At 33.2% G+C, this 144179-nt stretch overlaps 3 protein-coding genes and 1 long non-coding RNA gene across 4 annotated transcripts; 2 read left to right on the top strand and 2 right to left on the bottom strand.

The window, feature by feature from the left end:
• Positions 1-1578: 1578 nt before the first annotated feature.
• Positions 1579-2528, top strand: LOC126882673 (uncharacterized). The gene is made up of 2 exons (XM_050647648.1): positions 1579-1589; positions 1657-2528. The coding sequence occupies exons 1-2, from the start codon at positions 1579-1581 to the stop codon at positions 2129-2131; spliced, it is 486 nt and encodes a 161-aa protein (XP_050503605.1). The 3' UTR covers positions 2132-2528.
• Positions 2529-20520: 17992 nt separating this feature from the next.
• Positions 20521-100117, bottom strand: LOC126882278 (choline/ethanolamine kinase). The gene is made up of 6 exons (XM_050647120.1): positions 99875-100117; positions 99470-99585; positions 55953-56280; positions 43283-43562; positions 28841-29136; positions 20521-23145 (listed from the first exon to the last, which is right to left on the bottom strand). Exons 1-6 carry the CDS (start codon positions 99899-99901, stop codon positions 23050-23052), a joined length of 1143 nt encoding a protein of 380 aa, XP_050503077.1. The 5' UTR covers positions 99902-100117; the 3' UTR covers positions 20521-23049.
• On the bottom strand, positions 46750-55946 carry LOC126882279 (uncharacterized). Its single transcript, XR_007697255.1, has 2 exons — positions 51303-55946; positions 46750-51266 (listed from the first exon to the last, which is right to left on the bottom strand). It is a non-coding gene; the product is annotated as an uncharacterized LOC126882279 (long non-coding RNA).
• A 12195-nt stretch (positions 100118-112312) lies between the features above and the next one.
• On the top strand, positions 112313-114098 carry LOC114342385 (uncharacterized). The gene is made up of 3 exons (XM_050647121.1): positions 112313-113277; positions 113337-113405; positions 113484-114098. The coding sequence occupies exons 1-3, from the start codon at positions 113170-113172 to the stop codon at positions 113607-113609; spliced, it is 303 nt and encodes a 100-aa protein (XP_050503078.1). The 5' UTR covers positions 112313-113169; the 3' UTR covers positions 113610-114098.
• Positions 114099-144179: the final 30081 nt, after the last annotated feature.

Here is a 144179-nt window from a genome sequence, read left to right on the forward strand (position 1 = left end):
TGTTTGTTTTGAAGCATCCGTGTATACTTGTATATGGTTAGGGTATCTAGCAGTATAATTCTTAAGGATGCCTTTGCTAAGTAACATATTTTCAGAGTAAAGGCTCCCCCAAACCAACGCGAATTATTCGCAGCGGATTCGTGACGGAAAGTTCGCAGTCGAATTCCTGACGGAATTCGTAAAGAACTTCATATTGAAGCGAATATATTCGCGTCATACTCGTATGTGTCTAGTATTGAGAAGAGTTGGTGACAACGAAAAACAAAGAATACTACTCAGTGATCTCAATTCTTCACAAAAATGTATACATCATCAGATGAAGAAGAAGCTCTTGTAATGTTAGCAATGGAGGACGACAATTCAAGGTAAAATTATTATCTATAGTTATCCTAAAACAACAATATGGACTATATTATGAATTTAATCTTAGGAAAAGAAGAAAATGGGTTCATGATATCAATCTAGAAAGACTGAAATGTGGGGAATATCACACGCTGATGCCTCAATTACGAAAAGACGATAAAAGATGCTACATTTATTTTAGAATGACAATAGATTGTTTCGATGAACTGTTGCACCTTGTAGAAAATGATATTAGAAAATCAGACACGAATTACCGAGAAGCTATTTCTCCCGAAGAACGGTTGGCCATAACATTAAGGTAAGAAAATGAAAAAAAAACTGCAGGCATTATTTATATCATTAATTTACTACAGTAAAAGAGAATAAGGATCAAAATAACTCTAAAATATACTTTATGTATTGTAAGGGTCAAAGGAATTGACATAGTTGGAAACTGATGGATTATGAGAAGCTGCTTGGTTGCAACTCTGCGCCAAGTTGTGTAGTGTAATATAATTATTTTCACAATTCACTTCATAGAACCCAGAAGTATTCGATTGTTTAGGCAATGCAGTGTCATTTGGTGAAGGTAGGGATACAACCGAAATACTTCCGACGGAAGAGGGGTTTTGATAGGTGTCTGTACTTTCAGCTCTAGATTGATGGCTATTCAAAGAACTTTCCTCCAATTGAAGCAACTCCTGCTCCATGATAACTTGCGCAATCTTCATTTTTGTTTCAATTTGCCTTCTAGGAGAGAAAGATTTTACCGTAGAAGCATGAGCCAAAAACAGTTGATCGGTAGCATCATGCACTACTCTCTTTTTGCTCTCAAAATAACTGATCATATCTTTCACAGATGTGGATGGCTCAGAATTGCGTTTTCTGTTTGTTCTGCCTGTAGAAGGAGTTTCATTTGAAAGAGTAATCCTAGGAGCTTCATTTCGAGTAGGTTTCGATGAGGAGGGTTGAATCTTATTCTGGGAATCATCTGTCTGAGTTGTTAGTAGATTTTTACTACACGTTGGTTTCTGTACTGCGGAATTTTCATCCGTTAATATATTTTCGGGTGATTCTATATTTGGGAATGCTTCAGATTCTTGTGTATCAACATCTGTGACATTGGATGCAGTCTTAGCAAAATTTAGGAACGGTTTGAACGATTCCATATGATCTGCCCATATCCATTTTTTTTTATCGCTTGCCGCTTGTCCAGTTCTAGTTTTATTAGTTCTTATGTACTTAGCGTACGTATCGCGCAGATTCCTCCATTTTTTTTAATCTCATCCCCTGAAACAAAATACTCTTTTTTAGGTATCAGGCTACCGGAGATACATTTGATACAATAGGCCATAGTTTTAGAGTCGGGTTTTCGACTGTAAGTGCCATAGTTTTAGAAGTTTGTGAAGCTTTATGTAGAAATTTGCAACATATTTACTTGCCCGAACCAACTACAGAAATATGGAAAAAATCTGAAGAAGGTTTTAGAAATACCTGGCGATTCCCAAATTGTATTGGTAGCATCGATGGCAAGCATGTTACTATCAAGTGTCCAGACAAAACAGGATCTAATTATTGGTGTTATTTGAATAAGTTTTCTACAGTATTAATGGCTATTGTTGGCCCAGATTATAGATTCATTTCAGTTGATATTGGCGGTTTTGGTAAAAACAGCGACGGTGGAATATTCGAAGCTTCCAACATGGGAAGAAGATTTGAAACAAATCAGATGGGTGTACCTGAGCCGAAAAATCTCCCAGGCCAGAATGAACTTTCCCCCATGTCTTAATTGGAGACGAAGCCTTTGCACTAAAACCATACTTGTTGAGGCCCTTTCCATACAGTCAAAGCAGAACAGATATTTTCAAGGAAAATTATAATGTGAGGCTCTGTAAAGCGAGAAGAGTAGTAGAAAACGCTTTCGGAATATTGGCACAAAAATGGCGTATATTCTACAGACCAATGGAAACAAAAATTGATACTAGTATTCTCATTGTGAAAACTGCATGTATTTTGCATAATTTTCTAAGGACAAAAAAATGTGATGATAGATTCATAGAACTTTTAGATCCACCAGAGCCTGAACTTGGAGCATTTCAAAATTTGGACAATGACCCAAGGAGAGCTGCAAGACTGGCATTTTCTGTTCGAGAAAAATTTGCCACGTATTTTAATTCAGGACTATGAATAAAGTGTTCACGATGAAAATAATGGACTCTTCTTGCAGTAATTATAGTATTGTTTAGGCCTCTGCTTTTCTTTAGTCTTAGATGTAGAAAAATAAACCAATACAAATCGTAAAACTACTCACCATTTTCGCCTATTTCTTCTCCTATTCTAGTCCAAATCTTGTCCTTTTTCCTTACATTTTTATAATCTTCATGAGAAAGGTCATAGAGAATAGGATACTTTCGAACCAACTCAATAATTCTCTCCATTTTCAATTTTTTCACATGCGAAACCACTGCGAAACTGATAAAAACGCTGTCGAGTGCGAACTAAGATTCCGGACGAATAAATACGCAGACAAAACGCATGCCCGAACGACGAAAATCGTACTTGTCTGAACTTGTATACTTACCACAGTGGAAACAATTCAATGCGAATCGTATGCGGTACGGAATTCCGCAGGTAATGCGAATTTTCCGCGTTCGCGTTGGTTTGGGGGAGCCTTATATCGGAATTTCGATTTTTGAGATCTCTAAGGACTTAAAAAATTCGAATTTCGGTGGATTTTTAATAATGTTACTAATATTACAAGTATTTCGAAAAGCTGTGCATAAAGTGGGAGACGGCTTTTTTGACCAATACTTTATTGTTAGATCGAAAGTGTTTAACATAGAAATTTTATGGATCAAATTCGGGTCTTTTATATATGATTTTAGAACAAACTTTTCCGCTAACATTTGTCTTCGGCGATCTAAAGGAGGTTCCAAAGCTTCCGCTCGCAAATGTTCATTAGGGGTAGAGCACATAGCCCCCAAACACAGTCTTAACGCAGCGTTTTGTATCACCTCTAGTCGTTTTAAAATGTACAAACTAGCTGATCCATAGAAAAGACACCCATAGTCCAAAGCTGACCTGATGAAGGACTTATAAAACATTAAACATGGTTGTGGGTCTGATGCCCACCATGTTTTTCGAATAAGTTTTAGAAAGTTTATTCCTTTGCTAACTGTTGTTTCTATTTTGTTGATGAATGGTTTCCAGTTCAGTTTCTTGTCTAAAATAATGCCGAGATAAGTTACTATATTTGCAACAGGAATGTTCATTTCATTAATACTGATATTATCTATTTGTGGTGTATTGTGCATACACATATTGTGCGTTGTAAAAAAAACATAATATTTGATTTTTCGGTTGATAGTGAAAAACCAATTGAATTAAATTTTGCTATGAGTGCATTTATGTTTAACTTCAGATTCTGTGTACATTTTTCGAGATTTTTTTCAGTGTTATATATGACAAAGTCATCAGCATATTTTATGATGTTATAATTATTAGTTTTTACATGCATTTCTCTAGTATATATGTTAAATAGAAGAGGAGATATGACGGAGCCCTGTGGTAAACCCACCGAAGCTAAACGGGGGCCTATTAATGAGTTGTTAACCAACCTAATATATTTTTCTATCCGATACCATTTGGCACAACATATTGCAAATTCTAGGAGGAATTTCTACATTTAATAGTTTTCCCGCAATATTAATGTATCTACGCAATCATATGCACTTTTAATGTCGAGAAAACCTGCTCCTAAATACTGATTTTTCGAATAACACAACTGAATATCTAGAACCAAATGGGATACTGCATCTATATTACCGAAACCTTTTCTGAATCCAAATTGTCTTGCAGGCAAATAAGAGTTAGAATATAGATGAAATTCAAGTCTGTGTTTAATGATACGCTCAAATGTTTTACAAATACATGATAGTAAGGAAATAGGGCGGTAAGAGTCGGCATGGTTAGGATTTTTTTGATGTTTGAGTATTGGGATTACTATAATTTGTTTCCATTTCTCAATAGTGCCATTTTGTAACCAAATTTCATTAAATATCTCAAGTATAAATAATTTTGCCCTGCTAGATAAATACCAGATCATATCGTAAGTGACGTGGTCCAAACCAGGAGCTGAGTTGTTTGAGTTTTTTAATGCAAACGTCAATTCCTTAATTAAAACTAATTGGCTCGTCAAAGAGTGGATTGGGAAACCCGTTGTCGCAGGGTAAATTTTTAATATTATTGCATACGTAATCCGGTGAAATTTTTTGGAGAAATGGTTCTTGCCATTCGAAATTGTTACATTTATAAGTAGATATTGGGATTCTTTTCATTTTTTTGGCTTGTTGCTAAAGCTCAGTTGCAGAGGTGTTTTTGTTCAACTTAGTACAATACTGCATCCAGTAATTTTTAGCTTTAGATTTTAGAAACAATTTTGTATTAGCTATTTCCTTTTTCACAAGTAGAAAATTTTCTACTGTACTATTATTTTTATACATGCGTATCATTTTTTTCCTTCGACCGACTGCAATGTTGCATTCCTCGTCCCACCACGGAGGCGACAAACGTTTATTTTTAAAAGGTATTGAGGGGGATTGATTGATTAGCCGCAAATTCGATACCTTTTAATAGAAATTCGTATTTTTCATTAGTACTGAGTAAATTAGGCATGTTATTGTAATATATGTCAGAAAAGCAATGATATTGTTGCCAATTGGCCTTTTTTGTATTCCATTTAGTTTTGGGATATATTGTATCATCCTGTGTTACTACAGATAAATTAAGTTTCATGATAATGGGAAAATGATCGGAACCCAGTGTGTCTGACTTAACTGACCAGTCTATTTTGTTCACGATATCTGCAGAGCAGACTGTTAAATCTATTGCGGATTTGTAACCGAATCTAGAGATTTTTGTCGGTGAACCGTCATTGAGGAGAACTAGAGGTGACTGATTTAAAGCATTAACAAAATTTGCGCCAGAAGTATTAACTTTGTATGACCCCCATAACTCATGATGGGCGTTAAAATCACCTCCAATGATGGATGTGCCATTAGTATTGTTTAAAAGATTGTTATAATTTTTTGTTGATACTGTGATATCAGGTGGGCAGTAAAGGGATATGAAAGAAGTATTAGAATTGTTGCATTTAACTACCACTGCACATTATTGTAAACCCTCTGCCATATTGCTTAGAGTGACTTTGTTAAAACTAAATTTATTTTTTATTAGTATTGCAACTCCAGTAGTGCCATTAGTTCGATCTTCCCGGACAACCGAGAATCCCGAGAACTGATAATTCCGGTTTGGTTTAAACCACGTCTCGCTAATCAAAGCTGTATCAATTTTATACTCATACAAAGCTTTAATTAAACTAAGTTTATTAGACACCGCTGAACGGGCATTCCATTGCATAATATTAAGTGTGTTAGTACTCGTCATCATATATATCTTCGACTTGTTCCGATGCAATATTTTTAATATAATTAATATCAATGTTTGAATGGTCCTCGACAGAGTTAACTTCTTTAATCACCTTTTGAAATATAACAAATAAATACTTTATGAATTCATCTCCAGACAAATCTGGTACGGGTTGTTCTCTAGGAGGAATAGTAATTGATTTTTCAGGGCCAAAGCTAAAAGGAAACATGGGCTGGAATCTCGGATCCGCTACGGGAGAAGAAGCTTTACGTTTTTTCTTTGGATTTTCTTCTGCTGACGGGTGTTCTCGTCTTTGTGAACTAAGCGAAGAAGTGGATGCAGAAGTATGTGAAGAAAATTGTTTTGATTGAAACTGAGATCTTACTCGGGGTTGTGGAAGGGAAGGAAATTCTTTATCGATTGTGTTAGACAACAACAGAAAATTGTTCTGCAATTTGAGAGAGTTAGCATACGAAGTTTTATTGAGACGTTTTGCTTCGGAAAATGTTAAATTTTCTTCAGCCATTTTCTTTTTAATCTCATATTGTTTCATATGGGTTGGGCAATCTTTTGAGATTGATTTGTGTGTGCTATTTTTGCAGTATATGCAACAACTATCTTGTGGGTCACGACAAGAATGTATTTCCCCTTTTTCTTTACTGCAGTTTATGCAAAGTTGTGTTGCACTAGGGCATTGCAGGGCCACGTGACCATATAACAAACATCGGTAACATTGAGTCACCCTGTATATATAAGGCGCTACCGGGCATGAAACAGAATTAATATATATGTGCTTTGGTAAAACATTTCCCTCGAATGTAACAATCACCGTTTGTCTCGGAACAAAAATTGTCTCACCATTTGATATAATTTTGCGTTTAACTCTCTGAATTTCAGTAAGAGCTACATGTGATAAAAATTTTTTAAATAGATATTGTTCATCAAAGGTGGTGTCAACGTGTTTGATAACGCCTTTTCTAGATAATAAGTTATTAGGTATATACGCTTTTAGGTTTTCTTTTTCAAGATTTTTATTATTAATTAAAGTATTAGCATCTCTGATAGTTTTTAATTGTACTCTAATTCTATTTTTTCCTATACGGTCTATCTTAAGAATGTTTTGAATAGCAAGTTTTTGGTGGAGAATATGTCCGACGGCCATTTCATGAAGATTTGAAATATTACGGTCGTTGGTACTCTCAATAAAAACATAAACAAAGTTCGAGTAAATATGTGGTTTTTGTAAATTAAAGACCTTACTTTTTTGTTGCAACGTTTGTTCAGACCTGCTTTCCTTATCGCTGTTGTTTATCGCTGAATCCTGTGTATCATCATCTTCTTTCCCCCCTGTGTCGGGGGGAGAATCGTCGGACATTTTAATAATTCACTAAACTTATTCACTAATATTCACTGATTCGTAAAAATAACGAGTGGAGAAAGATATTTATCACACACTACACTTTTAAAACAAGAGGCACTGTAAATCACTGTTTACTGTTCGACTCTCGCAAGCGTACTGAATAATATGCTGTTTATAGTTATACTTATTAAAACTTCTAAAACATATTTTAAACATTATTTTCATCAATTCTATTTCCTACTTTCCGTTTCCTATATATGGCTTTATATGGTTTTAGTGAATATTTTCATTAGAGTAACCACATTGTGATCATATCGATGTCTGAACACATTGAATCAATGTAAACGTCCATTATTTTAATGTAAATATTTTTTCTACGAGCGTGCAAAAATATCTACTTTCGCGCACGCGTTTTAGTTTAGAAAGTTTTACTTTTCCGCACGCGTGTTACTTTTCCGCACGCGTTTTACTTTTCCGCACGCGTTTTACTTTTTCGCACGCGTGTTAATTTAGATATGTTTATATGGCCTTAAAGTAATTATAATACATGCAATAAACTAATATTTAGATATTATTTACTAATTTATTTTAAATATATCTTATTGTGTTCATGTTTTAATGAAACTAACGCGTGAATTCGATGAAATAAAATAATTTTGACATAATATTTGAAAGTCAAATCAGTAGACAATTTGAATCGTCGTCATGGAAACCAAGATCGTCGTCAAGCTAACCAATTATGCTGAAAGTTTGGTTTTGACAACCTTGTCAAATAATTAATTTGTGTATGTATTTTCATATTAATTAAATTATTTGATTAAGATTTTGTCATTTTTTAAAGACTCGTAGAAAATATATTGTTCCTAACGCTTGCAGAAAGTCTCTTTTCCGCACTCGACTGCTTGCCGAACTCCGGCTTCGCGTCGTTCGTCAAACTGCAGTCGCGTGCAGAAAAGTATGACTTTCTGCACTTGTTAGGAAAATAAATATATTATATTTACGTACTCGTACGAAGAAACAATGTAATAATTATTTTTCTAACAAGTGCAGAAAGTCATTCTTTTCCGCACGCGACTGCAGTTTGCCGAACGACGCGAAGCGGGCGTTCGGCAAGCAGTCGAGTGCGGAAAAACAGACTTTCTGCAAGAGTTAGGAACAATATTTTTTCTAAGAGTCTTTAAAAAATTACCAAATCTTAATCAATTAATTTAATTAATATGAAAATATATACACAAATTAATTCTTTGACAAGGTTGTCAAAACCAAACTTTCAATATAATTAGTTAGCATGACGACCATCTTGGTTTCCATGACGATGATTCAAAACGACTATTATTGTCTACCGATTTGACTTTCGAATATTATATCAAAATAATTTTATTTCATCGAATTGTCGCGTTAATTTCATTAAAACAGGAACACAATGAGATATATTTGAAATAAATTAGTAAATAATATCTAAATGTTAGTTTATTGCATGTATTATAATTACTTTAAGGCCATATTAACATATCTAAATTAACACGCGTGCGGAAAAGTAAAAACCGCGTGCGAAAAAGTAACACGCGTGCGGAAAAGTAACACGCGTGCGGAAAAGTGAAACTTTTTAAACTAAAATGCGTGCGCGAAAGTAGACATTTTTGCACGCTCGTAGAAAAAATAGTTTTTAATTCAATAATTGCATTCATTAATATAATGTATATAGATATTTCACTGTATTAATGTACCAACACATTGATTTTTAACTGGAAAGTACAGTGAATTTATGTACTAATTCATCAAATTAAAAAATAATGTTCAAAGAATTAATGAACTAATTCGTTAATCTAACGAACATCATTCTTTGGGTTAATGTATCCAATTCGTAATATTAACGATTATTTTTTTTGGTTAATGTTTTTGAGCATTAGTTAATGTATCTACTTACATTGGACCAATGATACTGATCTTTGGACGAAAATTAATGCTCCCCGTTTTTGAATCAATGTTTTTTTCATTATATTTACGTACTTTTTTGGTTCAGTGAGGAAAAGAAATGTATAAATAAAAAAATTCGATTTGCCACAAAAAAAGAGCAAGAAACGTACGGAGAAACAATGAAAAGAGAACTAAAAAAGATACAAATAGAAGAACAAACGGAGAACAACTGGGAAATCATAAAGCAAGTAATGAACAAAGCAGCAAAAGAATGTAATATAGGTACAAGAGATTAAAAATAGGAAGGAGTGCTTGGACATAGAGTGCCAAAAAGAAATAGAACTAAGAAAATCATTAAGGATGGAAATGATCAAGAAAGAAACAACAGAGACGCAGAATACATATATAGAGCAAAGGCAAAAAGTAAAGAGGTTGTTGAGAGAAAAGAAGAGAAAACACTTAGAACACAAGCTAAAAGAAAACAAACAAAAATACAAAAATAAAGAAATAAAAGACCTATATCAAGGTGCCAGAAACGAGAAAAGAGGATACGAATGGGATCTTGGAATATTAGAACCATGCTAGCAGTAGGTAAGATGCAAGAAATAGCCCTTGAAATGAAAAAATACGAACTAGAAATCCTAGCCCTACAAGAAATACGATGGAAGAAAGAAGGAAAAATTGAGAAGAAAAACTTTAGCATATACTATGCGGGAGAAAACAAACAGGGAACCAATGGTACGGCATTTATGGTGAACAAAAAAATGAGGGAAAAAGTGATACAATTCAAAGCAGTTAATGGAAGGATATCTTACATAAGAATAGAAAATAAACAAGCCAACATTTCGATAGTCAATTGCTATGCACCCACGGAAGAAGCAAGCCAAGAAGATAAAGCAGAATTCTACGACATCCTGGAAGAAACCTGTGAAAATATTCCGAGGAATGATATATTAATAATATTGGGTGACTTCAATGCAATGATCGGAAAGGAGGACTATAATAGTAATGTAGCGGGCAAAGAAACCATTCATGACACTACGAACGACAATGGAGGAAAAATCTGCAACCTAGCAGCAGCAACAAACACATATATAGTTAGTACTAGGCATAAACATAAAAAAGAACACAAAATAACATGGATGATACCAGGAAGAATGGATGGAAACCAAATAGATCATATTCTAATTTCGAAAAAGTGGACACAAATAGTACAAGACGTAAGGTCATATAGAGGGGCAAATGCGGACACTGATCACATATTGTTGATAGCAAAACTTAAGATGAAAATAATCAAAGCAAATAATCATAAGGAAAGAAAAAGGAGGAAATGGAATATAGCCAAACTGAAAACGCAAGAAAAAAAGCAAGAATATACAGAACAACTGGAACAGAAACTGGGCAGGTACGAGAACATAGAAACAGAAGAGGAATGGAAAACATTAAGAACAGCATAATAGAGACAGCAGAACAAATAATAGGATTCCAAAAAAACAAAGAATCGAAAGAATGGTTTGATGACGAATGTCACCAAAAAAGTCAATTGAAGTACCTCGCAAGAAACAAATGGCTACAGAGTGCCGAACAGGAACAATTGGACCAATATAGAAAAGAAAAACAAGAAGCATTGAAACTCTATAGAAGAAAGAAGAACACATGGATCATTGTGGCAAAATCGGAGATCTAACACATGTCATATTAGAATGTCATTTAAACATAAATAACATAAACGACTTTTATAAGGAATTAAAAGATTTAAAATGTTTTTCCCAATAAACCTTAATACTTTAATATTTACAAATGATATGGAAATTCTTCATCTCATTTATAAACATGTTAAATTATGTAAATACAAGTTGTAAACGTAATATAATAGGCATAATTTGTTAATGTGGTTTGAAATATATATATATAAAAAAACACATAATAAAATAATAACAAAAAAATAATAAATAAAAAAAAAGAAAAAAAAATAGAAACAAACATAAAAAAATAGAAACAAACATGAAAAAAAAAGAAGCGTTTCGCACAAATTAAAATATATATTAAAAAAACAGTAAAATAATTAAAAACAAAACAAAATAAAAAAAAATCTACACAATGTACCAATGTATCTATAAAAATAATATTGTAGAATGTACTTATGTTTATAAGAAATTTATGACTATGAATCTGCAATCAATCACAAACAAGTCTGGCTAATTGGCTCTGCCAAAGCCATTTTTCAAAAAAAAAAACATGGATCATTGAACAAATGCAAGAATTAGAATCGAATAATAAAGACAACAAGAAATTGTTCGAATACATAAAACAACAATACAACACCAAAAAATCTGTCACAAAAATAAACAAAAAAGATTGGGAAAAACATTTCACGAACCTATACAAAAACAACAGCAAGGCAGATTCAGAGGATGAGGATATAAGAGATAACAGAGATGAAAAGGAAGGTGCACCTACTTATCAGGAATTCATGGAGGTACTAAAACAACTAAAAGTAAACAAAACGCCAGGGCCAGATGAAATCAACAACGAACTGATCATCAACGGAAGAGAGGAGCTCACGAAGCGAATGCACAAGTTAATGGTTACAATTTGGAAGGACGAAAGCATGCCCATGGAATGGAAAAATGGGCATATCACACCAATCTTTAAGAAAGGAGATCCAACTAAGTGCTGCAACTACAGAGCAATTATGCTACTAAATACAACGTATAAGATATTGACCACAATTATAAGAAACCGACTAAATCAATACACAGAAAAAATTATAGGACCATACCAACAGGGCTTTAGAAAAGGAAGATCAACAATAGATGCAATACACGTCCTAACACAAGCAATTGAAAAAAGCTATGAACATGACGTAGAATTACATATACTATTCATCGATTTCCAACAGGCCTTCGACAGCATATACAGACAACAATTACTAAAAGAAATGAAAAAAATGGAGATACCGGCAAAATTAATAAGACTAACTAGAATGACAATGAAAGACTCAACAGCAAAAGTTAAAACAAATGAGGGAGATACAAACGACATCAAAATAGAACTTGGGGTAAGACAAGGAGACAGTCTGTCAACGACACTATTCAATATCGCTCTAGAAGGAGTAATTAGGGACACAGGCCTGAAAAAGACAATTATTCAAAGCTCAACACAGATCATAGTATATGCGGATGACCTGGGACTGATAGCACGAGATAAAAAAAAGACTAGAAGAGGCACTTTTAACTCTTGTAAGAGAAGCAAAGACGAGAGGATTAATAATCAATTAGAATAAAACAAAATACCTTATGAGCACAAGAGACAATGTAAACAGAATAACAGAAATAAAGATAGGTGAAAATACATTCCAGAGAGTAGATTGCTTCAAATACCTGGGGGTGATGGTGGACGGCAAAAACGGAAGGAGTATAGAGATCAACGAAAGAATTAAAGCAGGTAATAGAGTATATTGGAAATACCACCGACTACTCAAGGACAAAAACCTGAGCAAAAAAACAAAATCAAAAATATATACAGCAGCAGTTAGACCAGTGATAGCCTATGGAGCAGAAGTAATGTTCCTTACGAAAAAAGACGAAGAAAAGTTAAGAATAATTGAGAGAAAAATTTTGAGAAGAATACATGGCCCAGTGATGACAGAAACAGGGGAATATAGAAGGCTCATGAACCATGAAATAATAAATATAACTGAAGGAGAAGATATAGTAAAATTCATTAAAGCACAAAGACTCAGATGGTTTGGACACACACAAAGAAGAGGGGTAGAATAGCTGATCAGGAAGATAGTGAACTGGAGACCAGTAACAAATAGACCAAGAGGAAGACCAAAAATAAGATGGGAAGATCAACTGCTAGACGATATATCAAAGATGGAAATTGCAAACTGGAGAGAAAAGATTCAGGACCGGAGTGAGTGGAAGAAGATAGTAGAGAAGGCAAAAAAACATCACAACCTATGAACGATGACCTAAAGGACACTGCGGACTAATCCACCGCGTGAAATGGATTAAAAGAGCTCATAGTATTTGAGCGACCTATACTCTAACAAGAGTTAACGGTCCATATATATATATATATATATATATATATATATATATATATATATATACATCTCTAGTACAAAGCCAGGCCAATCGGTCCTACTTATCATCCCAGGCCACCACTTTCTAATATAGATAGACAGTAAATTGTGGTGTATAAGTATTCAAATGAGGTATGCTGCACATGGAAATCACAATATACAATTAATTTTTTCATTTATAAAAGTTTTGTATATCAACCTAAAAATAGAGCACCATCCCAGTCCAATTGACTTTCCTGACAAAGTCAGACCAGGCTATACACAATTTTGTATCGAATGGTATAAACTCAGGCCACTGCTGTGTTGCCAAACTTATTTAATCGATTTCGTATAACCTCGTGAAATTTCGTGAATTTTCGTTAAACATGTGTACTGATTACTGTGTTAATAGAAATAAGAATAAAATAAGTATGAATGTTCATAAGGTAATTTATAGATTTTGGTATGTACAAACGCGAGATTAATAATAAATATTTAGTTTCTAGTTGTTGTTTTCCTTAACTGTGAAATTAAAATAAAGTTTAATATCTAATATTAATGTATTACCTAATATTAATGCTTTATTTTGGAAAAATATACTTTTTACGTTCTTTCTAAATCAATAACCTTAAATAATAAAAAAATAAGTGTGTAAAATTAAATTTTGTCTTGTCAATTATGTTGAGAATTTGTGCATGTATTTGTTTTGGACTCAGCGGAAATCAATACATATTAACAAATAAAATACACAAAAATCAGTAACGAATTACAGTGAATAACTTTCCCTTGAACGCACAGGAGTCGTTCCGCATAAAGTGTTCCTTTAAAAGGAGATGTCTGTTGAAGAGAAAATATTATGTTAGCATACATTTTTTAAAAATAACTGTATGTATAGATAAATTGTAGGTATGTCTGTATAGATAAATAGAAATATTAATTTAACATTACATAACACAGGTTGTGGATGAGACGCAGTATTGTCTAGGAACAAATGAACTTTTAGATTTAGCCAGTTTGTCATGGTTTTCCTAGTAATCCACGACTTATAATTATTGTTGTAGGTACCATTCGATAGGTAATTGTTCTGCGTGTAAACTCTTGGACCACCGAGTGTTTTTAGTTTTCTCGGTTACCAGTGGCCTTTCTTTGTCTCCCATCATATTGGTGCAAAATATAATTGTGATCCTATCTTTAGAAGCCACATCCCCAGGGCAGCTTTCTCCTTTCAGGGTATAAGTTTTCTTCGGTAATGTTCTATGTGCTGTATGCTTAATGTACTTTCATTAAAGTGAGCAATTTTTGCTTCCAGTTAGAAACCACTGATAAATCCAGATTTGAAGGAAATATTGTGTTTCTAACAATATTTGTCGAGTCATCCACCAGAAGCTTTCATATCAACACTTGGTTCTCTTGCAACTTATAATGGCTTTTCTTGAATTATTTTACCAGAAACGGGAATATTTGAGACTGCACTTTACAAAACCAATCGAAAATAATTATGTCTAAATGCAGCACCCTCGGTTTTCAAAAATTTTCTTTTCGCTTCCAGATTTCCACTTTTATGTTTCAAAATTTCACTGGCTTGAGGTTTTCCAATTACAAATATTTCTGCTAACGGTGTAACTTATGCGTCTCCTCATAATTAACCACATCGACTTTTTCTTTCAAACATAAAAACTTCCCTTTGGTGGAAGCCTTTATAATTCACATTGCAAAACGTTCAAAACTAAAATTATTATTACTTGTAAAAGTTAATCCGAAAATAATTTTTTTATGAAAACAGTCACAACAAGCTGAAAATGCGAGCATTATCATAACGAAAACTTTGTTTATATATGTATTTAAATTGATAATATGGAAAATTTCTATTATGAAAAGTTGTTTAGTATTAAAAGATATGTTTTAATATACAATTATATCCTAATTTAAATATTGTGAACTATAAAGGTACTAAAAGTCTAAGTTTTCAGTCTAATGGCATATAAAGCAACATAATGCTACTCTACATCCCACCAGAATGAAAACAATGGGAACCTTCTGTGGTTACACCTCCGAGGCTTCTACAATTTGCAAGCCATACGGCTGCCGAGACTAAGGAAGATGAGGGAATTTTACAATATATAATTCACGTCCCATCTGTTCAGCGCGGTAAAGTTCCAACGAGAATAATTCCCTTTGTACTCCAAACAGAGTAAAGTAAATCAAAAATGAATAACCATTTTCAATGTCGTTGCAACACGAAACTACAGCCGCGCGATATTCTAGTCCAATCAGAGAGTGCCGCAAGCACCTCTACCGGTTTCGAAACTTATTAGTCTCTCATCAGGAGGCACATATGCTGCTCTCCCCGATCCAACCAAAACAAACCCCGGCGTGCAGTCACGGATCGCAACGAACGAAATGGCATAGATGCCCTAGCGGCAACTGCTATCAAAAGTCTAAGTTTTCAGTCTAATGGCATATAAAGCAACATAATGCTACTCTACATCCCACCAGAATGAAAACAATGGGAACCTTCTCTGGTTACACCTCCGAGGCTTCTACAATTTGCAAGCCATACGGATGCCGAGACTAAGGAAGATGAGGGAATTTTACAATATATAATTCACGTCCCATCTGCTCAGCGCGGTAAAGTTCCAACGAGAATAGTTCCCTTTGTACTCCAAACAGAGTAAAGTAAATCAAAAATGAATAACCATTCTCAATGTGGTTGCAACACGAAACTACAGCCGCGCGATATTCTAGTCCAATCAGAGAGTGCCGCAAGCACCTCTACCGGTTTCGAAACTTATTAGTCTCTCATCAGGAGGCACATATGCTGCTCTCCCCGATCCAGCCAAAACAAACCCCGGCGTGCAGTCACAGATCGCAACGAACGAAATGGCCTCCTGATGAGAGACTAATAAGTTTCGAAACCGGTAGAGGTGCTTGCGGCACTCTCTGATTGGACTAGAATATCGCGCGGCTGTAGTTTCGTGTTGCAACGACATTGAAAATGGTCATTCATTTTTGATTTACTTTACTCTGTTTGGAGTACAAAGGGAACTATTCTCGTTGGAACTTTACCGCGCTGAGCAGATGGGACGTGAATTATATATTGTAAAATTCCCTCATCTTCCTTAGTCTCGGCATCCGTATGGCTTGCAAATTGTAGAAGCCTCGGAGGTGTAACCAGAGAAGGTTCCCATTGTTTTCATTCTGGTGGGATGTTGAGTAGCATTATGTTGCTTTATATGCCATTAGACTGAAAACTTAGACTTTTGATAGCAGTTGCCGCTAGGGCATCTATGCCATTTCGTTCGTTGCGATCCGTGACTGCACGCCGGGGTTTGTTTTGGTTGGATCGGGGAGAGCAGCATATATGTGCCTCCTGATGAGAGACTAATAAGTTTCGAAACCGGTAGAGGTGCTTGCGGCACTCTCTGATTGGACTAGAATATCGCGCGGCTGTAGTTTCGTGTTGCGACGACATTGAAAATGGTTATTCATTTTTGATTTACTTTACTCTGTTTGGAGTACAAAGGGAACTATTTTCGTTGGAACTTTACCGCGCTGAACAGATGGGACGTGAATTATATATTGTAAAATTCCCTCATCTTCCTTAGTCTCGGCATCCGTATGGCTTGCAAATTGTAGAAGCCTCGGAGGTGTAACCAGAGAAGGTTCCCATTGTTTTCATTCTGGTGGGATGTAGAGTAGCATTATGTTGCTTTATATGCCATTAGACTGAAAACTTACGACTTTTGATAGCAGTTGCCGCTAGGGAATCTATGCCATTTCGTTCGTTGCGATCCGTGACTGCACGCCGGGGTTTGTTTTGGTTTGATCGGGGAGAGCAGCATATGTGCCTCCTGATGAGAGACTAATAAGTTTCGAAACCGGTAGAGGTGCTTGCGGCACTCTCTGATTGGACTAGAATATCGCGCGGCTGTAGTTTCGTGTTGCAACGACATTGAAAATGGTTATTCATTTTTTATAAAGGTACTCTACTCTCGAGCGAAATTCATATTGTTTGACATACCTCGAATAAAATTGATAAAATTTGATATATGATTATTGCATCTTAGGTTTTATGCCATGAAGATATTTTGATGAAGAATAACTTTTCTTCGTAAAATTAATAATAAAAGCTTTTTATAAAAACAACGTTTTATAATAACATTTTTCAATATTGTGAGAAATAAAGGTACTTTAATCTTGACCGAACTTCATATTTTGGACATACCTTGTATAATATAGATTTGATATACATAAATATATTGTTCGTCCGCTATAACTTTTCCCATGCGTCACGATTCATTTTCAAACAAATTAAGTCAAAACATAAAGTGAAACGTACGCCGCTGTGTGTAGTATATAGTATACAGTATACAAAATGTATATACACATCGAAGTTCGTTTCACTTTATGTTTTGACTTAATTTGTTTGAAAATGAATCGTGACGGATGGAAAAAGTTATAGCGGATGAACTATAATATACTACGTAATAGTATAATATGTATTATAATTATATCATTGAGTATTAGACAGCTCAAATAAAACAAGCGTCTCGGGCAGGCTGTGAATATTACGACTACAGGCGTTTATACTAGCCGAATGTGATGTTGAATATTTATTTATATAAATATTTGCCAGAAAATTAATATTTAAACTATTTTATTGAAAAAATAAATAAACAAATTTTTAGTTGAAAATAGTGAACTGTAATTTAACATTACATTAACATAAATAAATAAAATTTATTTATTTGACATTTCAATTTTATGTTGACGTTTAGTTGCGTCAAACGAAAACAAGTTGAGTTGACGTTTCTATGTCGGAAGAATATGAATATTTAAAGAAGGCTTGTGACGTCACAATGACGATTTTGAGGTCGGATATCTCGAAGATGGTTAGAGTTAGCGAAATGCCGTTTTCAGATTTGGATTCAGAAGACAAAACTACATAGGAATCCATTGCTAGGTGGCCTCTAAATATTGCAGGAGCGGCAACGCAATAACACACAGACCTTGCGAATTTATAAACGAAAAGTTTTCGTTGAAAAGATAACGACGTCTATTTGATACGCTTAATCAGACATTTCGGTTAAAATTCTTACTCCAGTCAAATCACAATTTAATAAGTTCCTGGTAATATCGCATTTCTTTCATTCACCAACACACATTAAATTTTTATTGCTTAGAGTGCTCATAACGTGAACAGTTATTAGTATATCAAATATCACGTCGTGGACATCTATATTAATTTTAAAGATTAAATTGTAGTTTAAAATATTTGGAAGAAATGTTTTAATTTTTTTCTTTTTCTGTCTACATTTAAAATACACATTCATTTACTGCCCACGTCCGTCTTTGCACCGTAGTGATATAATAATGTATATGTAATGCGTTTAGTTCCCGGTAAAACATTGCGAATTGCGAACTCGTACGGGAAGAACAGAATAACAATGTTGCCAATTTTACTTGGCCTGGATTTGTCAATTGAAATACCTATACAAATTCGTTAAAATCAGCGCACCAAGCGGTCATTTCAAACATTACAAAATGACTATTGATACATATACAGGCCACAGTAAAATTTGAAATAACTATACTCAGACAGGTTAGATCAACCTTGCTCTGCATTAGTCAGATCCAGTAGCGCGGCAGATTTAAGCCGACCGAATTTGGTGGACTGATCTTTACTAACAAGCCAATTATACACCAAAACAATTACAGGCCACTTATATGGCCTGGGATTGCGGCACTGGCCTGGGTTTGTGCATTCAGTTTACTATTTCTGGTCTGGCTTTGTACTAAAGATGTATCTATATATATATATATACATATATATTATATACATGTTAAAGTAAAAATTTCTACTCGAAGATTTGGCCGCTAATTGTTTAAACAACAAAATTGTTTTATATAAATAATTTAAAAAATATCGTTAAATTCGTCATTTTACTTTGATCAAATATGTTTCTATGTATTTTGTTTTTGATTATGCTGAATCCGAATATGGCATTGCAATTTGAAAATTCTTATACAGAAGCTCTTATACAGTATGTCTGCGTAGCTAAGAACCACATGAAAAACTTTTTATTATCAATTTTACGAAAAAACGTTATTCTTCATAAAATGCTCTGGATAGTCAAAAATCTAAAACTCGACCATCAGATATCAAATTTTATCAATTTTATACGAGTTATGTCAAAAATATTAATTTTGTTAAAGAGTAAAGTACTTTTATATTTCCCATATACTCTGCTGATACTACCAGTGACTGCAATTACTCTACAGGGTGTCCCGAAAAATAGTGCGTTCCTTTAAGGTATGGATAGAATCCACAATTTAGAACAAAAAAGTCCTATACCATTTTTTTCTTAAGTTAAACGTTTCCAAAATAAAGATTACATTGTTTTCCATATATTTGTATTTTAATGTTTAGGAAATAAAATAATCTGGCAACATCGTACGCACTACCGAATAATAACAGATAATAAGAACTCGTTTGTGATTTACAGTATTTAAAATAATCCAACCTAATAGTACTTATGTATTTACTATTTTGTTTACTATAATTTTTTTTTGGAATGTATTGAAATACCTATTGCATAATTTAAAACGAATTGTACATCTTTTAACATAAAAACACATTTTTTAACTCAACTAGTATTATGTATTTAATAAGCTTTAAATGTGTTGAATGCTGAGGTCTGTAACTGAGTTACATAGTTTACAGTGAAAATTAAATACACCAGATAACGAATCAGTCCCTAATTTGTTTACTTGTGAACTAAAATAATTAAGTTGTACTTACTGGGAAATAATTATTATACCTACTAATAAATGTTCAAAGTAACCCACTTTCACGAACACACGCGATGAGAAATACCGATAAAACATTTTGAAAGAAATTATAGTATGTCTCTCCATTACTCCATTTAGTGATCTGGCATAAATAATCAACATAACATAATAGGTACTCAAGAACACACGATTTGAAAACATTTTCGGCACTGACACTAAACAGAATTCTTCCAAACTATCTGTTTACTAAACACATGTGACTGTCTACGTTTAAATTTTCGTACCTCACATAGTTGCCAGAGTTAAATTTGCATACCAAAATGTATTTTAATTTTTTGGTCAAACGGTTGCATTTAGAAAAAAATGTTATAAGAGTTTTTTGTTCTACATGGTGCCCTCTGCCTAGACCTTTAAGGAACGCACTATTTTCCGGGACATCCTGTATAGTTTTCAGGTTTTGATTTATCTCCCTTTTTGTGGATAGTGCTCAGATGTGACTCTTTCCATTCTTCTAATGTACGAATCTCTTGGCTTCTTTGTTCTCCTGGTATTAAATCTGAAAAGTTATTTTATGCGCACGCCCACAGACAGATCAAATAAAACTAGTAGGAATTTTGCCCCAAGCTTTATTTTGAAAATAAATTATAAATAGGATTCATTTTTACAACATTAATACATTTAAAACATGTATAAAAATGCAATTATAATCCAGACATCATAGTCGATGCGTTCAGATTTTCATGTTTATTTACAATAACTGTACAATATTAAAAATCATTTTTTACTACCTGAAAATCAGAACTCGTCAACTACTAACTTAGTAAAATCAGTCTCGAATATATAAGCACATTTCTTCAAGATCTACGTAAGTTAAAAAACTAAAAAATACTATTAAATACATAACAAAAAGGTATAAAAAAACATTCTCGGCTCCAAAATGGAGCATGCTCTATATGTCAAGTACTGAACTAAAAAATAACTCGGTACTAGATTATCATGAGGCTTTTTCTTTGATTTAAACTTGCCAAAAAGGTGTAGTTAAATCAAATTTAAAAAAAAATTTAACACAGTACGACTATTATTATTTTATACATTCATTATTATTTAGGTTAACACAAAATCTGTACAAAGTGTTAATGGGATTGGTTCAAGAATGTACCATGTCACAAACTAAATAAAAAATCTCTAATATAGATAATAAAAGAGATATTAGGCATATGTAATAGGCAAAGAATAAAGTAATTTTAGACTACGGATTGGAGAACCAGCTCATCCCATGAGTTTTTTATTATATTTTAACATATTATAACGTTCGAGAAATTCTTTGACTAAATGTAATGAAATTTTGAGTCTAAATTTTGTAAAAGTGCAAACGTATATGGATTTCATTGTGGACATCAATGTACGACAAGTGAGGAGAAAAAATAAATATCTTTGGCAAAAGACCTCTAATCAAATAAAATAAGTAGGTAACAACTCCATCTCAAAGGATAAAATAAAATATATAGTTCTACAATCTACGAGGCATTAATATTTAGCTCAGCGGGGCCCTATTGTTTGAAATGTGTACTTACATGAGCAAGGGATAATTCCATAAAACAGGAAGATCCCTTGTTTAGGGAATTTCACACCTCGAACAATATTATTGAGTCTCTTAGATATATTGTAGGACTGTAACAGAAATTGGTTGTGGAAAATTGTTGTAAATCCCGTTTAATATTAAATTTTAATGATATGTGAGATAGGAAGAGTAGGGTAAAACCAAAAAGTCACAAGGGAATAAAATAAAAGGGAAAAAAGATTTTGTTAACCTAATCTTTGACTGACTAAAACAATACAATGACACAATACTGAATATAAATCTAATAAAACAACTATTTCAAGTAAATAAGTTTGTTGTTTTGTCAAAAATAATTAAATCACATAAATTTTTGAATATTTTGGCAGTAAAAGTGTAATTAGCAATGAAACTTCGAACCTCATTAATGATAAACTATCATGATAATTAAGTTAACATTTTCTAGTGGTAACTAATTGTTTTTTAATTATAATACTTTTGTATGTGACAATTCGATTGAGTTAAGTCGCAATATGACTAAAATGGAAGAAAAAAAAACAAAATATTGTTATGGTTATAAATATAAAAAACAAATATTTTCATTTTTTCTATTTGAATTGGGAACTGTTTCTAATGCTAGATTAATGCACAAACAAGATTCCAAATATATCAATTATCGACTGTAAATATTGTAATCGCGAATCGTTTTACTTTAAATTTTATTACAACAACCAGTATTAGTAATTTTAGCATTTAATTTTGCTGTACCCGAGACCTGATGAAGCTAAGTTATAGAAAGCGAAACCGGTCGTCCATGGTAAAATAAATGTGATTGTGAGTCTATTTACTTTGATATTACTATCTCTACTATACCATTGGTCGGAACTAAGTACGATATGGTATACTCGTAAACAATATTTTGTTTTTTTTTTCCATTTGATATATTTTAACATTGTTTATTAATACAATAACAAATAAAAAACACAAAATTAAAACTCGACGTTACTTTTACTATAAAACTGGAAAGACGAACTAACAAATATTAAAATTACACATTTTTGGCATTTTTCCTAATGCTTAGTTTATATGCAGATTATTGCAGGTGCATGATTCGATAAACGGTGGTGGGAGAATATGCATTGTACTTATGTTAATTATTAATATAATACTATTAGAGATTATTAATGTATCCACAAAAATATCACAATATGTGACTTCTTACCAGCGGCGGATAGAGGGGCAGGAGAAGGGGGCCTACAACTCCCTCCCTTCGTTACATTCATCTAAACTTTCGTTTACCCTGTACACATTTCTGTAGGCAGAAAGTCTTTTACTACTGTTGTTTACGTTAAACGTTTGACTGGTTTAGAATATTTGTTTAAGGCTTTGATTGATGTGATTTGACTGGAATCTAGTCTAAGAGGATCTAAGATGACGATTATTTAATTCCCCCTTTTGAAATTTGTCTATATCCGCCTCTGCTTCTTTCTTCACAAATTCACAGTCATGTTTTGAGAAATTCTTCCTCGGACGAAGCCAAAGAAAAATTTTTTGAAAGCTTCTTGACGGTCTTTCTTAGGGTTACACTATTAGTTCATCCATCTTCCTCTTTAGCTGCTGGCTGCTGAGTTTCTGTTTGAGCTGGAAATAGCTGTTCAGTCTGGTGTTTGCGAATTCCTAAAACAGAAAAAACATTGTAAAAACTAGTTTTTTTGTAAAAGCTATAGGTTTTTTAAATTTTATTTTCTTAGATGTGAAATAAAAGAGACGAAACTAGTATAGGTGTGGAATTATCAATAGAAACCCATAAATTTACAATATATTGATAGTTTCCCACCTTTAAACGTATCAGACGCGTTTGGCAACTACCACTAATACAGGAGAATTTTATAAAATTTTCCTGTGACAAATTTAGTTGACATACTCCTCCGATACGTATAAAGGTCAATATACACTGGAGTCCACGAGTCTTTACCCGTGCGTCATTAATACCTGACGAGATAAAACACATATTTTTTATCTAGCATCATTCTCTTCCACGTATGAAACTAATGTCAAACCAGCTACCGCCTGTTATTAAGTAAAAACACATGTTATTTTTATGAACGATCTAGCCTCAGTACATTGAAAAGAGGTAGGTACAAAAAAGACTGACATTGTGAAAAAGATTGGGGATGTTTTCACATTTTCAGTACAATTTCTGACGTTTTGGTTTGTTTACTTTTGTGGCTGTCAGTTTGTTGAATTTTTTGCTGTTATTTTGTCGAATTTTTGCATTTTGAAGTTTTTTATAGTATACAAACAGTTGTTTTCACAACTAATTTTATATTGGAGTTTGAAATTTTATGGAAAGTTTATGTTATTTTACGATTAATTTTGACAACGTACAAAGCTAACCTCATTGACACAGTTAAGGAATGCTCGTGTTTAATGTTCCGCCAAAGTGAATAAAATATCGAAAAGAAAATATGTTATTGATTTTTTTATAAATTGTTTATTTATTTATTAATCAATGATATTAAATGAATTTATTAAGCTACTTCAAATGTAGCTGTAATTCTGCACCAAAATTTTAAAGCAAAACTTACTTAGTAATAAATACTCGATTGCATATGGTAATTAATCAAATGTTATACTAACCTCACTGCAAGTTTACTAGAGTTTTTAATTGTTTCAAATCATTGCATTTTTGCTATAGCACAGTTAGGTAGGGTATACTTTTGGGTATTGGGGATACATGCCAATAGTGATATCACTTAAGATATTAAGAAGCACACTAAAATCTTTATTGGAAGACATAGCAGGTTACGTCTGAAAACTTCATCAATAATGGCAAACAGCATTATCCTACCAGCCGTAACATATGCATCAGTAGCTTGGCAAAACCATATTATAAGGGAAGTTGTAAACATCCCAACATTGATAAGAGATGGTATAAAGAGGTAAGATGAAACATAAAATGAATGAAAAATCATATGGAATCTTTAACAGACTAGGAAATCGCCCGAATGAAAGTCTGAGGAACTTAACGAACTCCTATAAAAACAGACACAAGGCTAGCCACAAATTAACCATACACCAACTAGTAGGATATCAACTCGAATAGTGAAATAAAAAATATGAAAAGATAGTCCCAAAGTGGAATAGGTTAGTTAATAAGTAAAATAGTATAAGTAGGTTTAGAAAAAAAATCAAGAACACATACGAGGTATGTGACACCACTACAAAACTAGGAATGCATGCCAAAATCACTGGCTCTCCACTGCGGAGAACCAGTAACTAAGGCCAAAAATCAAGATCACTGGCTCGCTGGACGGACACACAATTGGAGAAGAGGTAATTCTAGAGGATTCACAAAAAGAAAGGTAAAACAGGAAGAAAGGCGCATAACGCAACTCCTACTTAAAGCGGTATCACTGCAGAAAAGCCTCTCGGGTGCCCCATTTCCCAGGTGATCCAAGATCAAAAACAAGTAAAGCCTTCCCAATGTCTGCGATTGGGAAGGGGTAGAGGTAGCTTGCAGGTCAGGAAGGTGCGCAGGAGACGTGACCTCTTTGATCTTCGGCCATGAGAACATCTTGTTCCAGGAATCTCATGTCACCTGAAGCTGTCATTTACTTTGTTATGTGTGTACACAGTTAAAAGAGATGAATAAGTGAGTGAATAAGTGAGTGAATAAGTGAGTAATTACATGAATAAGTTGAGTGAAACTGTGACACAAAGGAAGTAATATGTTACCTATCAACCTCAAAAACGCTTGTTTAAATTTAGAAAAATTTTTAAAGAACTTTGGTCTTTTTATTTATTGTTGTCAATAATTCTTCTTTTTAGCATTCCATCGTCCATTTTTGGACATAGGCTTCTATCAACTTATTTTATCGATCTCTATCCTGACCAATATACTTTCAATTTGTTCCGGCCATTTTTTAATGCCATCTACTAATCTGTTCTAGTTGTCAATGATTATTGTATACTATTATATAAGAATTCCCCAGTCAATCTCAGTCTATTATGATTTTATTGAGAAAAAACAAGTTAATTTTGTTGAGTCTAAATAATGTATAATTGGAAGAACGTGATTACTACGCGACTGCTCTTATTATCATTATTGTCATCCCATAAATTATAAATTAACTAACCAATTCACTAAATAATCTAATCTTTAAATATCAAACTAATTGATCCCACTGATCAATGAATATGCAACAATTAAAGAAGGTTAAAGTAGGAAATACGGAAAACTTCACTGCAATCTAATGCAATCTAAATTGTCAATTGATACAGAAACAACGCATTTTCAAAATCGTCAGACATTAAATCACAATTAGTCTTGCCGGAAGATAATCAAACAGTTTTAATTGGAAACAAAAATAGACATAAAAAATAATGAGTAATAAAGATAAAATATACGGACTATAATATATAAATATATACCTAGTATCTTTTAATTTCATGATTTTAAAATTATCTTCAGCAGCCTTGAATTAAAAGGATGCAGTAAAATTATTACACAATATGAATAAGCTAATAAACTAGGCTGTTCAATAAGGTTTGCGGTTCGATAAGAGAGGGAGTTGCTACTAGCCCAATTTTATTTTGTACACTCTTCATATGAACGTGTGTGAAGTTTCATTTCAATCGGTTAATTAATTTTCTGTTTACAAGTCTGTAGTATCGACGTGTCGCAGTATTTTTTTTTTTTTTTAGAATGGAAACAATCAAGTTTTGTGCAATTTTAATTGAATGTTTGTAATAATTTTGGAAGATTTAAAAGCAAAGGAAATTTATAAACGAATGTTGAAAGTATATAAGGGCTCCTTGCCTTCAATTGGTACAGTAGAAAGATAGGTTGCTGAATTTAAAAGTGGTCGTACAAGCTTTGAAGACGATCCACGTCAAGGATGTCCAAAAACAGCAAAGAAATAGAAAAAATACAGAATATGGTATTGTAAAATTGTCGAATGACTGAAAGAGATCTAGTAGAAGTCCTAGGGCCCTAGGCATCTCATTGAGCGGTGTAAGAAACATCTTAACTGAAGTATTGGGTTTCAGAAAACAACGGAACAAAAACATACTCGAATGCGACTTTCTGCGGAACATTTAGAGCGATTTCCAAAGGATAAAATATATTTTTGTAAGTTGATTTATCCTCTTCAGCCCCAAGAAAAAAGTTTTTAGTATTTTAATAAAATTTTCTATTTTCTCTCCTCATTTGTGAAAACAATAAACGAAAATATATAAAAACTATAAAAAAATTATTTAACACACATAATACGACAGGTCCAGCGTAATGGACAACAGGACTTAGCTTTCATATAATTTAAGTATGAAACTGAAAAAACATTCTGGTTTAGGAGAAATACAGATACACATTTTGCATTTTGCACAAAAGAATCTCGTCTTCTTAGTGCATCCAAGAGGTTTAGGCAACGCGATAAGAATTTCTATTGCTGACAGAGCATATTGGCAAATGGTCATTAGTGATTTTTCTTACATCTATATGCAGTAACTGGAAAACTGTAGACTTTTTACAGGAGTTATGGGCACTTCATCTTAAGATGTCTCTGGTTCTCTTGAAATAGACGCACTAGCTTGCCTCCCATTTGCAGGGTTACCACCTAGAGCTAGTGACCTTCCAACATACATCTTAAATTCCTGTAAATCCATTTCCTTTGATCATTATCGCTATCTTCACTAACTAAAAAATCGTTACCTGTCAAAATAGCCTCTAATTCACGTTCCATCAATATCCTTTTACTATTTGTAACTAAACTTAAAAAACGTGAGTATGGTAACATATTTTGCTAACTAAGTCCCAATGTCCAAAATGCTGGACAAAAAGTATAGAGCACCACTGACGTGTCCAGTTGTAATTATTTTCAAATATATATTTACCACAAATACTTCCAATCATCACGGAACATACATTAAAAACAATCAATACTGTAAAGCACAGAAAAACACTACAACTTACTGTATTTTTGTGGAGCCACCATCATAACTTAAAAAATTTAACCACATGTAACAACAAACTGCCGAGGTAGACGCTGTTGTCAAATTTTTCACACGAGTAAATTTGTCTGATAAATAGGAAGTCCAATATGCTGCAATATAGCAACCCGAATAGTCACCGTGTAATAAATTAGTAAACATTGTCCAGCTGGCTGGACCTATGGACTTAGGAGGTTATCACTTTGAATGAGACTCAGGTCTATCACCATCATCCCGAATCAAAAGAGGCGAAAAAGTGGTTTCGAAAGGATAAAGTAGATTTTGTGCGTCAATCAACTTTTTGGGATGCAGGAAATTTTCTTTGTGGATTACTTGCAAACTGGTAAAACAATAAATTCTGGATATTATTGTAACCTTTTAGACCAGCTGAAGCAAAAATCCGTGAAAAAACACCTGGTTTGCAGAAGGAAAACCTCTTGTTTCTTCAGGACATTGCACCGTCTCATATGACCAATTTAACAATGGCTAAGATCCATGAATAAAAGTTCGAATTATTGAAGCATCCACCGTATACATCAGATTTGGCCCCTAGCGACTTCCATCTGTTTTATTACCTATAAAATTCATGAGTGAAAAGCGTTTTCCATCAAATGATGATAGCATGACAGCTGTGGAAGCGTATACTGCAGGCCTTCCAGATTCTCACTGTGGCGAAACGCTTCAATTATTATTTTACTATTTTTTAATTGCTAACTTTAAATATTAACTTTCGTTTCTAAACGAAATAATATGGGTCATTTAAAATTCACATGTGTTTCGTTCTTAATATACAAACCATATGCATGGAAGGGCCTGTTAGGTTTTAAGAAACGAAATATATCCCTATTTCAGGTAAAATGCCTTTGCAGTTTTAAAAACACCAGATTTAATAACTTGTCACTTGTCGCTTGTCTGGCCATATGGTGGGAACACATAATGACATATTAGTGGTTGTGGCCTAGTTCAGTCGATACACTGGCAGTCCGGTCGTTCATAAAACCCTCGCTCGAAAAAATAATAACAAACCCTAACGAGATATAAGCAAAGCGTGACTTTTTACCAAAATAAATAAATATATTATTGACTGTTGTTTTTACATTTATTTTAATTTCATTTAATTGTTTCCGTGGTCAATAAGATCACACACGCAACTCAACCACCACACCACGGAACATCACTTAAGGGATGGCATTTATAAATTGGAATTTCGTTGGAATAAGTATATTGATGTTCAAGGAGACTATAGTGAATAATACAGTTTATTTCAAACAATAAAATTGTGTTTTTCTTATCGAATCACAAAACTTATTAAACAGCCTAGTTTATCTGCTACTGATATAATACAGAGTTGGGAATAATATATCTATTATACACAACTTACCCAATATCCGAAAGGAATACTTGAAGTTTCGGCATTAATTAACGCCCACACACTCCAGAAGAGATGCGGTGCCAAGGTGAACACCTCCACTTCTCTAAGAATCTTCTTCGGGTTCTCTCGTGAACCCCTTTCACGCAAATAGGCTCTAATAAACGCCAGTCTTTGTTTTTCTGTGGGATATTTGCTGTGATCCTCGCTGTAGAAGGGGTATTCTTTGAGGGTGTAGTCGTAGACCCATTCTAGGAAGTGATTCGCGATGTCGAAAGATCTGTAGTTGTAGGAGCAGTATTCGAAATCTGAAAAATAAAGTCATAGTATGTAATTATAGTCAAACGTTATAAACATAGTATGGTCAAATTTCCTAAAAATGTTGTTCTGAAGCTATTTCCTTGTGGCATTTTTATAATGAACTATTTTAAATGGGAAATAAGCCACAATTTTACCAAAAAAATTAATTTATTAACGTTTCGACGCCCAAGTCGGGTGTCGTCAAAATACAAAATAATACTAAATAAACAAAAATGTTGTTGCTTAGTAAAAAATTCTTCTAATAATTTATTTAATCCGACTCATTTATATCGGCAATTCAGGCATGTATTATACATTTTAAAGCAGAAGACTTTAAAATGATATTGCCATTATTGATGAGTTGCGTTCCTGGGACGACTTTAAGATAGTTCATTCGATTACATGAAATCAACCATAAGTCAAGAATATCCGCCACAAAAAATCATAGCATGTGATCTGTCTTTAAAAAGACAACAAATGCAACGATGGCAGTAAAATTCTCGCGCTAGAGATTCCATAGTAAATCACGAGGGAAAACCAGGAAAAAACCTCGCGATACTATCCCGACATCGTAAGTATTTGGGCTTATAGTCTAAGAGCTGGGAGCGGATTTTGTGCGTGATAAGTAATATGAAAAAACTATACGGGGATATGTTGAATTAGTTGTGTACATCACTTTCACCAACGGCCGGAAACCAGAGTTGGGGCCGAGGGTAGTTATAAGGGGTCAAAGTCGCGGATTTTATTATTTTTTTTATGACGCTCATGATCGAGATAGTGCACCAAAATTTGGGAATAAGTAGGTCATGACGTACCTAAGTAAAATCTCTGGGGGCTCAACGCTGTGTGGCCGACAAAGGGGTGGGGGTAGGGGTGAATATAAAAAATATAACGGGTTTTTTGCGACGTTCGTGATAGAGATAGTGCACCAAAATTTGGGTATAAGTAGAACATGACATAAATAATTAAAATCCCCAGAGCCGGAAACCAGAGTGGGGAAGGAAGGTAGTTATAAGGGGTCAAAGTTCCGTTTTTTATTATTTTTTTTGTGACGCTCATGATCGAGATAGCGCGCCAAAATTTGGGAATAAGTAGGTCATGACGTAACTAAGTAAAATCTCTAGGAGTGGAATGCTGCGTGGTCGACAAAGAGGTGGGGCAGGGGTGAATATAAAAAATGTAAGGGTTTTTTTGCGACGTTCGTGATTGAGATAGTGCACCAAAATTTGGAAATAAGTAGACCATGACTTAACTAAGTAATATCCCCAGAGGCGGAAACCAGAGTGGCGGACGAGGGTAGTTATAAGGGGTAAAATTCGCGGTTTTTATTATTTTTTTTTTGTGGCGCTCATGATGGAGATAGCGCACCAAGATTTGGGAGTAAGTAGGTTATGACGTAACTAAGTAAAATCTTCAGGGGCGGAACGCTGCTTGGGGTACAAAGGGGTGGTAGGCAGGGGTGAGTATAAAAATATATGGGGTTTCTTTTGCCGTTCGTGATCGAGATAGTGCACCAAAATTTGGGAATAAGTAGATCATGACATTACTAAGCAAAATCTCCAGGGGCGGAACGCTGCGTGGGAGACAAATGTTGTGCCGGATCACAAAAAAAATATTACACACTGAGAAATTGACCCCTTAAAACTACCCTCATCCCCAACTCTGGTTTCTGGCTCTGGGGATTTTACCTAGCTAAGTCATGGTCTACTTATTCCCAAATTTTGGTGCACTATCTCAATCTAGCACATCGCAAAAAACCCCTTATATTTTTTATATTCACACCTACCCCCACCCCTTTATCGGCCACGCAGCGTTCCACCCCTGGAGATTATACTTAGTTACCTCATGACCTACTTATTCCCAAATTTTGGTGCACTGTCTCGATCATGAGCGTCACAAAAAAAAATAATAAAAACGGCGATTTTGACCCCTTATAACTACCCTCATGCCCAACTCTGGTTTCCGGTTCTGAGGATTTTACTTAGCTATGTCATGGTCTACTTATTCCCAAATTTTGGTGCACTCTGTCAAACACGAACGTCGCCAAAAAACCCCTTATATTTTTTGTATTGACCCCTGCCCCACCTCTTTGTCGGCCACGCAGAGTGCCACTCCTCTAGATTTTACTTAGTTACGTCATGACCTACTTATTCCCAAATTTTGGTGCACTCTCTTGATCATGAGCGTCACAAAAAAAATAATAAAAACGGCGACTTTGACCCCTTATAACTACCCTCATCCCCAACTCTGGTTTCCGGCTCTGGGGATTTTACTTAGTAATGTCATGATCTACTTATTCCCAAATTTTGGTCCACTATCTCATTCACGAACGTCGCAAAAAAACCCTTTATATTTTTGATAATCACCCCTACCCCCACCCTTTGTCGGCCACGCAGCGTTCCGCCCCTAGAGATTTTACTTAGTTACGTCATGACCTACTTATTCCCAAATTTTGGTGCACTATCTCGATCATGAGCGTCATAAAAAAAATAATAAAATCTGCGACTTTGACCCCTTATAACTACCCTCGGCCCCAACTCTGGTTTCCGGCCGTTGGTGAAAGTCATGTACACAACTAATTCAACATATCCCCGTATAGTTTTTCCATATTACTTATCACGCACAAAATTCGCTTCTATCTCTCCGACTATTATATTTAGTTTACTCTCAAAAATAATACCAAATTCTGACTTTAATGTATGTAAGCTATTTTGAATTATAAATAATATTAATAATACATAGATATTATATAAATAAAACGAAAATATGTACTAACTCGATATGTTAATGACTTACTATTGGCAATTTATAAATAAATATTGGCAATATCATTTTAAAGTAGATAGTAGCAATAGTCTGAATTGCCGATATAAATGAGTCAGATTAAATAAATTATTAGAAGAATTTTTTACTAAGCAACAACATTTTTGTTTATTTAGTATTATTTTGTATTTTGACAACGACACCCGACTTGGGCGTCGAAACGTTAATAAATTCCATTTTTTTGGTAAAATTGTGGCTTATTTCCCATTCCCAAAAATGTTATTATTCTTTCCTCTGGACGTCGACTACCTGTACCGAGGAATACCAGTTGGTAGCTAGGATATTAAGATTACAACTATACTAAAAATTGTTATATAAAGAGTGTATAGATAAAGAAAATATAAAAAAACATTCGTTATGCCGACGATACAGTCATTATCGCTGAAAGTGAGAAAGACCTGCAGACGGTAATAAACACGAAATATTTAGAGGTTTGTATCCGAAACCAGAAATTCGATCAAGAATAGAGAAATCAAGGGCAAGCTTTTTGAAAATGAGGAAATTTCTAAGTAACCAAAGACTCAATCTGCAAATCACCCGTGTTGAGCTGACCCCCCCCCCCCACTTGCAAAAATCAAAAAACAAATAGCCCTGATTTATGAGCTCTCATATTCCGCAAACTAAAAATTTTGAGCTCGTTCCACTGAGCAGGAATTTGATATTTAGTGGGGGGGGGGCTGAGTCAGTCCCCCCCACTACTTAAAAATAGGAATATTGAATCGGTTTTTGCGGCAGAATTATGAGCTATTTATGAGCTCTTGAAATTATATAGTTACGATTTTTGAGCTCATCCCCTTCACCTCCAAACACGCCTTTAATTGATTTAACTTAAGAAAAAATGCTGAGAAAACTTAAAATATATCGTATTGCGGATATAATTCCTATAGCTTATATACTCTAAGAATAAACTATTAAATCACGTGCATTTCGATTATTGAGCTACAACCCCTTCGCATGAAAACCACCCATCTTCCCGGCTTAAGAGAAAGTTGTACTTAAAATGCATTAAACTAATTATTTGGCGACTATATATCATTGAATAATTTATAAGCTTCCAAATTACGCGCATTTAGATCAGTAAATTGCAATTTATTTTGTATAGTGCAGTCACTGAAGGTAAAAATCAACGATTACCTTCAATTTCGGTCAACCTTCATCGATTTTCACGAAAATTGGTCAGTGGTTAGAGGATACGTCAAGAAACAAAGGTGACATGGTACCACCTTGCGCCTTTACTCTGAGGGTGGATACCGCCCCTTTTCGGGGGTGAAAATTATTTTATTAAAAATAACTGCACAAATCAATAAAAGAACAAATTAAAAGCAAAATTTATTATATTAAGTTAATAAAATAAGTCAATACTTTTTAAGTTATTAAAGATCAAAGATTTTAATTATTAGTGAAAAAAAATGCATGTTATGAAGCGGTTTTTCGTAAATCACTGAAAAACTGTAAGTTTTTACAAAAAAGTTAATAGTAGTTTAATTCGTATAGCCTATATTCTAAGAATATACTCTTAAATCACGCGCCTTTCGATTATTGAGCTACAACCCCTTCGCAAGAAAACCATCCCATATTCCCGGCTTGAGAGTTGTACTTAAAATAGTTTAAATTAATTATTTGGCGACTAGATATCGTTTAATAATTTATGAGCTCGCAAAATATACGCATCTCAATTATTTATTTGTCATTTTCTTTCTATGGTGCAGACACTGAAGGTGAAAATCAACTATGACCTTCGATTTCAGTAAATCTCCATTCATTTTCATGAAAATTGATGAGCGGATTTTGATGCTATCAACTTTTTCTGGAGCTCATTTTTGATAGGTATTTCTAAGTACTTTCACAAGTATTTAGTACCTAAGTGTTATAAAATGCATCTCTTTCCCGTTATTTAAGCTTGAATCCTTAGATTTGAACAGTCACAGAAAAAAATATACATTTAATTATCAATAACTTACTTTAAATTAACATTAAAGGGTTTTTCAAGTAAGCAATTTATTATATTTTTTATTAGCTTCAATTTTAGTGATAAACACTTTTTTGTAAAAACTTACAGTTTTTGAGTTATTTATGAAAAATCGCTTTAAAGCATGCATTTTCTTTCACAAAAATTAAAATATTTGGTCTTTAATAACTCAAAAAGTCTTGATTTACTTTAATCACAATATATAACAAATTTTGCTTACAATTTGTCCCTCTCTCGATTTGTGGGGTTATTTTTAATAAAGTAATTTTCACCCCCGAGAAGGGGTGACATATACCCCAGGTTAAAACCCACAGTTGTTATTGTGAATTCGTGAAAATGAATGGAGATTTACCGAAATCGAAGGTCATAGTTGATTTTTACCTTCAGTGACTGCACTATAGAAAGAAAATGGCAATTCAATAATTGAGATGCGTATATTTTGCAAGCTCAGAAATTATTAAACGATATGTAGTCGCCAAATAATTAATTTAAATTATTTTAAGTACAACTCTCTCTTAAGCCGGGAATATGGGATGGTTTTCTTGCGAAGGGGTTGTAGCTCTATAATCGAAAGGCGCGTGATTTAAGAGTATATTCTTAGAATATAGGCTATACGAATTAAACTACTATTAACTTTTTTGTAAAAACTTATAGTTTTTCAGTGATTTACGAAAAACCGCTTTAAAACATGCATTTTTTTCACGAATAATTAAAATTTTTATCTTTAATAACTTAAAAAGTATTGATTTATTTTAATAACTTTATATAATAAATTTTGCTTATAATTTGTTCTTTTATAGATTTGTGCAGTTATTTTTTATAAAATAATTTTCACCCCCGAGAAGGGGCGGTATCCACCCTCAGGGTAAAGGCGCAAGGAGGTACCATGTCACCTTTGTTTCTTGAGGTATCCTCTAACCACTGACCAATTTTCGTGAAAATCGATGAAGGTTCACCGAAATTGAATATAATCGTTGATTTTTACTTTCAGTGACTGCACTATACAAAATAAATTGCAATTTACTGATTTAAATGCGCGTAATTTGGAAGCTTATAAATTATTCAGTGATATATAGTCGCCAAATAATTAGTTTAATGCATTTTAAGTACAACTTTCTCTTAAGCCGGGAAGATAGGGTGGTTTTCTTGCGAAGAGGTTGTAGCTCAATAATCGAAATGTACGTGATTTAATAGTTTATTCTTAGAGTATATAAGCTATAGGAATTATATCCGCAATACCATATATTTTAAGTTTTCTCAGCATTTTTTCTTAAGTTAAATCAATTAAAGGGTTGTTTGGGGGTGAAGGGGATGAGCTCAAAAATCGTAACTATATAATTTCAAGAGCTCATAAATAGCTCATAATTCTGCCGCAAAAACCGATTCAATATTCCTATTTTTAAGTAGTGGGGGGGGGGCTGACTCAGCCCCCCCCCCCCACTAAAGTATCAAATTCCTGCTCAGTGGAACGAGCTCAAAATTTTTAGTTTGCGGAATATGAGAGCTCATAAATAGCTCATAAATCAGGGCTATTTGTTTTTTGATTTTTGCAAGTGGGGGGGGGGGGCAGCTCAACACGGGTCTGCAAATCCGGTATCGGATGCTAAAATCCACTCTATTCTTCTTTATGGTACCGAAGCCTTGACTGTTAATGTTGACTTAATGAGAATACCATGGACCGATCATATTACAAACGAATTGGTGCTGCACAGAATGGGAAGACACAGAGAACTTTTGACCACCATTAAAAGGAGAAACAAAGCTTGTTTGGGGCTCTAACTTAGAAATGATAAGTACGAATTATTGCAGCTGATTATAAAGAGTACAATCGCAGCAAAAAGGGGGTCCTGGTAGACGACAAATATCCTGGTTAAAAAACATTCGCGACTGGACCGGGTTAAACACACAGACAAGTTATAGCCAAAATTCATTAGTGGAGTAGGCACTAGAAGAATAGGAATGGATAATCCGCCCATCATCTACAACGACTGAGCAACGGTACACATGTATGATTCAAATGTATCCAGTGTGCTGGGCCTACTTCCTAGTAGTTCAGTTCTCTGTGTATGGCACAGTTTAATAAGATTATGGATGCGGAACGTAGAACAAAAATACGGTATGACTGCAGAAGCAGTATTATGTTAGTCATCATCATCATCATCAGTAGCTCGACAACCCTTTTTGGGTCCTGGCTTGTTCTAGGATTTTCCGCCATTCTGTTCTGTTCCTTGCTTTGTTCTTCCAGTTAGGGATGGCGGTTTTTGACAAAACACCGGTTTTCGGTTATACCGGTTTTTTTGCTTACGGTTTAACCTGGCGGTTAAAAAAACCGGTTTTTGGAAAAACCAGGTTTCGGTTTTATTAATCCAATAGGTTACAAAGTTACACTTAAAATACACTTAACAATACTAGTTTGCGATACTCCATTCGACTCGATATCAATATGATCAAAATTAGTAATACTATCGAAAGAACATGTATTACTTTTAACACGTTTGTATATTTGTAGAATAGGTACATTTCAACTCATTTAATACTTCCTGTAAGTATAAGTGTATCGTTTTGAAAACGTAGCGAAATTCTTGGAGATTCGTATTCGTAATCAGTAATTCGATATTCATAGTCAGAGCATTATTTTTGGTAATCAGAAAAAGTCATTCACCCACTTTCAATGTCAAGAGTTAAGTGTGAAAAATAGATGATGTTTGCGTCTAATTCAACCAGATCACTTCTTATGTAAATATTATGATTACAAATACCTTTTCAAGAAAATATTATAATAAAACTTAATAATTGTTTCTGGGTGATGTGAGATTGCACTTTCAGTTTGCTTCTGTATTTTATAAAATAAAATAAAATCCAGTGGGTAATCTCAAGTGTTTTCAGATCTTGTTCATCTTGTTCCACTTGTTCCATGTATCTAAGTTTGGGTCTTCCCTTTGACCTTCTCCCTACTGGTGTTTGACTCATTATATGTTTTGGTGTTTCGGTCTCCAACATCCGTTCAACATGGCCCATCCAGCGCAGACGTCCGATCTTTATGGATGTTATGACGTCGGCGTCGGGTTCGTTGTATGCTGCGTATAGTTCAAAATCATATCTTCTGCGCCATACATCATTTTCTTTCACCCCCTTATATACAGTGAGGACGTTTGAATTGGCATAAATTCATTATCTCGAGAATGGGCAAAGTTGGACAGAAATCCTGAGACAAGTCGATTTTTATTTTTAAATTATGATTTTCTGGCATATTATATCATACTAGTGACGTCATCCATCTGGGCGTGATGACGTAATCGATAATTTTTTTTAAATGAGAGTAGGGGTTGTGTGATAGCTCATTTGAAAGGTAATTTAATTCTCTATTCAGAAATATAAACAATAACCTAGTTAACAATAACAATAACAAAAAGAACAATGTATGTAATTTATTTAATGCAAAATACATTTTACCGCTGTCAGAAAACAGTAAAAAAATGCTAATTTGGAAAATAAACATTGCTTTTCGCTTAAATTAATGGTTCAAACTGCTAAGACGCAGGTGGGTGGCAGCTTTTATGTTGAATTCAAGCGAAAAACAATATTTATTTATCAAATAAACATTTTTTCCTGTTTTCGGACAACAGTAAAATATATTTCGAATTACATAAATTACATACATTCTTCTATTTGTCTCCATCAATTTAATTAAAAAAATTTTTTTTGGCCACCCTTTATAAATAGTTAGGATATTGTTTATATTACTGAATAGAGAATTGAATTACCTTTGAAATGAGCTATCAACCAACCCCTACTCTCATTTAAAAAAATCATCGATTACGTCATCACGCCCAGATATATATACCAAAAAGTCATAATTTAAAAATAAAAATCGACCTGTCTCAGGATTTTTCTACAAATTCGCCCCTTCTCGGGATAATGAATTTATTCCAACTCGAACGTCCTTACTGTATGTGTCTGAGGATTTTTCGTTCAAACGTACCTAATAAGTTCTCATCGCTTTTCGACAGTGTCCATGTCTCTGATCCATATACAAGGACCGGTTTCATCAGTGTTTTGTATATTTTGCATTTGGTTTTTCTCGTGACGTTAGATCTTAGATGTTTAATTATTCCATTATATGTTTTATTAGCAATATGTATTCTTCTCTTAACTTCTTCACTGACATTGTTATCTGCGGTAACTAGTGAACCTAGATATGTAAAAAAATTTATGCTTTCGATGTTATAGTCTCCTATTGTCAGATTCTGTAGGTCTCTTTGGCCTGTCGATTTGCTGGCCTTCATGTATTTGGTTTTTATTTCATTAATATTTAGGCCACTGTTTTGTGCCGCTCTTTCTATCGCATTAAATGCTTCTATCATTTCTAGTATTATCTTAGTACCTTTATAAAAAACCAAAGGGGATTTTCAGTAATAGATAAATGAAGGGGGTTTAGATACATCACACAAATATGATGACATTTTTAAATTATGTTAGAATGAGTAATCCTTTGATGTTTACAGCTTATGAAGCCTACTATTTTATCATCTATAAATAATTCCATAAAAAGGTTAATAGTCACATGTATCTATTTATAACAGAATCAATATTTATAAATATATTTGTGTAAAAAATACTTTTCCCATTAATATTTTTTTACATCATTGACTCGACGAAATGATAAAGTTATCGATTTTCCATCAAAACCTAAAAATGTAGGTTGGATATTTTTAGAAATAACATTTATGTGGAAGACAATGAACGCTCACTCATGAAGACAATCTTTTAAGTTCACAAATGTTTTGCCATTGTATTTGAAGAAACGTTCATTGGAGCGAATTTTATTCAGTAGCTGTCAGCAGTTACCAAATATTAGATATCTTTTAATAAAGGCAAGAAAGGAATAATGGAAGTGTATACAAAATGTTTAGGCTTTATTACCTGCTTTAAAAGTATAATGTATGTATCAAAAATGGATTGATTGTTCTTTAATATACACTCCTTGTACAAAATATTAGCAAAGAGATTCAAGCAAAATTAAAGAAGTAGAGACAACAAATAATAAGAGAGTATCAATGTGGTTTTCAAGAAAATATCTAGATCAGTGACAGATAATACAGTAATGCGCGCGCTAATAACCGGCAAAATAGCGCAAAAGATGGAAAACATAATATATTGCGAAACAAAAAGAGATGAAACTAGTGGAGGTGGAAATGATCGTTATACATGTCTAAATTAACATTACATTACATAGTTTCCCACCTTTAGGCGTATCAGAGGAGTGTGACAATTGTCACTGTGACAGTAGAATTTTATAAAATACTCCAGTCATGGACGTCTAAAGGTGGGAAATTATGTAATATAATGTTAATTTAGACGTTTATAACGATCCACCTCCACTAGTTTCATCTTTTTGTTGCGCGATGTATTATGTTTTCCATCTTTTACGTTATTTTGCCGGTTATTAGCACGCTCATCACTGTATTTTTACACTAAAGCAAACCGAGAGAATGTGCTATGGGTAGGGTTACCATACGTCCGGAGATTTGAAACACATGCCCGGATTGGCGTCTGGATATGAGAAATGTCCGGATTTTTTTCTTTACAAAAAAAAATATTTAAAAAAACATATTTAAAAAATTAATCGAAGATCTCAAAGACGCAAATCGTATTACGGTTACAATTATTGATAGTTCAAACAGAAACCAAATCAAACTGACTCCGGTATTTGTTCGTTATTTTAAGCAAAATGAAGGTGTCAACGTGAAACTTTTATTTTTTGATGAACTTCCGGGTGAAACATCTGATATATTAGTAGAACATCTTTTAAAATGTATTAAAAAGTACTCTATTGATTCAAAAGTAGTTTGCCTTTGTGCTGATAATACTAATACTAACTTTGGGGGTGTCAAAAGGCACGGGCAAGGATAAATATGTTTTTTTCCTTGGACTACCCCTGTCCGGATTTGGCCTTAATAAATTATGGTAACCCTAGCTATGGGTATAATATTCCTAGTCACACTATTTTTATCGATTTCAAACAAGCATATGATTCATTAATCGACAAAAATTGGTTAATTTATTAACCCTTAACTACAGAGATCCGGTATTTTTTACCGGTGGGCTGTCCCAAAATGCGGATTTCGTGGTAACCCCACCACTTACAAGTTCATGTGTCTCTGTACCTCTCGGGCAGTTTGTATAACAGTGCTAGTCAAAGCGTGTAGTGTATATTTTCAATATTTTTTTTTTTTGTAGCACACATCAAAAATCTTAACCGGTAAAAATTACCGGATGTCTGTTTTTAAGTAAGTATTTTTAAATGGGTACTATATTCATAAATGTGAAATGTTTATATTATTTTTTTGTGTTTTTAGAGAAAAAGTAAAGAAATGGACTGTGGAAGTCATCCTGGACCTTCAATGAAGGTTAAATTTAAAGATAAAAATTTTGAGGCAACTTTGCAAAAATGTAGTTGCCATTTAATTCTGTGACAATTTTGCCCCTTGCGGATTTTTTCTCATGGGTGTAAAAATTTTCGTAAATGCTCTTTTATGATTCTTTGTGACACTTTGCGATTCTATATTACGTTTATTTAAAAAAAAAAGTCTAAATTTTTGTTCATAACATTTATGGCCGTTTGTTTCAATAGACCAAAAATGTTACCAAAATTCTCGTTTAATAGATTATTCTTTAAAAATCTTGTATATTATTAAAATCACTCATTTTACCATTTTTCCCATATCTAGAGACTCCAAAAAACACATAATGCATAATTTTTTTGTTTTTTATTATTAACTTTATATTTTATAATGACCGGTAAAAAATACCGGGGATCTGTTATTACGCGGTAATAATGGGATGTCTGTAGTTAAGGATTAAACAAGTATTTGATATTTGAAAATACCAAGCAAATTGATTAACCTACATGATAACATTGGATGTATCTACACATGTTAGCTTGCAACCTCCTTGTAACTGATATCTTATAGTATTGTTTATAACAACAAAGAATTAAAACCCACATCCTGTACGTCCTGAAACCGGTAGCCACTTTTTAACATCAAAATAAAAAGATTGTGAGTTTGACCATTTTCTTTACCGAACCATCTTCTAAAATGTTGTCAATGCACATATCAGTTGGCATTCTCCTAATCACCTTCACGTGTTCGGTATGTCCGTTCAAAGCAATACCGCTCCGTAGGGATGGGAAAAACCTACCGGTTTAAATCTAAAACCGGTTTTTTTTACTTCGCAATAACCGGTTTTACCGGTTGTTTTTTGTCCCGGTTATAACCGGTTTTTTCTTTTTAAAGTAAAAACCGGTTATTAGGTTTTTACGGTGATTAGGATTAGGTTAGGTATTATTTCGGATCCCAATCATAATTATTATTCTCAAGTAATTATGTATTCCAAACAAAACCATAATTCAAATTTTATTTTATTTTATAAAATACACAAGCAAACTGAAAGTGCAATCTCACATCAGCCAGAAACAATTCTTAAGTTTTATTATAATATTTCCTTGAAAAGGTATTTGTAATCATAATATTTACATAAAAAGTGATCTGGTTGAATTAGACGCAAACATCATCTATTTTTCACACTTAACTCTTGACATTGAAAGTGGGTGAATGACTTTTTCTGATTAGAAAAAATAATGCTCTGACTATGAATATCGAATTACTGATTACGAATACGAATCTCCAAGAATTTCGCTACGTTTTCAAAACGATACACTCATACAGGAAGTATTAAATGAGTTAAAATGTATTTACCTATTCTACAAATATACCTACAAACGTGTTAAAAGTAATACATGTTCTTTCGATAGTACTAATTTTGATCATATTGATATCTAGTCGAATGAAGTATCGCAAACTAAAGCGTATTGTAAATGTAACTTTGTAACCTATTGGATTAAAAAAACCGAAAACCGGTTTTTCCAAAAACCGGTTTTTTTGGCCGGTTATAACCGCCAGGTTAAACCAGCGGTTCTCAACCACCGTGTCGCGACACACTGGTGTGTCGGAAGAACCTATCAGGTGTGTCGCGAGATTTACGAATACGATATTTTTATTTATATATTTTTACTTGTTATAATATACCAATCATGCATTCAACAATTTTTTTAACTATTAGATACCACGTTATACCAATCAATAAAGTGCCAATCCGTAATTGTTTCCTCTCTAACTGTTTTTAAAATTTAACCGATATAACTTGCGTTATGAATAGTTGCGCAAAGCGGGAGCTCTTGTTTACTGTACTTAACTCAGCGTTTCTCAACCTGTGGGGCGCGCCCCCCTAGGGGGGCGCGCTTTTAGTAATGGGGGGGGGGGGCGTGAGCATATAAAAAATACACTAACATCATTAACTAATTTACTAAAATCGAAGCAAAACAAAACTCTGACAAAATAAAAAATAAAATACACATGAACACTGAATAGGAGTTATAATCATAAAGAGCACTCAATACTAAAAAGTAAGATTTTACTGTTTTTTGTCAAAATTATTGAACGAGGGGGGGCGCGGCGAAAATAATTATGGAAGATTGGGTCGCAAAGGGTAAAAGGTTGAGAAACGCTGACTTAACTACCACTAGCAAAAATTTGTACATATAAGGGTGTCGCGAATCTGTAAGGAGTACGTTAGTGCGTCGCTGAGTAAAAAAGGTTGAGAACCGCTGGGTTAAACCGTAAGCAAAAAACCGGTATAACCGAAAACCGGTGTTTTGTCAAAAACCGCCATCCCTACCGCTCCGTAGCACTATGCCGCCACCACCAGAACTAACGCTCTGAATGAGGTTACAACTGACATACCGCTCGCCAACTCTTCTTAGACGAAGTTTAGTATATCTTGCTTCCATACGGTGAACGATATGCCAGATGTAACCTCATACAGAGTGTTAATGTTGGAGTTGGCGGCATAGTGCTAGGGAGTTTACTACTGCTAGGCAATTTACCGTCAAAATGACATAGAAATAGCTCTGGATGTAAACAGATCAGGCTAGGCAAGAGTAAAGAGCTCAGGTTGTAAGCCTGAGGCATGGCCTAGATGTAAAGCTGCTAATATCTGTTTAGTATCGATTATTACTTCGTCTATCCACCTCTTCTTTGGTGTGCCTCCTGACCGACGTCTCACCATAGTTCCACTGAGCGTTCTAGTAAGTGTTCTGTCATCCATTCTTATAAGGTGACCTGAACAACGCAAGCTTTGTATTTTTGCATAACTTACTACAGAGAGTTCTTTGTAACATTGAAATAACTAGTGATTGAACCTTATTCTCCACATACTATTGGTGCAGATAGGTCTGAATATCCTTCACAATATATTCCTTTCAAAAGTATTGATAAAGTTTAGATTGTATTTTAACTTACCTATTATTACGAGTTTTGGTTCTTCGTCATTATTATTTTCCAGCTCAGCATCTCTGGGCAACAATATATTCCCTACTTGCATGTCGTTGTGACAAAAAACAACAGGACTGTTCTCGCCCTCCAATCTGGTTCTCAGCCATTCGATTTCCGACCCGAAATTCACCTTTTCCAGGATGTGTTTGGTGCTTTCTGGCATGTTGGTCAGTTGCATGTTCTTCAAACTGTTCAACCACCTATCGAGAGTGTTCCAGATCCATTCGGGAGCTTTGTGTAGAGGTACCTGAAAACCGTTGAAAACCAGTTGAAATTTGGTGTCGGTGTAGCAAAATACTTGATTATCTTAGTTTAAACTACGTGTTTTCTGCAAAAATGTCTTGTTGAATTTATTGGAAGCTTTTTTAAAGATGGATGAATGAAAGGGAATCTTAAAACTCAGTATATGTGGGTTCAATGTTTCTCGATCAACTTAATCTAAAGAAAGTGGAATGGCTTGTGTATACATGCATTTTGAAACCATTTTTATTTAGAATAAAGAAGAAGTTATCATAATTTTGATAATGTATGTATAAACAGGCCTATCACTAAAGTGGTAGAAAGAGCATATTCCAATTGTTTAGAATTATCTTAAATTTAATCATTATTTAAAAAGTTTGGAACATGAAATAAAAAAACAATTGAAATTTACTCCAAATTAAATGGAACTCTATGTTATATTGTAATAATGTCAATGTCCCTATCAGTATACTATACGTGTTCACTCTATGTAAAGGTATTTGGATATAATGGAAACTAAGTTTCTTTTCTCGAACTCGAGGTCCTGAGAAAGTTTGGATCCACAGATAAAACGACCATCTTAAGAATTGGGTATCTTTAACACACCTACATGGCTATAGAACACTTGTTGTATGTTGAAACAGGCAACAGCATGCCAAATTTTATGAGCTAAGGCTAAAAGAAAATACAGCTCTTGGGACGCAAAAAACAATAAGAGAATCATTCAAACTTAAAGCAATAGAAGATTCTAACGTTATAAAACTAACTGGGTTAGAAGACTTACTAGAACCATTGAGAAGAGAGTAGTAAATACAATTGAAAGAGTAGAAAATCAGGGGAAAAATTCAGAAAAAAAATCACCAATGAAGGTTGCAGAACATAAGAAAAAAATGAATGCAAATGTTTTGCCTATTTAATTAGTATAGTACACTCATGAAATCTGACAGAAAAATATTCCGGCGTCTAAGGAAAAACACAAGATTTAGAAAGTTCCTCCAGAAAAACCTGCCAAATTTCTCTTAAATCATTTCTACATCAGCTCACCAGAAACAAACGTGTGGTGCAAACGAGGCTGATACGTAGATATCTCCAACAGCTGCTGAAGTACTGAAGTACCACTATCCATCCTCAACCTTGGATCCGCTCTCAGTCCAAAAATCATCTCGTAAACCAACCACACGTATATTTCTATTGAGCTGTATATAGAAAAGGATATAAACATTTCCATTATGTTAATCTATTTCGTCATACTACTGATTTTTTTAGCACTATTATTAACGTTTACGTATCTCATTGTAGATATGAGGACATTCAACTGGTATTATATCTATTGTTATAAACTGCTTTTGTTTAAACATGACTCGCAAGTATCGTACAAGTCGACTTACTTTATAAATTACCATGTATATATATTTCGTAGCAATCCATAATATGAAAGCACTGATGTCATAACCTTAAAATACCAAATATAGTTGGAGACAAATGACTGGTTTAAAAGGAGCTATAAATTATGAATGATTTAGAAAGTATCTGTGATCTTCAACCTTAACTTAACTATATTGTCCTTCGATACATTTTTGGCAAAGTAGCGTAAGTGACATTTTTGAAAATCATGTTTTTCCATTAAACTAACGCTATTATTGGTCAGAAGGCACTGCCAAAGTGTAGTAAGCCTATACATAAATATTATGTTTAAAGTAATTCTAGGCTTACTACACTTTGGCAGTACCTTCTAAACAATAATAGTGTTAGTTTAATGGAAAAATATGATTTTCGCCAAAAATGTCACTTACGTTACTTTGCCAAAAATGTATCGCCTTAGCTTAAAAGCCTTAGACTCTTTGAAACTTTTACGTTTTGAAACCAAGTGTACACTGTTAGACAGTGAACTTAATAGATGCTATTCTACTCTACAACTAGATTTAGCTTAAAGGAGATTAAGTCCAAAAATTGTACTTAAATTGCTTATTATAATTAATAATGAGAACTTCTGGGTACCTTTTGGACAATTTAAAAAACACCCCAAAAGTGTTTTTTATAATCTGAAATGAAATTCAGTATTCTTCGATTCCAATGATCATATATTCAAATATAAAAAAAATGTAAGAATGGGAAAGCATTCATGCACGCAATGATTTTTTTCTTTGATTATAGAAAAAAAAACAAGTTTTCAGAAGGAAAACAGAGGTTGTTTAAAACATATACCAATGTACCATGCTGTTATATCCATATTGTTTATATAAAACTAAGCAGTTTATAACACTTGTCAAATCGAGAAACATATAAACTATCAGTTTTCGTTAAGTAATTATGAAAAAAAAATGAGATGATAAGGTGAACGAAGCTCAAAACCCAAAAAGCGAGTGTGGTCAAGCTCTGAGCGCACAAACACTGAAAGTGTTTATACCTTTTATAAAAAACCCACGACAAAAAGTGCAAAAAACACGTGGTTGCTAGTTTTTAGGTATGATTTATATTTCCCTACGATTTTATTTCGTCCGTCGATTTGACAGCCCAGAGGGCCGGCTTAAGGGCAGCCAATGGCACGCAATTTGTCGCAATTTTGCTAGAACATAACAATCACATACCACATATGTGTGATAGAATGCAAAAAAAATATTTTGTCAGCCCATGGTTGGATCAAAATGAAAAATATCTAAGCGTACCATAAGGTTATTTTAAAAAAAAAGTGTATGTATGGTATGCGGCAAAATAAATAGTACTGGAATGCGTATGCCTCAAATTTGTATGTGTCAGGCGCCGAAATGTACTGAGTGGTTTCCGAACGTGAGTCGTTATAACGTATGTGAATGTCGTGTTAACGTTAGCTGCTTCAGGATGGTTCTCAGTTTTGCAGAAAATTGTTTTATCGTGAAGTGCTTTTTACGTGTCTAAGGGTCTAAGCTTAAAATCAACAATGGTTTCAGCAGGACGAGGCAACCTGTTAAACAGCCATGGAGTTTCTTCGAATACTGTGTGATCATTTTGGGAGATCGCCGCTCACCAGCCCTAACGCCACCTGATGCGTACATATCTGGAATGCTGAAAGAGGCAGACGGATCCACCGTGTGACATTCCGGAATTAAGGACGAGAATTAAAGATTTTTTCGTGCCCGAGGGCATCTTGAACATCTGTTTTATCGAGAACGTCGTCGTGTATAATGTTTACAAGGCTATATCATGTATATTCAGTATACTAAATATATAAATATTCAAACATTTCAATATTCATTTCAGTACTGTTTATTTTGCCGCATACTATATATCAGTAAAAAACGGTTTTTCCTAAAATAAAAACATTAAACAAATGCATTAAGAGATTTCAGAGTATTTTTAGATTCGGCATGAAATGCCGATGAGTTTCTAGCTTACAAAGTTATAGAATTCAAAAATTAACTATACTGAATATACTGTCGTTTTATTTTTAGGTAGTTTTAAATGTTTAAGATATTCAGGACGATAACAAAGTTTCAAGTTTTAAAAAATTGTTGAAAAATACATTGACAAATATGATAAGAATCAGTAAATCTTTTCTTACAATTGAATCGTACACTTGTTATATCAATTCCCACTTAACTAAGATATTTAGGATGATAGCAAAGCTTTAACTTTAAACATACTTTAAAAATCTACATTGACAAATATGACAAGGATCAGTAGATTTGGTTTGCGATTGAAATGTGCCCTTATTACATTAATCCCCACTTACAGAATTTCTGAAGCTATGAACTTTGTGGCATGTTTAAATTAAATATTGTATTTATATAGGGTTAAACCACAATCGATTGCAATGGAAATTACGTTTTACATTTGTTTTGAGGTTTCGATTTCCTATCCGGAAATCGTTTTCAATTTTTTTATGAATAATAACAAAAAATTTTTGGAAACGATTTCAGGATTAGAAACCGAAACACCAAAAAAATGTAAAATTTCATTTTGATTCTAATCATTTGTGATTTAATTCCATATTATTAGACTATTAATCCCCACTTATTATTAAAACTTTAAGCTTCACACTTCCCAAATTAGCTTAATTACCTATCAATCAATCATTCAAATGTCATTAAAACGGTATATCCCAAAATATAAGGTAAGAAGGATTTGCTGATGGCAAAATAATTATTTTCTGGCAGAATCATCTTAAAAGCTGGCTTGATAACTCATCAGGAACTTTTTGAAATGTGTAGATTAGGCGAGTCTTTAGCAGTGGAGTAAAATCATTTTAAAATAGAAACAAAAGACTTGCTTGTTGTATAAACAAGTGGTTGCTGTATTCATCAATACTAGTAAAATAAGACTTTAACAGATTATCCCGAGGCCTCAAAAAATGTTTTTTTAGACATTTTGAAAATCTTTAATGAATCATAGTAAACCCCTTTTCTACCTCACTGGAGATCGGAAATTTGACTCAAACAATTGAATAATAACATGTTAAAGATCCTGAAAACGTGAATATAATCATTTGTGATTTAATTCCATATTATTAGACTATTAATCCCCACTTATTATTAAAACTTTAAGCTTCACACTTCCCAAATTAGCTTAATTACCTATCAATCAATCATTCAAATGTCATTAAAACGGTATATCCCAAAATATAAGGTAAGAAGGATTTGCTGATGGCAAAATAATTATTTTCTGGCAGAATCATCTTAAAAGCTGGCTTGATAACTCATCAGGAACTTTTTGAAATGTGTAGATTAGGCGAGTCTTTAGCAGTGGAGTAAAATCATTTTAAAATAGAAACAAAAGACTTGCTTGTTGTATAAACAAGTGGTTGCTGTATTCATCAATACTAGTAAAATAAGACTTTAACAGATTATCCCGAGGCCTCAAAAAATGTTTTTTTAGACATTTTGAAAATCTTTAATAAATCATAGTAAACCCCTTTTCTACCTCACTGGAGATCGGAAATTTGACTCAAACAATTGAATAATAACATGTTAAAGATCCTGAAAACGTGAAAATTGAAATAGACTCAATCGCCAGCGGCGGAACGAGTTTCTTTTTAAAGGGATACGAGTTATATGAATAAAATCTATAGTAAAAAGGTGTAACTACAAAAAATGCAGAGTTTTATTAAATATAATACAGATATTTAAATATAGTAATTGGAAATATTAGTTTTGGTACTGGGAGTTCTATTATTGTTACTTCTTATTGCATTTGTTTTAGAAATATTTTTTCAGGAAACCAGTTTTAGTTGATTCTATTCTGTCTCGTTTAATGTACGACAAAATTCAATAGAAAGTAGTAGATGTGCAGAACGTCTGCTGGTGTCTTATGGTACGCTTAATGTAAACTAATCATAATATTTTTCCCACTATAAAGCAATTAGAAGTACACTTCTCACTTATCACAAAGATTATCATAATTTATCACTAGATAAAATCGTCTGATCAGTACAATTTTATGAAGATCGTTTTGTACGTCATTTACACCATTAAATACTTTCAAAAATTTCTCTGTAGCGGGAAAAGTACTAAGATTATAAGCAATATGGAAAAATAAAAGTGTTGACCGGATTTTTTAATGATAGTGTGCAAAAATTTGTTTATTTCAAGCTATTCATAAATTTTAGTGGTATTAAGTAGGAAAGGTTTTCTAGTAATTGATCTATAATTTCTTTAGACCAAACACTTAAATACTGAAATTACTGATATTGATACACGCACTGGTATACAAAGTCTTTATCTAAAACTGTGAAAGAGTAAAATGTTCAAAGTGATAACGGGACACTGTCCCGTGAAAAAGACAATGAAGAAATAAGAAAACAATCAAAAGTAACATATATGTAATCCAAAAGTTTGCCACGTTAAAAGAACTGGGCAGGGCACATAGGAAGAATGGAAGACAACTGTTGGACGAAGCAAATTCTTGAATGGCAATTAAGGACAAGCAAAAGAAGTAAAAACAGACCTCAAACAAGATGGACTGATGACATCATGCGAATGACTGGTCACGAATGGATGAAAAAAACAATGAGCAGAAATTAATGAACACAGGTAGGGGAGGCTTATATCGACTATGGATGGAAGAGTTGTTGATGATGATGATGGTAAAAGGTACGGCTCCCAATAAATTGCCTCAAACCAGAAAGATTGTGTGCATTCAAAACATCGAATTATCCATATATTTCATACTCGTCCATAAAAATTTCTCGACGAATTTTAAGTTTCTCGACGTCTGAAGAAGCTGGTAATCGAAAAATGCATGGATATTTGGTTAAAAGATATTATGCGAAAGAAAATTTTGTATTTTGAACAATAAACAATTTCGGTGATAATTACTTGTTTTACGAAATCAATGTCGGTGATAATTACGTACGGCTTAGACTCTTAGACTATAAAAATAATCATACGATTATAAGAATGACAATCATTAATAATAAATTATTATCAGAAAATACCAGTTATTATAGTCACAAAAATGGTTCGATCAGTCTAAAGTTCAAATGTTTCAAATTAAACCTGCACTTGCTGTTTGTAATAATCGCAAGTTTGATAACGATAGAAAACAATACATTACGTCATTAATGACTTCCGTTAACCTGCTATTTATAATTATTAATGTAAATACTTGCAAAGTGAAGGAGTCGTTTTGATTCTCTATCAACCTCAAACGATCTCAAGACTAAACCATTGTGAAAGATTGAGTGCCCAATGAAACAACAATAAAGGAAGACCTTAAACAACTGAAGGCAAACACGAAAGATGTATGGACTATACAACTATACATATCGACTATAGATTCGACTTTTATAATTTTAGAACAAAGTGCAAAAAACTCGTTTTTGTAGATTCTGTCTAAGAAGAACATCATTGGTTAATTGGGCAAGGAAAACTGGCTGCAACATTGTTTAAAGCTGCTTTCAATACAACCAGGACAGCGAATATAGAAACAAACATGATAGTCAACAATCTACCTGTCTTGGAACTATATCAGGGATAAAATGTGACAGATTTTACATCACTACGTCTTCCCAGATCAGACTTCCCAGACTTAATTTAGTAAAAATAATGTATCATTAATTTGCTCCTCATATAATGTGCTAAGAAACTGCCTCATACAACTGGCCTTGGATTTTACATAATAATATAAATGTGATCTTGAAAGAAGAATTTTGCGAATTATGAGATCAAAATAGGATTATACAGGAGATTATGAAGACAAAGTGGTGATCAATTCGGCATCATACAGGATACCTGATGAGCTATTGAGCAGGATACTTTAGATTAAATCCTCCAGAATGCCGATAAAGAGAATACATATTCATGAATATCCTACGCTCCAGTGTGAATTACAGGAACTAAGTAAACTAAAAAAATCATTTAATTAAACGTATTCCATAGAGCTGTAGGAGAGCACCTTCGATATAATTCAACCATAAAGGTTGTGGAATTTTTTAAAAATAAATATTGTATTTATAACAAGGCCACTTATAATTTACTGCATCATTACCTTTATTGATATTAATTAGATTATGTGATTATCTCTATGTCCTTGAGAGATGTGGAGTGTATGAAGTAATATACTCGAATTTATGGATTACTCGGATGAAGTAATTATCGCAAATATCATAAAGATAATTATATAAATAGAAACAAACCGAGAGAAATTCTCATGATAAATCGCCAATTCTGTAGCAAAAAAAGATTAAAAATTGCCGCTGAATGCAGTTGAAATAATAGGTAGCCAAGGCTAAATGAGCCTGGCCCAACATGTTGCCAGATTGACGGATGATTACATGGACCAGAAAGATTCTGGAATGGCGACCAAGACAAGAGGCATATCGACGCAGAGACGACCACCGACTAGATGGACAGATGATCGCATCACCACAAATTGGATGCAAGAATCTCAAGACAGATATAAGTTGAAAATTTTACGGGAAGCCTACATTCAGCAGTGGACAAATATAGACTAGTTGAAAAAACGTCTAAATCAAATATTATGTAGGTTAAGAAGAAGTGTACGCATATTCAAATACGACGTCTATTGGGAGTAGTTTTTAAACGATTTAGGATAAAAATATTAAAACATGCAGCAAAATTTAACTGTGAAAAAGGAAGGAATGAAGAAAGTATATTACATACATATCAGTAATTAACATGCCAACATTTTTACACATATCTTATAATTAATTGGCGATAAAAGTTCTACTGATATTGTGTAAAAAATATCTGATCAATGTATAGAAACCACAGGATGGCGATAACACCTTTTCCAAGGTTATCAGTAGTTACTATTTTTTCTGTAAGTGATAAGTGTGTATACAATGCATGAACATTATCTTGAGTATATTTCAAAACTATTTTGTGCAAATGTATGCAATTGGAAAGAAATCTGATAAAAGAAAATGAACACGCGGACAAAAGCTGTATCTAACAAATTTTTTATTGTAAAGTGTTTGAAAAATCTATGATAGTCAGGCAATGGACTTTGGAAAATGTTCACAGAAAGACGAATGTAATAAACAAATTCTACAAAGAAATGTTGAAAAATAAAAGATGCTTGGTTTCATATAAGTTTTCAATATAATTGAAATAATAAAAGATGAAAAAAGAAAAACTGTTTTTCTACCATTTCCAATGATATTGAAAGGCATTTGGAAAATAGTAGTCTCGGACAATAAAGAATTCTGTTACAGTTTTAACTAAAAGTAAAAAAAATACATCGAAGAAAGTATTGGAAAGAAGCTTTAAGAAAAGATGTACAATAAATTATTCAGCTACAAAGAAACAACAATAAAAGAACCACAGACCAAAATGAAATCATGAACATAGTCGAAGAATTCTATGAAGGATTAAATATACCCAAAGTCCTGGAGCCTATTAAACTGGACATAAACTAAAAACCGATAAAAATGAAACACACGACAATGGCATACTATACAGTGACGAGCGCGCTAATAACCGGCAAAATAACGCGAAAGATGGAAAACATATACATATTAAGTTGTGAGATAAAAAGAAATGTGAAAATGTGTGAAAAAAGCTTTATTTAGGGAGTACCGGTATAACTACTATGTCTAACAGTCCAACATCACTAAAATGTGGACAAACAAACGCACAATAAAAAACGCTAAGATGAATCTTGTACGAACACTGCGTTTCCCAAAATTTAGCTATGTTTCTAAAACGTGGACCATTCGAACAGCAGATAGGAAAAGAATCGATGGAATCGATCGAAGAATGCAAAAAAATGGAAAAAAAAGTACAAAAATTTAAGATCAAGATAGAGATGGGCATGGCAAGTGGTTATGACGAACAATGGCAGAAGAACAAAAAGAACAACCAAATGAGATGCATGGAGTGGAAAAGGAAGACCTGGCCCTTTAATACGATACGATATGATCATATACGTAAAGTACCTGGAAAAAACTGGTTTTTAGAGACCGAAAACACATTTACATTTCAGTTTTTTCAAAAGTTATGGCACTGGAACACGGATCACAAAATTCTAAAATGCAAGAAATAAATAAATCAGTTATTTGATATAGGTATGTATTTCTTTTTATAGAACTCTTGTTTTGACTCGAAACACAAAGAAACACAATAATTCGATGTAGGGTCAATCAAGGAAAACGAATCTATCAATAACGTAGTGACCAGTCCCTGACCCGGTTTCTTTTATAGGTGAGGGATTTTTCTCATAAAGCTATATCATATTTATATCTTGCTAGTCTTCGGTCGACATAATTAAATGACAATAAACAATTCTATTTACGTCTTAATGAAAATGAGTATTATCAGGGCTGAAGCGTAGAATATCGGTATAACAATGATAAAAAGAGAATGTTTCTTTATTTTTTTCTAGTTAATATAATAATGCCTTAATATTGATCTGAACCTATTCTATTCTGAATAAGCCACAATTTTACTTTAAAAAGTTTATATTTGAAGTTTAGATTTCGACTTCGGAAATCATTCCCAAAATACAAAACATTAATAAATTAAACAAATGTTGTTTTTATTTTTTTTTTGTTACTTGATAAAAAATTATTCTAATAATTTAATGTTCATTTTAAAGTAGATGACTTCAAAATTATATTGTCAATAATTTTGGGCTGCACAGTCCATGTGGTGAAACCGCTCCCGTCTGGAAAAATTTCTGATTCGGTTTCTTTGTGGATTCCTATTCAAAAATGTCCCCTTTAAACAAATCTAAAGGGTGCCTGGCGGAATTTTTGGGCAGAAATGGTTTAAACAAATTCACCTTTTTCTGCTTCAGAACATATATTTTTAAGTTTTGTGGGTCATTCTAAACAAGAAAGGTATCTTGTAAATTTTCTCAAAAATTGATAGTTTTCGAGTTATAGGCGATTTAAAATCTGAAAAATGCGAAAATACGCATTTTCGAGGCCCAAAAACTCATATTTAAATTGGTATTTTTGAGGTAGCCAGATACTTAAATTGAAGTTTAAACATTCAGCTTCAAGATCCTGAAGAGTGATTGCGTCTACCTTTAATTTAAATCGTTGTTTTTTAATTGTTAAATATGCATGTATATCTGATTTTTTTATTATATAAGAAAGATTCTTTGGGATATTCTAAATAAAATAAGTTTCTTGACATTTTTCTTAAAAGTTAAGTTTTAAAGTTATAAGCGATTTAAAATCCGAAAATGAACTTTTCGAAAATGAACTTTTGTAATTTTTCGGATTTTAAATCGCTTATAACTTAAAAACTACTAACTTTTGAGAAAAATGTCAGAAAAGTTATTTTATTTAGAATATCCCAAAGAATCTAGAAAAAATATTTTTCGGATGAAAATAGGAGATTTTTGAAAAAGAGCGCGCCGCACCGGTAAAAAAATCGGATAAACACGCATATTTAACAATTAAAAACAATGCCATAAATTAAGGCTAGACGCGATCACTCTTCAGAATCTTGAAGCTGAATGTTTAATCTTCAATTTAAGTATCTGGCAACCTCAAAAATACTAATTTAGATATGAGTTTTTAAGCCTCGAAAATGCGTATTTTCACATTTTTCAGATTTTAAATCGCCTAACTTGAAAACTATCCATTTTTAGGAAAAATTACAAGATACCTTTCTTGTTTATAATGATCCAAAAAAAACCTAAAAATATATGTTCCAGGGCAATAAAACATGATTGTATTTGTTTAAAAAAATTGTTTAAACAATTTCTGCCCAAAAATTCCGCCTGGCACCCTTCAAATTTGTTTAAAGGCATATTGGAAGACAGTTCATTCGGTTACATAAAATCAACTTTATACCCATCAGAAAAATCATGTTATTTTTCTTTAAAAATACAACCAAATACAATGATGATAGTAAAATTCTCCTGTTACTGATCCCATAGTAAATCATGACGAAAAAAACCTTATAATAATATCCAGACATGGTAAGTATTTGGTTTTACATTTACTTTACTCTCAATAGTAACATCGAACTCTTATTTTATATGTATGTTATTTTAAACCAAAAATGATGTATTCTCGATATGTTATTGACTTACTAATGGTGGTGTTTTCTTCCTATTAATTTCCTCTATTAATATGAGTAACCAGATCCTACTGCATTCTAGTAATTGGTTTCATTTAACATAATTAGAGCCGCTTCATTAATTTCTTTAATTTATTAATGTTTTGTATTTTGAGAACAATTTCCGAAGTGGAAATCGAAACGACAAATAAACTTATTTTAAATTAAAATTATGGTTTATTCCCAACAAAAATATAAAATTATAATAATGCCTTAAATACGAAGTAAATTTTGAAATGTGTACGATAAGAAACATTCTCAGATGAAAGATGAAAAAATTCACATTTTAACTTAACTCAATTAAAAAATAATAATATTTAGAATCTTAGAAACATCTATCTCATGAAGGGCATCCATGGTAATTTCTTTCTTTATTTGGCATTTCCTACACCATTTACTCTACCTATGGTGTGAGGTTTTCAGTTTCCAGTCAGCATATTTGTTACCATCTGAAGTCTAAGACCAATTAGACTAAAAATAGTCAATGCTCTTTATGATTTTCCTGATATCTGTTAGCCCTGTAGAGCTAGTTCTAATTTAACTGCCCTCCATCTTTGATCTAACTTCTTCTTCTTAAATCTTGATATGACTTTGAAGATATTAGTGTAAATACGCTTTGTGCAGAAAAAAGCACCTTCTTTATACTGCAAAAACGAATAATAGACTTTAGCTTATTTTTACAGCGTATAATAGCGTGGAATAGTGGAAGGTTTTAGTGAAAATCTGTGAATTTTTCCATCCAAATGTCGCAAAAAACTGAAACCATGGGCTTGACGGAAACCAAAAAAGACTTAAAACTTAAAAGAAAAAGAAATAAATGTTTCTTTACCTCGAAAATTTAAAAATCTAAAAAGAAAGTGATTAATGAAAACCATTCAAAAACTTACCTCCATCGAATGAATAGCTGCCATTTTTTTGGCAATTGATACCGACAGTCGTTCGTCTGACAACTCTTTGGTTAAAAGAGGCCTGGCATCGATGTACTGTTCGATTCTTCCTCCGGGGAAAATCCCGTGCAGTTTTGGTCCTAAATTACGTTCAGAGAGTAAGGTGAAGATTACTGATTCGGTGATGAGGGCCTCCAATGCGCCTTCTCCGTGGGTTTGTCCATAGACACGGATCAGAACGTCTTTGGGTTCGTGCTCGACGTTGGCATCAGCCGTCTTTAGAGAGTCCGGAAGAGAGACGTGGAACAGATGGTTGGAGAGCCCTCCGCTGAAACAAACATGTCTATTAAATATCTGTTCTGGAAGAATGCGAAATAAAATGTACTAAGTCTGGATAGAGGTCAAATGTCACAATAAAATAATGCCATTTTAATTAAAAATTTTGATACTTTTGGGTATATGTATAACCTCAAGAATACTCTCAGAATATTTCAGATTGAATCGGAGCAAAATTACAGGAGATACAGCATGTTAAATATCCCTACCTTCGACTCAGTGAGTAATCACTGAGACAAGAAATGTTCAGAAGCTGTTCCCCTTCTCTGTTGTAGATTATTCCGAGATTCAAAAACGTATTCCGGTTTGCATCACTTTACGATTTGACAGACAAAAAAGAACAGCTTTTTTCAAAGGCGGTGGACATTGTAACTCAAAATCTACTCGACCGATCCACTTGAAATTTTGCACAGATTTTCTTTAGACATTTCATGAGGTAACGCCATAGATATTTTTTGCCTTTTGCTTATTTGTTTCTTTAACAACAATAAGTTGAATTTCACCTGTTTTTTTTCAAAAAATTTCGTTTCTGCTTCTGAGTTCTGACTTCTGAGTGATACCAAAAATTGCAAAACGTTAAAAATTAAAAAACTCGACAGCTTTACCTCCATAAACTCACAAGCTAATAAAATATTTTTGAATTTTAATTTAATATGACCCAATGACGAGTTTTGATGTCCACCGCAAAATCCATTTTTGGAGCTGTTTGTAAAAATGTGCCATTGTTGGCTTATTTTTCAAAATTTTGCCTCAAATTTTTTGTTGAATATTCTTTGAATTGTACTTAATATGTTTATTTAATTTAAAAATAAAATAATTTTACCAGATTCAAAAAATTCACAAAAATGTGCTTGAAACATTGATTTCAAACAAAACATGCCTTAATATAAGTTCTTCATCGTAAGTTACGTTTTTTCTTTTATCCGTTGCAGGAGACTGATTTTGGATCTATCAACTGAGTTACCTTTAAAAATATTATGTTATTTGCCATCATCATCACACTAACCGTAATATATTACACCACAAGACCTTAAATACATCATTTTTGTTGCATTCAATGTGTAGGTAAGTGTATTCGCATACATTATAGATTCTAGTACAAAATACCCACGGTTTGAAAAAAATAGCAAATATATTTACTCTCCGAACACAACTTCTAACAAAAAAAAAAAGAAAACTTAATTCACAATCTTTTTAATAGTAACTTGCTTGACTAGTGACTTTCGAGCAATACAATTTACTGCTCATCATCAGGTCCCCAGTAAAGTTATTTATTTTATTTATTGGGCTATTATCATCACACAACTTTGGTCGGCATGAGCTGTGAGGCCATTGAAGTTAACATTGAGAAATCAAAAACATAGACTGAAACACAGGGACAAAAACGAATACATTAAGACTTTTGCTGTGTTATAGAAAACGATATTATTAAATTGTTTTCGTTCACGGTTATCAAAGTAGATGGTACCTTTGTACGCTAACCACTCGAGAGGGAAATAATTAGAAAACGTTCGTTGACCTTCCGTGTTTGATTTTGTATTTAGCCAGAGTGTCTGATGAGGCCATGGGAAGCCGAAATGACGTCATAACACTCTGTTGATTATCGATTCAAACACAAGAGATTGAAGATCTGCTCCTACGCCATATACTAGATTTAATAGACCAAAGCGACAGAAAGCTTTTGCTGATTATATTATAATATAAGCTAGAGCGAAATATGTCACTTTAATGCTTGTTTATTGTACATTTTCAATATAGATAGCATTAACTCGTGTGGTTTACCATTAAAAGCATTCACATGTATTTTGTATTAGAATAGACTATTGCCTTGAAATTTACGTCAACGTCAGACGCAATTATCACTTATTAAGCGGTTAGTAAATATATTATTTGTCAATTTGCTCTAATCTTTCTACTAAAAAAATTATCGAAGGATACTAATTTGTTGAAAATACAATATCACTTTGTATTTGGGAATCTAATAAATTGGATTTTCCAAAATTTACTACAGAGAATACTACACATCACGAGTTTCTAGGTAACACATTACTTTATAGGTACAGTCGGAAAAATGAATGAATACCCATGAACGATCACATCAATCACTTATTTTGTATTTGCTGTCTTTTTCTATAAATAACAAACGTTTGTTATAGAAAAAGACAGCAAATACAAAATAAGTGATTCATGGGTATTCTGGGTATGGGTATTAACATAATAACCACTAAAATACCTATTGGGGGAGCATAATCAAGAAGTATAGAAATGTATTAAAAACAAGAAAACGAATATAATCGAAAACTGTAGTGTAAATGCTAATTAGGAGCATATCACAGTTGCTAAAGTTAGAACTTGTTTTTTTGTAATCTAACCTGTGTAGCCAGGAAAAATTCTTCTATCCCCCATCAACAATTGCCTAGCTTTTATCTAGAGAATGGGACTTCTTGGCTGAGTTTAATGAAATGACTACTAGAAGGGTCTTACGATCAATACCAAGGTCTCAATACCAGAAATAAATAGTGTTTCCACTCAAGTAATAAGAAGAAAGACGATCTATATGTTCTAAATATTGCTAGCAATAATTTAGCCAATAATAATTTAGCAAAAACAGAAAAGGGAGCCAAAGGAGTAAGGTATGGTACATCGGGGCAGGGCACACTTGTAAGCCCTTCAGACACTTAGACCTACGGCGGGTCCATTGTATCACCCCTATCTTACGGACCAGGTCCATAATAACCTGGTCTTCGGCGTTTCTGGGCCCCAGGGCCCAGGTACAGAAAAAGCTGCCATAATAAAAATGTATATCTCTACTCGTTACGAGCAGCACTACCTACTAAAAAAGTGCATTAATGAGAAGCATCACTTAAAAAAAAAAAGATATTTTGTGTTAGATAAACCTGATTTCAAGACATAAAAGAAGCTCACCAAAAAGGATAGCTAAAAGTAACAGCCCCTTTACAAGAAATTAATTACATTGTAGTTTAGTACACAAAACAAAATATGTACACTGTAGTTGATAATTTAATGAGTTTTTCTTAAACAAAAAGGTGTTATAAATGGTTTCCCTGGTCTTCGACTGAGGTATCTAGATAAAATTCATGATTGCCAGTTAGTCTGACTTATACAGGTTCTATATTGAAAAACCAAGATTCTTTTCTATATGAAAAAAGCTTTTGAGCTCGTAAGTTAAAAAAATATAACCTTTTAAGGCTTTAAGTTCTTCTGGTTTAACTGGCTAAGTTAATATTGATTAAGCATTGATGAACGTTATACAGAAAACAAGATTGTGATTGTTGACTATGAGTATTGATTCTTGGTCACCTATCATAGACCCCAATGGAAATTTTAGGGCGGTGTTATCTAAAACAAAGTATTGTAAATATAAATAAACAGGATAAACATTTGTTCTGGCCTCCAAGAATGCTTTGTTCATTTATCTTGAAATAAAGTAACTATGTAGAGTTATCTGTATTTTGAAAAGGTCGATAAAACCAGAAAACGGCCTTGAACTTAAAATAAACAAATTTATTATAATCGAATAATCAGTTTTTTCGGTGCTAGGCACCACAAACCAAATATTACGGCCTTCATTTGAAATACAAATAAAATTAGCTTATGGTCTGTACGAAATATAAACTAAAAATGATTTCATGTAATCTGTAATCATTATATTATCGAACGTATTACAAGGCAAAATGGATATGGGCGGAACATGTTGCAAAAATGAAAGACGACAGATGAACAAAAAAATTGCTTGAGAAGAGACTATAGGCAGACAAGCGAAGCCGGGGAGAAACCTTAACCCGATATACCGAATTGTGAATCCCAAAAGAATTGTGATCAATAGAACAGAAGATGAAAATATCTGGATGATGTTCAACAATGGACAAATCAGGGCTGATTGATGATGATGAATGAATTATATACGGGAAAATTATTAAAAAACATTACAAATGCCAGGTGCTTGCGGTTGCCGACAATGTCGGCCAATAGCAAGAACAACAAGAAGAGAAAATCAAAACAATTCGAGAATGCAAATCTGTAAGACAACAGAATGCACCCGACTAAAGATTACCATAAACAGTGAAGAGTATTGTTTCAACAAGGTGCAAGAGTTTGATTAACTTGGGCTTATTCGAAAAAAAAAAAAGAAAGAAAGTGAATCGCGACACGAAGGAGAATTCTTGGAGCTGCAAGCTTCAAGCTTCAATAGTTCTTTTTTTTTTTCGTTCTCCACATAATTGGAGGAGATAGATAAATGCAGAAATTGAGTAATTTCACGCAAAATCAGAAATCAGACAGATCGTTAGATCTCGAAGATTCGTGTTGTTGGTTCGATACTTGAAGATAATGACAAACGGAAAATCAGACAAGGATTCGTTGTTGGGAGAAGGGAGAAAAAGAAGAGAACAACCACAAAAAAATATGTAAGCAAGCTTTACGAAAAATGGGAATAATAAACTGAAAATCATCATCATCTTTACTAGTGCTCATTAAAGTAGACTCGATCTTCCAAGTTTTCTCCTGTATTCAGTACCAATCATTGGCAACCATTGCTAGTCCCAACAACTTTTCTAGCATACTCATCCACACCAGAATATGATGTACCCGACCACTTAGGGACTAGCTAGTGGCGTTGCTGCTATAGAGCAATAACCAGAGCAACGTCGTCCGTCAATTGAATATGGCTCAGTTTGCTGTCTAAAGGGTATACCTCTGATTTCAGGAGACCGGTGACTACAGTAGACAACGAAGGATGATAAATTCTTTCACATGAAAATCGGTATACAAAGTGTGTATACAGTCATAAGCACGCTAATAACCGGCAGAATAACGCAAAAGATGGAAAACACATTAAGCTGTGAGATAAAAAGAAATTAAACTAGTGGAGGTGGGATATTTAGCGATAAAAACCTATACATTTACATTCTACTCAATGTTTCCCCTCTTTAGACGTATTGGACGAGTTTGGCAACTGCCACTTTGACAGTGACAGTTTTAGTTGACATACTCCTCTGATACGTCTAAAGGTGGGAAACAATAAATAGAATGCAAGTGTATAAGTTATTATCTCTAAGGCCCAGTTTTTCAGTAACTGGTTAAAATTTTGGTTAGCTAACCTAGTTTAAATTTTAACCAATATCATGATACTATAAATAATTATTTATGTTGTTTATAGTATCATGGTTAAACCATCTATTCTAATGGGTATCGGTTAAAATCTTGGTCAACTTAAACGGGTTTAAACGCTAACCTAGTACTGAAAAACTGATTAACCATAAATATTTCGGTGACCAAAAAATAAATAGGTTAACCCAGCACTGAAAAACCGACCCTAAATCTCCCACATCCACTAGTTTCATTTCTTTTTATCTCACAGCTTATTTTGCCGGTTATTAGCTCGCTCATCACTGTATAGAAGTATTCAGCCACTGGAGGTAGTTTAAGGCGTTCAATGTGATTCCAAAAAGAAACGTAAATCCCAATACACCAATTATAAATGAACCAACGTAATTTAAGCCAAATGTAAAATAAAAAGGGAAGTTCCCTAGGTTGGCTGTATACCATATAGTTAAAAAACTCTAACATGAAGTAAAAACCACTTCTATGTAATTGGTATATTTATTAAAATTTAAAATCCCAATGGATTGAATAAAATGTGTCCAATTCAGAACGTTTTCAGACCTATCCGTCCATCATCAGTGAATCTACAATAAAATCAGTAATCCCATTATTAAAATGGAAAGATGGTTGAAATTTTGAAAGTTAAAGAATGTGGTTATGATTACTTACTTGAATACTTGCTAAATAGCCCAAGAACCAAACAATGGTTGAATTTATAATTCGATCTACATTATGTCAAAGTAATATTGAACAGGCTAAACGCCGATGTTAAAAGATATAACCTCCGGGAACATGGTTAAACCCTACCAGAAAACTTAAACAACCATCTTAGGCCAACGTTGACTATTAAGTGTCAAAAGTTTGTAAGGAACTGTTTGGAGTGACAATGACAGCAGAGAAAAAATCAAAAGTCAAATCGACTACCTTTTTCTCTACTGTCAATGTCACTCCAAACAGTCCCTTACAAACTTTTGACACTTGGTAGTCAACGTTGGCCTAAGATCGTTGTTTAAGTTTCCTGGTAGGGTTTCACCATGTTCCCGGAGGTTATATCTTTTAACATCGGCGTTTAGCCTGGTCAATATTACTTTGACATAATGTAGATCGAATTATAAATTCAACCATTGTTTGGTTCTGGGGCTATTTAGCAAGTATTCAAGTAAGCAATCATAACCACATTTTTTTAACTTTCAAAATTTCAACCATCTTTCAATTTTAATAGTGGGATTACTTATTTTATTGTAGATTCACTGATGATGGACCAATAGGTCTGAAAACGTTCTGAATTGACACATTTTATTCAATCCATTGGGATTTGAAATTTTAATAAATATACCAATTACATAGAATAGGCTATTGATTATGTACTATAGAAAGGAAGTACAACGTTAACGGGGTTTTATTATTTCATATGGTCAATGAATCTCTATATATGAAAGAACCGCGGAGTGCTACCATTTAAAGCGGTCCGTTTTTGAGAAATGGATGAATTAGTCCCTGGGCACAGGTTACATTAGGGTGAGTTCTATGCACTTTTGGTACAAACACGTCTACATAAAAATTGTTCCTGGTTAAATTTCCTATCTCAATATAACCTTTTAAAGTCAAATATACCTTTTTTTACAAAAATATATTCAAAAGAAACAGCACAAAGAAACCCAAAAGAAAGAAATTTTGTTTTTTGTCCCATAACATTTGTCCACGGGGATGTAGGTATAGATATTGCTTCACAGAAAAAAAACTTACATATTTTCTCTTTAGATGATGTTTGATAGAGGTCATTAGGATTTATAGTTTTCGAAATATGATTGTTCAAATTTCGCCACTCCCAGCAATTTTGGGCAATTTTCCTTGTTATTTCGCAAATATTGTTCTGTAACTTTTTTCTACGTAACTTTAGGCATATGCAATAATACATGCAAGAGGAATAGAAATCAATTACCTTTAAAATGTTCTACTGTATAATGTTGTACGACTTCTTTTAAAAAGATTATCTTTTTCAAGATTTTATACTTTTAACGAGTTTTTATATTTTTTACGATTATTTTTTAAATTTCCCATTATAACTTTTTTTTCTACATTTAGGTATATATTATATAATAAAAAAGAAAGCTTATTCTGTTTACTTTAAAATTATGTATTATAAAAAATTCTAGGATTATTTTTGAATAAGATACGCTTTTTCAAAACGTAATAAGTACTTGCAACGATTTTTGATTTTAGGATTATTTTTTAAATTTCTCATTATAACTTTTTTATGTGATTGTGTGTTATGATTGAATCTTATTTTTATATGGATTAATTCCAATATCTACAGTCAAAGCTCCTGCACCACAATCTTTGCTTGAAAAAATAGCATGTAAATGTACCAAAGGAAGTACAAAAATCTGCGGTTGTAGGAAAATAGGAATTAGTTGTTCAATATTCTACAAAGGGTGCATGTGCATGGGTACTAATTGTGGGAGCTCTAAGATAACTGAAGTATCAGAGGAAGATATTGAAGCTAATGCTAACGAAGAGATGGACTTTGATTTTGAAAATTTTTTAAATGTCAACGTTTAAATAATTTTAACTAAAGTGATGTTTTCTAAGACGAATGTTTATGTAATTTTTGTAAAAGAAATAATTTTAAATAATACAGGTAAAAAATATCAAAGTATCACTCGGTTTCCATTATTTAAATATAGATGATACACCACTTTAAAGAACAGAAAGTAAGCCCTCTTTATTGAGCAATATATAGTATATTCATGTACAAGAAAAAAAAGTATAATGAGAAATTTAAAAAATAATCCTAAAATCAAAAATCGTTGCAAGTATAATAATTGTGTGCTTACCATCATGACAGCAAGTACTTATTACATTTTGAAAAATAATATCTTATTCAAAAATAATCCTAGAATTTTTTGTAATACACGATTTTAAAGTAAACAAAGTAAAGCTTTTTTTATTATATAATATAATATATACCTACCTAAATGTAGAAGAAAAAAAGTTATAATGAGAAATTACAAAAATAGTCGTAAAAAATGTAAAAAATAATATTTTTTTATATTATCTATTATATAATATATAATATAATATTATATAATATATAATATAATATTATTTTATTTTTATATTATATTATAAAAAATCGTTAAAAGTATAAAACCTTGAAAAACCATAATTAGTTCAGAGAAATAAGAAAAAAAAATATCGTGTTGGTGACACATCCCCCTCCAGGCTGAAACCAAATTTTTCGAGTAATATGGTCATCTATAATAATAACCTATATGTTTCCTGCAGCCAATTTTGATGATATACATAGTTATAAACAAATGAAGATCAAAAAACGGTAAATTTTCGCTTTTTTCGTCTCTTACTAAAAAATTGGGCATTTTAAACAAATTTGAGAGTAATAAACTCATAAACCGTATAAAAAACTTCAATATGGCGTTCGCTGAATATGTCTATCCTTATTGGTTACTTAGAAAATTGCCAAATAAATCATAAATTTTGAGTTTTTATAAATATTCATAACTTATGTAAAAATTAACTTAGAACCTTCTTACTACATGGAATGCTGAGAATTATGGTGCTTAAATTACATCCTAAATTCCAAAGCAATTGGTCAAATAGTTTAAAAGTTATTTAATTTGTTTTTCCAAAATTAATTTTTTTTGCAACACTGTAAGTCAGAAAATGATGAAGTTACAGTAATATTTTGGATAGTTTATGAAAGAAGAAAATTTACAGTATTAATTTAATTTAAAAAAAATGACAAAAAATAATTATAGATATTGCAAAATAATTTTGCAAAAACATGTGAATTAAAAAAATGGGGGGGCTAACTTTGTCCCTAAGTGTCCTAGAACAGTTGTTTTTCTTTCTAAATGTGTATAAAAATTCAGTCTTTCTAAATATGAAAAAATAATTTTTCTACGGGTAACGGTTAAAAAGTTATTCTAATTGTTTATAAGTAAGCAAAAAATGGACATGTTTTTGCAAAATAATTTTACACTGTTTAAAATTATTTGTTGTCATTTATTTTTAATTAAGGTAATAGTATAAATGTTCTTCTTTCATAAACTGTCCGAAGTATTATTGTAACCTCATAATTTTCTGACTTATAGTGTTGCAAAAAAAATGAATTTGGGAAAATTAAATTAAATAACTTTTAAACTATTTGACCAATTGCTTTGAAATTTAAAATATAATTTAAGTACAAGAAGTCTCGGCATTCCGCTTAATAAGAAGATTCTAAGTTAATTTTTACCTAAGTTACGAATATTTATAAAAACTCAATATTTATGATTTATTTTGCAATTTTCTAAGCAACCAATAAGGTTGGACATATTCAGCGAATGCCATATTGAAGTTTTTTATACGATTTATGAGTTTCTTACTCTCAAATTTGTTTAAAGTGCCTAACTTTTTGGTAATAGACGAAAAAAGCGATAATTTACCGTTTTTCGATCTTCATTTGTTTATAACTATGTATATCATCAAAATCGGCTGCAGGAAACATATAGGTTAATAATATAGATGTCCAAACTACTCAAAAAATTTGGTTTCGGCCTGGAGGGGGATGTGTCACGAGAAAAACCTTATTTCTCTGGACTAAATATCTTTAAAAAAAGTCGTACAACGTTATACAGTAGACCATTTTAAAGGTAATTGATTTCTATTCCTATTACATGTACCATTGCATATACCTAAAGTTACGTAGAAAAAAGTTACAGAACAATATTTGCGAAATAATAAGGAAAATTTGCCAAATTTGCTGGTAGTGGCGAACTTTGAAAATCATATTTCGAAAACTATAAATCCTAATTACCTCTACTAAACAACATTTTAAAGAACAAATATGTAGATTTTTTTTCTGTAAAGCAATGTCTATACCTATATCCTCGTGGACAAAAGTTATGGGACAAAAAACAAATTTTTTTTCTTTTGGGTTTCTTTCTGCTTTTTCTTTTGAACATATTTTTGTAAAAAAAGTATCACTGACTTTAAAAAGTGATATTTAGATAGAAAATTTTACCAGGAACAAATTTTTTGTAGATATGTTTGTACCAAAAGTGCATAGAACTCACCCTAATGTAACCTGTGCCCAGAGACTAATTCACCCATTTCTCAAAAACTCACCCCTTTAAATGGTAACACTCCGCGGTTTTTTCATATATAGATGTCCATTGACCATATGAAATAATAAAACCCCGTTAACGTTGTAGTTCCTTTTAGCTATCTTATTTTGAATATAATCAATAGCCTAAGTGGTTTTTACTTCATGTTACGAGTTTTTTAAGCCAAATGTGTTTGTATCTATAGCAATGGTAAATAATGCTCAGCATACAGAAGGCCCAGCGGCCTATCGATTTACCAAATGCTGCCATGTCGAAACATTCAGTTTTGGAGGCGGGTGTTTGGACCTGGTGGTGGTTGCATAACCGGTTTTATAGTGGAAGTATAAACTCCATAACCAAAGTCTTCTTTATGCTGGGTACATCGGTGACAACTTCACGTCAAAGCGTGGTAATAACGATTGATGTCAAACAGAGCGTACCGCGAGAAGTTACCTAGTTGACATTAATTTAACAATAATGAAGCAAATTGATTTTTCGAAAAAAAAACTCAATATAAAGCTTCCTACCCCCAGTTGGGGTATGGTAAATAGAAGTTAATTCCAAAATTTCATCAAAATCTATGCGTGTTGATGGAAACCGGATGTTATACTTTATTTTTATCGTGAGACACTGGACTAACATTAGTTTTAGATAAATATTTTCTAGGACAATGACCATACTGTCTGTTTATGCATTTGCCATTTTTCTTCTGTCTATTTACATACAGTTTATAATTATTTCTAGGTCAGTTCGTTGTTAAAACTAGTGCCAATAAAACAGAAACACATACACATACAATTATTTCTTGTTGGGTTTGTACTTTCTTGAGTTTTGATGTATGATTTACTAGTCCCAACACTCTAAACCCATTTTTTGAAATCTAATAGAGCACTTTGACGTTTATAAAATAGCTGAGAGTCAAACTATTAAACATTGTATTTGTTCATATTTATACCACATTGTTTCTTACTGTTATTTAAGTTAAAGTTTTTTACCAATAACAGTTTTTTAGTTGTATTTTCCGAATATTGTGTTGTAGATTTTGTGTAGTTTTTTTAGTTTTTGGTTGTAGAAGTACTTGAACGACTTATAGGGGAGTGCAATTAGAACGAAAACATGCATTGTTTTGGAAAAATTCAAACAAGCTTATATTTTTCTAAAACTTTTTTTGTTAGTTTATATACATGTTAAAGTAAAAAGTTCTAAGCGCAGATTTGGCCGCTAATTGTTTATTAATTGTTTAAACAATGACAATTGTTTTGTATAAATAATTTTAAAAATATCGATAAATTCATTATTTTACTTTGATCAAATATGTTTCAATTTTGTTTTTGATTATGCTGAATCCGAATATGGCATTGCAATTTGAAAATTCTTGTACAGAAGCTCATATACAGTGTATCTGCGTAGCTAGGAACCACATTGAAAACTTTCCTATTATCAATGTTACGAAAAAAAGTTATTCTTAATAAAATGCTCTGGATAGTAAAAAATCTAAAACTCAACCATCAGATATCAAATTTTATCAATTTTATACGAGTTATGTCAAAAATATGAATTTCGTTAAAAAGTAAAGTACCTTTAAATTCCAGAATATCAAAAAATGCTATTATGAAAAGTTGTTTGAAATTAGAAACTGTCTAAATATACAATTACATCATTCTAATCGAAAAAAAATTCAATTTTTTCTCAAATTACGGATACTCATCATCATTTTATTACAATTAATTACGATAACTATTTTATTATCACTTTTACGAAAAAAAGTTATTCTTCATAAAATGCTCTCCCTGGTCTAAAATCTAAGATACAATGATCAGATATCAAACTTTTTTTAATTTTATACGAGGCATGTAAAAAATATGAATTTTTCGTAAGAGTTAAGTGCCTTTATTATTCACAATATTTTAATTAGAAGGACGTAATTGAACACTAAACAAATGTTTCAATTCCAAACAACTTTTCTTAATAACAATTTTCGATATTGTGAAATGTAAAGGTACTTTACTCTTGAGTGAAATTCATATTTTTTGACATACCTCGTATAACATTAATTAAATTTGATATTTGATGATTGTATCTTAGATTATATACGATGCAGAGTATTTTATAAAGAATAACTTTTTTTCGTAAAAATGATAATAAAAAAGTTATCAATAGGTTCCAAGTTACGCAGACATACTGTATAAGAGCTAAAAAAAATTTGTTGCTGAACATTTATTATTGTTGAAGCTTATTATTGAATGTATTTTAGGTAATTTTTACAGAAAAAAGTTTTGATCACTTTGTATAAACATTTTTTAGCTGGTAATTTTCGGTTTTTGTATTACATTTTTGTTATCTTTCTTAATTTTCTTAAAAATAAATAGTTTATTTCATTTCTAAAGTAAAATAATTTAGTGCATTTTAAAGATTACATCCTAAGCTTTAAAAAATCACTTATAAAACTGTAAGAGATCTGTTCAAACTTGAGTAATACCGTCTTATTAAAGTGGTGGTTAATCTATAAAACTACGAAGATTTCAAAAATTACAATTTTTGAGACGTCATATCATTTGAATTAAATTTTTGAGATTTTTTTGAATGAAACATCATTTAGTAAGATGCTTGAAAGGTAAGTTGTGCAAAATTGAGAGTTTTGTAAGAAAAATTGTATTAGTTACACATTTTTAAATCATTTTTAAACAACATTCATGTAAGGCTCACTTTCCGCCCACACCGTACTTATGACCATACATTTTATTTCTTTCTATTATAACCATAAGATAGCTTAATTATTCTAAATTCATGTTCAATTTGTAAAATTTTATTTGATCAATTAGAATTACATTAAAACCGTGCACTTCGCCGTACGTTAGTTTACAGTGCGCCAATGTTTGTGAGAAGGGTGACTTTAGCGATATAAATAAAAAATTATAGAAGATACAGATTTAATTTTAGAAAATTCTTTATATAAGGTTTTTTTGTAAAATTTTCTGAATTTTTCAATGGTCAAGTCAGTTTTTTTCTAAAATTTATATTTTTGGAGTTATTTAAAAAAAAACATCTAATTTCGCAGTTCATTTGTTTAATAAAAAATGAAGCACCCACTGCTCGAGTAGAACTTTTTGATATGTTATTTATTAAACATTTCTTAATGAAATTACAAAAAGTTCTATCTTGTTTGATTTTTTCCGGAGTGAAAATCTATATGCACTCCCCTATTAATTTATTTTGAAGCAGTAAATAAATAAACATCAGCGAATATTTTCGAAAGTTGTTGATAGACAATACAGATGTTGCTAGTAGGTATTTACAAGCAAAAGATTGGCATAATAAATAATATAGGTCCGCTTTTCCTCCAGGGGCCTGAGTTCACCTACGGTGGAGACAGTTCTCCAAGCGTAAGTAATATGGACATAGTTATTTAGCATGTTTATAGGACGTTGTATATCATTTAACCATGGTTTTTGTCTCTCAAATGATAACTTTTTTAGTTGTTTTATGCTTAAAATGTAGCACTGATGGTAACCGATAAAACTGAACTTTATCATGATTACTTCGCATTTCACACTTCAAAACACAACAGAAATTATTCATATCTTTTTAAATTAATTCTTCCAGTGAAAATGTTAAATTAATCCTTGTGCAAAACAAAATTACAAAGAAACGCAACTAAAATGATCTAAAACACACTAAGAACTGATAGAATAGCATTTATCTTTGACTCCCAGCCGTCATATCGATTTAATTTTGACAGAATGTTGGAATGCCCTATTGTTTTCGTGCGCTCCAATCAATCCGCCAATACTTATCGGTTATTATGTAAATCATGACTTAATTTATTAAGAAATTGCTATCTTTGTTTCACGTTTTTTGCATACCTCGGTGTTAATTATTCGAAGTTCACTTCCCACTATTTATAGAACATCTACCTGGTATAGTATGCCCAAGGCGCATAGATATTTTAGGATGTTTACTACGAGCAATGTATTTTGAAATATCGAGATCAACTGGCCCGATAGTAACCCAGTCACCTGATTTTTCAGCTTGATTGTTGTGACGACGTAATTAGTGGCGTTTAAAAGCGAATGTGTGCTAATTAGGGAAGAGAAAACGTTTTCCTCTCAAAAATTTAATAGTAACAGACATTAGAGGTGCTTCCGAACCCGAACAAATACTAGTACAACTACGCTATTAATAGTGAAATAATTATACCGAGTACATCAAAAGTGACACAATTAAAAAAACAATTCCAGTTATATTGTTAAACTGACTTCAAAAAATACATACTCTTGCCAGGAAAGCGTCACATAGGCGTTTGCTTCCAATGTCGTAAGATGGCGGAAGTGTTATTATTCATTTGGCGGTAAAATTGTAAAATGAATACATTCATTCCGGAACAGTGGCACTTTTGAGGTTATGCTCTGACGTTCGACGTGAATGTATCGGTATTTATCAAGAAAACCGTTGTATTTCGAGAAGTGTCCTAGGTATTTCTTCTGGATGAGCCATTTGTGTTTTTATTGATTTTGATAAACACATCTAATCTTATAAAATCCTAATGCGACAAGTCACACAGTATGTCCGGTACGGTTTCGATATGTAAACATTTTTTTTATATTTTATAATGGCTTTGGCTTAGCCAATTACCCAGACTATTTGTTTTTTTATACGGTATTACAATAATAATTTTTAATTTAATATCTAAGTCTACTTATAATCTAAATTTACAGGGTGCTATAATATATTAATGGATACATTTTTCAATTTTGTGTGATATATTTACAATTTTTAATTTTATTACCTAAGCCTATTTAAAATTTAAATTTACAGGCCGTTACATATTCGTAAAGACATTTTAACGTCTGCTTATTTTTTTGGAAAAATAATTTCGTTTAAATTGACAGGTAAAGGACAATTTAGATCAATTAATTTTTCATACATTACTTAAATATTTTGTCTGTACTGTCCACACTCCAATATGAGGTGCTGTAGATCTTCAATTCTACCACAGGCGCAATATGGGTTATCACTGATACCTATGCTGTGTTTGTATGCTGGGGTTAGTGCGTGATTTGATCTTATTCTGTTTATTGTTTTTATAAATAACCTATTCGATTCATATTTAAACCATCTTTCATTGGGAATTAGTGGTTGGCAATTTTTAAAATTGTAAACATTAAATATATTGATATGTAAACATTGTAATAATAATTGATATGTAAACATTGAATGCCGTTTAATAAAGCAGAATGGTGCGCACCATATAGTCAACATGTAAACAAGTCAATTTTGAGCTCAAATGGCACCTGGAGCATAATACATCGGATATTTTAGACATCCATGTTTTTCACATATTTTATCTATGTTTCCATGACGGATCAATTGTAAAGGGGTTTTACCCACATATTTTTGTATTTTGGTGGTTAGCATGTTCGAATCACGTAAGCAGTGATGATGATCGGTCATCCGATCGAAAACTATTTCTGTGATGTAGCCTTTTTTAGGGATTTTAACAAATATACCTTTATAAAGGATGTTATTCGTTTTTGGTGAAAAGCCTATATGAGAACAGTGAAACCAGAATAAGAATTGAAAACCATAAGTCCGATCCTTTTAAAATAGGTAGATGAGTCCGACAAGGATGTATTCTATCTCCAAGTCTGTTTAATTTCTATGGGGAATATATAATGAGAAAAGCACTCGATAAATGGAATGGCGGTATTTCTATCGCAGGAAAGAAGATCTCAAATCTCAGATATGCAGATGGTACAACATTAATAACTGCATCCGAAGAAGAAATGTCCAACCTGTTGCAGCTAGTGGAAGCCGAAAGCAATAGATGTGGTCTCAAGATCAATAAACAAAAAACAAAAATTATGATAGTAATTATTCAAATTCACTTCAGACAACAGGAGCCTTAGACCAGTTTGAAGTGGTTAACGAGTTCAATTATCTAGGATCCTACATCAGTAATACAGGATCTTGTGAAACAGAAATACGTAGGAAAATAGGCATGGCCAAAAACGCTATGAGTCGATTATCAAAAATCTGGAAGATCGCTCCTTGTCGAAGAACACCAAAATAAGATTAGTACGTGCCTTAATTTTTCCCATATTTAATTATGGATCCGAAACATGGACAATGAAATCGGACGACAGAAAAAGGATTGACGCCTTTGAAATTTGGTGCTGGAGAAGAATGCTTCGGATCTCATGGACGGAACACAGAACAAATCACTCAATCCTCCAAGAGCTTAATATTCAGACTCGACTTTCCTCTATTTGCCTTTCCACCGTCTTAAAATTTTTCGGCCATATTGCAAGAAGAAGTGATGATAATCTTGAGAGACTTATAATTTCGGGAAACGTTGAAGGGCGCAGAAGTAGAGGTCGCTCACCTACTCGATGGACGGTTCAAGTACAGACAGCCAGTGGAAAAACATTATCTGAATCCATGAGGGAAGCTCAGGACAGAAGCCGATGGAAGGAGATAGTTGCTCGTATTATAGGGAATCACGACACTCAGCAATGAGGAAACGACTGAGGAGGAGGATTCATTTTTGTATTTATTTTCATTACTCATTTCAATGTTCATTTCATGACGTATCTTAAAAAACATTACGTAAAGTTTAATATTTAATGTAACGCTGTTCTATAAGAGCTTAAACATTCAAAATCGATTTTTTCAAAAAGTACATTCACGGACATACAATAAGTGTGTTTTAAGCCATCGATATGGTAGGGGTTCATTTACAGGGTACAAGGTTTCTCCCTGTGTCATAATCTGACGAGCTCGAATAACTGCAAAAATCCCCGCTTGGACTCCCCTACCATAAGCAGTACAATTACCGAACATGAAGAACCTGAGTTTGATGAGGGATATGTTTTTCGTTTACCAGTTTACCGTTTCGTTTAATATTGTAAAATCTTCTTCCTTAGACTTCTACAAATATTTGAAAATCAAAAGTAGCCAAATCAATCCAGTCCTTCTCGAGTTGTAAAATAAAAAAATATATAAAAAAAATAAGAGTCAGAAAAAAATTGAGTGCAGTAACTGTAGAAGGCCATTGATTGTATTCCCCGTCGCATGGCAACGGGCAACATCACTAAGCTTAACTTTTAAACCAAGAGGAGTAAACTAAAAAGACAGATTCACACCCAAGAAAGTCATTAGAAATATCACCAAATACATCTTCTTTTTTGGTTTATCATATCGGCCTTTGACGGTAATCCATAAATATTATATTATACTAATACGTCGCTAAATAGTTCTAAAATTAGTTGTTTTTTATATAAAAACGGACTAAAAATCTAAAAATTAAAGAACTAACTCAGAAAATACAAAAAATCGCTGATATAACTTAATTAACCTATGAAATGCCAAGTGTCAAAATTTTATAAATGTCATTAGTGTCAAAAGTTGATAACAGTGGAGTAAACTTGCCTGAGGTTGGACCAATTACAAACAAGCTTTACGGCGCGGGAAATTTGAATTACTCTCTTGGTTTAAAAACAAACTATAGTAATATAAATAATGACAAATGATATAATTAATACAAATGCATCGGATTAAAATTTAATCAGTATTTAATTTAATTAGAATTTAATACTCGTACATCTATGATACTAATAGTGAAAACATGCACCGTTTATTTAAAAAAACTTAAATAAACACCAAACATAAATATGTGTCATTTTTATTTATGTTGATTAATATAACAATAATAACTGTATCGTTGCAGATATAAGCATCTATTTAATTACACAATCCTATTAATCGTGATTTATATCAAAAACAAACCATTAAAATATTTTAAATACAATAACAAATCATAAACAGTGTATTGAACTTTCGATTAGATCATTTCAATACTTTCAATTGTTGTAATAATTAATTCTTGTTTGTATTATGTATAGACACCGTGAAATTGTCATGATTATGAATAATCCAATTATCCAAAAGCTGTTGAAAATGTATACTTAGTAATTTTTTAAGATAAAAATGAGATATATCAACCAGGATGATCCTAAGGCGAGCAGGGGGTTACAACTACTGAAGGGTCTCTGGGGAGTATGGAATAGTAACGGTGTTAAGCGCATAGAGCTCAAAGCACATCCCAATGGAGAGGGTTATAACCCACAAACCCACACTGGCTACGCCACTGAGATATATGAAATATTCGGAAAAGTCCTCGCGGTTGATGGAATGCGAACATAAATTCTATATTGGATTCTACGATTGGTTTTTCCTAGGTAAGATCGGGGGCAGTCTGCACAAGGAATTTCATGCACTCCGTAATGTTCATTTAGAATCTTGTCTTTGATTGATCGGACAAGAGATGAAAGTTGTTGGGGGATAAATTAATATTGTTTTTATTACTCTACTCTAGATTTTAGGATGTTGTCAGTGCCACCTCTGAGGAAGAAAAGCTTTCGTATGTTGAGGGTTTGAGTCTTGTCTGGAGACAAGGTTATTAATGAGACATGGTTGGCATGCAAATAGCTGTTGGTATGGGTGACATAAGAAAAATAAATAGATTTGACAGGGGCAGCAAATAAACTCACGAGATACACAACGAGCCATATAATAGAATAGAATAGAAATATGGTTTATTGTCATGAAAAATTTAACCATTTTATAGACAAAGCTTACAAGAATCATAAATAAAAACAATAACAAATAAAATTTACTAAAATTACATAAATCGTCAATATAAATAAAATATAATGAAGTGAAACAAAAAACAGTAACAATCTATTGCAAAATTTAAAAAAATTGCAAATTGCATAATCTATCTTAAGAAATTTAATAAGTTAAGTTAAGCTGCTGCATATGATACTCAAATATAGATTAAGATTCTACTTATAAATTTGAATACTGTACTTTCTTAGTTATTGGTTAAGAAACTCTGCTATTGAATAATATGGTCTTTCAGATAAATAGGCTTTTGTCATTTTACGGAACTTGGGGAAAGATGTTGCAGATTTAAGTTGTAGAGGGAGATGGTTGTATAGTTTTTTTGCAGAATATAATATAGATTTCTTTACCAACTCACTGGACGGGATCGGTAAATAGATGTCAAAGGTAGAATTTCTGGTGGAATAGTCATGTCTAGGTCTTGCTGGAAAGACATGTAGATGTTTACGAATTAAGCAAACAGTTTCTAAAATATATAAAGTAGGTAGGGAATCCTGTGATCTTTGAAATAGCTTCTGCAATGTGTTGTTCTTCTGAGACCAAACAGATATCTTATTGCTCTTTTTTGTAATTTAAAAATAACATCGGATTGGGCAGCCGTACCTGAACCCCAAAAAGGAAGAACATATCGAAGATGGGACTCGAACAAATAAAAATATGTTATTTTGGAAGAGGCTTAATTCATTTCCTTCGAAACAGATCTTATTGCAAAGCAAGCTGAGGATAGTTTCTTGCTTAACACATCGATATGAAGGGACCATTTAAGGTTGCTATCTAAAAAAATACCAAGAAACTTTACAGAATCAACGATACTGATCTGGCTGTTATGAAGAGGTAGGGGTTGAAGAGCTCCTTTATAGGATAATGCTACTGTTTTATCTACGTTAAAAGAGAGTAAATTAGAATCGGACCAGGATTTTATTGTGAGTAGATCAGAAGTTATAGTAGCATGAAGAGTTGCGATATTTGAGTTGCTCCAAGTGATACTGGTATCATCAGCAAAAAGAAAAACTCTTCCATCGATTTTTAAGCTAGTGATGTCATTAATAAAGATAAGGAAAAGTAGAGGACCCAATACTGAACCTTGTGGTACCCCACATACAACATTTTTGAGACTAGAGTCTGTATCATTTGCTATAACCAGTTATTTCCTATTATCCAAGTAAGATTGAAACCAGTTCAAAGAAATACCTCTAATTCCATAGAACGTGTAATGCTGACAGGGTTCCTTCGAGACCACATAAGATCAGGCGTTCAAGAATCGAAAGAGTCCCGACGCTAAGTGGAACTGTGGCAACGTAGCGAGAACATAAGATGGAAGATGAACACGACGAATGGAATGGAGGCCCAGAACATACAAAAAAGCCGAGGACGACCACGCACCGGCTAGTTAAGGAAAAGTGGCTACAAACGGCCCCGTGTAGAGAATATTGAAAGAGACTGAGAAAGGCCTACGTCCGGTAGTGGAAACGATTGCATAAATGATGAAATAGCTGAAAAAGTGTATTGTCTTTAGGATTGGTTTTGGGCACATACTTTTGCAACAAATAACAAATATTTCTTTATTTTTCCGGAGACTGTTAGATAACGGTCCCTTTAATCTACACTCGGTTCTAAATCGTAGCCCACTACTTTGTGCCGTGTAATTTGGGTTGCATATATAAACTTGAATCGGCGAAATGGGCATATAAATAATAAAGTTTTGCTGGATTATTATTAACCACTTTAAAAATTCACATTGTAAGGCATGAATGAATGAAATATGTAGTACCTTTTTTGCAGATGTATTTAAAAATGAAACTGAAAAGTTATTACTATAAAGAGTGATATGTAGGTACCTATAAACGTGGCTATGCTTGACTTAAATAAAACAATTAGATATAAAAAATCTCAAAGTAAATTTGGGAAAGTATCATAAATACAAATACCAATGTTGAAACGCATTTAAATACCAAGTATTTAAATACTAAAAATGTACCCAAGTTCTTGGGTAAATTTTTTTCTTAATCATTCACCCTTTTTGTACATTTCATATTTTTAACTTGGTATCGGAGCTAATGAGCCGATTTTCAAAATTTAAATACTTATTTCTAGGTATTTAAATACTTTAGACTTTAGAGCATTTAAATACCAAGTCCTTATTTATAATTATAGAGTATTTAAATACTTGGCAGTTAAATAGGTACTTACTCTAAAGTCCAAACTTTTAAATATTTACAACTTACAACAAAGTATTTAAATTTTGAAATACTGACCATCAGGTCTGATACCAAGTTAAAAAATATGAAATGTACTAAAAGAGTGGATGATTAAGAAAAAAATTACCCAAATTAATAATATTTATGATTTTTATTTATATCGAATCGTTGTTTTATTTTAGTCAAGCATATAGCCACATATGCATTTAGCATATAGGTATGTACCGGGTGGCCAACTAAGAACGGCCGTCGGCTATATCTCAGAAACGGATTATGTCAGAGCTCCGGGATAAAAAATTTTATGACAAAAGTGACCTCGAGAAAAGCCTGGAAATTATTTTTAGAATTGTAGGTCTACCGCTAGATGGCGCAATTTAAACAGAAAAATTTAAAAAGGAAAATTTGACAAAATTTTACCAATTAACAGGCATTCAAAATACGATCATCTTATTCTTCATAAAATTATGCGTATATTTTGTAATACAAGTTTTGGTCAATCTTTTAAAATAAGAGGTAGGGGAGAGTGGGAACCTTGTTACGGAAAAGTGCTTGTAAGTCCGGTTCTGCTTAACCGATCTTTACAAATTTGGTCTTGTTGTAAACAGCTCTTTACTGGCAATGTAGGAGTTATAATGTCGAAGCAACCTAATATGTTTGGTACCTGCTAGAGGGCGCTATTTAATTTTTATTTTAAATCTAGTTTTCCTTGAAAAATATTAAATAGAAACATACCGTTTTATTATCAGATTATAAAAGAAGAATAAATTAGCAATAAAATACCGAAAACAGCATGTCGATATCTTCTTCCAATCCGGAGATATCTTAAAAAACGTGTTAAATGGGAGAAACTTTTATGCTTAACTTAACAGTAGTTATAAACCCACTAACTTAACTAATAATTGCATAGGTCTTACAAATTACATTAATTTACAATAACAATACATTGTAAATCATAAATTATAAAAAAAAATGCTCAGATACAATTGGATTTTAACTACATAAATTAAAATTTATACTTACCTACTACCAATAATACACAAACTAAGTACCTAAGTAAATTCCAAAATAGTAATTACTGAGAAAAAACTAAGACTAATGGCGCCCAAGGTGCTCAAAATGTTGTCCATCATTTGCAATACAAGACAAAAGTCTCCGACGAGTGGATAAAACGGAAGCTTCAATTTCTGCTACTGGGATGCTTTGTATTGCATCTCGTATTCTTTGAATCATATTATCCCTTGTCGTAGGTCTATTAATAAAAACTATCTCTTTTATTCTTCCCCACAAATAAAAATCCAAACACGTTAGGTCGGGGGACCTTGCTGGCCAAGCAAATAGGCTTCCACGTCCTATCCACCTATCAGGATAGGTTTGGTCTAAGAAATTCCGAACACCTCTATAGTAATGTGCTGGGCACCCATCATGCTGAAAAATCATGTCTCGACGAGTTGCTAATGGTACGTCTTCTAAAAGTAGTGGCAATCGGTTCATTAGAAAATCTAAATAATTTTCTCCATTCAAATTTTCATTAAAAAAATATGGTCCAATTATTTGTCCACCTAGAATACCGCACCATACATTAACAGACCAACGACCCTGATGCCGAACCTCCTGCATCCAATGGGGATTCGTTTCAGACCAGTAATGCATATTATGGCGATTTACATGGCCATCACTACGAAATGTAGCCTCATCTGACCACATAATACTTGAAAGTAATTCGGGGTTGTCGTCTATCATATTTAGTAGCCAGTTACAATAATCCAGCCTGGTATCGAAATCTTCAGCATTTAAATGTTGGTGTAGGACAAGGTGATATGGATGCAATCTAAAATAGTAAATTTTGAGATAATTAAAATTTTGCAAAATGTGGAAAATATAAATATTTACAAACTATCATTCAAATATTGGATGAACTATAAAAATTATGGCGTATTCTAATTGCGAATAAAGTAAACGAATATGATTTACTAAAGTTACCTGTGGTCTCTTAAAATATTTTGGACAGTGGTTCGACTTATTCCCAAACTTCTGGCGATAGCTCTTGTGCTTAAATGGGGGTTTACATTTATAAACGCTAAAACGTTTATTACATTTTCCTCAGTGCGACCTATACGACGTCTTCGATGCAAAGGTAAATGCACACTTCCTGTCGTACGTAAACGTTGTGCGATTCGAATAAAAACTCGTCTACCGTGATGTCGTCTGTTGGGATACTGCTGTGCATATACTCTAGCAGCAACAGTGGCATTTCTCATACATTCAAAATAAACTGCCAACATGTCAAAAGCTTCTTCATTTGTAATAATCATATTTTTATATTTATATTAACGAATGTAATTAATTAAAAAGGTAACAACATAAACAATAGACACAATTACAACGCCATTAAAAGTTTTGACATTAGAAGCGATATTCATTTGTTAATCATAGCCTTGCTTGTAGGTATGTAAAGGGCAATTTATTTTATACTTATTACTGAAGTGTAATAATTTGACTGTTACTGATTAATCGACTTAGGTAATAGTTTCCTAATACTTTTCATCAGTCCTTGATTCATAAGATAAATGGTGGTACAATATACCTACTTACCTAATAATATAGTAACATAATAAGTCGAAATTAGAATATGCATAAAAGTTTCTCCCATTTAACACGTTTTTTAAGATATCTCCGGATTGGAAGAAGATATCGACATGCTGTTTTCGGTATTTTATTGCTAATTTATTCTTCTTTTATAATCTGATAATAAAACGGTATGTTTCTATTTAATATTTTTCAAGGAAAACTAGATTTAAAATAAAAATTAAATAGCGCCCTCTAGCAGGTACCAAACATATTAGGTTGCTTCGACATTATAACTCCTACATTGCCAGTAAAGAGCTGTTTACAACAAGACCAAATTTGTAAAGATCGGTTAAGCAGAACCGGACTTACAAGCACTTTTCCGTAACAAGGTTCCCACTCTCCCCTACCTCTTATTTTAAAAGATTGACCAAAACTTGTATTACAAAATATACGCATAATTTTATGAAGAATAAGATGATCGTATTTTGAATGCCTGTTAATTGGTAAAATTTTGTCAAATTTTCCTTTTTAAATTTTTCTGTTTAAATTGCGCCATCTAGCGGTAGACCTACAATTCTAAAAATAATTTCCAGGCTTTTCTCGAGGTCACTTTTGTCATAAAATTTTTTATCCCGAAGCTCTGACATAATCCGTTTCTGAGATATAGCCGACGGCCGTTCTTAGTTGGCCACCCGGTACAGCTGGTTCCTAAAAAAACTGATACGACTCTTAGTAAGATTTTATTATTTTGAGCAGTGTATGATTGGTCTGACATTATATTATATTTATTATGACAGACAAATAATAAAATAAACAAACAAACAGCCATTTTTTGCGGTTGAAGTTATCTGACAAATTTTAAGATTTGGCAGTGACAGTGACAGTATGTAAATAATAAGTATTTATCATATCACACCTCATCAATAGTACATTGTTTACCGGGTAGGAAAAGCTTAACATTCCTGGACGACTGTGAAGATTGCTAAGTCGAGGCGCAAGCCGAGACTTAGCAACACAGAGTCCAGGAATGTGGCTTTTCCTACGAGGTAAACATACTATTTTTCCGCAAATCGTTTAAAATTCGACAGATATTGATTGATTTAAAAAAAACGCGATAATTTTATTCCCAAATAAATGGTGCTTTGAAATTCCTAATAAAATTACTTGGGTTACTATGGAAACGTATTGAGGTTGAATTGTCAAACTTGACAATGTTTTCTATCATTTATGTAGAACACTAACAACTGTACGGAAATATCATTTGATATGGCTTAGAGCCAGACTACATCAAGATCGCCTATAAATTGTGCTGGTAATTGCCTAACAAAAAGAAGAAGAAGAAGAAAGTACACTGCTCAATTTTCTACAAAATACGCTTTAAGAGTCGTATCAGTTTTTTTTTGGAACCAGCTGTACATAATATTATCACTCTTTATAGTAATAACTTTTCAGTTTCATTTTTAACTACATCTACAAAAAAGGTACTAATTATTTGATTCATTCAAGCCTGTACAATGTAAATTTTTCTTCTTCTTCTTCTCTTCTTCTTCTTTTTGTATAGACATGACTCTGTCTGTTTTTTCAATGTGTCTCTAGTAAGTTGTCGTTCCATCGTTTTCGTGGTCTTCCCACTGATCGACTGATCGTCTTCCTATTGGGGAACCGTCTCTCGCTGTCCTGACTACCCTATTTGTTGTCATTCGGCTTATGTGGTCATTCTATTCTATTCTTCTGTTTCTTACCCAGTTATTAATGTTATGTGAATTTTTAAAGTGGTTAAATCTGGGTTAAATACAGCAAAACTTTATTATTTATATGCCCATTTCGCCGATTTAAGTTCACATAGGCAACCCAAACTACACGGCACAAAGTAGTGGGCTAGCATTTAGACAGAATTTTAATCTACACTTGCTGATAAAGAGGTTGTTTGCTATATTGTAGACCTTTTTGCAACGCGATCTGTATCGCGGTTTATTTTTAGTCTCAGGGTTAATGACTTACCACACACAGGCATAGCTTGTTAAAATTAAGCATAAAATCAACTATTAACGACACTTTTTATGTTGGACACGACATGTAGATAAAAACAAAATTAAAATTGAAAGACAAAGATTATACATAGTCCTGTCGCCAGGGGGGGTACAACGGCCTCGTTAATTCAGATGGACTTACTCAAGTTTTTTTTATGTATTTTGACCCGTAGAACACGAATTTTTTGGGTAACAGTTGATCCGGATGTCGATAAGATTGTTATAGACCAAGAACTTGAGGAATCAAATAACAGCGATTTTTGGCAAAACAAAACAATATTTTGTATTTTTTGGGCCATTTTAAGTAAAAAATATTTCTACAAGTTTTTTCGTAGGATGCACAGTTTTTGAGATAAACGCGGTTGAACTTTAAAAAAATCGAAAAATTGCAATTTTTGAACCCGAATAACTTTTGATTAAAAAATAAAATAGCAAGTCTGCTTACCGCATTTGAAAGTTTAAGTCAAATTATATCGGTTTTGATTATTTGCATTGGTAAAAATTTGTTTTTTTATTGTTTAACAAAGCTATAAACACGTAGGGTTTCCCGTGCTTTTACATGCGTTTTAACGCATGTAACGTAGAAATAGACTTGATTGCACTAGTACCTATTCTACCTACTCGTTCGATTTTAAATGAGAAATCATAGAAACATCACTCACGCACTAGTTGTTTGTAGCTTTGTTTAACAATAACACAATAAATTTTTAGCAATGCAAATAATCAAAACCGACATAATTTGACTTGAACTTTCAAAGGCGCTAAGCAGAATTGCTATTTTATTTTTTAATCAAAAGTTATTCGGGTTTAAAAATTGCAGTTTTTCGATTTTTTGAAAGTTCAACCGCGTTTATCTCGAAAACTGTGCATCCTACTAAAAAACTTGTAGAAATATTTTTTGCTTAAAATGACCCAAAAAATACAAAATATTGTTTTGTTTTGCCAAAAATCGCTGTTATTTGATTCCTCAAGTTCTTGGTCTATAACAATCTTATCGACATCCGGATCAACTGTTACCCAAAAAATTCGTGTTCTACGGGTCAAAATACATAAAAAAAACTTGGGTAAGTCCATCTGAATTAACGAGGCCGTTGTACCCCCCCTGGCGACAGGACTAACACCACTAGCAAAGAATAACTGTCAATATTTCAAACTTTCGACTCTACCAAATATTGGCCATCATTGAATAAACGCGCTGAAATTATTTCCAGCCTTTTTTTTTGAAAATAGAAAGAGTACAAGGGGAAGAGCGAAATTATTTAATCAACTTAGGCAACTTCATCATAACTTCATACGTAGTAAAACTAGTAAAAAATTTCATGAAATGGGATCAGTAAGTATTGTCCTTTTCATGATCATTTTTCAGTGCGTAACAAATGATAGGAAAAAGGGTAAGTCCGTGATAATACACATTTATGACATTTATTCTAACATGACATTTTAGTTAAATCTGACAGTTGTCACATTTTATTTTCAATTTGGAATAGAAACAAATCAAATGTATTTCTTGCATTTATAAAATGGTATTTATACAAATGGTACAAATAGAACAAATATATATAAATGGTATACAGATTATATTTGTAATATTATTTTCTAATTAAAAAAAATATTTTTTTATCTATCGACAACTAGAATAACTAGAATAAATGTTATAAAAATGTCACCGACGAAATGTAATCACCGACGTGCCTTTTTTTCTGTCACATACAATTTAATGCGTTAGAAAGAAATCGAAAAACTGTGACGCACTGAAAGATGATCATGAGAAATACTTTAACTGAGAAAAATGTGAATGTGAAAAATTGTGTCAGGAATTAAGCGACAAAAGTAGAAATTTTAAAGCACGTTAATGGTAGGGGAGCCCAAGCGGGGATTTTTGCAGTTACTAGAGCGCGTTAGATTATCATATGGGGAGAAACCTGGTACCCTGCAGATGTACCTCTATCATATATTAGCTCTTAACACAGGTGAGTTCGTTAAGGGGGGCCCAAAAAAAATATATCCATAAAAAACTCAAAATTGTCAGATTAAGATACGATAAGTTAGGAACATACAAAGAACTGTATAATTCAAAAATCTGATTTGAGCCAGGCGTAAGGAAATGGGTGGGTCCCAAAGTTTCACAAGAAAAAAGCGAATATTTCGCGAAATGAATGACATCGAAAAACTAAAAAATATGTGCTCAATATTTTTTAAAAATCTATCGAATGATAAAACATGACTTCCCACGGAGAGGGGTGGGGGGTAAATTTAATATTTTAAATACGAATTCCGAGCTATTTCGCGAAATGAACAGCAGATCGAAAAACTGTAAAATACACTTATTCAATATTTTTGAAAAATATCGAATGGCACCAAACACGACCCCCCACTTGGTTACTTTAGGTGGGCTGGAGGGTTACTTTAAAATCCTAAATAAGAACCCCCATTTTTTATTGCAGATTTGGATTATTTACATAAAGATAAGTAACTTTTATTCGAAACATTTTTTCGAATTATGGATAGATGGCATTATAATCGGAAAAAACGATTGTTGGAAATGAAAAAGTAAATTAAAAAATGGCAAGCGCCCACTAAAATGGAAAACTTAACTTTTTTTGGTTTTAGGACCTACTCTTCACAACCCAATAGGTCTCCATAACGCTCGAGTGACTGCACATTTAGCATACTTGGCTCCCCTACTTTAATTTTTGGAACCTACAGCTACTCGTGCTACTACTACTTTCGTGCAGTACTGTCCAGATGTCTACAGTGATTTAAATTATTGTAATTTAAACGTTTTTCCCTTTGTCGGATACTTCCGATTTAAAATCCAATATCCCTCTTATACAGTGTGTCTGCTAAGTTGGAACCATATGGAAAACTTTTTTATTATTAATTTTACGAAAAAAAGTTGTTGTTCATAAAAAGACCTGCATTGTCATCAGATATCAACGTTGTATCAATATTATACGAAGTATGTAAAAAATATAAATTTCACTCAAGCGTAAAGTACCTTTATATTTCACAACAACGAAAACTGTTCTTATGCAAAGTTGTTGGAATTAAAGTGTGTTTTAATATACAGTTACATTCTTCTATTTAATTGAAAAAAAAATTCCCAAATTACCGATATCGATGATGAAAGTTCCCAACCTCCTATGTCAATTTTTGGATATTTTGTTTTGTTGCCCTAAAATTAAAGAGAAATATGTATTTTGACTGTTTACAAGCTCCTAAGTCGTTAATTCATGTATGGCCATCTATAAGTCAATTAATGAAATAACGACATAGGAGCTGTAAATACTTAGTAAAAATACATATTTTTCTTTAATTTAGGGTAACAAACAAAATAGCCAAAAATTGACATAGGGAGGTTGGGAACTTTCACCATCGATATCCAACTTATTATATTTTTTTAATGATTTTTATTTATTACAAAAATATTATAACACTTCCGTTCCGATAAAAAATGATAAGCAAGCTTTTCACAAAACAAAATAAAAACAAAATTAAAAATCTAAAATTTAAGAACTAAAAACCTTTTTTCTATCGGACGGAAGAGTTATCATATTTGTAATAAATAAAAATTGTCGGTATCGGTAGTTTGATAAAAAATTGCATTTTTTTTTTTAATTAGAAGGATGTACTTAATTGCAAATTGAAAATAGTTTTTAATTCCAAACAACTTTTCATAATAACAATTTTCGAAATTGTGAAATATAAAGCTACTTCACTCTTGAGCGAAATTCATTTTTTGTATACTTCGTATAATACTGATGAAATTTGATATCTGATAGTTGCATTTTAGGTTTTTAACCATGCAGAGCTTTCTATAAAGAATCACTTTTTTTTTGTACAATTAATAACAAAAAAGTTTTCCATAGGGTTCCAACTTACGCAGACACACTGTACATTAAAATATCAAGAAAGTAATTATTTTGCTTTTTCACACTAAATATTATAGATTTTTGCATAGACTTCTATCTTTCGTAGAGTTATTCATGATCATGGCCAATGATTTTCAACGGACTTGCTTTTGGTCAATGCGTCTGTTAATACCTAATTATGAATGAAAATATTACCTATAAACGTACCTACGTTTTACACCTACTTTCCAATGAACTTGAACGACTTTTTAATTCATTGTACAATAATTCTATTTTTAGCTTCAATCGCTCTCTCACGCAGTTTTATCAAATTTTAATAGACACTTTTAATAACATGGAAGTTATTTTTAAAAACAGCAAAAGACGTAATTCAATTTTGTTTTCAAATGGAAGTTTTGTAATAATTTTATTTAGAACAATGTGTTATGCGTCTCTTATTTTCTTTTTTTGTGCTGTTTGTTATATTTTGAAACTAGTTTGGGCCATTATGAGACTAGTGAATTAAGTTTTTTTTTAGATCCGGTCATTTATGTATAATTTATTTACAAAACAACATTTTAGCACATTTACAAGTCTAATTCAATTCAAATAATGAAATAATACTGCAACTCCAGGATATCTGTCTGTCTGTCTGTCTGTCTGACAACCTACCAAAACTGATTATTTTTTATTAACCTTGATCTAGACAAGTAATGAACAAACACGTACGGCATGTGTATGTATAAACAAATTTATGACCTGCACGTGTGATAACGTGCAAATTATAAACATTTATGACGCGCATAAAGCCGGGATCCCACGGAACGTGGCGTGGCACGTGGCACGCCAAGAGAAAGACAACATGTAATTAGAAAAAGATAAAAACTTAAGACGGGAATCAACGCAATGTGAAATATCGTTTTTTTTTCCTCAAAATTTATATACACTGCGCGTCATAGAAAACGGGCACCCTAAAAAATGGGTAATTTTTGATGTCGCGTATCTCCTTAACCTGTTGTCCGATTTAAGTTATTTTTTAAATATGTTATAGCCTTATTCTTTGTCAATATCCCTGTAATAATATTTTTCCTAAACATGTAAATTTTCATTGTATACAGGGTGTACGAATCAAACTGTGTTTTTTTCTCAAAGTTCGCAACACCCTGTGGAATTTTCTAGACTTTATAAAATACTGAAATTAAATCCCGACTATAGCCTTAGGTTTTCTGAACATTCTGTTTTTTGATTCATTCTCTTATGTTGGATAATACAAAAGTTATGTACTTTAACAACTAGTCATGTTCCTCATCAATATAGGTTGTTTGTAAATAAGTGCGACAAACTTTAAGAGGCAATTCTGCAAGAAAAAATAATGACCGTTTGCTTTATAAACTTATGTCCGCAAATGCTTCGTTTACGAGATACGGGATGTTGAATTTTTTTTACAAACTGACGATTTATTTCATTGCCCTAAAACCGGTTGAGACATGCAAATGAAAGGTAGGTTCTAAGAGATAGTTATTACGATTTTTTTGACTTGCAATCAAGAATTTTATATTCACTATTGGCGTGCATACGGGTAATATGACCGATCATATTACCCGTATGCACGCCAATGGTGAATATGAAATTCTTAATTGTATGTCGAAAAATGTGCAATAACTACGTCTTAGAACTCACCAAATTTCATTTGAATATCTCAACCGGTTTTAAAGCAATAAATAAATCGTCAGTTTGTAAGAAAAAATTTAACATCCCGTAGCTCGCAAACGAAGCATTTGCGGACATACGATTATAAAGCAAATTGTCATTATTTTTTAATGCAGAATTACCCCTTAAAGTTAAAGTTAAAAACGGCTAATTGTTAAAATACCTAACTTTTGAATTATCCAACATAAACAAATGAATCAAAAAACAGAATGTTGAGAACACCTGAGGCTATAGTTGGGTTTTAATTTCAGTATTTTATAAATGCTAGGATATTCCACAGGGTGTTGCGAACTTTGAGAAAAAACACAGTTTGATTCGTACACTTGGTATATAATGAAAATTTACCTGTTTAGCAAAAATATTATTACAGGGATATTGACAAAGAATAAGGCTATAAGATATTCAAAAAATCACTTAAATCGGACAACAGGTTTAGGAGATACGCAACCTCAAAAATTACCCATTTTTTAGGGTGCCCGTTTTCTATGACGTGCAGTTTAGATGGATAGCTATGGAAGTGGAATAGTGGTAAAAATATAGGTTTTATAAGAAACACAACCAACAGTTTCAAAAAACTTAATGCAAAACACAAACTAGGTGTTTTATGAACTAGGTACAGTGCGGATTAAAATATGCATAGATGGTCAAGCAGCCATTGGGGCTCTTAGTTCAGAGAAATAAGGAAAAAATATCCTGTTGGTGACACAACCTCCTCCAGGCCGAAACTAAATTTTTTGAGTAGTATGGTCATCTATAATAATAACCTATATAGTCCAGAGAAATAAGATTTTTCTCGTGACACATCCCCCTCCAGGCCGAAACCAAATTTTTTGAGTAGTATGGACATCTATATTAATAACCTATATGTTTCCTGCAGCCGATTTTGATGATATACATAGCTATAAACAAATGAAGATCAAAAAACGCAAAATTTTCGCTTTTTTCGTCTATTACTAAAAAGTGAAGCATTTTAAACAAATTTGAGAGTAAGAAGCTGATAAATCATATAAAAAACTTCAATATGGCGTTCACTGCATATGTCTATCCTTATTTGTTGCTTAGAAAATTGCAAAATAAATCATAAATTTTGAGATTTTATAAATGTTCATAACTTATGTAAAAATTAAGTTAGAACTTTCTTATTACACGAGATGCTGAGACTTCTGGTGCTTAAATTACATTCTAAATTTCAAAGGAATTGGTCAAATAGTTTAAAAGTTATTTAATTTGTTTATCCCAAATTAATTTTTTTTGCAACACTATAAGTCAGAAAACGATGAGGTTACAGTAATACTTCGGACAGTTTATGAAAGAAGAAGATCTATGTTATTAACTTAATTTAAAAACAATGACAAAAAATAATTATAAATAGTGTAAAATTATTTTGCAAGAACATGTCGATTTTTTGCTTATAAACAATTAGAATAACTTTTTAACCGTTACCCGTAGAAAAATTATTTTTCCATATTTAGAAAGACTAAATTTTTATACACATTTAGAAAGAAAAATAATTGTCCTACAACAATTAGGGACAAAGTTAGCCCCCTTCTTTTTTTAATTCACGGCAGCTTTGTTTATAACAATTAAGAAATAAAATTAGCCGCATTTGAAAGAACATACTTCAAAGTTTTAACGTACCAAGTATACAAAAGATTTACTTTCAAGGAAATCGTCCACAAAGCTTAAAAATGTGGCCCTTAAAATCGGCCGGCGTTGAAACTTGGGATAGCGATGAGAGGGGGGAAGGAGCTGTTAACTGTATCTCTGGTTCTCGATTATTTATTTCGTTGTTTTTTTTTTAATTTGTATGTACATTTTATTACGTACATTACGAATATGCGTTATTTTAATAAACTAATTGTTATATACATCAAATTTGTTTAAACAATTTATTTTCAATTTTTTTTAATAATATTTGATGTAACTTTTATTGTAAAACGTACATATTAGTTATACAGGGCGTAACAAAAATACAGGTCATAAATTAAATCACATATTCTGGGACCAAAAATAGATCGATTGGTCCTAACTTACCTTAATACAAATGTGCACATAAAAAAAGTTATAGCCCTTTGAAGTTACAAAATGAAAATTGATTTTTTCCAATATATCGAAAACTATTAGAGATTTTTTATTGAAAATGGACATGTATCATTCTTATGGCAGGAACATCTTAAAGAAAAATTATGTGAAATTTTTGCATCCCATGAAAATTTTATGGGGGTTTTGTTCCCTTAAACCCCCCAAACTTTTGTGTACAACCCAATTAAATTATTATTGTGGTACCATTAGTTAAACTCACTGTTTTTAAAACTTTTTTGCCTCTTAGTATTTTTTCGATAAGGCAGTTTTTATCGAGTTGCTGCTTCTTTTTTAATATGTTTACATAAAAATTTTATGGGGGTTTGTTCTTTTACACCCCTCAAATGTTTGTGTACGTTCCAATTGAACTATTACTGCGGTACCATTAGTTAAACACAATGTTTCTAAAACTTTTTTGTCTCTTAGTATTTTTTCGATAAGGCACCTTTTATCAAGATGTGGCTTCTTTTTTAATATGGTTCAAAATATGCCTAAAAATGTAAATTATAAATAATAAATTTTCATACGATTACCAAGTCTTCATAATCGTACTTAACTGTATTATACAAATATGTGGTGGATTTGACGAATATTTAAAATATCTCAATAAAAACTGACTTTTCGAAAAAGTACTAAGAGGCAAAAAATTTTAAACACATTCTGTTTAACTAATAGTACCACATTAATAATTTAATTGGAACGAACACAAAAGTTTGGGGGAGTTTAAAGGAACAAAACCCCCATAAAATTTTTATGGGGTGTCAAAATTTTACTATAATTTTTTTGTAAGATGCTCCTGCCATAAAAATACCACATGTCTATTTTCAATAAAAAATCTCTTCTATATATTGGACAAAATCGATTTTCATTTTGTAAATTCAAAGGGCTGTAACTTTTTTTATGTGCATATTTTATACTAAGGTAAGTTAGGTTCAATCGAACTATTTTTGGTCCCAGAATATGCGATTAAATTTATGACCAGTATTTTTGTTACACCCTGTAATTATTATATTACTAATCCTATTCAATTATTCCTAAATCTAAAATTGGCTTATAATATTAAATTGAAAATAAAAAATCTCAAATAAACTAGGATTTATTTCTTGATAAACATGCTACTAGATAAACGAAAAATGAAATGTAACAAAATTAGAGAGAGGATAAAAAGAACAAAATTATTTTCAGAAATTTTCTACAATATTGTAATAATTGTATCCTACAACATTGAAAGTTATAATTTTAAGATTGCAAAAAAACAAAAATTAAGATATTTCATACATTTTGTTATGATAGCAAGACTATTAAAATAAAATTAAAAAAGGTTTATCTAGGAATACTTGTATTTTTATGAAAAACGTAACAATTATCAGTTACCCATTTATTATAAGTTTTTGTAAAGTCAAGTGCATATGATCCACTCCTATAATTGCCAACAAAGTCGTCCTAAAAATATCGTAAAAGAATTTCCAAAAATTGTTTACACAATTTACATAGTTAATTAAATAACCACTTTATTAAAAAAAACATATCCGTAACGTACGCAAAGAGTACATACAGATTAAAAAAAGAAACTCCAAAATAGATAATAGAGAAAGATTGAGGTTTTGATAATCTAAGTCCATAAACTATTTATATATCTCTGTACTAACAAGTACTCGGTGCAACCAGTTTTGCAAGAGCAGATAGTTTATTTTAATAAAATATCTGATATAAAGAAGATCTGTTGATCGGATCGGCACTAACAGTTCTTAGCTTAATTTCCAACCCCAATCAATTACGTTTATCTCTTTTTTGGTGGTTCTGTAACTTCAGTTTTTCATTCATCTAATAGCAAGTTTACTAAAAAAATAAAACCTAGTTTATTTGAGATTTTCTGATTTCCATAGACCAATACGAATTTAGAAACCAAATTACCAATTTAGAAACCATCGAATGGGATAATTTGTTTTTTCATCCTTTAAATTATTACTAAGTTTAATAAAAACTATGTATTATTATATTATTCATAAATATGTATGTTTTGTGATTAAAATTACTTAAAATTTTATTAAAAAAAAATTGAAAAAAAAATTGTTTAAACAAATTTGATGGTGTATATAACAATTAATTTATTTAAATAATGCATACTCGTACTGTACGCAAAAAGCACATACAAATTAAAAAGAGAAACGTCGAAATTCATAGGCGAGAACAAGAGATACAGCTAACATTTCCATCCCCCTTCTCATCGATCTCCCAAGTTTCGAGGCCGGCCGATTTTAAGGGTCACATTTTGAAGCTTTGTGGACGATTTGTTTGAAAGTATATATTTTTTATATTTGGTACATTAAAACTCTGAAGTATGTTCTTTCCAATGTGACTGATTTGATTTCGTAATTGTTATAAAGAAAGCTGCTGTGAATTAAAAAATGGGGAGCGGCAACTTCGTTCCTAATTGTCCTAGGACAATTTTTCCTTTTTTTAAATTTGTATAAAAATTCACTCTTTCTAAATGTGAAAAAATAATTTTTCTACGGGTAATGGTTAAAAAGTTATTCTAATTGTTTATAAGCAAAAAATCGACATGTTCTTGCAAAATAATTTTGCGATACTTAGAATTATTTTTTGTCATTCTTTTTTAATTAAGTTATTAGTATAAATCTTCTTCTTTCATAAACTATCCAAAGTATTACTATAACTTCATCATTTTCTGACTTATAGTGTTACAAAAAAAATTAATTTGGGATAAACAAATTAAATAACTTTTAAACTATTTGACCAACTGTTATCAAATTTAGTGTATAATTTAAGCACCAGAAGTATCAGCATTTCGTGTAATAAGAAGATTCTAAGTTCATTTTTACATAAGTTATGAATATTTATAAAAACTCAAAATTTATGAATTATTTTGCAATTTTCTAAGCAACCAATAAGGATGGACATATTCAGCGGGAGCCATATTGAAGTTTTTTATATGGTTTATGAGTTTCTTACTTCCAAATTTGTTTAAAATGCTTAGCCATTTGGCAATAAACGAAAAAAGCGAAAATTTAGCGTTTTTTGATCTTCAATTGTTTATAACTATGTATATCATCAAAATCGGCTGCAGGAAACATATAGGTGATTATTATAGATGTCCACACTACTCAAAAAATTTGGTTTCGGCCTGGAGGGGGTTGTGTCACCAACAGGCTATTTTTTTTCCTTATTTCTCTGAACTAATATGTTTCCTGCAGTCAGTTTTGATGATATACATAGTTATAAACAAATGAATATCAAAAAACGGTAAATTTTCGCTTTTTTCGTCTATTACCAAAAAGTTAAGCATTTTAAACAAATTTGAGAGTAAGAAACTCATAAATCGTATAAAAAAAACTTGAATATGGCGTTCGCTGAATATGTCTATCCTTATTGGTTGCTAAGAAAATGGCAAAATAAATCATAAATTTTGAGTTTTTATAAATATTCATAACTTATGTAAAAATTAACTTAGAACCTTCTTGTTACACTTCTTGCTGAGACTTCTGGTGCTTAAATCATACCCTAAATTTCAAAGCAATTGGTAGAATAGTTTAAAAGTTATTTAATTTGTTTATACCAAATTCATTTTTTTTGCAACACTATAAGTCAGAAAATGATAAAGTTACAATAATACTTTGTATAGTTTATGAAAGAAGAAGATTTACACTATTAATTTAATTTAAAAAAATGACAAAAAATAATTCTAAATATTGCAAAATTATTTTGCAAGAACAGGTGAATTAAAAAAGGGGGGCTAACTTCGCCCCTAATTGTCCTAGGACAATTGTTTTTCTTTCTAAATGTGTATAAAAATGCAGTCTTTCTAAATATGAAAAAATAATTTTTTTACGGGTAACGGTTAAAAAGTTATTCTAATTGTTTATAAGTAAGCATAAATCGACACGTTTTTGCAGAATAATTTTACACTGTTTAAAATTACTTTTTATCATTTTTTTAATTAAGTTAATAGTATAAATGTTCTTCTTTCATAAACTGTCCGAAGTATTACTTACTGTAACCTCATAATTTTCTGACTTATAATGTTGCAAAAAAATGATTTTGGGATAAACAAGTTAAATAACTTTTAAACTATTTTACCAATTACTTTGAAATTTATGGTATAATTTAAGCACCAGAAGTCTCAGCATTCGGTGTAATAAGAAGGTTCTAAGTTGTTTTTTACGTAAGTTATGAATATTTATAAAAATTCTGAAAAAATTTATGATTTATTTTGCAATTTTCTAAGCAACCAATAAGGATAGACATATTCAGCGAACGCCATATTGAAGTTTGTTGTACGATTTATGAATTTCTTACTCTCAAATTTGTTTAAAATGCTTAACTTTTTGGTAATAGACGAAAAAAGCGAAAATGTACCGTTTTTTGATCTTCATTTGTTTATAACTATGTATATCATCAAAATCGGCTGCAGGAAACATGTACCTAGGTTATTATTATAGATGTCATACTACTCAAAAAATTTGGTTTCGGCATGGAGGGGGATGTGTCACGAGAAAAATCTTATTTCTCTGGACTATCTCATAAGCCCTAAGGTGAACTCTAAGCTCGTGTGGAAATGTCGACAAAAACATAACAGAGGCGCAACATAACAGAGTTTTATTGGTATGGGTTTCAGGTCATCAGGGCATTCACGGTAACGAAAGAGCTGTTGCACTTGCCAGAAGAGCATCAGCTACAAAATACCTTGATCCAGAGCCGGCCGTGGGAGTGCCACAAAGCACCCTCCGCGAACGTAAAAAAGCCTGGATCCGAAGCCAATGCAACTTACACTCTGAGGGTGTACCTGGTCCAGTACATGGCAAGATGTATATCGGACGGATATGTGCTGATAGGGCTGGATTATTGCTAAAAAAAAAAAGCTGGAATCAGCTAATAAGCTGATTCGGGTTTCCTTACTGGGCATGCGCCAGTTAAGGGTCACCTGCATACAATGGGGCTGTTTCATGGAGACTTGAGCTGCAGGCTCCGTAGCAGAGAACCTGGAACAGTCAACCATATCTTGCGTGATTGTGAGGCATTGGAGCGAAGGCGACAAACACTTTTTGGAGACATCGAAATAACTAAATATATATGGCACCCACCCACTATTAGACCTGTATAAGCTAGTACAGGGTTCCAGATATCTGGAATGGGTTTCATAAAGGAAAGGAAGATGTACAATAAGCCAAGTCGCTGCAGTATGACTGGTTCATAACAGATGGCTTCCAGGAAAAAAAAACTAGGTACATTATTGGAGGAAATTAACTTATCCAAAGAAAGGTAGAAGGTTGAGGATCACGAGGAAGATCTGCAACAAGATGGATCGTCCAAATTACAGGAATATGCAAAAAGATCTATGCATGTGTCAAAAGAGACAGATATTTGGAGAAGGACAATACACGACATTGCCATGACCACTACACTCCCCAAAAGGAAGTCAGGAATGAAGAGAGATTATTGAAAAAGCGTTACTATTTCAGAATTTTGAAATTTTTGCTTTGACAGTAGAAGCACTTATGTATTAGAGATTTCATAACAGTACGGAAAGTATTGGGACATACTCAGAAGATGATGAAGCACAAATGTACAATATAGAATAAATTAATGAAATAAAGAAGTGCTCTTACTTTAGGATGCGTGATGCAAACTTATAAAAAAATATAAACAAAGCATTTACTAAAAAAATATTATTTCCTGTAAAAATACAGAATCTTTATGAATCAACTAGTATTCATGGAAAACTACTGAAGACTATTGAGAGTTGATAGTAAACAAAATGAAAGACAACATTTATGGTATGTGCAAGGTTAAAAGTTGAAACAAAAAAATATAATTTATTTTTTTTATATATAGTACTGTTATCTCGATTGTACTTTACATTTAAACAAATAATTACAGTAACACCCTTAATTAAGAGTTGTTTTTTGTAAACAATATTAATGAACAAAATATTTACATAAATTTTGTGCTCATTTCCCAAAAAAAACAAGGCCATTATTACAAAATTGTGTTTATCATTAAAACTCCCTATCCGAATTGACAAATTCCCCAAGTTTGACTAAGTAGTAAGTGTTATCATTTTCAACAGAATAATTATCATTTTCAACAATTAATTTTGATGGAAAAGTACAGCTGATAGGAAACCAGAAGAAACTAGTATTTTTGAATAAAAGTATTATCAATTATCATTATCATTACGAAATGATGAACATAATTCATAGAAAACATCATAGGTTTAGTCATGTATGTTGCAATTACTTCCAGTGAAGTAAAAACCTTGTGTACATCATAAACTATTTGTTTTGTAGAATAAAAACAACATATTTGAGTAAATTAGCAATAATTACGTTGACTATATTTTCTTTGGGAATAAACCATAATTGATGTTTTACTGACGTTTTAATTTCCAGTTCATTTGCTGTCGCTTCTTTAGGGCACCCTTGGATTTTTTATTTACCACTGGAAGGTGGAAGTTGCTTTGGCATTTGCCTACGGCAAGTTGACTACTACTAGTATTCTAGACTAGAGTGACGCAGAATAAGCAAGTAGCAAAACCTCAAGATCTAACAGTTGGAAGATATACTTTCGAAGGAGAAAGAGAGTTTATATATCTAGGCTCACAAGTCACAAATCAACCAAAGAAAGTAATACAGTAACTGCAGAAATTAGATGTATATATCTAACACATAGAGCGTACTAAGGATTAAAGAAACTTTTAACATCAGTCACAAAAAGAATTAAAAATATTGATATACAAAACTTTTATCAAGCCTGTCCTCACTTACGCATCAGAAACGTGGATGATCACAAAAAAGATGAAAAATGTTCAGGCTGTTCTGAACATAAGTCCTCAAACATATTTATAAAAGTGTGCAGGAAAACGGATTACTGCCTTTATAATGAACTCAGTTGGGTAGCTCCATCAAAATACACAGGCATTAGTGGATAGGCCACTTGAGAATGTATGAGATGGAGCTACTTACTAGTTTTCATACACTTGAAATTGAAGAACCAAGGCGATGGATAGAAAGGAATTCAAGCTGATCCTAGTACAGGCTAAGACCAACAGTTACTATGGATTGTAGGCCCAATGGTGATGATAAGTTGTATTCCAGAAGGTTCCAGTGAAGAAGGAAAAGAAAGTGTGTGTGTTAAAAAGAAATTTAAAATCATGGTGTAAATGGTATCCCTATCTAAAAAATTAATAAAATAATGAAGATATGCAAAAGGATTACAATTTTCATGAGAACATTTCATAAGATTACATTTTTCAGTCAAAATTTAGCATTTGCAAATAGCCACTTTTAAAGGTGTAAAAACCTTTGGATTACATTTTAAATGTTATAAAAGGTAAAATTGAAACAACAAAATGCATGCCTTTAGATTTAAGCAAAATGTGTGGGTCTAGCCAAAGATACCAGCCAACTCTTTGGTCTGGGAATTGCCTTCAAGACCTGTATATAGGGATTTCATTGCTAGTAGAAGTAAGCGATTTAATAAGACCCTATTTTCTGGTAGGGTAACTCCTTCCTGCTCAGAGAGAATAATATTTCTGTTAGAGAATTGCCTCCAGGATGTGTGTGTTCATTTGCTGCTTCTTCTGTACTCTTGGATTTTTTATTTATCACTGGATGATGGAAGTTAGTAGTATTCAAGAAGGTTCAAGTGAATACGGAAAAAAGAGGAGAATGTTTGTTACAAAAAAAAACTTAAAATCAAGTACCTACACACTTCTGGTGTATATACTTAAACGACATACTTAAAAAATTACGAAAATAATAAATACATATAGAGAGAATTACAATCTTCATCAAAAAGTTTTCTAGGTCAGAAAGTGTGGGTATAGCCAAAAATACTAGCCAACTCTTTGGTCTGGGAGTTGGTTCCAAGGCATGTATATTCAACAGGGATTTCATTCCTGGTAGAAGTAAGCAGTTAAGTAAAGCCAGGATTACTTGTAAGATAACTCCTGCTCAAGAGAGAATAATATGTAATTACTGGCAATTCTGGGTTATGCTGACAATTCCTTTCCAAATTTCTTAGTGTTTGAGGTTGTGTACAAGTAAGTAACGACCAAATACTTGCTCAATACTCAGTGAGAAGTTCTTTTGCACTGTTTTAGAAGTGTTTTAGTAGTATAGTCAAATCTTCTTATTGGAATAGTCTTTGTGCCAAGCAAAAGTATTCCTATAACTAGGATAATATCTAATAACCGATCATTGGTGACTGACTAGTAGAAACGTTTCTGGATCTCAAATTTATATTGCTTAAAGTGGTATATTCCTATGACCAGTATTCTAATATGTGGTTTCATATTTTGCCATATTGCACAAGGAGGTTAACTATTTCTTTTTCAAGGGTGATTATCAGATCCAATTTATACTCTATGTGAGGTAGAGGCATATTCAGATAGGATTCATTTACTACATTTCAATAAGCAATTTAAAAATTTCCTATTGCATTTTAAGTTATAGTAGTACCTACCAGAGAACAACGAACACAGTTGTCTTCGTTGTTCTATCAGCTACCAGCAATCCGTTGTACCAGCAATCTAAAAGACTCATTTATTCAGCTCAGGAGGGTGCTACTGTTCAAGGTGTGGAATAAACAATGGATCTACTTGTTTTATGGAATGATCTCTTGTTTATGTACATAATTTCACACCTCCAACAACAGCACCTCCCTGAGCTGAATATTAATGAATCTGTTAAATAGCCATTATGACTATATTATATTCAATGAATTTTTATATTCAATTTAAAACAAAACTTATTTTATTAGAACTAAGATTGGAATCACAATCGTCCATATTTTAATAAATACATCATTATTATGGGGAGTCTCCCAAGATGAGTCACATAGGCAGTTAAATTATAGATACAGAAATAGATTAAATAAAAATCTAGGTTAAAAAGTTGAAACCTGGTCAATAGGTAATAATTGTGTTACAAATTGGTGATTAAACATTCAATAACAATTACAACAGAAAATGAGACCATTCATTTGGTTCCTTTCTTTATAATATAAGTTATATGGTTCATTATGTTATTTAACACAAAGTGCAGATCTTCCCTTTCAAGGAGGGGAGTCTCCCAAGATGAGTCATATGGGTAGTTAAATTATACATAATAGAAATTAGAAATAGATTAAATAAAAATCTATAATAAAAACATGAAACATGGTCAAAAATTGTGTTACTAATTGGTGATTTAAACATTCAATAACAATTAACAGCAAAATGAGACCTTTGACCATTCATCTGGTTCCTTTAGAACAGTGGTTCCCAACCTTTTCTGTCTGGCGACCCACCTTCTGATGTTTTTTCATATTTGCGACCCATACCTCACCCATGATGATAGAAAAAATAAGGAACACGGTCACTGTACGCTACACAGCTACTATAAGAGCCACGCCGCGACCCACCTGAAATCCGCCCGCGACCCACTAGTGGGTCGCGACCCACCGGTTGGGAAACGCTGCTTTAGAATATAAATTATAATATGGTTCATTATGTTACTTAACACAAATTGCAAATCTTCCTTTGGAGAGGAGTCTTCCAACATGAGTCACTAGGCAGTTAAATTATAGAAATAGCAATAGATTAAATAAAAATCTAGGATAAAAAGATGAAACATAGTCAAATATTGTGTTACAAATTGATTATTTAGAATAAATGTAAGTTACATGGTTCATTAAGTTAACACAAACTGCGGATCTTCCCTTTTAAGGAAGTGGGAAGAAAAAATCTTTAACATTAATTTTGCTTTTGCAGCACAATTAAGAATTTGACCTCGTTCGACAGACAAAAAAAATAGATGTTTTTCTTACCTGATATGCTTGAAACCAATGTTTTTGGCATTGACCTTCTTCCAGGCCCCTTGAAGGTAATCCCTGCAAATTCTCGCCGTCAGTTCTTTCATCTCGAAGCAGTCTCCAGCAGCAGGCTTCAAAAACAAATCCAGACAAATTTTATAAGTAACTACAATCGGTCTCATAATCACATCACTAAGATCACTTTCACAGGATTTGTAAGAAATATTCTGGAACGCCGCTCTAAAATTCAAATACCGAAGGTACCTTTGAGGACAAAGATGCCCAATATATACCTACCTGAATGTAATATTATGAAATCAATAGTTTAACGCAGACGTTTCAAAACAGCACAGGCGTAAAGGGCGTGAATATTTCAAAACAAACCCTGGGAAATTCTACATGCAACGCAAATTTATTTACCTTATTCTTTGGCACAATATCCAACATAGTGAAAAAATCACAAAAACAGGAACTTAGAAAAGTGTATAAAAATAAATAACCGAAAGTTAGCTACAGGTATATTATCACAGTAACGTAAGATCTCAGTTGAAGTGTATTTTAATCTGAATAAATCAGTTAATTAAGTCGATTTTTAATTATGATTCACAACTTTAACTTTCAACGAATTTTACTCAAATGTTTTTCGCCGCTTCAATATCCCACTTAAATAATCTTCGGACGATAACGGCTCGATGTTGCCAACTCATTTACCAGTTTAAAGATTATTTCGGAATTTTTTTAACATCAACAACTAATATTTACATGCAAGTTCCAGGTAATAACATACATCTGTTTTCGGTTTTATTTTTTTGGTTGATAATGATTGTTTTGACGAAACTTATCTGAAATACGTAACTTGCAAAAATAAAATATTGACAAATAACTAAATTATATTTTATAGCTCACTAGTTGGCAACTACGTAACGTCGGTGACGTGGCTGAAACGTCGATGTGGAAGTAAGTTTAACCATAGGCGTAACAGGGAAAACCATTTTAATAGAAATTATATTTTTAATATGATATGAAGTAATAGTACATTCTTCCACGGTTTTTGCTGTAAATTTTAAAGAACCGCTTGGATTTACATGCAATTTGGCGTACGCATAGATATAATGTCAAAGAAAAAAGTGATATGGTTCCGATGTGTGCTTTTGCCCTGGGGGTGAGTTTCAACCCCCAGTGAGTTTCGGGGTTAAAAAAATATATATCCAAGATAAAGCCCGAAATGGATAAACTGACTAATTATAAGAAACTTTTGTTCTATAGAGTTTTTTCACCAAATCAATACATTTTGAGTTATTTGCAAGTGAATATGTTCATTTTTGAACAAAATAACCACGTTTTTAGACGGTTTTTCGCAAATAACTCAAAACGTAAGCATGTTGTCGAAAGAATATTCTTAGCAAAACAATAGCTTATAAAAATGTGAAAAAAAACGGTGTATATATTAGGTCTGTATACCTAGCAAAAGCAGAGTTATAGCTAATGAAAAATAGGTTCATATTCGAAAAATTACAAATAGAATAATTCAATGTGAAATATCCAAATAATGAAGCAATCTTGGGGAAAAAACATTTCAACTTTTTTAAAGTGTTTAAAAAAATCTTTATTTCTGTTTTTATAAAAAAAAATTCAAGCATCAAATGTAAGCAAGTTACGCTCAAAATAATTTGGTCCCTTTTGTTTTGGCAAAAAAAAATCAGGAAGATCACCCCCCAATTAGCAACTTAAATGAAATTAATCGTTACCTCTTCACAAGTTACTTTACTTATGTTGTGTTTATATGATCTGTAAGCTTCATCGATTCAAAGTGCTTATTTTTGAAAAAATTTGGTATTAAAGTAAAATTTTTTAAAATTTTATTTTGAAAAAAATGCTTTTTTTTCAAAATTACTTAAAAATTGTTAGAGATACCAAAAATCCTAAACAATAAAAAAAGTCGGTTTTACTTTTCTGAATATTTTGTATTCTTTTGTTTTTCTGTAAGACAAACATTTTTTAAGATTCGGTGTTTCTAAATTTGCATACACTCTTGATAAGTGAGTCGCTCAAACTTACAGATCATATGACCAATACATACGCGAGTAAAAAACTTGTGAAGTGGTAACAATTAAGTTCATTTTAAATGCTAATCAGGGGGTGATTTTCCCGATTTCTTACCAAAAAAAAAGGAACAACTTTATTTTGGGCGTAACTTGTTTACTTTTGATGGTAAATATTTTTTTAAACAAAAATAAGCATTTTTAAACACTCTAAAAAGTTAAAATAAGTTTTCCCCAAAAAGTGCTTCGTTTTTTGGTTATGGCACGTTAAAATATTCGATTTGGAATTTGACGAATATGAACCTATTTTTAATTAGCTATAACTCTGCTTCTACTAGGTATAGTGACCTAATATATACACCATGTTTTTCACTTTTTTACGTGCTATATTTTTGATAAGAATTTTTTTTTCGACCAAAACCGTCTGAAAACGTGGTTATTTTTTAGAAAAAATAACATATTCACTCGCAAATAACTCGAAAAGTATTAACTTGGTGAAAAAACTTTATAGAACAAAAGTTGTTTAGAATTAGTCATTTTATCTATTTCTGGACTTATTGCGAATATATTATATTTTTCACCCACAAATGGGGGTGAAACTCATCCCTAAGGCAAAAGCACACATTGGCACAATATCACTTTTTTTCTTTGACTTATTAGCTATGTGTGTGCCAAATTTCATGTCAAACCAATCGGTTCTTTAAAATTTAGAGGTTTTGCAATATTTTACCTTTAAAGAACGTACTATAAAGGAAAGAAGCACAGGTGATAATGCTCCGGAAGGCAGGAAAAATGGAATATTTCCTCAAAACTATCGACCAATCAGCATATTATCATCAATAAGCAAGGTGCAGAGAGGGTACCTAATACGAGCTAGGTTGATAATTACCTATACCTACTCTGAAACAATCATGGACATAAATAGTACCGAGACAATAGGCATCATAACAGAAGCACAATTTGGTTTCAGAACTGAAAACTGCAGCGAGCTACAAGTGTTAAGGCTGACCGACTACATCTACATCACAGAGAGATTGAACCAGAAGAAATACACTACTAGAGGTACTTATGCTACTGCATTACTAATAGATAACAATAAGCCATGTGACAAAGTGTGACACGAAGGGTTTATAGCGCTTTTCATTCACAGTCATTTGTTTCGAGCTTCTGTCATATGTCGTATAATCCGTAATATACACGGATTATACGACATATTATGACAGAAGCTCGAAACAAATGACAATCGATGAAAAGCCCTATTCACAAAATATGCCAGCTTGGATACAGCAAGGCAATGTCATGCATTCTTTCGTCCTATCTAGGACAATTTGACATGAAATTTAGCGGAATGGGACGTTTCGGCGTCGCCGTTTCGGCGTGGCCATTTCGGCGTGGCCGTTTGGGCGTAGAGCCGTTTCGGCGTAGGCCGTTTCGGCGTAGGCCGTTTCGGCGTCGGCCATTTCGGCGCCTGCCGGTTCGGCGCCCGCCGATTCGGCGCCCGCCGATTCGGCGCCCGCCGATTCGGCGCCGGCTGATTCGGCGACAGATACTTTGGCAAAGTGAGAGAGAAAAAAAATAGTTGTTAATGTATGATAGTCTGAAATTTTCTTTAACAAAAAATGTAGAGTCAGGAGAACAATTTTCGACATTTTAATTTTAGAAGATGTAAAATAATACCCGAAAGTTAGGTTTGGACCGAAGGGTTAGGTCTTCCTCCTTTGAAAATTGTACTGTATAATATATATAATATATTAATTTTTTAATTAATTATGTGCAATTAAATAGCTTACATTTACAAAAGTTGGAAAAAATAACATTTAATATATTTTTTTAGTGTGGTATAGATATAAATCAAGAGCCTGTTAAATTTCTAAAAAAGTAACGTAGGTATAATCTAATGTCTTACTAATAGACTCCAATGTAGGTATTTAGTCAACTAAAATAAAATCTCTGACGCCGAAATGGCCGACGCCGAAACGGCCTACGCCGAAACGGCTCTACGCCCAAACGGCCACGCCGAAATGGCCACGCCGAAACGGCGACGCCGAAATGTCCTAGACCCGAAATTTAGCATATACGCTCTGAGTTTCGCTGGTGTCGCTCCTAGCGGACTACTAATTCAAGTTTCACCGGTAATTTTTAAATTTATTATTTAATTGTTATCGCTTAATATTTACAACGCAAAAAAGTAATTAAATTGTAATCGATTTTTTTAAGATTTTGCTGATCATTTTGACGTTCTATTGATAAAATATGAATTTCTTACTTCGGATACTTTCACAATTATTATCGTGTAGATGGCGCTAAGATTAATAGATTAATTTATAATTACATATTAAGGGACATTAAAAAAACTTAAATTCAGTATTTAAAACGTAAGTATATTTAAGGTAAAAGTATATACCACAGCTTTGACCAACTAATATTTTTTATAATTAATGTTTTTAATTTTAATTTTAAATTAATCACTTTGACATTTATGTCAAATTTCCGGTAAAGGTTTACAGACTTGTCACTACTGGCGCTCGCGAATTTGTAAATATCCCCTCTACGTACGAGCTCACAGCGTATACATAAATAATAACATGTCAAAGAAGAAAAGTGAATTTTGCTGATTTGTGCTTTTGCCCTGTAGGTGAGTTTCACCCCTTCTCGGGCGTGAAAAAATGTAAGTTCAAAATAAGTCCGGAAATGGATAAACTGACGAATTCTAAGCAACTTTTGTTCTATATCATTTTTTCACTAAGTTAATACTTATGTAGTGTTATTATTTTAGTTATTCATTATCAGTAGCTGGACAATCATTTTCGGTCCTGGCTTGTTCTAAGATTTTCCGCCATTCTGTTTTGTTCCTTGATTTGTTTTCCAGTTGGTAATCTTAAGTGTTTTCAGATCTTGTTCCACTTGTTCCATATGTATCTAAGTTTGGGTCTTCCCTTTGACCTTCTCCCTACTGGTGTTTGCCTCATTATATGTTTTGGTGTTTCAATCTTCAACATACGTTCAATATGGCCCATCCAGTGCAGACGTCTTATCTTTATGGATGTTATGACGTCGGGTTCGTTGTATGCTGCGTATAGTTCAAAATTAGATATTCTGCGCCATTCGTCATTTTCTTTCACCCCCTTATATATTATGAATCTAAGGATTTTTCGTTCAAACGTACCTACTTAATAGGTTCTCATCTTGCATTTGGTTTTTCTTGTGATATTGTTAGACCTTAGATGTTTAATTAGTCCATTATATGTTTTATTAGCAATATGTATTCTTCTCTTAACTTCTTCACTGACATTGTTATTTGCGGTAACTAGCGAACCTAGATATATAAAATTTTTAACGCTTTCGATTTGTCTCCTATTGTCAGATTCTGTAGTTTCTTTGGCCTGTCGATTTGCTGGCCTTTATTTATTTGGTTTTTATTTCATTAATGTTTAGCCCACTGTTTTGTACCGCTCTGTCTATCGCATCATTTGCAAATGCCAATATTTGTATACTTTTTGTTACTATTGTTCCTCTGGTGTTAACTTTTGACTCTCTAATTATTTTCTATTATGTGATGTTGAATAGAATACAGGATAAGGCCTATTAGACCAGTAAGGATCTGCGAAAAAACGTCTATTTTTGGATGTGAGAGGTGGCATTCGGATTTTTGCAGATAAAGTTAGATGACACCGTCAGTAATAATAATTGACTTATGCTCCTTCTCAAATATGCCAGGGACATAAATAAAAAAATTAAAATGTTTAAAAATTTCGAAAAACATTGATTTTTTCTGCTTTCTTTGCTTATATCTTTAAAACGATTCGTTTTGGAACAAAGTCGTAGAGAAATAAAATAAAGATAATTGAATCTTGTATGATATACGACTGGTAAAAAATGTCTTAAGGTATTACCTTTTCTGCAATATAGCAATAAATACAAAATAAGGGGGCAAAATAAGTCTGTTGTTATTCAATATTTTTTAACCACTTTGGTGGCACTTAGAACCTTAGTAATTCGCTTAGGAAATTCTTTGTAATATACTTAAATCGTGTACCAAATTTTATTAAAATCGACCTAATAAATTTTGCATAATAAATTTGCAATCTAAATGTTTTTAAAAAAGTTCAAATTTTTAAAATCTTTCTGAACAAAAAGTAGACCATTTAGAAGTTGGCTAATTTTTTTACATATAAAGAGGTGCTCTACCTATCTAATACACTTTACAGAATTAAAATCGGATTATTTAAGGGGCCCCAGCAATGTTTTAAATTTATAAATATTTTTTGGCTTATAAACAAATAGCTTTGTTCAATAATAAAAAAATTAATTTTTAGCAATGCAAATAATTAAAACCGATATAATTTGACTTAAACTTTCAAATGCTATCAGCAGAATTGCTATTTTATTTTTTAATCAAACGTTATTCGCGTTCAAAAATTACCATTTCTCGATTTTTTGAAAGTTCCACCACGTTTATCTCGAAAACTATGCATCCTACGAAAAAACTTGTAAGAACATTTTTTGCTTAGAATTACCCAAGAAATACAAAAAAAATATTTTATTTTGCGAAAAATCAATGTTATGTAATTCCTCAAGTTCTTTGTTTATAACAATCTTATCGACATCCGGATCAACTGTTACCCAAAAAATTCGTGTTCTACGGTTTAAAACACATAAAAATACTTGGGTAAGTTCATCTAAATAAAGGAGCCCGTAGCACCCCCTCCTGGCCACAGCACTAATTTGTTTATAAGCCAAAAAATTGTTTATAACTTTAAAACATTGCTGAGGCTGCTTAAATAATCCGATTTCAATTCTGTAAACATTATATAATTGGAGTACTTCTTTATATATGTCAAAAATTGACAAATCTTTGTATGTTCTAGTTTTTGTTGTGTAAGATTTTAAAAAATTTTAATTTTTAAAAAAAGTTTAGATTGCAAAGTTATTATGCAAAATCTAGTAAGTCACTTTTAATGAAATTTGGTGTACGGTTTTAGCATATTACAAAAATTTTCTAAGCGAATTAGGAAGGTTCCAAGTGTAACCTAAGTGATGGAAAATCATTGAATAAGGACAGGCTTGTTTTGCCCCCTTATTTTATATTTATTGCTATTTTGAAGCAAGGGTGATAAAGTAAGACATTTTTAACGATCATCATTTTAACATCATTTTATGATCGCATCTGATAGAAAATTTAATTATCTTTGTTTTGGGGGATATCAATGTGATTTCTGCAGGCAGAAGTCCATAATAGATCAGATATTCGTCTTGAGCCTTGAGGCAAATCTTGGAAAAGGATAGTGAATTTAATATAGACACACATCATCTCTTCATTGATTTTGAGAGTGCCTATGATAGCATCCATCCAGAATTTCTGATCCACGCCCTGAAAGAGTTTAATGTTCCAACTCAACTCATTGATATAGTAAAAGAAACACTTAAATTACAAATCCAAATTCGAATTCAAAACGCACTAACAGATACAATCCATGTTAGAACGGGCCTACGATAGGCCCTATCCTATATTCTCTTCAACATCACATTAGAGAAAATAATTAGAGAGTCAAAAGTTAACACCAGAGGAACAATACTAACAAAAAGTGTACAAATATTGGCATTTTCAAATGATGCTGATATCATAGCTGGAAGCGAAAGAGGGATGATAGAAGCATTTAATGCGATAGACAGAGCGGCATAAAACAGTGGCCTAAACATTAATGAAATAAAAACCAAATACATAAAGGCCAGCAAATCGACAGGCCAAAGAAACCTACAGAATCTGACAATAGGAGACAATAATATCGAAAGCGTTAAAAATTTTACATATCTAGGTTCGCTAGTTACCGTAAATAACAATGTCAGTAAAGAAGTTAAGAGAAGAATACATATTGCTAATAAAACATATAATGGACAAATTAAACATCTAATGTCTAACAATATCACAAGAAAAAACCAAATGCAAAATATACGAAACCCTGATAAAACCGGTCCTTATATTATATGCATAAGAGACATGGACACTGTCGAAGAGCGATGAGAACCTATTAGGTACGTTTGAACGAAAAATCCTTACAGACTCATAATATATAGGGGGTGAAAGAAAATGACGAATGGCGCAGAAGATTTAATTTTGAACTATTAGCAGCATACAACGAAACCGACGTCATAACATCCATAAAGATCAGACGTGTGCACTGGATGGGCCATGTTGGTGTGTATTTATGAAGTCTGTAAACCCAGTAGAAGCAAATTTGCAGCTAATAAAAAGTAGGTTTTTATTCGTCAAATTCCAAATCGAATATTTCAATATGAAATAATAAAAAAAATTAAGCACTTTTCGGTTAAAACTCATTAAAAGTTTTTAAAAGTGTTTAAAAAAGGTTTATTTTGCTTTTTAAAAAAGTTTCTAGCATCAAAAGTAAGTAAGTTATGGTCAAAATAAAGTTGTTCCCTTATTTTTTTTTGGTAAAAAAATCGTAAAAATCACCCCCTAATTAGCATCCCAAATGAAATTAATCAGCAACAATAATTCCGGATTTTTTTGAACTTATGGTTTTTTATCCCGGAGAAGGGGTGAAACTCACATCCAGGACAAATCACACATCAGCACAATACCACTTTTTTCTTTGACATGTTAGCTATGGTATGCCAAATTTCATGTCAATCCAAGCAGTTCTTTAAAATTCGGAGGTTTTGCAATATATGACCGTGGGTGAATGGACTATGAATATGACTTCTAAGTAAAACTCAGTTTTTTGCTTTATTTCAAGCACCTACCTACCTACTGTCAAAAAAAATACATAAAAAACATGATTCAAAATGCTTTAATGGGCGCCAAAATCTTTTTTGCACACAGGCGCCAGAAACGTTTACGGGGGCTCTGCAGCCATGTCGATGCCAAAACAGGATACGGAAAGTATCTTCGGTAAGGGAAAAATCATGCCGAAGATACATGGATGAGCGCGGTGTAGGTCGCTATCGCGGTAGAGGTTTACATCGATGACTGGCAGAACATACAGAAGATACTTTCCGTATCCTGTTTTGGCATCGACATCGCTGTAAACCGCGATGCAAGTTCGCGAGGGTGAACGGGTGACACATCCTTGGTATGTGCGATCTCATAAGAAAATGAAGGTTTGTTTTGATATCGATGTAGCGACCGCGATCGCGACCTACACCGCGCTCATCCATGTATCTTCGGCATGTTTTTACCTTTATTCGTTATGTACTGCGATGGGGAGGGGTGCTGGTACAGCTTGGGGGGTCAGATAGATACGGGGTCAGGTTACGCAGTGTGACCGGTTTGATCTTCGGACATGTGGGTCTCACTGTTCCATTTGAACACACATAATGTTCCCGAGGCTGGGATTTTACGAGTATCTGTGTGCATGTGTGTGGGGTGGGGGGCGCCTGTGCTAGTTTTGCAGGCGGGCACCTTATACCCTAGCGCCGGCACGGTATATGACTCCCCACAAGGCACGTGGGTTGCTCGTTTGAAGTATAATAAATATGTCCTTACATTATGGACGGTTATATTTAAAATTATATCTATTTCTGTTCTGCGTCTCTACTATCCAGTTGGTCGCAAGTCTTTTGAAGTCTTCGATCCATCGTGTTGGGCATTTTCCCTGGCTTCGCTTTTTTGCCTAATATTCGCATGCCTGTAGTCTATTCTCTTGTCTGATAGTGCTTTTATGATAACGAATGTTTCCACTATGTCAAATGCTTTATGAATGTCAAGAATAAATAGAACCCAGGGGTCTGTTATATTCGATACAAGAATAAAAAATCGCTAAACGCCGTAAAACTGAGTGGCGCATACAATATTCCAGCTACAAAAGATCTGATATGAATATTACGTGGCGCGAAAATGTGTTTTCATTTTGATGCAAAATAAAATTCTAGTTTTATTTTAAAAGAGTTTTTCATAATACTATCTAGATCTAGATATCTAGATCTATCACTTGCCGTCTCACTTCCAACATGTGAACAAGTCATATCTAGATCTCAGATGTTACCTAGGGCAAATTAGATAATATTTTAAACATCCAGGCTTAAGGTAGCATTTTATACCTCTGTTTCCTTGACGGACTACTTTTACTGGGCTTTGACCCACATTTTTGTATAATACTATCTTGGAGGTTAGCATGTACATTGCACATAAGCACTGATGATGACTGGTAAACCAGTCGAAAACTAGTTATGTGAATTTGATGTGGCCCTTTTGAGGGTTTTTTAAATATACCTTTTATACAGGATTTACTGTTTTTTTTATATCCACAAATATTTTCCCTTTTTTTAAATAGAAATTGAGTCATATTTCTGAGCTCGGTAACTTTTGAATGGTATAACCGATTTTCAAAATTAGACATGCGTTGGAAAAGTAATGATCAGTACTATCACAAGCCGCAAAGTTGGGACTTAAATTTTCGAAATTTTTGGAAGTTTTGGGGACGAGAACGAAAAACAGACCCTAAATAGGAAGGGCCGTAAAATCCACACCCTTGGATAGTGATGTGAGTTGTAAAATTACATAACTTACGTTACATAAATTACACGTAACTTACGGTAATATTACATGATACCCGTAACTTAATGTAATTTATGTAATTTTTGGAATTTACGTAATTTATGAAATTTAACGTAACTTATGATAAATTTACATAAATTACCGTAATTTATGTAATTACTGGTAAAATTACATATATTATGGCAACTTATGCGCGCGCAATTGTCGTAAGTGCGGTGCGCCGGTGCCGGCGCGCGCGAACCAGTGGGTGCTATTACGCTCGTCGCTCGTTAGTCGTTCCTTAGTCTGAGTCAGGCAGGTTATGTTTACATTTCTGTTATTGTATGTGTAATGTGTATGTATAAGTTAGTTTTCGACTGTTCTTTCTCTATTCATTCACGCAGCGTTGGTTACTTTACATTTATTTATAAGGAAGCACAGAAACTATAAGGTAAGAAATATATTATTTCTACAAACAGCAAAACACGTGCCGGTGATGTCCATAGCAACCTTAGATTGGGAAACACAGGGGCGGGCCTATCGCATATCGACTGTACGTTAAATCTAACGCGCGTCATTTTATATGTGGCTACAGTACTTAATTCTGAATTCGGTTTACCAAGTTTTATTCGATTTTTTAGATTAGTTTACTGTACAATAACTATAAGAATGATAGGAGCAACGGGGTACTTGTGCATGTAGCATGTGTAATTGAATTACACTGACATAACTTACTAAATAAAAAATTTTGATAACGTTGAGGGCAAAATAATGTAGTTGTCCGATCCAGTATTCTGCTTATTCGAATTTCATTAAATTGTTACACAGATTCAATTTTAATCTTTCTTCTATTTAAGGATGCCTAACAATTTTTTATGCCCTCGTGCCCATCAAATACTTTGAAAAATAATGTTTTTTCCCTTCTTAATGTTTAAGTCTACCTGAATATTTTTTTTAGGTCATAAAACATGGTGAAACGTAAGACAGATATCTGGCTTTATTTTGAAGTGTTACCTGCGGGTTCTTCTAATCAAAAGACCATAAATGTGAGGTGTAAATTTTGCAAGAGTGTACATGCAAAAAATGCTACAAGAATGAAATCTCATCTTCAACAATGCACTTATGTGCCGCATATGATAAAACTTAAATTCAATATTTTAACTCCAAAGTCAAAGGGGAATCACTCTAAATTTCCATTTGAAACATCCATGAAAAAGATCACATCGGCAAAATTGGATAACGATAACACTGATGCTGCTTGTACATCATCAACGGTTTCCACAGCATCAACATCTGCTTCTGATAACATTCATGTGGAAACACCTGTTTGCACAAAAATCAACAGAATACAATCATTTTGTGATCGAATGACACACGAACAAAATAACGAATTGAATATTTTGCTTGCTAGAGCTATTTACACCAGTTCAGCACCACATTCAATTACCGAGAATGAAGATTGGAAATTGTTTTTTAAAAAAATTAGACCTTCATACACCTTACCATCGAGATATATGTTATCAAATCGTCTCCTGACCGAAGAGTACGAGCGAGTTGAAGTTCAAGTTAATGATAAAATTAAGCAAGCTGACAATTTATCATTGCAATGCGATGGTTGGTCCAACTTGCGAAATGAAAGTGTAATTAATTTCATTGTTACAACACCCGAACCGTTATTTGTCAAATCAGTACTAACAAAAGCAGAGAAGCATACCGCAGAATATATAACAAAATTAATGGTTGAAGTTCTGGAGGAGTATGGACCTAAAAAATTTTTCGCTATTGTGACTGATAACGCAAAGAATATGAGGAAGGCTGTGAGACAATGTGAAGAGATGTATCCCCATCTTGTATCATACGGCTGTTTAGCGCACACATTACATTTATTGTGCAGCGATATTTTGAAATTATCTTCAATAGAGACACATTTGTCACATATTATACATATCGTTAAAACTATTAACCAGTGTCAAGTACTGAGAGCTCAATTCACAGAAATAAGAAATGAGATGAAGTGTGGAGTGTCTCTTAGCCTACCTGTAAAAACAAGATGGGGTTCACATGTAAAATGTCTTCAAGATCTGACTAAATGCAAGTCCGTCCTACAACGTCTAGCAATATCTCCAGATAAAACAATTCAAGATAGAATACGCAGCGCAAAAGCAAATTTACTTGATGAAGGATTCTGGATAAATTCTAGCGCTCTTGTTGAATTGCTTAAGCCAATTACTGAAGCAATAACACGTCTTGAAGGAGATTCTTCGTCAATTCATTTGGTTTGTGAAACTTTCGCGAAAATCGGTAGTAACATATCTACTCATTTAGAATGCGTGAAACTAACGGATTGCGAAAAAACAGAAGCGATGGATAAATTTATATCAAGGAAGGAATACGCCCTTCAACCGATCCATTTTGCCGCAGACTTACTAAACCCTCGGTCTGTTGGTGCAAATTTATCATCAGCCGAAAGGATTGAAGCGATGAAATACATTACTACTATGTCAACCACGACCACGATAGAGATTGGTGATGAAGGAGTGTCAAAGATTACTGAGGATTTAGGAAACTATTTAGCTAAAACAGACTTTTTTGGCGAAACATTTTTATGGAACATACTCGATAATGTCTCTTTGGTTACATGGTGGAAAGGATTTTGTGGACATTCATGCCTCTCCAAAGTTGCAGTCAGGATATTGACAATGCCGTGCACTTCTGCGGCAACAGAGAGAAGCTTTAGCTCCCAGAGCAGCATTCATACGAAGAGAAGAAATCGCCTAACAACTCAAAGGGCAGCAAATTTAAATTATATACAATATAATTCAAAATTGCTGAAACGTTCACGACAACATCACATACAAAGTCAATATCCTATAGAAGAGACTGTACAGAACAACGTTTCGATAGAAGGTAGAAACTTACAGAAGGAGATAGAAGTAATTGAAAACCATATTTCCGAAGAGGAAGAATTAGACGAGGTAATTTTAAATTTAGGCATTTTTTAGATATGTGATATGTGCATGTGATATATGCAGTTTGCTTCTTTTCCGATTTTCCAATGCATTCCACCGTTTTCGAATAAAAAATTATAAATCTTATGTTTTCAGACAATATCATCATGGCATTCAAATACAACAGGAAATGGAAATTCCGACGATGATTTTAATTTTGCTGACTTTGCAATGACCGATGATGAAATTGATCAAAGAATGGAAACTAGGGAACAGAGACCAGCACGCATTTTGAGACAAAGCAAAGTGAACATTTTAGAAAACGTCTTAATGAAATCGGTAAATTAGTGTAAACACATACATATTTATTGTTTATATTCCAAAATTATCAATTTCAGGGTAAAGGCACAGAACAACCCCAAAAAAAAACGGAAGTCGAGAAGGATACTTCAGATGCCGAAAACAAGGTAGTTAGATCTGTATATATTATATTATAAACCCATTATTTTTACTCTCTATGTTTACACTTTCCTATTTAATTTCAGGATGCAGTTCTGGATTTGCCGGAGATAAAAAAAATTACACAAGGCTCATTGGAAGAGCAAACAATTGAAACTTCGACGTTTTATAACAAGAAGGTCTCCAGTTGTCTGCGAAAAAGGAAGTTGTGATTTATAAAAGCCGCTTAAAACAAAACTAAAGAACCTATGTTTTCATTTCTTTATTATTTGTATGTATTTCTTATCCACTTTTCTTTATTTCATAAGTATGTAGTTACTTTGTGTTTATTATATTCAATATGAATGCAAACAATTGATTTTTTAATACAATGAACATAAATTACATAAGTTACATAAATTACATCTGGTTTGTAATTTTTGGGTAATTTTACACGTGTAACTTACAATTTCTGAAATTACACGTAATTTCACATCGCTACCCTTGGACCAAAATGGATGGTTGACATATGGATGGATGAGTCTTTTCCTGAACTTTAAGGTGGGATTTGGCCCAATTTTCAATTCAGTCAGATTTAGAAAATCGAAAACTTCGTGTATATAATGTCGCGTGTAGGGGCGTTGTGCGCCAATGGCGAGAACTGCCGTTCTCTTGTGATACTTTTCAACTAAAGTTTTAAGGCACTGCAGATGATCATTTGTTCCGTTGGCTGATCGAAATATCGAAACCCTGCTTGTTCTTTTTAGAACCCTGACTTCTATTTTTTGTTTCGTTTTTTACTAATTTTTTCTTCTTTTTCGTGTTTTGGCTGAACTTTTTTTGAGTGTGTGTTATTGTATCTACCGTTTCTTTTTTTAGGTTCTTTACATCCCTTGTTGTTGTGTTTCCGAGTACCTACCGCTAATTAATGTCAAGTTCAGTCATTAATCAAGTTCGTTCTTTGGGCGTATTCCGGGTTTAAAGCATATTTTTAGTAATATACCTTTTGGTTCTTCTGCAGTGTCGACTATGCTTCCCAGGTAGCTGCATTCCTCAATAATTTCAGTGGGGTCCCGTCTACACTTAGACAAGGAAAAAAGAGAGGACGGGTAACACCCATTTAACACACACGTTCCAAAAGTGAAGCCAAAAGAGAGGACGGGTAACACCCATTTAACACACACGTTCCAAAAGTGAAGCTTTTTTGGTTTGTTTGTCACCAGAAACATGGCGGTCACGTCAAAAATAACAATGGGTTGCCAGTGGTGGGTGTTCGTTGAAGGTTAAAATTTCATAAAAAATAAAGTAAATTATCATCTAAAATTCGTAATAAAAACATATGTATGTATTGAAACATATGTACGTAATATGAGCAACTTAATAAAACATTTACCGTACACAAATTCTTCATTTTAAATACATTTCATGTTTTTATTTTAAATACTCAATGCATAACAATACCCCAAAGATACGTCGATGATCAAAATCCCTGGTGTCAGTTTGGCTTCACTTTTGGTCATAGGATTACTCGTCCTCTCTCTTTCCTTGTCTAAGCGTATATTTTCAATGGACCATGATAGTGTGACGTCAAAACGTCAAAATTTTTCCAAACACGTTGTGTCTAGGGTATACGCTACCGTGTACGCAAATAAAAAAGTTAGGTAAAATTAAACGTCATAACAAATATTTTTCTATCAAACAAACACTAAATATATCAAAATAGCGTGTATCAAAATATACAGTCACTGCCCACGCTAAATAGTCACTAGCTTGATGAAGTTTAACTTTTTTAAAAATGAATAACCATTTTCAATTTCGTTGCAAAACGAAAATACAGCCGAACCATATTCCAGTCCAATCAGAGAGTGCTGCAAGCACCTCTACCGGTTTCGAAACTTATTAGTCTCTCATCAGGAGGCACATATGCTGCTCTCCCCGATCCAACCAAAACAAACCCCAGCGTGCAGTCCCGAATTGCAACGAACGAAATGGCATAGATGCCCTAGCGGCAACTGCTAGCAAAAGACTAAGTTTTCACTCTAATGGCATATAGCATATCCCACCAGAATGAAAACAATGGGAACCTTCTCTGGTTATGATGAGAGACTAATAAGTTTCGAAACCGGTAGAGGTGCTTGCAGCACTCTCTGATTGGACTGGAATATGGTTCGGCTGTATTTTCGTTTTGCAACGAAATTGAAAATGGTTATTCATTTTTGATTTACATTTACTCTGTGTGGAGTATGAAGGGAACCAGTCTCGTTGGAACTTTACCGCGCTGAGCAGATGGGACGTGAATTGTAAATTGTAGAATTCCCTCATCTTCCTTAGTCTCAGCATCCGTATGGCTTGCAAATTGTAGAAGCCTCGGAGGTGTAACCAGAGAAGGTTCCCATTGTTTTCATTCTGGTGGGATATGCTATATGCCATTAGAGTGAAAACTTAGTCTTTTAACTTTTTTATTTGCGTACATTTTAGCGTGTACCTAGACACAGGGTGTTTGGAAAAACTTTTTTTGACGTTTTGACGTCACGACTATCACGGTCTATTGTTGTAAGATTTGTATGTCTTGTTTGTGTTGATCTAAAGTCTTGACTGTTTACATTTGGTTTATCGTGCTGATGGGAAAATGGGAAGGTATTAAGTATAAATTTTATAGGTTCGAATCTTTAGCACAGCAAAAGTTTTCCAGTTTATTCCAGCACGTTTTTGCGTTTTTCTTTGTATCACCTAGTCAATCACAATTAGCAACAATATACATACCTACACATATGATAAACAGACATCATGAAAAATAACTTGGAGTATAAACCAAAGAACAAGAAGCAAAAATGGATGACAGAAGAAATACTATTACTAATGGATGAACGACGACGACACAAGAATGACCCAGATGGCAGCAATATGTATAAAACCATTAATAGGCAAATAAAAGCCAAGATAAGAATAGCAAAAAATGAATGGCTTAAGCAACAATGTATCGATTTAGAAAATTTACAACGACAGCACGACGACCGTAATTTACATAAAAAGCTTAAGGAGACTGTTGGAATATACAGAAAACGAAGACCAACTACCATAGTAATCAGGATAACCAGATAGTGCTAGGTGAAAAAGATAAAATTCATATATGAGAAAACTATATCCAGGAGCTCTTTCATGACGAAAGACCCATGGGTGAAGTTTATACAGACGACCAGCTGACTGGCCCTTCAATCACTAAAGAGGAGAAAGAAAAGGCAATGTTATATTCAAAAAACAATAAGACACCTGGACCACATGAAATCCCTTCAGAAATACTCAAACTACTGGATGAAAGGGGAATTTCAGTACTACAAAAAATATTTAGTTTTAAGTATTTATGAAACTGGTTGCTATCCTCAACAGTGGTTGCTCTCTACATTTATTCCCCTACCCAAAAAAGTTAATGCAAAAAGATGTGAGGATCACAGACTCATTAGGCTGATGAGTCACACTTTAAAAATATTCTTAAAAATACTACATCAAAGATTATACAAAAAATGTGAATGGGACATCAGTGATTCTCAGTTTGGGTTTAGGCAAGGTTTAGGAACAAGAGCAGCAATAGTAGCAACACAGGTGTTGGTCCAAAATTGTTACGATCAGAGGAAGGATGTGTTCCTGTGCTTTTTAGATTACGAGAAAGCGTTTGATCGTGTCAAACATCACAAGTTAATGCAGATCCTCAAGAAGCTTGATATAGACCAAAAAGACATAAGATGCATTGAAAACTTGTACTGGTATCAGACAGCACAATTAAAAATAGACAATTCTATATCCAGACCCATACATATAAGAAGGGGTGTTCGGCAGGGATGTGTGCTTTCCCCTCTTTTATTTAACATTTATTCGGAAGCCATATTTCAAGAGACTTTGGAAGATGCAGAGATGGGAATCAAAGTGAATGGAGTATTGATCAACAACATACGATATGCTGATGATGCTGTCTTAATTTGTGTGAACATAGCAGATCTTCAACAACTTGTCACTATAATGGGGAGAATACAGTAAGCGAATGGGATTAGAGATTAATACCAAAAAGACCAAATTCATGATCATCTCCAGAAACTCGGATGCATTTGAAAACTCCACCATAACATTGAATACTAAGTCCATTGAAAGAGTGAGTAAATTTAAATACCTGGGAACGTGGTTTTTTGAAGACTGGGCATCGGACATGGAAGTAAAATGTCGCATTGAGCAAGGTCGACAAGCTTTCGTAAAATTCAGGAAGGTACTTACCTGTTCAGAGTTCGATCTTACGTCTTACACTGAGACTAAGGTTTACTAAATGCTACGTGTGGTCGGTGCTGCTATATGGCATAGAGGGCTCAGGCCTGGACACTCAAAACGAGGGATATAAACAGATTAGAAGCCTTCGAAATGTGGCTTTATCGCCGTATCCTAAAGATACCATGGACAGCGAAAGTCACAAATGTAGATGTCCTTAAAAGAATCAACCAAGAGCGCCAACTTTTCGAAAACATCAAGAAAAGGAAAACGGCGTATTTGGGTCATATCATGCGAAACAAAAAATACCAGTTCCTTCAACTTATAATCCAGGGTAAAATTGAAGGCAAGAGAGGAATAGGACGCAAGAAAATGTCCTGGCTTCGAAACATAAGGCAATGGACAGGGATTAACGACATACAATCTCTGATCCACATTGAAACAAACAGAGAGTTAATGGAAAATGTGATCGCTAACATCCATTAGTGGATTTGCATCTGAAGAAGAAGAAGATATGATATACACACTTGTCGCATTCCGGATTATTCCGGTATCGGCTGGATCAAAGTTTCACTATGTTCCATATTTGTCATGCAGTTGTGTATAATGTCTTAGTGAAGTTAAAATGGTCCAAATTTTACCTCCCTTAAAAGGGTATAAGTTGTGCTTCATTTTTGCACAACTTGAAAATTCATCTCAGGTTCCACCCAAAGCCTATTTTACTTCAAATCAGACCCGAGGCACTACACAACTTTCGGGCCCCTAAATATGATTTAATAATAATATTAATAACTTGTTAAAGGCCCGGTACTTTACGGAATGGGACGTTTCGGCGTCGCCGTTTCGGCGTGGCCATTTCGGCGTGGCCGTTTGGGCGTAGAGCCGTTTCGGCGTAGGCCGTTTCGGCGTAGGCCGTTTCGGCGTCGGCCATTTCGGCGCCTGCCGGTTCGGCGCCCGCCGATTCGGCGCCGGCTGATTCGGCGACAGATACTTTGGCAAAGTGAGAGAGAAAAAAAATAGTTGTTAATGTATGATAGTCTGAAATTTTCTTTAACAAAAAATGTAGAGTCAGGAGAACAATTTTCGACATTTTAATTTTAGAAGATGTAAAATAATACCCGAAAGTTAGGTTTGGACCGAAGGGTTAGGTCTTCCTCCTTTGAAAATTGTACTGTATAATATATAATATATATAATATATTAATTTTTTAATTAATTATGTGCAATTAAATAGCTTACATTTACAAAAGTTGGAAAAAATAACATTTAATATATTTTTTTAGTGTGGTATAGATATAAATCAAGAGCCTCTTAAATTTCTAAAAAAGTAACGTAGGTATAATCTAATGTCTTACTAATAGACTCCAATGTAGGTATTTAGTCAACTAAAATAAAATCTCTGACGCCGAAATGGCCGACGCCGAAACGGCCTACGCCGAAACGGCTCTACGCCCAAACGGCCACGCCGAAATGGCCACGCCGAAACGGCGACGCCGAAATGTCCTAGACCCGGTACTTTATGTCTCCGTTAAAAGCCGGTTAGTTAACGGGGGTTTAATCGGGACCTCTTTAGGTCTCTTGCGTTGTATTAAATGCAATTACAAGTATTATTATAATTATAAATAAGTAAAATAATAATTATAATGGCATTTATTACAACGCAAGAGACCTAAAGAGGTCCCGATTAAACCCCCGTTATAACCCCGTTAACGGAGACATAAAGTACCGGGCCTAAATGAATTAATTTTTTAATAGAAATATAGTTGCACCACAACTTTAAATTTGTGTTAACAATAAATAAAATTTATACCTATTTAAAAAATTAAACATTGTTTAAATAAAGTGTGTCGCATTTAAGATAAAAACAGCTCTATATTTCGGCTATCAAAATAAATACAGATTTGAAGTTTTGCACAATCATACAGGTTGAAGGTTTATATTTTTTAAGATAAATTTTAATCGCGGCCTACTGCGAATCCACAAATAGGGTAAATTTTGTATATTTTGCTTCGCGTTAGAGATTTCGTTATTACCAGAGAATGGCAGTTCTCGCCAGTGGCGCATACCTACACCCCCTACACGAGACACTATATTATTATATACACGAAATTTTAGATTTTCTAAATCTGACTGAATTGAAAATTCGGACAACTCCCATCTTAAAGTTCATGAAAAGACTCACCCATTCATATGTCAACCATCCATCTTGGTCCAAGGGTGTGGATTTTACGGCCCTTCCTATTTAGGGTCTGTTTTTCGTTCTCGTTCCCAAAACTCCCAAAACTTCGAAAATTTAACTCCGAACTTTGCGGCTTCTAATAGAAGCTAGTATTACCTTTCCAACGCATGTCTAATTTTGAAAATCGGTTATACCGTTCAAAAGTTACCGAGCTCAGAAGTATGAGTCAATTTTTATTTAAAAAAGGGAAAATGTTTGTGGATATGTATGTATGTGTGTGGAAAAGTTAAACCGATCTGAATTTTTTTTCTGTGTTTGAAGAGGGGGTGAGGGCCGATTCAGAACCGATGTAGTTTGTGAGTTTTGACTACCCATAAGCCAGCTATAGGACTTGGTAGGTACAAAACGGCATGCTTTTTGGCGGTACATATCTTCGGTTCAAGAAGAGACAGGAGAACAGTAAATACACCAAATTAATAGCGTTGAGTTAAGCTTTCAAATGGTGTCTAAGCTGTCAGGATCAGACATACACACGGTTCAGTATAGCCGAAAAACTGAAAAACTAAACTTTGAAAATTTTGGTTTTTCAACAATTACTCAAAATTTCAGCCTACGAATTACGCCAATAACTGAGCGTTTGTAGAAGGACTCTAGACGAATCTAACGGTGTATACCTTATATCCGGGAAAATTCTAATTTTTAAGTTATAGGCTTCATAAGTATGATCAAATCTCGTTCTTATGGGAAAAACGGGTTTTCAAGCTCAATAAGTCTTGTAATAGCTTCAGGTATAATACTTGAGCTTAGATGCATAAGATACTACTTGTCAATATGTTTCAAACTCATGTTTAGTGAACAAAATCGGTTAAGCCGTTTAGAAGTTATTAAGCTACAAAAGTATAATCCAATTAACGATTATTCCCTAAATGGTTTATGTAGTTGTAGTGGTTACGACGCTAATTCGATCTGGCAACGGTCAATCCGAGTTCATTTACCGGCCATCCCAATATTTTTTTCAATCTATTTCGAATAGAAAAAAAAATCTAGTGTACATTCGATGGACACTAGATCATTTGGGAGATAATGCATTTAACTTTATACATTTCATTTATAAATAACTTTGAAAAACTCCTGATACAAGAATAAAAAACCGCTAAACGCCGTAAAAATGAATGGTGCACACAATATTCCAGCTACAAAAAATCTGATATGAATATTACGTGGCGCGAAAATGTATTTTCATTTTGATGCAAAACACAATTCTAGTTTTGTTTTAAAAGATTTTTTTCATAATATTTGCTAAATTTGAAGTAAACGCGCCACAAAAGAGTTTCAAAATTCAAACTGTATCAAAGTTACTCTTTTGTAGCGCGTTTTACTTCAAATTGGGCAAATATTATGAAAAAATCTTTTAAAATAAATCTAGAATTTTGTTTTGCATCAAAATAAAAATACATTTTCGTGCCACGTAATATTCATATCAGATCTTTTGTAGCTGGAATATTGTATGCGCCACTCATTTTTACGGCGTTTAGCGGTTTTTTATTCTTGTACCGGTTATATGACAATATTCGCACTTTTAGCTTTTACAGTATTTGTAGTCAGGAACTCAGGAGCCTAAAGTTCATCTTAGCTGTCCCGAGATGCATCTTTGGCCAATCAATTTTAAGTTTTAGGGTCCTGGTTATAAGTAATGAAAACCCTAAAAATGCAAATATTGTCATGAAATTTGGTACGTGGGGGTAGAATGATATTTGCAACAACTCTTTCAAATAACTTTTTTCCGATATCTCTAACGCGAAGCAAAATATCAAAAAAATTACTATGTTTGTGGATTCGCAGTAAGCAGTGTTTAAAATTTAAATTTCAGCTGAGTATTTTAAAAAATGTAAACATTCAACCTGTATGACTGTGCAAAACTTCAAATCTGTATTTATTTGGATAGCCAAAATATAGGGCTGTCTTCATCTTAAACGCGACATACTGTATATATGTAATTTCCTTTTGTAAATAATTTGGTTGTTGAACCATAAAAGGATAGACCGTTCTTGGACAAAAATTTAATGGCTACTATTATTCGTTGATGATCGTTTCTCCAATGTTTCTTTTCTTCTGTATAACTTTTTTTCCATTAAGTTACAATTTGTCCTACTGTACTACTTCTCTTGACTTACGTACCAATTAATGAAATATGTTCAGGATATTGCTCACGTTGAATACCTGTCCTATTGATATTTTTCCAGTCATTATACCCATCGAAAGTTAGAAGAACAATAATTTTCGTCAAAATCAGTTTAGAAACGTCACAATAAACACGGCTACATTTAGGACTGTACACTAACCAACCACTCGCGAAGAATTTTTCCCCATTAGCTTTCATTTTATGATAAAAAAAAGAATGTGTGTGTACTTTGTACGCACGTAAGAAGTTATTCTTCTATTATATAGGTGATTTCAACGAAGTAAATATACTTAACAGGTTATTTGTATTTTATTTAAATATTAAACTAACTATCTTATCTACAACTTTCAAAAAATTTTTATTAAAACAATCAAAAATAAAAAAAAATATGAATCGCCCAGGATTGGAACCCGCGACCTTCCGATCTCGGATCTAACGCCCTACCAACTACTCCAGCGAGGTCCCTTTAATTGACACGTAAGTTTCGGATATAACTAGACAACACGGCGACAAATAGACAGTGTAAAAATGTTATACCTACATAATATTTTATTATTTTACTACAGAGAAACACAAATCCAAAAACACAAGAATTATAATAAATAATACATTTACTAAAAACACTAATATATTCTTTTAATGACTTATTTGCGCGGATACAGATACATACATACCTATCGTGAAAGATTAGCAAGGAACTACATACTGTCTGTGTGCGCAGGCGCGCAGATTTATGAACAATTTTACTCTCAATCGCGCATAAAGAAAAATAACTTCAAAAATCGCACTTTACAAATGTCTGGTTTTATTATTATACAGTTGTGTAACAAATTCACGAATGTTTTCAAGATATCTATACGGTCGATTTATTTATAGAATATTGTTGAAATTCCAGATTTAAATATTTTGGCCAATCGTGGCCAATTGTCGTTTTCCATAGGAGATGACGGAGATGTACCTACTTGTGACAGGTGAAGTCGCTTGAAAATCAACAGTGGAGTTATTATTTTATCATTTTTTTTTTCGTAAAATGAAAGAATTTTGAAATTTTATTTTGTTATTGCAATAAAACAAATTTTCTGCTGCTCCATTCAGGCCCCACTAAAATGCGGGCCAGAGGCAGGTGCCTCATGGGCCTAGTGATAAAATAGGCCCTGGTTCCACCAATCACCAACAAACTTCAGTCTAAAAGTTGATTTAATGTCCATCGTCTTTTGCATGATACTACGACAACCAGAGATAAAGCCACGCGCATGAATAAGCCTGTCTCTCTTCTACGCCTACGTCACTAACCGACAAACGCCAGGCGAAATGTTCGATTTTTAACTTGGGTTTGTTATTTTTATGCAGTTTGCGAAAGTTTTCGGAAAGCATGAAGCTATATTTTCGGGATAATATTCTTAAATATAATTAGAAATAGTCATTACTGCACTTTCAGCATGGTATTATTGTTAGGATTAAATCTTTGCGACTACTCTTTCTAAATTTAAACAAAGATTTCAACATCAATTATATAACAACATATAATTTAAATCCAGATTGCTTAGAAGAACTATTCTCAGTAATACGTGCGATTGGAGCTTTACATGATCATCCGTCTCCTTTGCAATTTAAGTACCGTCTTCGTAATTTTATTATGGGTCGGAACAATGAAGGTCGGAACAATGAAGTTATTTCACTCTCAGCTAATGTAAGTAACCTACCAAAAACAACAAACATGTCGCTCCAAAACATGAAAGCAGGAAGCTCTTTGAATCTTGATTGTTACTACAACAATGACTTAGTAGATTCAGTGATGATAACCGAACCACTCTTTAGTCAATTAAATCTTCCAGTAACTTCAGAAAATGAAAACCATCAAACAGATTTTGAAATGGAAGAGTTGTATCATGATGGACTGGAAAATTTGGCTGGTTTCATAGCTTTCAAGCCATGACATGAAGAGAGTTTTAGTAGTTCTACAAATAGTAACACTTCTTCCTCGTGGGTGAAGCATGTCTCAGAAGGGGGTTTGGTGAAGCCTTCAGAAATATTACTTACGAACTGTCATGAACTAGAAAATATTTTTTGCCAATTCAATGGGGACACTATTAAAGTTGGCATCAAAAATTATCAAAAATATTTATTGGAAAGATTAGTTCGTGTTAAAATACCTGGTGATGTGAAAAAACTATTTTTTAGATGTCGGATGTATTTTTGAATGCGAGTTTTGAACCAAAAGTTGAAAGAAAAGTCTAAAATACAAAAAAAAATTGCAAAAATCGTTAAGTAAAATGAATCAAATGTAATATTGTTTTTTTGTTTTTTGTTGTTTTTTTTTGTTTTGTTTTTTTTTGGGCCGAGGGATGTGCTCTTTATCTAGTCAACGTAAAGCTGAGCGGGAAAAGAACTAATCTCAGGGGATGCGTTTTGCTTGGAGAGTCTTAGGACTTTGCACCTCCTTAAACCATCCCAAGACTGTTGGGTACTCCCAACATTGATTGGGGGTGTGTAATCTTTGATTGCACCCTTCTCGTGCTGGCCCTGTTGAAACTAAACTTAGCGGATCTAGACTACATAGATAGTCGATAAACAATCCCTGCGGTAATATGCAGATCGATAAGGTTATACCTGGAGAATAGGATAGTAATATCAACTCTAGTTAAAGCAACCATCAAAGCAAGAGCAGGTGGAGGCTGTCCACACGGAGGAGTTCTGTCACCTCTACTTTGAGCAACCTTGGTAGATGATCTCAAAAATCTCTTCACAGAAGACTTTTTTGTCTAGGATACACTGACGATATATCAATCGTCATCAGGGGCAAGTTTGCCTAGCAGGTGTCTGGAAGAATGTAAGCAGCCCCAAATATAGTTGACGACCGGTGTAAATAAGAGAGACTGATAGTCAATGCTCAGAAAACAAATCGCCAACTGCACCCAAAGGACAGCACTGGGAGGAACAAAGATTTCATTTGCCAAAAAAACAAAATACCTTGGGGTTTATACTGATCATAGGCTGAAATGGAATACATACTCACATCCTGAAAACCACACAGAAAGCTACTATGTCCTTGGGCAAATATAGAAGAATGTGCGGTGAGAATTGGGGCTTATTGGACCTTTTAAAAAGAGCCAGACTAAAGAATGTAATCTAGAATTAGAGGACCACAATAGATCTGAAAAGGTAGCAGTGGAATAGGCTAAACGGCCACCTCTCTAAATCCATCTAAATCTATCTACTTAATTTTGTTTTTGTAATTTTAATACTTTTTTGAAACTTTAGTTTTTTTATTATTTGTTAATAAACCATCTTTTATTTGTCGCGGTTTATTTAAAGTTATCTGCATGTCAAGAAACCTCTTAAATTTTTGTAGTGAAAAAACTATTACGTTTTTTAGTACAGAACCTACATAATATATTGTATTATTTTACTGGTATTATTATAATAATTCATCAAAGTATAAATTAAACATTGTAACAGAACAGACGAACGGCAATTTCAGTTATTTATTAACACGAGAATGTATAAAACCGTATAAAACTCTATGCTTTCCCATAAGTCTCCGTACAAGTTTGTCGGGCGCTGACGTCATGCGCGCACCGGTTAAAACTTGTTCTCAAAGTGGCTTTATCTCTGGTTGTCGTAGTATCATGGTCTTTTGCTACCAATGAACGTCCATCGCATCGCCTTCTGCTCTTGCTGTTCCTATTGAGCTGTTTTCTCCGATGCCAAAAAGATGTTGTATTAGTGGCGAAAAGAAACGTTAAGCAAAAATTCCACACAGTTCGTTAGCTGACTTGTTCCTATAGTCGGAGAGATAGAAGCGGATTTTGTGCGTGATAAGTAATATGGAAAAACTGTACGGGGATATGTTGAATTAGTTGTGTACATAACTTTCACCAACGGCCGGAAACCAGAGTGGGGGACGAGGGTAGTTATAAGGGTCAAAGTCGCCGTTTTTAATATTTTTTTTGTGACGCTCATGATCGAGATTTGGGCACCAAAATTTGGGAATAAGTAGATCATGACATTACTAATTAAAATCTCCAGGGGCGGAACGCTGCATGGGGGACAAATGTTGTGCCGGGTCACAAAAAAAATAATACACACTGCGACTTTGACCACTTAAAACTACCCTCATCCCCAACTCTGGTTTCCGGCTCTGGGGATTTTACTTAGCTAAGTCATGGTCTACTTATTCCCAAATTTTGGTGCACTATCTCAATCTAGCACGTCAATCTCTAGGGGCGGAACGCTGCGTGGCCGACAAAGGGGTGGGGGTAGGGGTGAATATAAAAAATATAATGGGTTTTTTGCGACGTTCATGATTGAGATAGTGGACCAAAATTTGGGAATAAGTAGACCATGATATTACTAAGTAAAATCCCCAGAGCCGGAAACCAGAGTGGGGGGACGAGGGTAGTTATAAGGGCCAAAGTCGCTGTTTTTATTATTTTTTTTTGTAACGCTCATGATCGAGATAGTGCACCAAAATTTGGGAATAAGTAGGTCATGACGTAACTAAGTAAAATCTCAAGGGGTGGCACGCTGCGTGGCCGACAAAGGGGTGGGGCAGGGGTGAATACAAAAAATATAAGGGGTTTTTTGCGACGTTCGTGATTGAGAGAGTGCACCAAAATTTGGAAAAAAGTAGGCCATGACATAACTAAGTAAAATCCTCAGAGCCGGAAATCCGAGGTGGGGGACGAGGGCAGTTATAAGGGGTCAAAGTCGCGGTTTTTATTATTTTTTTTGTGACGTTCATGATTGAGATTATTCTTCTTCAGGTGCCATCTCCGCTACGGAGGTTGGCAATCATCATAGCTATTTTAATTTTTGAGGCAGTAGCTCTAAATAGTTGTTTTGAGCTGCATCCAAACCATTCTCTCAGGTTCTTCAGCCATGAAATTCGCCTTCTGCCGATGCTTCTTCTGCCATCTATCTTTCCCTGCATTATACAGGATGATTGAGATAGGGCACCAAAATTTGGGAATAAGTAGGCCATGAGGTAACTAAGTACACTCTCCAGGGGTGGAACGCTGCGTGGCCGATAAAGGGGTGGGGGTAGGTGTGAATATAAAAAATATAAGGGGTTTTTTGCGACGTGCTAGATTGAGATAGTGCACCAAAATTTGGGAATAAGTAGACCATGACTTAGCTAAGTAAAATCCCCAGAGCCGGAAACCAGAGTTGGGGATGAGGGTAGTTTTAAGTGGTCAAAGTCGCAGTGTGTATTATTTTTTTTGTGACCCGGCACAACAATTGTCCCCCATGCAGCGTTCCGCCCCTGGAGATTTTAATTAGTAATGTCATGATCTACTTATTCCCAAATTTTGGTGCACTATCTCGATTACGAACGGCAAAAAAACCCCCATATATTTTTATACTCACCCCTGCCTACTACCCCTTTGTACCCCAAGCAGCGTTCCGCCCCTGGAGATTTTACTTAGTTACCTCATGACCTACTTACTCCCAAATTTTGGTGCACTATCACCATCATGAGCGCCACAAAAAAAATAATAAAATCCGCGAGTTTTACCCCTTATAACTACCCTCGTCCGCCACTTTGGTTCCCTTATCTGGGGATATTACTTAGTGATGTCATGGTCTACTTATTCCCAAATTTTGGTGCACTATCTCAATCACGAACGTCGCAAAAAACCTCTTAAATTTTTTTATATTTACCCATGCCCCACCTCTTTGTCGGCCACGCAGCGTTCCACTCCTGGAGATTTTACTTAGTTACGTCATGACCGTCATGAGCTCGATCATGAGCGTCACAAAAAAAAATAATAAAAAACAGGACTTTGACCCCTTATAACTACCTTCCTCCCCCACTCTGGTTTCCGGCTCTGGGGATTTTACTTATTTATGTCATGGTCTACTTATACTTAAATGTTGGTGTACTCATCTCAATGACGAACGTCGCAAAAAACCCATTATATTTTTTATATTCACCCCTACCCCCACCCCTTTGTCGGCCACGCAGCGTTGCGCCCCTATAGATTTTACTTAGGTACGTCATGACCTACTTATTCATAAATTTTGGTGCCCTATCTCGATCACAAGCGCCATAAAAAAAATAAAAACCGCGACTTTGACCCCTTATAACTACCCTCGGCCCCCACTCTGGTTTCCGGCCGTTGGTGAAAGTCGTGTACACAACTAATTCAACATATCCCCGTATAGTTTTTCCATATTACTTATCACCCACAAAATCCGCTCCCAGCTATTATACTACTACCCCTAAGTTTGAAATAAAATTTAAACATAAGCCAAAAGCTCATGATTACGCTTCTTGCACTGATGTTCCAAAAAAATTTCGTTTAATTTCGAATTATGCCAATAATTTTGTAGCTATTATGTGGGTATGTCATTCTGCCCATTAAGCATAAGGACAACATGGGGTTATGATTGATCTCTGATTGTTGTTTCTCTTGTATAGATTTTTTGCTAAAAATGTTTAGGTATCAGTTTCGATAATTTCAGGACCAAACATGGCTGATGTATGGACGTGCTGTGAACTACCAATAAAAAGTTATATGTAATACAAAAACAAAACTTTTTGTAGGTATCTAATTTTGTACGCATTTCCCCTACTTCTTAAATTTTAATGACTGGAAATTACTTAATTGTAAAAGCTCTTTTTTGAGTATTTCTTTTTATATCTTGGTTTCTTCGTTTATTAAGCAATTTTTATATTTCTTTTGTTACAATTACATGCAAATACTGTTCGATAATGGTTCTTTTAATCTTGAATGGTCACTGGCATTGTCCATAACTACGATAGAGTTCCTATCACTTGGTCAAAATAATTTTCAATACATCAAAACTTCCTTCACGTAGCCTTTTTAACAAATCTTGATCAACAAATAATATCTTATCCCCACCAATATGTGATAATCATGCGATGACCTCTATCAGGTGGAAATTTTAATACAGCACACACACCTTCAATAAACGCATGACGATGACGAGCATTTGTAACATTTTTATCTTTTCCTACAAACTGTCTTCATTTTATGCTTGTTTTATGTTTATACAGGGTATAAACGAGTGGACAAAGAAACCAAACAATAATAGAAGAATCACTTTAGAATGGAGGAGGCCAGACGGGTCAAAATACTAAAGGGAACAACGTCATTGGGAACTTCCATATAGGCATCACTCGACCAATGAACCAATAGACTTGCTTATCTAGACGATGAAGAAGTGTAAAAGAATAAGAATGTATTTCTGGGGACAATATTCATCATCATCAGGGCTTTTCATTCCGGGTGGAATGTTTGCCGCTCTTACTTAGAGCTCTCTGATTCGCTTATTGCGGTGAATCACTCCGCATTCCACTTGTATGTTGTAAAATTTTGTTGTATGACTTGGCTTTCGTTACAATTTTCTTCCACTCATTTCGATATGTGCATAGTCCTCTCCAGTTTCTCACTTCCAGAATTTTGATATATCTCATGACCTGGTCCTCCCATCTCTCTCTGGGTCTTCCCCTTGGTCTTTCAGTTTCTGGTTTCCATCTGGTGATCTTCTTAATCAGTAGGTCGTTTTTCCTTCTCTCTATGTGTCCCAGCCATATCAGCCGCTGTGCTTTAATAAATCTAACTATCTTCTCCCTTCATTATGTCTCTTAGTTCATGGTCCATTCTTCTTCTTATTTCTCCGTTGTCCATTCTTATCGGGCCCATAATCCGTCTGAGGATTGTCCTTTCGAATATTTTCAATTTTTCTTCATCTTTTTCCGTCAGGCACATTGTCTCAGCTGCGTACGTAACTACTGGTCTGGTTGCAACTCTGTAAATTTTCCGTTTTGTATTTCTGGATAAGTTCTTGTCCTTCAGAAGCCTATGATATCTCCGGTATGTTTTTTTGCCTGCTAGTATTCATTCCGTTACTTCTTCACTTCTCTTGTTTTGGCTATTCACTATTACTCCCAAATATTTAAATTGTTGGACTCTTTCAAAAGTGTAGTTTTCTATTTTGATTTCTCTCGTCCTGTTATCTTATAGATATTTTGTTTTTCCTTCGTTAATTTCTAAAAATCTTTTCCGTGTTTCTTTTGCCAGGATTGTTACTGCTTTTTTTAATATTTTCTTGTCTCCTCCCATAAGAACTAAATCATCTGCATATTCCGCTATTTGTGTTGAGGAGTGGGCTATAGTTCGTTTAATTTTGCTGGCCTTGACTGTTCCTTCTACTGTTCTATGTTGAATAATGTGGTTGACAGGGAATCGCCTTGTCGCACTCCTGTTTCTATTGTTAATTTTGTGCTACCTTTTTCTGTTGTTACTTTAACTCGAGATCCATCCATGGTCATTTTTGTTAATCTGATTAATTTTGCTGGTATATCTTGATTTTTCATTTCAAGAAATAATTTATTTCTTCCAATACAGTCAAAGGCTTGTCTGAACTTTACGAAGAGGATGTGGAGTTTTATGTTGTATTCGTGGCATTTTTCGATTGTTTGTGTAACTATGTATGTGGATCGCATCTGTAGTGGATCCTGCCTTCTCTGAATCCTTGCTGATATTCCTAAATTTTTTTCTCTGTGAATTGAGTGAGTTTTTGTTTGATGGGGGCTGTTAGAATTTTATATGTTGTACTCAGTAGAGATTCCTCTATAGTTGTTACAGTTTGTTACTTCTTCTTTCTTAAATATTGGTATAATTCTTTCCAATCCTCAGGCATTTCTTCTGCTTCCCATGTTCTGACTATTAGGTTAAAGATGCTTGTTAATAACTTTTCTCCTCCGTTTTTAATTAGCTCATTGGGAATTTCATCTGGGTTAGGTGTTCTTTTCTGTTCCATTTTTTGGATGATGTCTAAATATTCATCATATGTTGGTATCCCTATTTCATTATCTCTAATGTCTTCCATTGCGCCAACTTCCTCTTCCGGGCTTTCTTTGCATATATATAGTTCTGTGAAGTGTATGTGTTTCCCGTGATCTATTGTCAATTTTAACTACTGGTCTGCCTTTTCTTTGTTGATCTTGTAGGTATCCAAATAGTTTAGCGCTGTCGTTACTATTCTCTTCTAGGTCCTTTAACAGCTCTTCCATCCACAGTTTTTTTTGTTCTTGCAACATTTATCAGCTGCTTTCTTTTGTTCTTTATATTAGTTTCGATGATGTTCTTCTTTAGTTATTAGTTGATATCCATTTATCTCTTGCTTGGTTTTTCTGTTTGATTTTGATTTCGCATTCTGCATCAAACCACTCTTTCCTTCTTTTATTTCCCTCTGTCCTAGCACCTCTTCAGCTGAATTCAGAATGGATTCTTTTATATTTTCCCATATGTCCTCTGTGTTATTTGCTTCTGTTAGATTTTCCTTTAGGGTTGCCTTATATTGTTCTCTTAGTTCCCGTACTTTTAACTTCTCCAGATTCCATCTTCTTATTACAATATTACTTACAGTCGGAAAAATGAAAGAATACCCATGAACGAACATATAAAACACGCTGTATTTTCCTGTCACCGTGCCACAAAGAAAATTGTCCAGTGCAAGTGCATGTAACAATAATTATTACATGTACTTGCGCTGGCCAATTTTTTGTCTGACACGGTGGCAGGAAAATACGGTGTGTTTTATATGTTCGTTCATGGGTATTCTTTCATTTTTCCTACTGTAGCTAAAATTGCAACGTATCGCATATTTAAACTAACAATCCTGAGAGGAATATTTGGTGGCATGGTGGCATCTGTGAAAACCGTATTTGGAGGAGGAGGTACAACTATGAGATATATCTACCAAATATGCAGCAATTAAGTATGCAGCCTTGAACCATTCTTCTGTGTGATAACCAACCCTTTAAATTATAATAAACAAGATAGATAGCTAGTTTTCTTACCTTTAGAGTGCTGAAAAATATTTGCCGTGGTAATTTTAGAAGAAAAAAAAACGTGCATGAAGGAAATCCAACTTTTCCATATCCTAGAACATACATTTATACTTGAACAAACATAGTTCATGATAACTTGAAAAAATAAAAAAAAATCAACGCAGATAGTAAAGGTCACATAAAATGCGACAATAACAACTTATTATATAGACCCAGTACTTTTCCACAATCCAAATAACTCAATGACAGAAAAGATAAACTGTACAAAAAATTTTGGTTTGCCTTAGTTTATATTACACATATAGATAAATACATGGTGTGATAAACAGTAGAGAATGAATGAGGCTGGTAAAAAAAATGACCATGATATATTACACTGCGTAAATACACATAAAGATGTATTCTTTATTCTTTATTAAGATAGTGAAAATTTCACGGAAAGAAGCTTTGCCGTTAAGGTCGCCTCATATTATAATGCACGTCGCGTTTTCGGCACGTAGCGTTTCGTTTGCGAAAAATATAATTTAATGGTTTTTAAATTGAACCATTCATATTGTGCGTATAAGACACGTAACGTAGCGTATAAGACACGTTACGTCTGCGTTCGGTTCATTCGAAAACAATATTTTGCGGATGTTGACAGCTACGGGTCGTTTTCCCCTCGTTGTTTATTTAGGTATTTCTTTGAATTTGATACAGAGTATTTAGACCGGTCAGTATCGTCGCCCTCGCTAGCGAAATTATTCCTATTCGATTTTTTGCACAAATTTACTCAAAGAGAGGTTCTTATAACATATCCACAGGGTGCCAGACGGTGCCGTGGTCGAAAAATTGTTTAAACAATCTTTTTTAAACAAATTCACAAAAATATTTTTTCATTCGAGCAATATTTTTTTTTAGATAATTTGGGTAATTCTGAGCAAAAAAGGTTTCTTGTCATTTTTTTCTAAAATTTCGAAAATGGCTATTTTCAAGGCTTAATAACTCGTCTAAAAATTATTATTATGAATTTCAATAAGTGACCAAATCAAGTTTCAAACAACTTCTTCAAGGTCCTGAAGAGATTTTTGTCATTATTTTATTACAAAGCTGTTATTTTTAACTATTAACAATTACCGCTATAGTCCAACTGTATCGTCGCCCTCGTTAGCGATATTAGATATTTTTGCACAAACTTACTCAAAAAGAGGTCCTTATAACATCAACAGGGTTCCGGGCGGTGCCGTGGTCTAAAAATTGTTTAAACAATTTTTGTTAAACAAATTCACAAAAATAATTTTTTATTAATAATTTAATTAAACCCAAATTAATAATAATTTGAGTTATTCTGGGCAAAAAAGGTCTCTTGTGATTGTCGAGTTATATGGCCATTTCCGCATTTTTGCAAGATACGTTTTTTGCTAAGAATAACCCAAATTATCTAAAAAAAAAATCGTTCGTAATGAAAAAATTATTTTTGTGAATTTGTTTAATAAGAATTGTTAAAACAATTTTTTGACAAGGGCACCGCCCGGCACCCTGTGGATGTGTTTGTTATAAGGACTCTTTTTGAGTAAGTTTGTGCAAAAAAATCTAATCGAAATAGTTTCGCTAACGGGGGCGACGATACAGTTGGACTATAGCGTTAATTGTTAATAACTAAAAATAACAGCTTTGTAGTAAAATAATGACAAAAATCTTTTTGGGACCTTGAAGAAGGGGTTTGAAACTTGATTTGGTCACTTATTGAAATTCATAATAATACTTTTAATCGAGTTATTAAGCCTTGAAAATGGCCTTTTCGCATTTTTCAAATTTTTAATCGCATGTAACTCGACAACAATCAATTTTAGAGAAAAATGACAAGAGACTTTTTTTGCCCAGAATGACCCAGTTTATCTAAAAAAATATGGCTCGAAATGAAAAAAATATTTTTGTGAATTTGTTTAAAAAAATGTTTAAACAATTTTTCGACCACGGTACCGCCCGGCACCCTGTGGATATGTTATAAGGACTTCTTTTTGAGTAAGTTTGTTTAAAAATATCGAATCGGAATAATTTCGCTAGCCGGGGCGACGATACTGACCGGTCTAATTTAAAAAGTAGTTTTCGAGACAATTTGTCATGTAAACATGTGTTGTGACAATAAACACATCTGCACCGCACCAAACTGAAACCAACGTAAACGTTCTATGTATGATAATGTGAATGGGCAGTCCGATTGCCGGTCTGCAAACGCTACGTGCCGAAAACGCGACGTGCATTATAATATGACGCGACCTTTACCCTGATGTGATGAAAAATCTTCGAAACAATAGGTCGCGTCATATTATAATGCACGTCGCGTTTTCGGCACGTAGCGTTTGCAGACCGTCAATCGGACTGCCCATTCACATTATCATACATAGAACGTTTACGTTGGTTTCAGTTTGGTGTGATGCAGATGTGTTTATTGTAACAACACATGTTTACATGACAAATTGCCTCGAAAACTACTTTTTAAATTAGACCGGGCAGTATCGTCACCCCGGCTAGCGAAATTATTCCGATTCGATATTTTTAAACAAACTTACTCAAAAAGAAGTCCTTATAACATATCCACAGGGTGCCGGGCGGTACCGTGGTCGAAAAATTGTTTAAACATTTTTTTTAAACAAATTCACAAAAATATTTTTTTCATTTCGAGCAATATTTTTTTAGATAAACTGGGTCATTCTGGGCAAAAAAGGTCTCTTGTCATTTTTCTCTAAAATTGATTGTTGTCGAGTTACATGCGATTAAAAATTTGAAAAATGCGAAAAGGCCATTTTCAAGGCTTAATAACTCGATTAAAAGTATTATTATGAATTTCAATAAGTGACCAAATCAAGTTTCAAACCCCTTCTTCAAGGTCCCAAAGAGATTTTTGTCATTATTTTACTACAAAGCTGTTATTTTTAGTTATTAACAATTAGCGCTATAGTCCAACTGTATCGTCGCCCCCGTTAGCGAAACTATTTCGATTAGATGTTTTTGCACAAACTTACTCAAAAAGAGTCCTTATAACAAACACATCCACAGGGTGCCGGGCGGTGCCGTTGTCAAAAAATTGTTTTAACAATTCTTATTAAACAAATTCACAAAAATAATTTTTTCATTACGAACGATTTTTTTTTAGATAATTTGGGTTATTCTTAGCAAAAAACATATCTTGCAAAAATGCGGAAATGGCCATATAACTCGACAACAATCAATTTTAGAGAAAAATCACAAGAGACCTTTTTTGCCCAGAATAACTCAAATTATTATTAATTTGGGTTTAATTAAATTATTAATAAAAAATTATTTTTGTGAATTTGTTTAACAAAAATTGTTTAAACAATTTTTAGACCACGGCACCGCCCGGAACCCTGTTGATGTGTTATAAGGACCTCTTTTTGAGTAAGTTTGTGCAAAAAAATCTAATTTCGCTAACGGGGGCGACGATACAGTTGGACTATAGCGGTAATTGTTAATAGTTAAAAATAACAGCTTTGTAATAAAATAATGACAAAAATCTCTTCAGGACCTTGAAGAAGTTGTTTGAAACTTGATTTGGTCACAAAATTGGAAAGAAATCCTTTGTAAAAGGTATAAAATTTTTTTTTTATTAAAAATCCCTTAAAAGGGCTACATTACAACAAAACGTTTTCGATTTTTATAAAAAATCATCATCAGTGTTCGATAAACTGGATGCTAGCTGAGCCACAAAAGAAAAATATCTGGGTAAAAACCCTTTACATAAAATATAGATGCCTTAAAAGTGCATACTTCAATAAAAAGGCCTGTGATGGTCACATGGCAAACAGGATAATGCCCTAAGGTAAGGTATACAGGTTTCCCAACACGTGGGATAACCTGTATACCTTACCTTAGGGCATTATCCTGTTTGCCATGTGACCATCACAGGCCTTTTTATTGAAGTATGCACTTTTAAGGCATCTATATTTTATGTAAAGGGTTTTTAACCAGATATTTTTCTTTTGTGGCTCAGCTAGCATCCAGTTTATCGAACACTGATGATGATTTTTTATAAAAATCGAAAACGTTTTGTTGTGATGTAGCCCTTTTAAGGGATTTTTAATAAAAAAATTTTATACCTTTTACAAAGGATTTCTTTCCAATTTTGTGATTGATGGTATACAGCCAACTACAGGAAAACTTTTTCTTTTCCTTGTGGATTTTGATTTGGTCACTTATTAAAATTCATAATAATAATTTTTAATCGAGTTATTAAGCCTTGATTTTTCGCAATTTTAGAGAAAAATGACAAGAAACCTTTTTTGCTCAGAATTACCCAAATTATCTAAAAAAATATTGCTCGAATGAAAAAATATTTTTGTGAATATGTTTAAAAAAGATTGTTTAAACAATTTTTCGACCACGGCACCGCCTGGCACCTTGTGGATATGTTATAAGAACCTCTCTTTGAGTAAATTTGTGCAAAAAATCGAATCGGAATAATTTCGCTAGCGAGGGCGACGATACTGACCGGTCTAAATACTCGGTATCAAATTCAAAGAAATACCTACATAAACAACAAGGGGAAAACGACCCGTATCTGTCAACATCCGAAAAATATTGTTTTCGAATGAACCGAACGCAGACGTAACGTGTCTTATACGCTACGTTACGTGTCTTATACGCACAATATGAATGGTTCAATTTAAAAACCATTAAATTATATTTTTCGCAAACGAAACGCTACGTGACGAAAACGCGACGTGCATTATAATATGAGGCGACCTAAAGTGTTAAGTTTCGAAATTATAGAAGTATGTAAATACCATACCCCATACCTACTACAGGTACAGTGATAGAAAAAGTGACATTGATTTGTTGTATTTAGTCATGTGAAGAGATAATTAACTTTTTCTTCTTTCTCTTCGTCTGACTCATCTGTTAAAGATATTGGTGATCATCATGGCCCATTTTACTCTGTTTGCAGAGTTATTTTTCCAACCCGCTGCTGTAAATTTTTAAACCAGGATATGTGTCGTCTCCCCGGTTTTCTTTTTCCAATTCACACAAGCCCCGGTCACACGGTGGAACGTGTGACTAACGTTGAGGTCTTACGTAGAATGGGCAAGGAATGCTAGATGATTAACACAATCAAAGATCGCAAATTAGAATATCTTGGCCATGATAATATGAGGAATGAACAGAGATATGGCTTGTTGCACCTTATTTGTCTCTTGTCCTTAACATAAGCCGAGATCCAAACTTCCAAAAAGTGGTTGATTATGAAAGACTCTGATTAATTAACACATCGCTGTCACTTATATTCAGTCACTTTCGTATGGAGCCAATATGATAAGAACCCTATTTAATTTCACAGGTTATGAACACCAAAAAGCGACATCAGCACCTGACTCCAGTAGCACATAACTCCTTTTGGCGCCAATGGCAGCGAATGTGTTAATCTTCATCGAAGCAGGTACAAGTCGATGTTGAAGTAATGTTGGATTGTGAGTATAAATATTTTTGTTTTATTAGAGCACAGTTAATGTTACAAAGACTTTTATTGTACAATTTGTCTCTTATTAATCTTAAACCACGTAGCACGTGATGAGTTTATTGTCATTTCTGACTGGACAATGTATACGTAGAGCGTCGAGTTTGATTGTCCCAACTGGGGACGAGAAAGTGTGTGGAGAATCGTCCAAATTCGGATTTGAGAATGTCCTTTTACCGGCAAGGAACCAGCAATTTATAGGAATCTTAAGCAAGAGCTAGAAATAACTATCTTTTTTTATTGCCTTCTAGTTTGTATATCAAGCAATGAACGTGTTATATTACTTACGCATAAATTAGTACTTTGGGTATTAAGTAAATAAATGAAGGTCTAATTTTTATATGCAGGTGTCAGAAGATCGCTTTAATTGTTTGTTTTTGGGGCGACAGTCACGACGCACGACGCGCGACGGGAGGTATCAATTGATATGAAAGGACCTCTGAGTTAATAAATTTGAGAGATTTATTGAGGTAAAAATCTTAAAGAGAGTAAATGAAAATCTCGGCATTTTTTGCAAGTTAAGGAAGTAAATATAATGAAGTGACATTTACAAAGAAATAAGCTACAGATGCGTATTTAATAAAGAAATATGTTTATCAAGAAGAAATACAGTGCGGTGGAATAAGTGTTAGCCTCCCCCCCTGTTAACTTGTTTATTTTAAGATATAAGAAAAACGCTCGGACAGGTCGATTTTTAAACTTAGCATCAACGTTTCGAACTTTACGCGATCCCTCTTCAGGTGACAGCCATAACTTTGATTTTTTTAAATGGGAAAGTACATCATGTGACACCTCATTTAAAAGCTCTTAAAATACTGATTTCAAAAATGTATAATACTTTAATCCTTTCTAAGGGCGTAGGTGCAAAATTTCGTTCGAATTATTTTTAAAGGTATTTATTTTTTTCAAATCCTGAGAAAACTAATAAATATTTTTGAAAAATTTAAACGCAGAATGAAATATTACATTATTACCGAGAGCTGAAAGTAACTTAGAATGAATAAAAAGTTTCTTTCTTGAATGACATATTTGAAATTGAACATAAGACTAAATTTTCTCTTTTTTTTTCACCCCCGTGACTTATTAAAATAATCATTAAAGGGTACATTCCATGTCAAATCACTCAGGCAAAAAATTTTGGATCTCCGATTTGGCTGAAAATTGGTATATAGCTTCTGCGGGACGTAAAAATAAGATATTTAAGGTCAAAAAATCTTCTTCTTTTTTTCTCAAAATGTAATTTTATGCGATTTTATAGTGATTTGGTGTTTCTTTAAACAAATTTGCATTTTCTGTCGTAAAGTGTCACTGAAAAACATAATATTTTAATAGAAAGGACTCAAAAATATCATTCTATGGCATTATAACAAGTTATTTTGAATCAAAACAAGTTTTTGATCAAATTTTATAGTGTAAAAAACGTTAAAATACCGTTTTTTACATTTTCCTCCATTCCCAAAATACATCGTCATCGATTTGCTGAAAATTTGCCCACAGATAGCCAAAAGATAGCACTTTAAATGGTTAGAAGGATTTGAATTATATTACAATACCAAAAAAGTTGCATGCAGTAATATCAGACTCAAAAGTATATATAAGTCCAGTCGGGATAGCATTTGACCTTGAATGCTGAGCTGCCCAAAATTTTATTTTTCTGATCTTTAGGGGAGTCAATAGTAGCCTAAATTTAAAATCACGAATTAATCCCTCCGTTACGTTAGTCGCCATCTTGATTTTAAAGGAGAACCTGTTTTGCTCAATATCTCCGCCATTTTTAACTTTTCGACAAAAATGGTAGGAACTGAAATTGTTCCAAATAAATCGTATTTACAATTATTACAATTTCTTTTTAACAATTTTTGTCATGAGGTCGATATTTTCGAGTTAATTGTCCTTACAGTAGACGCCTATATTTTTGATTATAATATTGCATGTAACTTTTTTGGTATTGTAATATAATTCAAATCCTTCTTACCACTTAAAGTCCTATGTTTTTTCTATCTGTGGGCAAATTTTCAGCCAAATCTATTATGATGTATTTTGGGAATGGAGAAAAATGTAAAAAACGGTATTTTAACGTTTTCTACACTATAAAATTTGATCAAAAGCTTGTTTTGAATCAAAGTAACTTGTTATAATGTTATATAAATACATTTTTGAGTCCCGTCTATTAAAATATTATGTTTTCCATTGATACTTTACGATAGAAAATGCAAATTTGTATAAATAAACACCAAATCACTGTAAAATCGCATAAAATAACATTTTGAGAAAAAAAGAAGAAGATTTTTTTACCTTAAATATCTTATTTTTACGTCCCGCAGAAGCTATATACCAATTTTCAGACATATCGGAGGTCCAAAATTTTTTTTGCTCTAAAATTGAGTGATTTGAAATGGAATGACCCATAGAAGTGACAAAAGTTTGGTATTGTAATATAATTAAAATCCTTCTCACCACTTAAAGTCCTATGTTTTGTCTATCTGTGGGCAAATTTTCAGCCAAATCGATTATGATGTATTTTGGGAATGAAGAAAAATGTAAAAAACGGTATTTTAACGTTCTCTACACTATAAAATTTGATCAAAAGCTTGTTTTGAATCAAAGTAACTTGTTATAATGTTATATAATGACATTTTTGAGTCCCGTCTATTAAAATATTATGTTTTCCATTGATACTTTACGATAGAAAATGCAAATTTGTATAAATAAACACCAAATCACTGTAAAATAGCATAAAATAACATTTTGAGAAAAAAAGAAGCAGATTTTTTGACCTTAAATATCTTATTTTTACGTCTCGCAGAAGCTATATACCAATTTTCAGACATACCGGAGGTCCAAAATTTTTTTTGCTCCAAAATAGAGTGATTTGAAATGGAATGACCCATAGAAGTTCTCAGGGACTTTCGACCGTCGATAACACGGTAATATTTCATTCTGCGTTTAAATTTTTCAAATATACTTATTAGTTTTCTCAGGTTTCGAAAAAAAATAAATGCCTTTAAAAATAATTCGAACGAAATTTTGCACCTACGCTCTTAAATAGGATTAAAGTATTATACATTTTTGTGATCAGTATTTCAAAAGCTATTAAATGAGGCGTCACGTAATGTACTTTCCCATTTAAAAAAATCAAAGTTATGTCTGTCACCTGAAGAGGGATCGCGTAAAGTTCGAAACGTTGATGCTATACTATGATTAGTTTAAAAATCGACCTGACCGAGCGTTTTGCTTAAACGTATTCTTAAAATAAACAAGTTAACAGAGGGGGGTAACACTTACTCCACCGCACTGTATATACAGAGCAGGACTAACCCGGGAGCAGTCGCGCCGTGAGAAAAAATCTCACATTTTATCCTTTTCCGCGATAACTTGATGAAAAATTTTGCAACATTGCTTTCCACTCGTAAGTGCCTCCAGGAGGATCGTAGTAATCCGTGGATTTTTTATTTATTTTTTTTACTTTTTTATTTTTTTTTTGTGGAATTTATAGCTTTAAAATTGTTAGAAATAGATATTTTTAACATAACAAGTTTCTTTTAAATCCGTATTTAAATTTGTATTGTGAGATTTTTTCTCTACGCGCGACTACTTACGTTACAGAAGTGAGCGCGACTGCTCCCGGGTTAAGAACGGAAAGGTAGAACGCCGAAGACCAGGAGGAAGATCTCCAACACGATGATCAAACCAAAGAATACTCCATCCAACAAGAAGCGAAAGCATCGACTATTTCACGATCCAAATTTCTTTGCTCATGTACGATCCGCCATGTTTCATTATTATTTCTTATTTCTCAACCTAACCCCTAACAACTATTTGTTGAGGAGACCGGTCCTGCATCGATAACTATAATGTTGTATTCAACGTGTGCTCCGAATATTTTTAATATTAACAAAGTTTAAAATAAGTTATAAATTGTGAATCTCAGTGATATATTGAAATAAACTGTAAGTGTACAAACTCTTTATATAATATCCAGTTAAATTAGCATTAAAGTCAGCAAATTGCAATTATTTGTTATTGTTGTCAATAAACAAATCCAGTTTTATCAGCAAAATAACCGCATTTAGTAAAGACCGATACACCTGTTTTAGCAGGTGTACAGGGTCGGACTTACTTTTCACTTAACGTTTATCGAAATGGATTCAAACATGGAATCACACAACAGTTCTACAATACAAGACCATCAAAGTCAAATAAACGCATCACAGTCATACTCTTTGGCAGCGTCGAGAGTGCAATTTCCTTTAAAGTCCCAAGCAATTATCTTTAGTGCCTTAGAAAACACCAAACTTCAAGACTACCTTCTCCCACTTGGAAATGTAATTCAACCGAAAAATATAATCTTCTCTTCTAGATTATCTAATAATCGCATATGTATGTATTTATCCAATAAACAAATAGTGGATGATTTTATGAATAATCATGGTCAAATAGAAATACAAGGTGAAATTGTCAGAGCAAGAAGGTTAGTTACACCAGCGGAACGACTTGTACTCTCCGGCGTATGTCCTTCAATACCGCACGACTTGCTAATCAATGAGTTACAAAAAATCGGCATAGTTCCTGTCTCCCCCATGACATTTCTCAAAATTAGTGCTTCTATGCCTGAGTACAATCACATCCTTAGTTTTCGAAGACAAATCTATATCAGTCCTCACAGTCTAACACTACCAGAGTCATTTACTCTTGTTTTTGACAACACGATATATAGAATATTCATTTCTCAAGACAGTTTAGTTTGCTTTAGATGCAAGAAGCCAGGTCACATTGCATCACAGTGCTCCGAACCACTAGCTCAACTAAACCACAACCAAAACAATGAAGCGTCGGTATCCAGCGCAACAAATATATCTTTGCAAGCACCCAATGATACAAACCCTTCTCAGTGTGAACAAATGTCTATTTCTAATGTCCCGGAGATACCGAGCCAAGTAGATGCATTAAATAAGGACAGTTACATAAATAATCAACCAAAACGTAACTTTGATGAAATTATTTCACCTGAAGCAGATCCATCTTCAAAAAAATGTAACATTTTTCCACCACCTAAAGTCCAAGCAAAATTTAAAAAACCTAAAATTAGTTCAGCAAGCACTTCTGAATGCTCATTTTCTCTCTTACTTGACCCTGCTAAAAACTTCATAGAAAATCCCCCTCTACCTTTCCCTCTAAACTTTGATCAACTTAACGCGCTCCTAACGAATATCACTGGATCAACAGATCCTATAACCACAATTCAAGAATATACCACAGACCTATCAGCTTTGTCCCATACGCTCAGCCGAGTTTACCCCCATTTAAAGGAAAGATCCATAAAACGAAATTTCATAAAGAAAAAAATCAATAGTTATCTTGGCAGTGAGGCATCGGACTGGGAAAGTGACACATCTCAATTAAGCCAACATTAATATTCAAGTTTCTACTTCAAAATAATATTCATGGATTTTGTTCATCGCCTTGCTATGCTCCTACATCTTTCTATGAATTCCAGCATCTATACTGCAGAACTCTTTGGTTTGTTTAAAGCCATCAAACATATATATATATATATATATATATATATATATATATATATATATATATATATATATATATATATATATATATATTTGTACAAATATTTTAAAATACCGTTATTCAAAAAATCACTATATATATATATATATATATATATATATATATATATATATATATATATATTAAAAACCTCTCTTGTTGTCCAGTCCTTTCCGACTCTCTTAGCACAGTCAAAGCTATGCAAAATATATACCATAAACACCCCAATGAGAAAAGAACCAAGGCCGAACTAATGGAAGCTCAAGAAAGTTTCAGAAGAATCCACTTCCTGTGGATACCATCCCACATAGGCATAGAAGGAAATATGAACAAGCAGATACTAGTGCGCGTAACGCTATCACTAATGATGCATCAGAAAGAGAGTGTTGCTAGCGATCTAAAAGTTCATTTCAAAAATAAAGTGTTAGTGCGTGGAATCCAATTATTGTTCCAAAGGTTTAATTGTCTACAAATTGTAATTCATTTTTACCGATTTTCGATTTAATATTGTTACAAATGTTACAGAAATGTCGCTAATAACCTTCGGGTGGATGCGACTTTGTCTAAATAAAAAAAAAAAAAAAAACTCTTTGTTGAACCTAACAAATAATAATGTGAATGTATTTGTAAAATTATTGTGTTGTTAAGTCTTTTCTAATTGTATAAAAAAGGATAATACTATTAAACGTATCTATTGTTAAAATAAATTCTCATCTTTAATTCTTTTATCTTTAATTATCTTTAATTATCTTTATCTTTATCTTAATAATTTATTATTTATCTTTAATTATTTGTTCTTTTACCTCTTCTTCGATATTGTTGTCAGCTGATAGAATAATTCCCAGGTATTAATACTAGATGTGATGGGATAATTGTTATATATCCAGGCGAATTGAATTTGGTACAGTAGAACCAGAGTTTCCAGAAACCTCAGATCCACAGAAAGAAATCGAAGGTGAATAAAGTCATTCTAGCCTCAGCCGCAGAGTTTCCTCATGCAGCGAGAATATGGTTCTGGAGGTCAATCGACATTCAAAGAAATTTCTCAAAAGGAAACAAAAAAGTCATCAACCTAAGACAAAGTTAATAGAAAATTTGAAAGTATAATTCTGTACTAAGTAAAAAGGTCTTGGGTCAAAAATATATATTTTGACAAGTTTTTTAATACGAAAAAAAGTAATAAAAATTGATAGAAATTTTCATCTCTATTTTGATTGAAATTAACTATTAAATTCAACTAAGGGCCGGTTGTTCGAACGCTAATCAAGAAGTTGATTCTAATCAATCATTTA

Source organism: Diabrotica virgifera, chromosome 3 (genome assembly GCF_917563875.1).
Source record: "Diabrotica virgifera virgifera chromosome 3, PGI_DIABVI_V3a".
Classification (NCBI taxonomy): Eukaryota; Metazoa; Arthropoda; class Insecta; order Coleoptera; family Chrysomelidae; genus Diabrotica; species Diabrotica virgifera.

Excerpts from the sequence above, each read along its gene's own strand:
- LOC126882278 (XM_050647120.1), bottom strand. The coding sequence starts at position 99,901 with ATGTTGGATATTGTGCCAAAGAATAAG. Across the intron at positions 56,281-99,469 it reads ATTGGTTTCAAGCATATCAG|CGGAGGGCTCTCCAACCATC; the intron begins GTAAGAAAAACA and ends TGTTTGTTTCAG. Across the intron at positions 43,563-55,952 it reads CAGCTATTCATTCGATGGAG|GTACCTCTACACAAAGCTCC; the intron begins GTAAGTTTTTGA and ends AACGGTTTTCAG.
- LOC114342385 (XM_050647121.1), top strand. The coding sequence starts at position 113,170 with ATGACCGATGATGAAATTGATCAAAGAATGGAAACTAGGGAACAGAGA. Across the intron at positions 113,278-113,336 it reads AAAACGTCTTAATGAAATCG|GGTAAAGGCACAGAACAACC; the intron begins GTAAATTAGTGT and ends TATCAATTTCAG. Across the intron at positions 113,406-113,483 it reads CTTCAGATGCCGAAAACAAG|GATGCAGTTCTGGATTTGCC; the intron begins GTAGTTAGATCT and ends ATTTAATTTCAG.